Genomic DNA, 144,179 nt, shown 5'->3' with positions numbered 1-144,179 from the left:
GATTTGCTAGTGTCCATCGCAGAAGGCATTTCACGGATGGTCTGTTGCATCTGACAGCAGCCACAGAGTATCACTTTTCAACAGATTTTGTCTTCATTCGTGAGGTGGCTGCTGTCAGATGCAACAGACCCTCTGCGAAATGCCTTCTGCGATGGATGTTAGCAAATCCTGTTTTGGGATTTTATACGTGCTCGAACATACATGCAAATACACCAAAAAATAGAGCCATACATACACTATGGGATAATCCTACCGTATTCATTTGTAGAGCACCAAAATCATCGTCATACGACCATATTAGCCCTGAAGTTTTTATAACAGGCCCTCCATTTTAACCCTATGCATATCCGTGGGTTAAATCATAAGTCATCTATGGAGATGATTTTCTTTGCGCCGCCCCCCCCCCCCCCCCCAGGTCAACCCCTAGAGTATATTTATGATTGCTCCTTACAATAGAGGGGGCTGCCCCAAGTAAAAAAGAATAGTCGATTATATCATTACCCTTTTTTGGGAACCACCTATTTAAGTTGATGCCAAACAAATGAATGGTTGGATCACTTACTGTTATCGTTAAATTCCTGCTTCTAGATCGGACAGTTAATAGAGAATTATCATAAAAATTTATGAATTAACTGAGATCACAAACACTAAATTCTTTCATTGATTAACAAGAATCTAATGAATACATTTGAGGTTCAAAGCAAATGAATGAGTTATCACAAGGAGAAAACTAGTTAGGGTACATAACTTCTGGCGATCGGATTTCAAATCGGTGACAGATCGGAAAAGATGAAGTTCTCTCACCAGAACAGTATTCTATTTTTGATTTACTTTCTCCCCCTCAAATGAGCGGGGGAGTCCTCTTTTATACTAGAGGGGATCATACATCTTATTCTCGTATATCATCGGCGTGGCATTCTCTTATTTGTCCATTACCACATCGATCATATTCGATATATCTACTAGCTAAAGTAGTTGTCGCTGTCAAATGATCGTGAGATCGGATCTCTAACGACTTAAGCTGACGTGGCTTAAAAGGAATCATTGTAATTGTTACGGAAGGAAGGCGACATGTGATCTATTTTAGGCCTCCAAATCATGCTCAACCACGTGTCGAAATCATAGAGGATAGAACCAATTTTACCCTCAACATATTGCCCCCCTACTTCTCTGGTCTACTTATAGATCAAAGAAGTGGTAGTAGGATTTCAAAAATTTCGGGCTCTGATCAATAAGATCCAATGCCGATTCTCTTGCAATTGTATCAATGTATAGTCTGAGTCTCGTTGGAAAAGTTGAAGGATCGCTTGGATAAGTTTGAATATTGTCGGTCGGCGGGCGAAATCATTAGTTTCCTCTGGGAACTCGAAACGTCGGCTAAAAGCACTCGACATGAATACGGAGTATCTCTGTAATAATGAGACGTGATTCCCGCTGCGTTTTCTGTGGGGTCACTTGTCAAAACGGCAATGGGTCTTTAAGGGATACGATCCTTGACCAATCTTGTATTTAAAACTAAGGACAGATTAAAATTGACATGGACTTTGCAAGAAAAAAAATGAGACAAACTAAATTAAAATTTCAAGAGGATGGATACATTTAGGATAGATGAAGGAAAATTGAAGAATCTTACATGGCAGATCTTCAACCTCACTTCCATGGAGAAAGTTCTCCTTCTTGAACCCTAGGCTCTCCACAATCTGCCGCACTCAATTCAAAAGTTGTATTCTTCGTCCAAACAAAAAACCCCTCAAAGCCACTCTATTTATAGAGAAAATAGTACTCCATAGAAGCTGGACGGTTGGGACGCCAACTGTCTTTGCTGAGGTGTCCATCAACTTGCAAGTTCGTTACCATCCACTTGCAAGTTAGTTGGATGACTTGGAACCCTACTTTCACTCTTTCACACTCACCCACTACAACACTCACACTTACATCAACACACACTTACTTGAATGAAGAAAAAAGCAACAACTACCATAGGTTATAAGTAGCCCACGCTCCTTGGCCACTACGTGTCTACATCAAGTAGCTTCTAATCACTAAGCAGCTGTAGACACCCCCATTTTGCTACACTTTAAAAAAGCAAAAGATTGGGTAGTTTGTCAAGTTTCGAGTCCGTATTCCACCTAGGATTAGGCATCTGTGCATTTTAGGGTATATTTCACCTCGTTGAAGGAATTCTGAAGTTGATTCGCAATCCTAAAGATTTCTAGGGTGTTCCAATGGTACCTAGAAGATGAAAATTCAAGTTTCCAACCAACTGAAAAAACCTGTTATTTTTAGAATTTTTGGGGTTTCACTTATTTTTGCCCATTTTTATACTACAGGGGTATTTTGGTCATTCCCGATGTGTCTCGTCTGACCCCTGAGTTATACTTGAGAAATCTTGAGTGATTTTACAAATTTTGAAAAAACTGCTATTTTTAGAAACTCATGGGGCTTTCACATTTTCATCATCTTATCGATATTTCAATCATTTCTCATATATCCAAAATCATCTTGAGGGTACGGCTGATGGATTAGGAGTAATTTCATAAGATTTAGGAAACCTGCTAAATTTAGATCTCTCAAGATTTTCTTTTAGTCTTGTACTTCGGGGGTATTTTAGACATTTCCAACATATCATATTTGGTCCCTAAGTTGTGTCTAAGAAATCTTGAGTCCATGCATAAATTTTCAGAAATCTGCTATTTTTTTTATTTCTCAGGGTTTTCCCTAGTCTCGCTAAATTCTAGCACCTCGGGGTAATTTAGTTTTTTCCTGTGTAATTCTTTTGATCCCCGAAATATGTCTGAGAAATTATGAATGATTTCCTGAATTTTGAAAAACCTGCTCAATTTAGAATTTCTCAAGGGTTTCGCTTAATTTGGAAATTCTGAGTGTTGAGGGCATTTTGGGTATTTTCAGGGATACCAAATTATCCTGTTTAATATTACTCATTGAAAGGACCTAATTTAAAAGTTTGAGCTTTGACCACAAATACTTTCCATTTTTAATTTTTCCTTTTACGGGTGAACCAATCTGAGGGTATTTTGGTCGCATTTGGATGTCTAACAGTCAAATAGGGGCATTTTAGTCCGAAAAGTTATTTTTCAAAAAAGATGGTCCGATCATGTGTGAGGGATGCACCATAAATGTCAAATGGGTTGGGTCCATATATAAAATGTTGAATTTAGAAAAAATTTATTAAAATTTTACATAAAAACCCGAAACCCGTGTGAAATGACCCATTGGGCTAACGCCTGCAAAGATGGAACTCATGTGGGTTCACCCATATGGGTCGACCACCATGGTAGGCGGCCCACATGAGTTGAGCACCCAACCTTGATGATGTCACAATGGTGACATCATATTTGTTAAAAGAAAAATTAAAAGAATAAAAAAAGAAAAGAAGGAAAGAAGAAAAAGATGAATGATTGCTTAAAAAGGTTTTCTTCCAAAGAAGCAATGTGGAATGAAAATAGCATGTCTTGATTGACAAGAAATTAAGATTGGAATCAAATCCAATTTGAAAACAAGAAAGAAAGCAAGAGGGGAAAATTGGAAACAAGCCAAAAATGAAAGCTCTCACATTGGAAACTACTATTTCTCTCTTAACCCTAGTTTTCTTGTATAAAAATCAAAATAAACAATTCTAGGAAAAATCCAAAAAAATTCAAATTCGTCCTTTTTCTCTCTCCTCCCAAGAAAAGAGAGAGAGAGAGAGAGAAGCTCTTCTCTCATGAAGTGTATTCATCTCTCTCTCAAGGGTTCTTCACAAAAGGGATTCTTGAATTCCATTTTCTTCTTCAACAAATCACACATCAAGGATCTTTGGGGTCTTCTTTAGGTCTTCTTGATCATACCAAAGGGTTGGACACAGCAAATATCTCGGATTACCAACCAAAGAGACACGGATCGCGATCGACGGTATGAATTTCTCTTCTTTGCGAATTAGAAAAGCATGCTATGGTTTTATTTTTTTGAAACATCAAATCCATGAGTTTTATTTTAAAATTCCAGTATGTTATAACATAGATTATAAGCTTTTAAAATATAAAAGTTCGCCCAAAAATTAATTTTCCTCCACATAAATCTTGAATTTCTTTCTTTTCTTTTCAATATGGATTTAAATAGAATTTTCAAAGCAATTGTTTGAAAAAATGATCATTTTCAAAAAATGAATATTCTTTAGGGTTCTAAAAATACTAAAACTACTGGAAATCATGATCCTTGACCATGGTTTGACAGCATCGGTTTCCGTTCTATTTTTCAAAAATTAACCCAACAAAGGATTATTTCTTGAAGAATAAAATGGAAAACGGGTCTAATCAAGTCCAAAATTCATGAAATTTTATTTCCAAACCGATTTTGGATTTCCAGTTCACCATAAAAGTTTTGGAATTTTTTGATTTTTTTTAATCCGGTTTTAATTTATTTTAATTTTGGGTTATTTTTAATAAATATCAAACGATTTTAAAAATTGATGAAACTTTTCAGAACTCATTTTTAATTATAAATTGAATTTTTTATGAAATAAAATTTTGAAAAAATATTTTCTTAACTGTTTTCTAATCGATTCTTCGGTTTACGTGCCGTAATTCTTTTTCATATTAAATTAGTAAATTTTTAAAAATTTTCTTTAGAAACCAGTAACTTAGGTTACTGGAATGTTAGAGAAAAATTTTCAATTGGTTTTGCAAAGTTTTAATATGGTTTTGTAATTTATTTTAATAAATGTGTTTCAATTTCTAGGAAACAAATTCTCCTTTTCTATTTAAAAATCAATTTTATGGAGGAGATTTAATTTTCAAGTTTTGAAATTTTGATAAAAAAATTTATAATCCATTATATATTTACTGGAATTTTTTATTTGATTTTAGGATATCATTAGGTTTGCTTTTTAAGTAATTCTTTGGTTTCATCTCATTTTTGTATGAATTTCAATTGGTATCAAATCGTAATAAAAATCCATGAAAGTCATGCAGTGATCTAATTTCAGGATTATTTTTATACTGTAAGAGTTTGTGTCAATTTGAAATTGATATGTTATAGGTTACTGTGTTAATCTATAAACTTATTTGAATTTTGTAAAATCGGAAATTGATATCAAACATTAATGATAATTCATGCAAAGTTTCCAGTAAGCTCTAATCATCTATATATTTATTCTGTGAAAGTTTTGAGTAATTTGAAATTGATATGCTATAAGTTATTGTGTTAATTTATGAACTGATTTGAATTTTGAGAAATCGGAAATTTATATCAAATCTTAATGAAAATTCATGAAATTTTTCTCGTAAGCTATAGTCATCTATATCTCTATTCTGTCCAAGTTTGGATTAATTTGAAATTGATATGCTATAGGTTGCTGTGTTAATCTATAATCTGAGTTGAATTTTGAAAATCAGAAATTGATATCAAATCTTAATTATAATTCATGAAAATATTCCAGTAAGCCACAATCATCCATATCTTATTACTGGAAAAGTTTCAACTGATTTGGAGTTCGATTGCTTAGGGTTTCTGTGTAATCCTAGCAATCTAATCTTAATGTTAATAAATCATAATTTAATAGCAAATCAACACAAAAGTCCGTAAAAACCTCCAACAAATCTTAAATTTACATCATGAATTTAATCTCCAACTTGTTTGAAACAGAAACCTTAGGGTTCATAGATCTCCCATGTAAATTCGCTAAACCGCGATAGTCTAACTGCTGAGATCGCAACCACAATCGTATAGTAATTGCGATTAATCCTGCATAATGGGAGTGCGTAAATTATAGTATGATATTGGCTCCGAGGTTCATTGTCCACAAAAATTCTGAGAAACATGCCAGACAATAAGATGCTATAACTTTCGTGCTAAATTATACAAGGGTTGAGAGCACGATTCCCATCTATGGTTGCGATTCGAGGCCGAAACTTGTGAACCATAGAGCCTTTGGTATTCCTTAGATGTTTAGGAATCGAAAATCCTCAAAAATAAAAAATCATTAAGTTCAACAAATCGAATTAACTCGATCTGCGTCTTAAGAGCTGTTGGATTACGGTCTCCTATCGTAGGAACCTTTATGGCCCCTTTGGACACTTATGTCACATTGTGTCCTAGGTTTTAGGGAGTCCAGAGTTATGAATCCAGCCTCATCACGGCCGTTTGCTATGGATAGCAACCGTGCCATAGATCTAGTTATACTATTCACCCAATTTTTTCCTAGGACAAACCTAGTTACCTAGGATGTAGGTTAACCTACATTAGTCTAAGGGACATCTTGCACTTAGCTAGGACTATATAGCATCTTAGATGAAGTCCTAGGAAAATGAAATCTTCAACTTGAACTAAATAATTTCTCTTAAAACTGTTGAAACAGTCAATACAATCTAGATCGGCATCCTAAATGAGTTAGGCATAAGTAGCTTAGTTCAGGTGCACCGAACTACGTCGACTCTGATACCAGTGAGGCTTGGGTACGTAGGCAGCTTGGATGCTTGATGGCATACCAATCATGAGTCCGCCCCACACACAAATGGTAGGGTTTTGTATATTAATTTTTTTTAAATTCTTAATTAAATTAACTAAATATATAGGATTTCTCCCGAATTAGAATTTTAGGAGAACATTCACTTAGATTGAATTCAAGCAAATCAAGATACACATTAGGGAATACATTGAAATTAGATATCAAGATGCATGTCACATAGTTCGCACTTTAATAAAGAGTTAAATGAGTCATTTAAAAGAAATTCAAGAGAGTTAACTTTTGAATTTAAAGACCGGATTATCGGGCAAGAATGGTGCTTATGGTGGTAATTTCCCATACCTTCCATTCTTATAATCAGATAGCGAATCTAGATTTCCAGTCATTTACGGGTCCTAGATCTCTTATCTAGGTGGCGACTCTGTCATTCTCTTTTGCATGAAGTTCGGATTGCTTTAGTGATCCTAAGTTCATGGAAATGAGGAATTAAATCAATAATAAAAAGCACACGCCAACCGTGTGAGTACGAGAGACCAGGAGAGAGGGAGGCGGCTCGCGGGATCAGGTCCTACAGCAGCAACCTGATAATTCTGAGTAGCTATAAAGAAAGTGAAAATCACAAGATTCTGATAGAACTGAATCTGGAAGCATACTTGAGTGTTGGTAGCAAGTAGATGTTCCTTAAGACTCAATCAAGAAATTCTTGCCAAGCTTGTGTTTACCAGAAACATCGCAGCCCATAAGCATTACTTAAAAATGTAGCTCCAAGCATATGAAAGTCGAATCTCTTAACCCCTAAGAATGATCTGAATAGAAATTTTCAACGGTTGGATTTGACACTAGTTCCCTTCTGATCAACATCATTTGTAAAGATAATAAAATCCAAATTGATTTTATTTCAGCAATACAAGCAAGAACAGAGGCGAATAAACCTGTCAGAGAATGTGAACACCTTCAGAACAATAAAAGAGAAAGAAAAGAAAAATGTATTTACCTTCAACTTTGCCCTCTTACAAATAAGAGTTAGGGAAGTATCTATCACCCTATTTTAGCCATTTTCAATCAAGGCAGCCGGGACATTTGCAGCATTCAGTTTCTGCAAGTAGTGCACGAATAGCAGATGGAAGGAAGAAAAATAGAAGCTTGAACTATGATGCACATTCAATCCCTCCAATTGGACACTCAGCTCAGCAACAACCAATTACTCTAAAAGCTTAAGCTGTTGGAGACGCCATTATTTAATCTTTTATATTTTGACACTCCCCTCACGTGTGGCCCCTCTTTTTTAGGGTTGGCCAACACATGACACATGTCGCCCCTTTTACTCCATCAACTTAAGCTTTTGGAGTAATTGGTTGTTTCACAAGGTATCAGTGCTATTGCCTCACGGCATGTCCCGGGTTCAAAACCCAACAACTCCTTGATATTGAAAATCCACGTGTGCATCCAACCCAAAAGAGGGGCCACATGTGCCATGTATACGGCCAAACCAAAAAAAAAATAGAAGGGCCACACGTAAGGGGGAGTGTTGGAAATATAAATGATTAAGAAGCTAACCTTTCATTTTCCCAACTACAATTATTCTTTACAATCAAATGAAAAAATGAAGATGAATCTAAACCAAAAATCCATTTCAACATTGTGCCCGACCCAATCTCTCTAGAAAAATGATGAAAAAAATATGCCACCTAACTGATATAAGTCAAAAAGGAAAAGAATGAATTTCAGGAAATAAATTTGAATAAATTACTAAGGCGCTGTTCGTTTGAGGTTATGATAATCGATGGTGTAACGACCCGAATCCGTCGAGCCGCTACAAGCAAGGAAAGTTACTAAAAACACAAGAATTTATTTTATTTAAAAAAAAAACATAATGAGAGTTATATTAACTAAGACAATCCAACCATAAATCTTATTCTAAATTTAAAACATACAGGTTCCATCCAGAAAACAAAACCATAAAATCTTGAAAGAGTGATATACAATTCGAACTATCACTCTATTTATTAAAGTAATGAAATAAAACTTTATTATTCTAAGGAATGATATAGCCCATCATTCTTAAACTCGTTGTCGTGCTCTCCCCATAACCTAAGCCTCCTCATTGACGAAGGCTCCATCATTTCCACCTACAAAATCTGAGATGTAACAACATTAGAGCAAAGTATATACAGCGGCTTCAGCATGGTAAAGCCCAAGGGTTCCTCCCACCTATATATATATCAGCTTCAGCATGGTAAAACCCAAGGGTTCCTTACAATTGTAAGCCCAAGGGCTCCCCATGAGTTCATTCAAGCACCTTGTTTTGATGATTAACAAACGCAAATTAATTAGTTCTTTATGGACTAATAGTTTGCCTTAAGTGTTGTGCTTTAGACAGGTCCTACACAAGTCAAATCATACCAGCACACACCTTGTTGGCCTATGCATAAAGATGAACCAACCAATGGACAAAGGATCTAAAGCATACTTGGACAAACCACACCTTGGAGGATCTACCAAGGAGAAGCTCAACAATCATCTCAAAGCATTGAACATGCAGAGAAGATCATGAAGGCCAAAGCTGGAGGATCAAGAACCAATGCAAAGGACCAAGGAGCTTGTACCACAACTTGAATATGTCAAGCATGGAAGCTCAACCATAGAAGATCCCAACTCAAGAGAAGAGTTCAAGAGAGTGATAGAAAGGGTTGAATGTATTCCTATCTCTCTTGCATTTTCTCTTGTCAAGGCACATCTTAAAACCCCTAAAAATATATTTTTCAAAGATACTAACACACCCTTTAAGGACTTAAATGGATAAGTGAATGGCCATGGTAGTGTACCAACATGTTGAGACCCATATGGCATTTAACACAACATTGAACAAAACAGAGTTTCGAAGAAACAACATGGACCAGCAACTAAATCCTACCAAAACTTATTTAAAACATTTTCAAATATTTTTTAAAATATTTTTAACAAATATCCCTCATTTTGTTCATATCCATAGAGTATAAGAACGTCGAAATCCGATAAGAAACGAAGGCGATACGAATCTTTCAAGTCGGACATAGATTGCTGGAAAACCAATCTCGAAATTTCGAGAATTATTCTCGGAACTCTGAGACATTTCTCGGAGCTCCGAGAAATCAACCTGGAGCACAAAAAAATATAGCCGTTGTGGCCCAACGGCTAGTTGACCGTTTGACCCGAAAATGACTGTTTTGCCCCTGAAACAGTCATATTAAGTTGGGACTTCATATATACCCATTCAAAGGGTCCAAAATACTTGATGAACACACACCAACTCAAGTAAACCCTTGAAAATCATTTGGCCATTATTTTTGGGTAAAATCTCTCTACATCTCACTTGTGCTTTGATTAGGAACAATTCTTTTGAGATTAGATTAGACATTAATTGTAATCATCGTTGAGAGTGTATTGTGAGCTTTACATTGTATTAGCCTATCTAGAGGCAAGTGAGTGTAGGACCCGATCCCGCGAGAGGGTCGCGAGCGCGCGAGGCGCTACACTCTCTCTTGGTCTCTCATACCCACGCGGTTGGCGTGTGCTTTTTATTATTGATTTTAATTACCCAACCAAGCAGGCAGCAACCAAGCCATAGGGTGCAAACAAACGTGCAACCCAGTACCCATAAGGGCAGGGGTAAGCCGCCGAGCCTAGCAAGGTGTGATTTAATTCATCTTTTTCGTGAACTTGGGATCACTAAGGCAATCCGAATTCCATGCAAAAGAGAGTGACAGAGTCGCCACCTAGATGAGGGATCTAGGACCCATAATTGACCAGAAATCTAGACTCGTTACCTGGTTACGAGAATGGAAGGTATGGGGAGTTACCACCACATGCACCATTCCAGCCCGATAATCAGTCTTCAATTTCAAAAGTTAACTCTTTTGAATTTCTTTTAAATAGCTCATTTAACTCTATATTAATGTGCGAACTACATGACATGCATCCTAAGATCTAATTTCAGTGTAATTCCTAAATGTGCATCTTGATTTTCTTAATTTGTTTGAATTCAATCTAAGTGAAAGTTCTCCTAAAATTCTAATTTCATGGAAAGTCCTAAGTGATTTAATTACTTTTAATTTAAGGATTAATGTACAAAATCTCACCACTTATGTGTGGAGCCGACTCGTGATTGGTATGCTATCAAGCATCCAAGCTGCCTACGTACCCAAGCCTCACTGTGATCAGAGTCGACGTAGTTCGGTGCACCTAAACTAAACTTACTTATGCCTAACTCATCTAGGACACCGATCTAGACTGGATTGACTGTTTTAACAGTTTAAGAGAAATTATTTAGTTCAAGTTGAAGATTTTATTATCCTAGGACTTCATCTAAGATGCTATATGGTCCTAGCTAAGTGCAAGACGTCTTTTAGACTAATGCAGGTTAACCTACATCCTAGGTAACTAGGTTTGTCCAAGGGAAAAAATTAGGTGACTAGTGTAACTAGATCTATGGCACGGTTGCTATCCATAGCAAACGGCCGTGATGAGGCTGAACTCCCTAACTCTAGGACACCCTAAAATCTAGAACATGACATGACACAAATGTTCCTAAAGGGGGCTCTAAAAGTTCTTATGACGGAGACCGTAATCCAACGGTTCCGAAAGACATGGGATAAATTGGTTCAATTTGTTTGAGTTAATGATTATTAGTTCCTTAAAGATTTTCGAATCCTAAAATCTAAGGAATACCAATGGCTCTAATATTAGTAAGTTTCAGCCTCGCGTTGCATCCATGGATGGGAATCGTGCGCTCTTCCCTTGCGCAATTTAATAATTAAGTTATAGCACATTATTGCCTGGCATATTTCTCAGGATTTTCATGGACAGTAGACCTCGGAGCCAATAACATACTATAATTTAAATACTCAAATTGTCAAGGATCAATTGCAATTGGGATACGATTATGGATGCCTCCTCAGCATCTAAACTATCCTAGTATGGCCATTTTACAAAGGAAATCTAAGACTCCTAAGATTTCTGTTTTAGTGGCTTAAGGAATGAATACGTGACAGAAAATTAAAGTTACCTGGAAGTTTTCATAATGATTTTGGTTAATTTCGATTTTTAATAGATTTTATCAATTTCAGATCACATGGATGATTTTACAAATGAACTCATTGCAGAAAAAATTGAAATAAGTTGAAATGTTTATAGTAACAAGATATGAATGAATATAGCTTACCGGAAAACTTTCATAGATTTTTATCTCAATTTTCTATTAATTTCCGATTTAATAATAATGAGACCAGATTGTTAAAATTACAAAGAAACCCATAGAAATAGAAATCTAAATCAATTGAAATTTCTATAATAATAAGGTATGAATGGATATAGTTTACTGTGAAAATTTCATGAATTTTGAATACGATTTACTATCAAGTTTATATTTTTAAAAATTCAGATCAGATTATGAATTTACACAGTATCCCCTAGCAAACAAATTCCAAATCAATTGAAACTTTTATAGTAACATGATATTTGTAATATAAGACTACTGTAAAGTTTTTGAAAATTTAAATTATGATTTGATATTAATAAAAAACCTCACAAAATCTAGTTGTTTCAAAAGAAAACATCAAACAATATACCAAATAGAATCCTAAAATCATTAAAAATTCATGGCAGAATATATCAGCATCATATTATTTTACTACAAAATTTTATTAATTTTAGAACGTATTTGGTATATTCTTCTTCAAATAGATGTCTTTTAAGAGTTTTCTATTTTTTTAAACATGATTTTTGAGAAAATTATGACTTTGAAATATGTCCTTTAACATTGCTCTGATATGATGAACACAAGAAAATTATGATATTCCAAGAAACATTGCTCTGATTAGGAAATTTCCAATCTCCTAATATTCCGGTCATTAATTCAAATTAAATTTCAAACTTCATTCAAATTCTAGAAATCCTTAGATCCAATGTCTGATCCAATCCGATAGTTCTTTTAGTCCCATTAAATATATCATTGTATTAAATTTTGAGACGAATCGGACTTTGAAACACTTATGTAAAACCCGATTTTGAGCCAACCCATATATTATTGAATTAAATAAGTGTAAATACTAAAACCATGCAAAAATACGTAAAAAAATACGGAATAATTCTAGAAAAATCTGAGAAGAAAGAACCTACCTTTGGTGGCGATCCGAGCCTAATCTGAAAGCACGAGAGTCCGAGGATGATGATTTGATGCCGAAATTCGGAGATTGAATCCGAAAGCCTCTCCCAATGTTTGTGAAAAATAACCTTTCATTTCCCAAGTGTGTGAACCAAATGATGATCAAAATTCAGTGGAGAGAGAGAGAGATTGAGAAGCAAGATGGATGGTGTATGGATGTATAGATTGGAAGGGGTGGAGTAATGGGTTTTAGGGTGTATGGATGAGAGAGGAGATGATGAAGGATGTGGGGAGATCCGAGAGATGAGAGTTAATGAGAGAGGGTTGTGAGAGTGAGAGAGGGTTGTGTGAAATAATTGGGAAGACTCAAAAAGATCCAAGAGAGTTCGATCAGATCCCTTTTCTCCTCCATCTATCCTCTTTACCAGGTTGGAGTTTTTTTTTAGAAGAAAGTAACCAAATCAACTAAAATAAGAATGAACTCCTATTTTAGCAACTCAAAAAGAAACTCCTCTAAACTGTTTGGCGGCAATTTCCTTTTCTAAAAAAAAACTACAATCTTCACGTGGCAATCATTTTAAAAACATCCCTGGCCTTGCTTATAATACCTCTTTGCACGTATAAATATATTCATATGTTAATTTATTTGCATGTATAATTAATGGCAATATCCCATCGGCGAGAATTTGGGCAACATTCCATACAAAGCAACTCGTATTTCCTCACACGTATCAACTGAGTTTCAGCATGTTGCTAAAAAATTTTTTTATAAAGATTCCTTATGTGGCACATCGCCCAACCTCCTAGAAAGAAAATTGCTTTCAAGTATCTATATAAAAGGGCCCCACTTTTCTATTAAACTCAACTCCTATTATTCCCACTCCTTCTGTTATCTTCACATGCATGTAAATGCATGCCCTCATCCGATCCATGCAAAGCAATATTGCCCTCTTCTCATAAAAGAGAAAGAGAGAGTTAGTACCATAATCTAAACCACCCATTTTAACGTGCCAAACTTAAATTAACTTGCACTCCCCTATAGATAATCCAAACCATCTCTTTTAAGAAGTGAGAAGAGAGATAGAGGGTGTCGGTTGTGCCTCTTGAGGTAAACCAAACGTTTTTTTATTATTTTAAAGTAGTCCCTATCATTAAAAATAACGTGACCTTGCAAGCTTCAACTTTGGCTCTTGAAATGATCCAAACCATTCCATTTGTTGGCTGAGCTAAATCATCCATTTCGATGGGCTGCAAATACATTATGCTTCCCCTATTTATTTCCAAAACTGATCTTAGCCATCTACTTAATGGACCATCAAGATTGCGTCCCAAAATATCATTTCCGTATGTGGGGCCCATATTTCGACCTTAATGTTGTACTCCCCTCACCATAGATGATCTAAACTGTGCATTTGATTGGGCCACAGTGTAAATGGTTCATGCCTGCTAAATCTTTTCCATAAGATGATCCCACTACCAATGGATGGACCGAAACATAAATGGGTTGAAATGTAAATCAGTTGCGCCCTACAACTGGCTGCCATAGGACGATCCGAACTCTCTATTTTATAGGCTGCGGCATAAACAAATCATGTCCCCAAAATTAGCCTCACAGAATGATCCGAAGCGTTCAAATAAAATGCCTCAATATAAGTAAACCACACCCTTCAAATCCCCTCCATAGGATGATTCATAATTGCTTAATTGGTGGGTCACAACACGGGTGGTTGTGTCCTACAAATCTTTCTCATTGGATTTCAAAACTTTTAATCATAGACTCAGAAGAATAAAATTGAATCACTTTGGGTGGGCCCCACACATATTTAGTGAATCACATGATTTTAAATCCCACCACAAAATGCTAAGCCCATTCTTTGGCCGGATTTCCTTGGAAAGCAATTTTATTGGCTTAGATCCAAATGAATTCAAACAATGCAGGATACATATGCTTGATCAAAATGTTCAATTCGGGTCCACCAAATGGGTCCAAATTCTCTCTTGTTTGAATTCTTGTGAATTAATCTTCCCAACACCCAACGGAAAAATGCAAAGCATGGTGAAAATAACCGAAAAGATCGAGAAAATGTAAAGATGGACACAAAGATGGAAAACACTAGAAAATCGATAGAAAAATACTAACTTCTATGTTAATTAAACGGAACAAAATGGGGGTGTCTATAGTGAGCAACGTCCTTCTTCTCTTCATTGTATTTGGCAACAAAGGGCGCCGAATTTAAGACCCTTGGAGCTTCGTCGCTCGGATTGTACAAGGCAAAAGGAACACCGTATTTAAGTTTCTTGAAAGATAGTGGATACCTCAAGGAGAGCAAACTTGAGAAGAGTAGAGTAGGTCTTGGATTTAAGACCGAACCGCTATAAAAGCCTTTGTGTCAAAGCCTCTTGTCTCTTCCTTTCTACTCTTGTGGTAAGTGCTTAACTCTTGTGGTTGAACATTATTCTTAATTTTATTTTACTTGTATGAACCATCTATAAAGTGTTTGTCAAATGAACTAAAAATAGAGTAAATGAACTAGGGTTCCACCAAGTGTTTGATAAAAGGCCTAAAAGAAACCATTCATCTTATTCCTTCATCTTGTTGTGGAATTTACATTATATTTGTAATCTTTAATCATCCACCAAGTATTTTGATAAAAAGACTAAAAAGGAAATAATCAATTAGGGTTTTCAAAAGTCACCTAACAAGTGCTTGTTAATAGGTCTAAGAGAGAATACTCATTTAAGCTTTTAAAACTAATCTAACAAAAGTTTTTAAAGGGGATAATTTTTTAAAGACACCCAATTCACCCCCCTCTTGGGTTGCCTATTGGGATTTCACTTGGTATTAAAGCGTATCGTATCTAGAAGCATACATTCCATAGGATTTGACAATTTTATATTTGTATGTTCAATGCTTTGACCTTAAGTGTTGTGCTTTAGACAAGTCCTACACAAGTCAAATCATACTACTTTTTACAAACCTAAACTTGCATTTAGATTTGTAATGTCCAACCCTACCACAAAAATCACAAGACATATATGAGTAGGTAGATGGAAGGGATGAATATGATGATCTACAAGAATGGTCATGATGGCAATTATGTTTTACACTTTCTTGTAGTTTGTAATTTTCCAACTCAAGTTTCTCATTCTTGATTTTCAAATTATTAATTTCCATTTTGAAGTTATTTGTTTCAAGAGATGAGGAATTCTTGATTTTATCTTCTTCTTCTTTAAGGAGTTGATTTTCTTCTCTTAATGAAGCAATGGTATCACTTAGTTCAATAAAATCATTTTTAAAAATTTTATTTTCTTCACTAAGATGTGCATGATCTATTTCCAGTGACCTAAACTCCTTATGAATACTAGCTAAATTATTTTTCAAGTTTGAATTCTTAGCTAGTTGATCCTCAAGTTTCTTATTCAAATCTTGAAAACCACAATGTAGTTCTTCAAATGTGAAATCAACATTTTTCAAAGTATTTTTATTTGATTTTTTAATTATTCCATTTAAGCATAGAATTTTCCTTTGACTAGACTTTTCAAGTTTGATCAAAATCTCTTTAGCATTAGAACATGAGGATACTTTTTCATAGATATTTGGTGGTAGGGAGCAACATTACAAATCTATATGCAAGTTTAGGTTTGTAAAAAGTAGTAAGTTTGTTTGGGTTAGAAAAGACACATCAACTAGAACAAACTTGCTTGGAACCAACATGGTTTGAATTCCAAAATTCCTCTAATTGAATCATATCATATGATTAGTAGATTTAGGGATATGAGCTTTAATTTAAATATCATTTGATAAATTTGATTGTGTAGATACTATGTGCTTATTCTTATTTTGATTCCATGTATCTATGCATGCTTGATGCTTAAATGATAAATCTATTTTTAGAATCCAAAGTCTATATGCTTAAAATTTGATTTGTATTAGACTTTGACACATTGCACTAATTATAATATCCATTCAAAAGGTTTCCTAGATATCCAATGTTGATATCTAGTTTATGTTTGTGCTTATTGATCACATCTTTATAAAGAAATAAAATGTAGATACACTAGACTTATCATCTTTAATCCTTATGTATCTATGATAGGCTATTCATACCATATGTGACATGAGACACTAGGATTGTCTAATTGTTATTCCATGTCATTGTGTCTAGTATAAGTACACTATCCTCTTTGGTATGAATAGATATTTGGCTAAGTGCACACACTATGACTTAGATCTTAAGCACTTAGTATCCATCCACATAACATGCCACACTAGAACTTAATGTGAAAACCATAATTAATCCTTATAGAATACTCAACCACAACTCTTGCCCATATGTTCAAATTAAAGCTTCAAGTACATCTTTAAATTTGAACACATTTTGGTAGTTGCTAGGAGTTAAGGATCACATTATTCTAGTGAAACCAAAAGAAAAGAAATTCATATGTTTAAATACTAGAACTTGAATGATTTTTTTGGCATAAAATAATACTTGAGCTAAATTTGAGAAAAAGCCAAAGGATAACTCTTTAAACTCTATTTTGGGACAAATATGGCACTTGCTAGATAATTGGATACTTAAATTGTTTTAAAATACCATTTCTAGCAAAACTAAAGTATTGAATGTAATGTCTAAGAAACTACTTAAAATTCCTTCTTAGATATCCTTTTTGTGCCCTAGGTGAACAAACATGTTTATTACTTTGCACCTAGTTGTCCTATCAAACACATTCTATTACATGCTTAATGATTTTCATCAAATGTAATAAGAATCATAGATGAGTTTAAAAAAATTAGTGTATTTCCAAAGAGCTTTAATTGGATAATCTCATGACTAAGATGAACCTTAATATGTAAAGGTGTTTTATATGTATTTTGTTCAAGTAGTCATGAAAGTTCATATTGGAATACATGTGTCCAAGGTGGATTTTATCATGTGATATATATACTCTAAAATTCTTGGATCTTTTCTTAGAAACACAAAAGGATATAATATGTAGGGAAGTTGAAAATATGCATAGATCTAATGTATTACTTGAAATGAAATTATCATAGGAATCTAGAATCATATTTGGGCATTTACTCACTTGAGTAAAATTGAAATTCTTTATGGTGGTTCTATACATTAGATTGTGTTGGATAGAATCCATATCTTAAGAAGCCCAAATATGATTCTTAAGACTGTTGGATAAAATAGACGGATCAGATTTCTACAGATCTTATAAACAAATAATGAAAGAATGATATATGGCTTTGTTGAACCCAAAACACGTTACTTGAAACAAAAACATGTTACTCGACCTCAAAACAGTGCAAGTCGAAGCCAAAAATCCATGTATTGTAAATTAAACCCTAATTGAAATAAAACATGGAAAACAGATTGTACTTATCTCTTTTGATGGAAAAACGTTTATGGGAAACCCGATTAAGAAGAAGAAGGCTGAGTCGTGCCACTGGTCACTCTCCTTAAGAATCGTATCCGCCCCCTGCCGGTGCAATCGGGATCCGCGAACCAATGCTCCAAGATAAAACAGCCAAATATGGCTCCAGTCCATGTGCACTCGCTGACTGGTCCACCCAGAACCACCTTAGAACTGTGCTCAGACACGGAAGGAACAGAAGGAAGGAAATGAAGCAAAATCAGAAAACATGAACCTTTTTCTGTGTAAACCTCTTTCTTTTTCTGTTGGCAAAAGCCACCCCAAACGTAGACCCCAAAAACTCTTAGCCTCACCCAAACCGTATTCTCTTCTCCTTTTTATAGACACCAAAGTGTCAGTTGGAAAGAGCCACCATTTATGGGTATTAATGTTGAGAAAAGCCACCATTAAGAGCCTTGAACGTTTCTCTTCCAACATTCATATTTGTGACCGTTGGAGATGCAACGGTTTTGCAACTTTAATAGGTGTTATTATCATAACCATTTAGCAATTAATGGGGTAAAATGAAAACCGTTTTGGGCATTAAAAAGAATCTTTTGATTTAAAAAACACTCAAAAGTCACTAGCTTTTGAAATAAGAGGGAAACCAAAATTTGAATCTTTTCCTCTAAATTTTAAAGACAATGCAAAAATCACTTTTGGCTTTTCAAATTCTTTAAAATTTTCAACAGATTGTAATGGGAACACAGGTCTCCCATACATTTTGGTTTTCAATGGGCTTATGCACTCTGTGCTTAATGCCTTATCTTTACATATATGGTATGTTGATGTAGGAAGTAGATGTTTGGACTTTGTACTTCATTTGTCATGTTCACCTTGTCCAAACATGACTGACTATCTATGAAACCTTGATGATTATATCTTTCTCATGATTACTGAAATTCCAAGGGTGGTCCCGAATTAGCAACTAATGAGGAGTGAGAAATTAGGTTGATAATAAGTTTTAATTCTTTTGAAAACTCAAACCCAATTTTAGAAATTAAGAGATCAACAATAAAATTCAAGTACGCAAGTTAAATCTAAAGTGCAGATGCAAAATAAAGAACAAGAGTAAGAGAGATTGCACCCGAGATTTAAAGTGGTTCGGTTCTCCAAACGTGAGGCCTACTCCACTCCACCAACCAAACCCGTTGATGGCTTCACTATGTGATCTTCTTAACTTCGGCGAAGATCGGTGCCGATTACAAATTCCGATTACCTTTAACCTTGGTGGCAATCTTCACCACGGAGAGTGGGCTACGCTTCTCCGAACACTCGCCCGATTACAAGGTTCTTGATAAGAAAGAAAGAACAAAACCAATCCCTCACAAGGGTTTACAAGATGGTAGAAGATGTACAAATTGAGCCTATGATCCAAATCCTAATCTTTAGATGATGAGAGGCATAAACAAGTTTGATTCACTCTATGGATGTTCAAGTAGGTTTTTAGAGTGTTAGGATTCATATCTTGAAGTTTAGAATGCCCATATATATAGGAAAACCAAAATATAACCGTTCAATGGCATTGTGGTATTTCCAGCAAAATTCCCAACGGCTCAAAATATGACCGTTATAGTGTTCTCGGAGTTCCGAGAAAAAATCTCGGAGTTCCGGGAATACAAACAGAACTTGGAAAAAGTCTACTGGACCATTTCTCGGAGCTCCGAGAGATTTCTCGGAGTTCCGAGCTCGGAGCTCTGAGAATTCTCTCGGAGTTCCGAGAAGCCTATGTTTAGCAGATTTTTCAATTCTGTTTTGGGCTTCCAATTTCTCACCAACTTGGGATTGCTATGAGGGTTCCAAGGAGTTGGAACACCACAAGGACAATCTCTTATACATTTAGGGACTGTGAGATAAACTTAATTATGCCTCTTAAAATCTAAAACTAAGATTGGATTTTATACAATCTAAATTGACTTCGATCTTCAATGTGATTCTTCAAGTCTTCATTTGTCTTGGATCTCCGATGTCTTTGGCCTTCATAAGCGGTCCAATGCGAGCTTCTTTGGCCTTAATCCAAGCAATGATGTCTTTAAGCAATTATGATCTACAACTTAGACAATCAAACACATTAGTGATCATAAATCACTTGTGTATTGGAATCATCAAAATAAGATGGGAATTGCCAAGGTGGGAACCATTGGGCTTACAATTACCCATAGTGGTATACTCTCATTCATGAGCCATGAATGTCTCTCTTAGACATGGTACTTGAATGTTCATTTCCTTTATGTCTAAGTCTTATAGAGTTGAGCTCTAATTGGTTTATATGTATGTATTCTATAGTTATCACCCATTGTTTGATAATATCTACACGTATGAGATGTTAAACCTTTATCTTAAAAATCACTCAATTAGTGCCCTTAGCCTTCTTAGATTCTAAGAGGGAGATGGTACATTCACCTTAATTAAAATATCTAACAAATTGGCCTTGTGCCAACATCTCAAACATGAATAGGTATACATTTATATGTGATCTCCCTAGCTAATTATGTATGTTACATACTTAGGGAAGTAAAGCTTTAATTTAAAAAATACTATATTACATTTAGGGGGAGCATGAGCCAAAAAAATTACAAATCTTTTATGCTTGTTTATCATGATGAGCTAGACTATGGCTATCATTTTATCATGATAAACAGACACTTGGAGAGTACGTGTCATTGTAGCCCAAGGGTTGAGTCTAACATGTCATCTTTTGGAAAATATATCCAAAAATCTTTGGAGTCTATGTAAGGACATCCCTTTGGATTCATGCATTGCATGATTCATTTTCAAAGGGGGAGCTTAAAGGTAAATTTGTTCTTAGTTACTTATCATTTGATTCCTAATGTGGTTATCACCTCACATATGATAAGTACACCTAATTTGGAGCATGGTTGCCTCATATGGGTTGTTCGGACTTGTCTTGTGCTTTTATGCGTGTTTTGAGTTTAAGACAGGAAGCCCAAAGCCTAGGTCTTAGTGCCATATTCTTCTAGGCTTTTTGACTTATCTTGGATGGTCTAATATGATATCACCTATTCCAAGAATAAGTTTTGGTGGCCAAGTATTCCATTGTCATATTTTTGGCCTATTGTGTCATGTCATGCCTTAAATCTTAAGTTTATCTAAGGCTAATGACAAATACTAAGGGGAGAGCTAATTGTTGCTATCAATATGTTTATATGGATCATTATAAGATACTTACACTATCCATTCAAACATTTTCCTACTAATTGTGCAAAAAAATTGAATATCTTTAAAAAAAATATTAAAGCTTATATGATTTATCCTTTTAAACCAAAGCTAAAACTTGCATATCTTTCTAGATCTACATTAATAGGAGAAAATTATACTTGCTAATCTTAATTTCTATGAATTTGAGTGCTCATCATGTGTATTTCCATTTGACTATCCATGTATCCATGATAGAGCTCGTTGTCATGCCATATATCCTAATAGTTAGCCATATTATGATAAATATCCATTTCTATGCATGACAATTTAAGAGAATATTTTTAACTTGAAATATATATATATATATATATATATATATATATATAAATATATATATTCTTACTTATCATGATAGGATTTACATCATAATTAATCCATCACCTCATGATAAGATTCTATAAGGAATTTCAAAAACAAAAGGAGGTTTATCATGCTAAACTTTAAACTTGTTTGTTTTCTTTTATGATAAGTAAAATATAAGCTTTAACTTTCAAATATATTATTATATTATAGGTCATAGGATAGATTTATATTGAATTTATACATATACTAAGATATACCCTAAAAATTTGTGCTAAAATTAGAATGTCTCTTTATTTTTCTAACATAAGCTTGATTTGTATTAGTTTATTCGTTTCCTATATTGTTATGCTCTTATCATGCCATATATACTATGATTTTAATTAGTAAATCATGATAAGAAGTTAGGGGAGCATCTAGTCTCACTGAATATCTTTAATGCTTTATGTATTGTGCTTAAATGTTTAATCCTTCCTTTTTGCTAATGTCAAAAGGGGAAGAATTTGTGTAAATTGATTAGATCCATAATCATATGCATTCTTGTACTGTAACTTGTTAAATATAACTCATGCATATGTTGAGGGGGAGTAGTAATGATTAAATTGTTTATCTAATCCTCACAAGAAGTTCCTCCCACCTATCTAACCAATTTAGTTTGTCATCATAAAAAAAAGGGGAGATTGTAAGCCCAAGGGTTCCTCATGGGTTCATTCAATCACCTTGTTTTGATGATTAATAAACGCAAATTAATTAGTTCTTTATGGACTAATAGTTTGCCTTAAGTGTTGTGCTTTAGACAGGTCCTACACAAGTCAAATCATACTAGCACACACATTGTTGGCCTATGCTTAAAGATAAACCAACGAATGGACAAAGGAGCTAGAGCATACTTGGACAAACCACACCTTGGAGGATCTACTAAGGAGAAGCTCAAAAATCATCTCCAAGCATTGAACATACAGAGAAGATCATGAAGGTCAAAGCTGGAGGATCAAGAACTAATGCTAAGGACTAAGGAGCTTGTACCACAACTTGAAGATGTCAAGTATGGAAGCTCAACCATAGAAGATCCCAGCTCAAGAGAAGAGTTCAAGAGAGTGATAGAAATGATAGAATGTATTCCTATCTCTCTTGCATTTTCTCTTGTCAAGGCACATTGTTTAAACCCCTAAAACTAGTGAAAAATAATATTTTCCAAAGAGACTACAACACACCCTTAGAGCCTAATGGGATTAGTGAATGACCATGTGGTGTTCCATCATTGTGGAACCCTCATGACATTCCATTTAACATGATAAACTTGAGTTCCAAAAGCCAAAGAAAAATCAGCACTGAAAAACAGAAAACCTGTTGTTCATAAGCTTCTCGGAACTCCGAGATTCTTCTCGGAACTCCGAGATTTTTCTCGGAGCTCGAAACTCCGAGAGATGTTCCAGGGAGTATAATTTATACTCTGGATATTTTCTCGGAACTCTGAGAAATGGTCCAGGGAATGAAATTCCATTATCTGGCCGTTTTCTCGGAACTCCGAGGATATTTCACGGAACTCCGAGAACACTATGAGTTCAAAAAATATAGCCGTTGCGGCTACAACGGCTAATGGTCTTTTTTACCCAAAAATTACCAGTTTGCCCATAAAACGGTAATATTGAGTTGGGAACCTATATATACATGTTGTATGGTTTCAAAACATTAAGGAGAACATTTCCAACTCTAATTAAACCATAGAAACACACTTCCAACTATTTTGGGTTAATTTCTCACACCAACGAAACTCATTGTGCTTTGATTTGTGAAAATCATTTGAGATTGGTTTAGGCTTAAACTTGTTTATATTTGAGAGCATCCTTGGAGCTTCATTGTGCATTGTAGCCTACTTAGAGGCAAAGCTTATCATCTTCGGAAAGCACTTAGATCTCGGCGGTGTAAGCGAGACAAAGAAAGGTGTAAGGGCATCCCGTGTTAATTTTCTTGGGTGAAAGGCTTAGTTCTCGGCCGTGTAGGAGAGACATTGTAAAGGTGGAAGGGCATCCTCATTTAATTCCCTTTGAGTATAAAAGCCTCAGAGCCGAGCGTCGTGGAGGTCTTAATAGTGGAAATCCTCAAGTGCGACCTTGAGTAGAGTGGAGTAGGCCTTTAGCCGAACCACTATAAATCCTTGTGTCACTTGTGTTGGTATTTTTCTTCCTCTCTCACCCTCTCACTCTATTATTTGTACTTGCATTTTTACATAATTAGAATTGAGTGAGTAGTTAGCACTTTGGTTTTGATTCAATATTTGTACCTTGCTAACTGGCTATTAATTACCTAATTAAGTTTGCTAAATTAAAAGGGTTTTTGAACTTATATAAATTTATAATATTGTTTAAGTTCAACTATTTTTAATAAGGGATAAGTCTTGGGTGAAATCTTAGGAAAAGTTTTAAAAGGCAAAAGTTTTTGTAAACATCCTGCTCACCCCCTAGGTTGTCAAACCAAGTCACTACTTGGATTTCAGAAAACAATAATACAATTGAGTATTTAGCATACAGTACTCTAGGCATACAACAATAGAAACTAATATCATACATATGGATTTCAATAAAGTTGAGTAACCTGAATAGTTTACAACTTAAAACAATTAACATTTCAACTAGTATATCTAGAGAGCAGGTGAGGAATAGTTAACCATTAACTACTAAAAGAAAACAAGTTAACGCGAATGATATATGATGTCATGAATGTTATGAGACGGCTAACCCCAAGGCCTTTTCGCTTTTTCCCTAAGTCCTTTTTTTCCTTTCTGCTCGTGGCCTTGACTGCACGACTAACCCCTACCACCCATCTTTAGGTAGGGACGTTATGGATTTAGATTACGGAGCGCAATTATATTGCCAAACCACTTCAGGGATGGATCCCCTCAAATGCATTGCCAACAAAAGGTTGCACACACTGCTCAGGTTGGCTCTGGACTTAAAGTCCCAGGTGGTGTCAACGACCTCCCTAGTTCCCACTTTTTCCTATGTGCCCATACATGACTATGTGTTTGTGATTCTCCACAAATCACCTTACTAATGTTGTAAGAACGTAACTGGGATCATCATATTTACTTACATTACTACATTTCCCAACTTATTCTTTACAGTTAATTAAGAAGAGAACTTGAGATTTTAAGCATTTAATAACTAAATAAAAGACTATCATTCTATCAATAGTTGTTAAGAGAGAGAATTAAAATGATAACTACAACAAGAAGTACTGTAAATACCAAGAATATTATTGTAAGCATTACGTATGCGAGTCAAGCTGTCACTTGCCTTTTACCGTACGAGTGTGAAAGATAGAATTGGTTTCCACTAGGAAGAAAGGTGTAAGGATCCTGAAGTAAAGGAATAGAGTTTAACTTGTCAATTTTTTTGTTTATGAAAAGGGTCATAAACGAATACACACACAAGGTTCAAATTTACTCACTTTGGGGTTCAAAACCCCCATACAACATGACACCATTGCTGCCCAGATTTGGTGTATAAAAGTCATACTCAAAACAGTACAGCTGCTGCCCTGATTTTGGGCATAAAACACACGCATAAAAAGACTCTATCTGCTGCCCTTACTATGGTATAATTACAACACACATACCACATTACTGCTGCCCTGTTTTTTGACACAAGGATATGCACTACTGCTGCTCATGTTTAGGTGTTAAAATCACCTAACAAACTGACCCAAATGTTGTCCCGTTTTGGGACCAAACATACGCACATATATACATATATATACTCTAGTATATGCATATTAGTACTGTCAAATTAATTCGCTTTATGGGGCATCCGAAACTGACAATATAGACTATGAAAACTATGATTCTTGTATTTGAAAACATATGTTATCAATTTGGGGATTGATATCTGCTGAAAACAAAATTGTCTATATATATATATATATATATATATATGAGAGAACAGTTTCTACACACAAGTGTAGATAAGTTATCTACACACTAGCTTAAAATACAGTGGAGGGTATATTGTTTGGGTGATCCAAACCATTCATTTGATTGGCTCTCACATAGATAGGGTGTCCACAAAAAATCAGCTCCATAGGATCATCCTAACCCTTCGAACCGTGGAGGCAAAATATGGACAGATTTGTGAAGGTTTATACACGTCCATTTTAACTCCAAAAATCGTAGGGTTGGGATGATCCTATGGGGCTGATTTTTTGTGGACACCCTATCTATGTGAGAGCCAATCACATGAATGGTTTGGATCACCCAAACAATATGCCCTTCACTGTATTTTAAGCTAGTGTGTAGATAACTTATCTACACTTGTGTGTAGAAACCGTTCTCTCTCTCTCTCTCTCTCTCTCTCTCTCTCTCTCTCTATATATATATATATATATATATATATATATATATATATATATTTATAAAGTATTACTGGAAATCAAAGTGTTAACATGTATTCACAGGTTCATGATCAGTACACGCATTTAATTGTTTAAAATTCTAGGGATTAGCATAGTTTGAAAATCACTATATATATATATATATAGAGAGAGAGAGAGAAGGGTTGCTGCGCTCGAGCGCAGCTAGGCTTTGTTGCGCTCGAGCACAGAAACAGGGGGTGGAGCCATTGGGGGGTGATCCTAACCATTCATTTGAAATGCCCCATCATGGATTGGGGGGGGGGGGGGGGGGCTACCAAAAATCAGCTCCATTGGATCACCAACGGGTGTCCATTTGTGGGGTAAAAAATGGACAGATACTGTTTGTCCACAAATCTGTCCATTTTTTGCCCCACAAATGGACACCCTAAGGTGATCCAATGGAGCTGATTTTTGGGGGACACCCTACCCATGAAAGGGCCCATCAAATGAATGCTTTGGATCCCACCCAAAATGTGGCCCCACCCTGATTCTGTGCTCGAGCGTGCAACAACTTCATTCTCATATATATATATATATATATATATATATATATATATATATATATATATATATATATATATATATATATAGAGAGAGAGAGAGAGAGAGAGAGAGAGAGAGAGAGAGGAAAGTGAAGCTACACCGCCCGCCAGCTTAAAATACAATGGGCCCACATTGTTTTGGTGATCCAAACCATTCATTTGATTGGCCCTCACATAGATAGGGTGTCCACCAAAAATCAGCTCCATAGGATCATCCCAACCCTTCAAACTGTGGAGCCAAAATTGGACAAATTTGTGAAGGTTTTTACACGTTTATTTTTGCCTCCACAAATCATAGGGTTGGGATGATCCTATGGAGCTGATTTTTGGTGGACACCCTATCTATGTGAGGGCCAATCAAATGAATTCTTTGGATCACCAAAACAATGTGGGCCCATTGTATTTTAAGCCGGCGGTGTAGCTAAGTTAGCTACACCGGCGGTGTAGCTTCACTTTCCTCATATATATATATATATATATATATATATATATATATATAGTTAACTATTGAAGTTCAGGTATTTCTACATATTCGAAAATTGTGATTTTCTTTACAGAATTACAACTATAAAAGCGAATAATCATTAATGACTATATAAATCACTAATTCCCGCTAAGGATATAATTGTTAAGACCCTTTATGATCAACTATAGGAAGACTCGAAATTTCTCATATCGATTATATTTGTTAAATCATGCATCAAAGTTTCCATATGTATATAACTGTTAGGGTCCATTATGACTAGTTATAAGAAAAATTCGAAGGCCTTTATATGTGTCGTATTTGTCAAAATTTATTTAGTAATACTTATTATATAATTTTGTATATACCTAGTTGTTACAACCCTTTTAATATCTATAGGAAAATAATTGAAAATTCCTCAAATGGTTTTTAAAGCTGTCAAGTTTTACACTAGGAATAGGTTACACGTACAGTCCCAAATCTGATCGGATCTGTAACCGAGAGTGTGTCTCACAAACGGTCCCAATTCGGATTAGATTTGTGAGGAAAAAAAAAGGTCACGTAACAGTCCCCACAACACAACTTAGCAAGTTTCTTTGATAGAAATAATAGAGAAAGGAGTTTTGAGGTACTTACTTGGAACTTGGAGATTGGGTGGGGAACAAGCCTTTCTCCTTCCCTTCTTCTTCTTCTTCTTCTTCTTCTTCTCTCTCTCTCTCTCTCTCTCTCTCTCTCTCTCTCTCTCTCTCTCTCTCTCTCTGGCGTGAACAAAGAATGGGAGGGAGAGAGTGCATGTTTTCTTTTTATGTGGAAACATAAATCCCTCAATTAGAGAGGTGAAACGATTGTTTTATTTCCAAAGTTATCTCTCTATTCATGGTAGTATTTAATTAACGTAACTCCCTCAGTTGGTGAGGGAAAACATAACTCATTAGGACTAACTTCTATGTTAATAAATTTGTTAGAGATTAAATTTTTAAAACAGTTGACTATCATAACTTAGCATGTGAGACCACCCTCAAATTGGAGGATGCACATGTCATTCTCTTCCAAATCACGTCCACTTTTTCCCTATTTAATCTCTTTCCATGTAATTTGGTTTTCAAGTTAAATAAATAATTAACCTATTTAAAATATTAAATAAAATAGATAATGACCCTTGATTCTTAGATCATTCGATCCAAGACAACTCAAAGAAGATCCAACGACCAAATCTAAGATCAAGATTTGGTCTAAGGTGGATCGATCTCGACCGTAAAATTTTGATCTAATGGTCAAAAATTCAAAATTTTGAGATCAACAAATGGAAATCGAAGGGCGGTCTTTACAGATGGTGAGGCCCTAAACTGATTATTGTACTAAAAATTAATGTAATTTGAGTCCAATAATCGGTTTGGGAGCATTCCATCAGTTGTCATAATCTCAAATGAATAGGGCCTAAGAACTTAACAACTTGCGATGTGGCCCCTAAATGGGAAAAAAACATTGTCTCTGTTAAAGTTACAATGTGCATTTCCTAAATATGTAATCATGTAGCGAGGTATCAATTTTCATAAACTAGATCACAAAATTTACTGGGACACCACCCCCCCCCCCCCCCCGCGCGCGGGTAATGTTAGTCGTTAAGTTTTAAAGGCAAAGAAAAACGTTAAAGGGGGTGAATTTATCCTCAAGCAGTGAACCATTCCCATTCTCACAGAAACAATTAAAGCGGGGGATTTTATCTGTTTGGGCTGGGATGGGGGAGGGATATCAACTCCCAATTTACTAGAGCACAAAATTTCCAAGAGTAACCAGGATTTAAACTAATTGCTTCAAATGCCAAAGCAATAATGTTCCATAACTGAAAATGTTGAAAAGTGAGCAAAAGAACTGTAACTCTTCGAATCAAACCATGCAATTTATTCAAAATAAAACCAAAAAAGGAGAAAAAATTGTTGGAAAAATCTATTGTCTTTTTGAAAGGCTTTTGAAGAGAGTTTGTGGCTTTTGAATTTATCAAATTTCAAGTCCCACAAGTGGATTTCAAATTCTCTTTGCAATGGTATGTTTCTCTTTTTATAGAGCTATTGGTGTCTTTTCTGTTGAAAACACACCCTTACAAGGCACCCATGCCAAGAACGTAAACAGTGGCTTTTGAATTTATCTGTTTTTAAGGCTTTTGAAGAGAGTTTGTGGCTTTTGAATTTATCAAATTTCAAGTCCCACAAGTGGATTTCGAATTCTCTTTACAATGGTATGTTTCTTTTTTTTATATTTTTATAGAGCTACTAGTGTCTTTTATGTTGAAAACACACCCTTACAGGGCACCTCTTTAGAGTGGGTTTGATTCTGGCCGTTAGATCGTGCCCATCCGCGACTCTACAGTCTAGATCAATCCTGGAGTGACTGGTGGGTTGTGTAAAAAACCCTTCAACCCCATAACCGCTAGATCAACCATCCACAAGTGGATTTCACTCTCTGGGGTCCTAACTACGATGCGAAGTGCAAAGTGCGCCTAGCCCATTGCCCACGCCGAGTGGGCGTGTGCCCCGTGGGTCCACCCAATGGCTAAAGCCCATAGTGTATTAAAACAAAAGAGAGAAGAGGGAAAAGGTATTTAAACTCTTCTCCAACTTTTTTCTAATCCGATGTGGGACTATCTTTCAAAAGCACATTTTTCTCTCTTCTAAAAAAAGCAACCATTTTTACCAAACAAAAGCACCTTGTATTGGAAATACATTTTCAAAGCCTTATTGTTTTGAATATACTCTAACAAAAAGACAGCAAAAAGATCCATCAGAATGCATACATCAAGATTGATACTAACTCTTCTTTGGGAACCCTAGTTCTTCATATTACAAAAATTTCAGTGGATCTAAATCTCACAAAAAAAATGACTAGGCAAAGCTAATATCAAAGATCAAGGATCCTTGAAGGAACAAAACACTACCTCTACATTTTCAACGAAAAATGTTCTATGAAAAGCAAACCCTAAGATCAGCAATTCGCTACTGGATCACAAAAAACCACAATTTGTAGTTACAATCTAGCTTTTAAGAAACTCAAAAAAGGAAAACAGTGAAGTTCAATACCAATAACAGAGACAGAGCTTTGGAACGACAGAAGAAATCAATTCTTACGTAATTTTCAAACCGTCCTTCTAGACCTCTCGCTCTTCCCACACAAAATAAAGAGCCCGCCCGTAAATAGAACAGTCATTCTAGCCCTCCGGCAGTATTACGAACTCTTCTCTTGTGCAGGCACAAGATCCAGTGATAATGCTGGAGTGACAAGAAAAGATGGACGTAATAGTGCCCGAGGCAAGATCCAGTGATAGTGGCAGATGCACAGTCAAACTTATATAACTGGCAATCCATAACAAAACTGAAAGAAATTTATGCAAAAAAGTGAAGCCTATATAGCTTACGTAACAACAGATATATAAATATCTGAACTTCATTAGAAACCCAAGAAAAAGAAATGGGAAAAATAGATTGAAGAATAGTAGAGGGAAGAAGGGAAAAGCTCTCAGACGGAAGAAAGATAGAACTTGAATAAATAGTAGGGAAAATGACATAAAAAAGCTCTCTTTTTTACTATTCACGCTAAAGCATTTGAGAGTTTGAAACGACCAAAAAGCAGTGCTTTTCACTGTTCATAAATTTTTGAGGACCCTTTTGCCCTTCTCCCCTTTCGAATAAAACAAAGGGGTGACTTTTCATTTTTTTTTTAAGTTTTTAACTTTGAAAATTACAGTTCACTCTCCTTGTCCTCCCTCCCTCCGACGGATTGCAAAAGGCCCATCGCCGTTCGTGTTCCCTCCCTCCGATGGAGAGAGAAATCGCACGCCAGTGAACCACCTTCGACAGAGAAGAAAAGGCCGTTTTCTGCGACTCCACCATTATTTGCACACCGTTGAATCCTTCATTCCGCCGTTTATTGACGCCATTGGATCCTTCGTCCGGCCATTTTTGCACGCCGGTGAACCCCCATCACGTCTTCTCATAGTTGAAGGAAGTTGAAGTAGGTATTCTCATTTTCTCATAGTTTTTTTTCTTTAAATATTTAAGAAATGCAAAACACATTTCTTCAATGGGTTTTAGAAATCTGGGAGATTGAAAACCCAATGCTTCTTTTCTGTTGTCATCTTCCATTGCTTTTTAGTTTTGCAATTTGTTAGGGTTTTGGCAAACCAATTTGAACTATTATTTAGGATTTTGTTAGGGTTTTTCTAAACCAATTTCAACCCCTATTCTTTTAGGGTTTTGCTAAACCAATTTCCATCACTTTTTTTAGGGTTTTGCAAAAGCAATTTGGAGTCATTAGGGTTTTGAAATCCAATTTCGAGTACTATTCCTTTAGGGGTTTTGTTTGTGGAGATTGAGTTTAATTAGTGATTTGTGGTGAGGAATTGCTGATTGAAATCTGCTGTAGAAGTTGAAAATTGTTGAAATAGTGGTATTTTGTTTTATTGGTTAAAATACTGGTTGAATTCTTATTTAGTGGTTGACATTTGTTGAAATAGTGGTTGAAATATCTTTTACTGGTTGAAATAGGTTGCATTCTTATTAGTGGTTGACATTGGTTGGAATAGTGGTTGAATTTTGTTTTATTGGTTGAAATACTGGTTGAATTCTTATTTAGTGGTTGACATTTGTTGAAATAGTGGTTGCAATATCTTTTACTCGTTGAAATAGGTTGAATTAGTGGTTGAATTCGTATTAGTGGTTGACATTGGTTGGAATAGTGGTTGAATTTTATTTTATTGGTTGAAATACTGGTTGAATTCTTATTTAGTGGTTGACATTTGTTTTAGTAGTTGAAATGGGTTGAATTAGTAGTTGGAATGTGTTGAAATAGTGGTTGAAATCTGTTTTAGATGTTGAAATATTTTGAGTTAGTAGTTGAAGTGTATTGTACTGGTTGAAATGTGTTGAAATATTGGTTGAAATCTGTTTAAGTGTTTGATATAGTGGTTGAAAGTTGTTTTAGCTGTTGAAATTGGAGTGAGATGAGTTTTACTGGTTCAAATGGGATAAAAAATAGTGTTTGAAATCTGTAGTTATTGTTTGAAATGTGTTTGAAATTTTGGTCGAATTTTTTGTTGAACTTGGTTGAAATATCTTATAGTGGTTGAAATGGGTTGAAATAGTGGTTGAACTTTGTACTTATTGTGCGACATTGGCTTCAATTTGGTTGAATTGTTGTTGAATTTGGTTGTTGATAGTGTCTATTTTAGTTATTGAAAGTGTCTATGGTTCAAAGTTCTCACTGTTCAAAGTATGATTTGAATTAGTGCTTGAAATCTGTTTTATTGGCTGAAATGGGTTGAAATAGTGGTTAAACTCTGTACTTATTATTTGATAGTGGTTTAATTTCAGTAGTGGTTTAAAAATATATGTGGTTGAAATATAATATTTGTTCACATACTGCAATGGTTTTGTTTCTGCAGAGAAGGGCGGAGTAAGGCTAGGCTGATATTATGGTGAGTGACTGTGACTTCTACCCGTATATTTCTTCACTCATTACCAATGTTTTTTAAGTGCATACGCTTTTATGATAATGCATTTATGTGTGCAGGCACCCTATATTTGGTTTAGATATTGTCCTTCCTGTTTCCACGATTACATGCAGTCCTTAATACTTAGGGAAGAGCATAAAGATTTAATAAAGAGAAGCCCATTTAGAGATCTGGTCAATCTAGAAGGGGTCGAACTACACAAAATATTTATGACCATTTTGGTAGGTTCTTGGCAAAAATAACGTAGGGCCATTACAATAGGTGGTGTGATAGTGCCATTCGAAGTAAGGGATGTAGCACAGATTTTAGGGTTAAGTATGGTAGGGGAAAGAATCCAAATTGATTGGGGTTGCAAGGATCCTGTGCAAGGTTAGAGGTTTAGTGGCTAGTCAGCTACATTGGATGAGATTTTGGACATAATTAATGCGGAGTCAGATAGGGAGGAGAAAGAATCGGTGGAGGAGACTGTGAAGCATGTCTTCTTGCTACTATTTAGCACTTTCTTGTTCCCCCAGACGACGCATAAGGCCTCTTCTTGGCTCTTGCCCTTTATAGATATGGATACCATAGGAAATGTTGCGTGTGCATATGTCGTGTATGACTACTTGATAAAGTCTTTAGATGCAAATACTGAGAAGGGAAAGGGGAGCATACTCGGATGCTCGATTCTATTACAGGTGAATTTGACAAACTCTGCAAATTTCAAATATTTTGTAACTGATTTCTTATCTAATAAATAAGTATGTCATCGTTTCAGGTATAGTTATTTAAGCATACGGATCTGTAGGAACCTGCGCATCCCAATGTGAGTCCCCATCTATTCAAGTGATCGATCAAGCGTGGAACGAACCACCCCATTGTGATCGATCAGGTATGGCAATACTAATTTCAAATGATTGGGAGGCTCTAGCCATAGTAATCGATCAAGCATGGGATGACCCATCCCATCATATGTATTTGTAGACACCCAATTTTGTCAAGGAATTATTAGTGATAGGTGACGCGAGGAAGAACCTTATGATGAGTTCTAGAGCACCAGTTGTGTTTCTCTTAATCTCTTTATTAGGGCACTAACTTCCCGAAACCCGTTTTCAACCACCGAAAGCCTGTTTTAACATAGCACCCGCTTTTTTTGGATAACCCAAAGCCTGTTTACATGGCACCTGCCATTTACGGCATCCGTCGGTAAACCCGTGTGCACACGACATTCTAAATCGGTAGGTCAATTTTAGGTCTGAAACTCTCTTTTGGCATCTAAAGGGCACCCTGCTTCTCGAAAGCACTCGATTTTTTGTCCATTGGAAAGCCCTGGAGAAAACAAATCCAACGAACTTGACCACGTGCCAATCGGAGTCCAATCGGAAGAGATATGGACAACCGAAGACGAAAAATACTACAAGACGAAAAAGCTGTTCCTGAATTACCGAAAAGCCTATTTTCACGCAGCAAACGACTTTTTCGTCAAACTAGAAGCCTGTCTACTCAGCACCCGCCATTTACAGCACAAACTAATAAACCCGTCTGTACACGACATTCCCAATCGGTAGGTTAACTTTGGGTCCGAAATTTTATTTTCGCATATGAACGACACCTGGCTTCCCAAAAGCACCCAATTTCTAGTTCATTAGAAAGCCCTAGAGACAAGGAATACAACGGACTTCACCACATGCGAATCGGAGTCCAATCGGGAGAGATATGAACGACTGAAGTACCGATAAAAGACGAAAGCACTACGAGACGAACCAAGAGAGGACGAAATAAGGGGGTGTATGGTGTGACATCATCCACCTTTTTGGGGGTGATGTTACCCGCCACTAACCGAAATCCCCCCCCTCTCCACTATAAATAGAGGAGAGGGGGTAAGGGATTTTTCATTCCTTCTCCTCCCTCTCTCTCATTCTCTTCTCTTACTCTCCCTCTCTGGTGTATACACCCTGTTTCGGTGTATTTCTCCCCCTTTTCAAGCCTCAAACCCCTGCAGAAAATTAAAAAAAACCCTAGTTAGCTTGCTTTAGTAGAGAGAAAGTAGAGAAACACTTGATAGCTATTTTCGGACGTTGGCATTCAGCCGAATTTCCGACCGTTCAGAGCGTCTTTCCTTTTTTACGCCGTTGTTCCGCCGAATTTCGCAGAACTTCGAGCTACTTTTCAATAGTAGCGCCGTTTTTCTGCCAAAATCTCGATAAACTCGGAGACAATTCGACTTTATAGCGTTGTTACCCCGCTAATTTCTTAGCAGCCTTCGAGGCCCCTTTCCAACTCAGCGCGGTAGCGCTGCCGAATTTTGAAGAGCCCAACGCCCTATTCTCAATATAGCGTCGTGGTTCTGCCAAAATTTCGGCGATCGTTGGAGCCTCTCCTTCAAACAAGCGCGGTTACACTGCCCAATTCTCCAGTGGTAAGACCAAAAACCTAAAAAATATAATCCATTTACTTTTTTGTTCTGTTGTAAAGTAAGTTGCGAAATCAGGCTCTACCGCAAGCAACTTACGATACAAACCTAAAACAAGGGTAATCCATTTACTTTTCTGTCGTAAAGTGAGTTGCGAAATCAGGCTCTGCCGCAAGCAACTTACGATACAAAACTAAAAAAAGTAATCCCTTTACTTTACAGTTGTGTGTTTAAGAAACATATAGGGTGGTTTTCATCATAAAACCTCCGGCTCATTTAGCCCCCAGGTTTTTGGTGTTAAACCTTCTAAATGCCTTTTACTAATTCCAGTACTTTACAACTTTCTGCACACAGAGGGTGCGAGGTGCTGTCATCATAAAATCCGCCCAGGAAATTATGATGTAAATACCTCCGCCGTCTCTACTTTTTGCTTTTACAGCTTTCTGCACACAGAGGGTGCGTGGTAGTGTCGTCACTATGACGTAAATCCCTCCGCCTTCTCTACTTTCTGTACAGTCATTTTCTGTTTGATTCAAGTTAACCTGATCATGAGTAGTTGCGAGTTCCATTCGAGCCGTAGACAACTTACAACACCGATCAGGTTAATTATCGCTTATTTTCATTTTTTTGTTGTAAATTCACTCTATTTACATTCAGAATTAAGTATAATCTAACAAGGGAAATAAAATCAAATTCTTTCATTTTAAATCCTTCCAAATTGCTAATCTAAGTTAAGGTTTTTGTTTGGATGAATGCAAAATGGCTATGCTTGTTGATATAAATCTTGCCATGAATGCATATTACTTCTCACTATTTTGCATGCCATGTTTGCTTTGGTTATTCCCTTTTAGCTTATGTCAGAGGGGGAGAAGATATCTAGTCGATTACGCTTTCTTTTATAATCTTTAAATTGATTGATTGATTTATAATATAAGTCTCCCACACTAACTGGCTACTATTGAGGGGGAGCAAACATAACATTACATTATTCTTATCTCCTACCTCACAATCAATGTGGGTTTTGCCATCAATAAAAAGGGGGAGATTGTAAGCCGGAAGGCTATCGATCACCAACTTTTTGATTGAAACCAAACCCATATTGATTGATCTCGTCAATGTTGATTGCTTATGAAATGAATATGTTCAGTACATCACAGTCAAGCAAGACGACTTGGACACTACAAGCGATCCGTGGAACCTTGACGCATACAATCTCCAAAGACAATCGAAGCCATTCGAAGACTCAAGAAGCCCAGAAGAGAAGATATTATACATATAGTTTAGAATGTAGAATCTCTCTTGGATGTTCATGTGTTCTTGGCACTTAGGGAGGTTTAAAATAACTAAGACATCTCTAGGAATCACACTCCCTATAGTAGACTAAAATTTCGTAGAAAATTTTCTCAAGAATTATGAATTTAAGCATCTAGAGGAATTACGAACGTCCGGGGTTCTGGCGGACGTCCGTCTAAAACCCAAATATTTGAAACTGGATAACTGAGGAAATTGCGGTCATCCGGGATATTGGCGGACGTCCGTCTGAAACCTGAAGGTTTGAACAAAATAACTGACAATATTGCGGTCGTCCGGGATATTGGCGGATGTCCATCTGAAACCTGAGGGTTTGAACAAAATAACTGAGAATATTGCGGTCGTCTGGGATATTACGGACATTCGTGAACAGATTTGGGTGCGTGTTTGAAATTTCAAACGGCTCTATTTCCCGGACGCCGGACTTCCTCCGCGACGCCCTGAAAGACACAAAATTAGGGTTTTTATCTTTCTAACCTATAAATATTTTCTTTTGAGAAACCCTAATAGAACTTTTGAGCTTTTACAAGTTATTAGCCACTATTTTGAAAACCCTAACTCTAACCTACTCTCTTCTTGCCATTTATTGTGAGAATAACTTGCATTTACCTCTCTTGAGTGCCATTACCTTCATTCTTCCAAGAGAGATTCATTAGGGTGTGCATTTACCTCTCTTGAGCTTTTACATTTGTATTTGCCTAAACAAGAGGCTAGAGTGCTTTTACTTCATTCTACCATTGTAAAGAAGGGTTGTGACCCTTGGAGAGTTTAAAGACTTGGTGTTTGTAAGGAGGCCTCGAACCCGGCCGTGGTGTGGTGTCCGAATAGTGAAGAAACCCAAGGACGACAAACTTGGAAGAGTGGAGTAGGTCTTTTGAGAAGACCGAACCACTATAAATCTCTGTGTTCATTGTGGTGTGCCTTTTACTCTCTTTCATCTCTTAATCCTCTTGGTAATATCTTAAACCTTCTTCTTTACAAGTGCATGCTAGATAGGTTTAAAGTAATTGGTAGAATATTTTAAAACAAAGTTTTCAAAGCAACAAATTTTTATAAAACCTAATTCACCGCCCCCCTTTTAGGTTGCCTTGTCTATTTTCATAAGGGTTGGGATCATCCCGTGGAAATGACTTTTGGAGCGCAACATATTTAGGTTATGGCCCATCAAATGGACGGTTTGGATCATCTTATGATGTAAGTTGTATCATACTTTTGAAGAATTAGGAATGCAACTTGGGTTGGGTAGGATTGGGTTGAGGCTAATCTTAGCCCAACCCAAGATATCATTCCCTAAACCCTAACTCGACCCAACCCGAGCCTCGGTTGAGGATATCCAATCCTAACCCAACCTCCCTCTAAATTTCTCAACCCTAACCCAACTAATCTAACTTGTTTTTTTTCCAAATCAGGTCGGGTTGAGTCGGGTTGGGTTTAGGTTAACCTAGGGCCAAATAGGAAAAATACTAAGGGGCCGTTTGAATACGCGGATTTTAGAATCAGAGATTTCTTCAAAATTGTAGCTAAGAGACAAGAGAAAAAGCAGACCAGCCGTCGTTTTTGACTTCTTGCCCTTCTTTCCGTCAGCAAGAGAGTGCCAGATCCTCTCATATTTTCAGGTTTTCGAAATCTCAAGATGCAGGAGAGATTTTTAAAACTTGAACTTCTCACTTAAAATCTAAGAAACGCTGTCAGGACAGCAAGCAATAGCTTGATCATGAACCATTTTTTACACTGTTTTCATACTAAAAACCTAGATTTCCCTAAAAGAAGCATAACCCTGAGAAATCAGGATAGGATGGAGGTCGGGTTAGGTTTCCCAAGTCCTCAAACCTAAGAAAACCCAAAATTAAATCGGGTTGGCTTTCCCAACCCAACCCAACCCAACCCAACCCGAGGAAATGCCAACCCAATCCGAGGAAATGGGTTCGGGTTGAGCCCGACCCAAGATGCACCCGTATGAAGAATACTGGACCGTACGTGCTTAAAAACCTCGGTATATAATGCCTAATTTCGTGACTCTTCTTCCTGTGTTATTTCTAAAAGAAACCATGTCTTATGTCCCTCCTCATCTCCGCTCAGCAGCAGCTCCATCTCCATCTCCTCACTCTATCTCCTCTTCTCACAGGAATGCCACCACCAAACCCACCTACGAAACCCTAGAAAATGACTGCAGGCCCTTATCCCAAAACCCTACTCCGCAATCCAAAAACTCTGCCATCCCTACCTTTTCTAATGCCACTCGCCGGACCTCCAGTCTTCCGAGAGCTCTCACCGTGCCGGAGCCTGTTTTCGAGCAGTGGAAACCATCAGAGAGGGTTTTTCGTCTCAAACCCGAACAGGTCTGAGTCCAAATCTTTGCTTCTTTTTTGAATTACATTCGTTTCTTTTCTTTGTTGAAAGGTGTTTTTTGTTGCTCCCTTAGGCCCTGTTTGGATTGCATGAATTTTATGAAAAATTTTTGGAAAAAAAAATCTTTTTCAGAATTTCTTGCTTTTTTTTATTGTTTGATTACACATGAAATGAGGCAATTTTGAACCACCACAATTCAAGTTTTATTTATAGGAGTCTGGAGCCTTCAATTTTTAACAATATCTCTCTAAATAATCCACAAGGGTGTTTGGCAAATCAAGGGTGTTTGGCATAAACTTGGATATGGATATAACCTCTGGGTTGGCAGGTGGATTCCCTTCCCTCTTCTTACATCGGTCTTCCTCTTGGAGTGGGTATACCAAAAAAGGGTTGTTGGGAGCCCATTGTCTAGAGAGTTGAAAGGTGGCTTGATACTTGGAAGAGGAATTTAGTGTCTAGATGGGGTAGACTTACTTTGATTAAGTCAATGTTGGCCAATAACCCTATTTATCACTTATCCATCCTCAAGTATCCTATAAGCATAATCAATAGGTTGGAGAAGTTTCAAAGAAGGTTCCTTTGGGGTAGGTCAGAAGAAAAGAAGGGGATTCCCTTGGTTGGTTGGAAGACAGTTTGTAAATCAATCAAGGCGGGTGGTCTTGGTGTCCATAAGCTGAGAGAGGCTAATCAAGCTCTGCTTAGGAAATGGCTTTGGAAATTTGGTGGGGAGGAATCTCAACTGTGGGCTAGAGTGATTGAGAGCACGTATGGGGCGGCTTCTGGTCATTGGGAGTATTTGTACAATTTCAGGCAGTCATGGGTTACCTTATGGGGTGATATCTTGAAGTTACGGCATAAGTTTGTAGAGGGTGTCCGATTCAGTCTATTCTGGGTACCTGATTAGATTCTGGTTAGACAAGTGGTGTCCCCCCTTCCCTTTAATCGTTTCCGGGATTATTTGTTTTGGCCTCTTCTAAGGAGGCATTAGTTAGAGATTATTTTGAGTGCAGGGGCAATAGGGTGATTTGGAAGCCGATTTATAGATAGAATTTCTTCGATAGGGAACTCGGTGTGGTGAGTAGATTCTTGGAGACTCTTGAAGGTTGCTACATGCCTACATCAAACTCTCTGGGACGAACAATCAGGTTTGAATTTGGAACTTGGATGGGGAATTCTCGGTTATATCGTTCTATGTAAATCTTGTACGTTGTCCTACTCTTTCCACAATTGCCAAAGTTTGGGACATCCATGCTCCACCTAGGGTTGCGTCTTTGGTTGGGCTGTGGTTCGGGATAGAATTTAAACAGTCTACTTCTTGAGAGCTTGCAAGATGTGGATCATTGACCATTGCTTGCTTTGTCCTGAGGCCGGGGAATCCGTGGATCATATTTTTATCATTGTAAGCAGCCTAGAGAGGTTTGGAGTAGTATTCTTTCAAGATTTTGGATTTGATGGGTCTTCCATGCCAAGCTAATCAACGTGTTGGAAAGTTGGTCGATGGTACTTTGGAGGAAGAAAGGTAAGATTCTTTGGCATGTTTCCTTACTAGCAATGATATGGGTATTATGGAAAGAGCGCAATGCGAGGGTGTTCAAAGGATATTCAAAGAGAAATCTGTTCATCATCAATAAGGTGATAGCCATCACTATTTCTTGCGTAAGGACCTTATCTGCTTGTCAATTTGTGTCGGCTCACGATCTTTTGTATGGTTGGAAGGAGATTTGCATTGATTCAGAATGGGAATTTAAAATTGTTCAAGATTGGGTCCCCCCTGCGCATGGGTTTCTTAAGCCTAACTTTGATGGTTCGAGTTTAGGAAACCCGGGCTCGTCTGGCATAGGAGGTGTTCTAAGAGATTAGCTGGGTGAAGTAAGATGGGCCTTTTCAAGGCCTATTGGAATTTTTGATTCTAATGAAGTAGAAGCGGGAGCAACGCTTCAAGGAGTGAAATTCCTTGAAAATTTCGATCTTCATAGGGTGGTCATTGAAGGGAACTCCCTTAACGTAATTAGGCAGCTCAATGGTTCGCACTCGGTCCCATGGAGATTTGCCTCGTTCTTCGACAAGATTCACGATAGGTTGGGGTTCGCTTCCGTCTCTTTCACGTCCGGGGATCGGCTAATGAGGTAGCCGATCGGTTCGCTAGAGAGGGTGTATCAAAGGCGGAGGTGGAGTTGTTTGATTTTCACCCACTTGACTGTTCTCTTTTCTAATCTCTTTACTTGTATTTTCCTTTGTATTTTATTTTTCTTTCCTTGTATAGAACAGGGGCGATGCCAGAAATTTTGCACAAGGGGGGCAAAAATTATAGTAATTTTTTATCTATCTTAAAACTAAGATAGAAAAAATTCCTATCTGAAATTTTGCACATGGGGGCAAAAATTATAGTAAATTTTGCACAAAAAAGGGAGATAAAAATGGTAAAATTAAAATTTTAAACTTATTTTCTATCTTAGGGATGATTGGAAAGGGGGGCATATTTTTAAAAAAAGGGGGCAAGTATAAACAAATATTAAAAAATAAAGGTATATATTTTTTTTCCAAAAAATTAAGGGGGGCAATTGTCCCCCTTTCCTTTAATGTGGCATCGCCCCTGATAGAACTCCTTGGTCTATCTATTTTCTTGGAATGAAATTTTTACTATTCAATTTTTTTCCCACAGGTAATGTTATTCCTTCAATCCAAACAGGGCCTTAAGGTTTATTATATTTTGAATAAAAGCATTGTTTTGATATTTTTTTATGCTAAGGTTTTGGTTTCAGTGGGAGTTCTTTGGAATTTTTTTTTTATTCATGATTTCCTGGATTGTTTTTTATGTTGGCTGTGCTCGATCTTTTTCTTGGGTCTGGGAGTAATGAATTTCTAAACTTAGGAGGTTATCAATGTTTTAGATTTTTTGGTTTTGGTTTTAATGTGAAGTAGTTTGTGGGTTTTTGGTGATTTCCTTTGCTAGATTATGCATTTGACGAAGTCTGTAAATATTTTTCCCCATTTGTCACCGTTTCTTGGGGAAACATTTTTAAGTTTTTCAATGTGAAATAGTTTGTGGGTTTAGGAGGGTTTCAAAGTTTTAGATTGCTCAGTTTTGGTGATTTTTTAATTGGAAGAATTTGGGTCTCTTGTGCAGTCATTCATGGTTTTTCAATTGTTTCTGGCTTGTGCTTCTCTACTGTTAAGGTTTGTGGAACTTCGACATGAAACCTCATATAGCTTTTTGATGATTTTTGGCATTTTTAAAAGTCGTTAGCTCAGTAGCTTGTTCTTGTATCAGGGTTTCTTTATGTGTTTTATGTTTTAGAATTTTCTTTTATTCTTTCTTATTCTGCCTTTGTTCTAATGTAATGTAATCGATGGTTTTGATGAATTTAGTTTGCTGTTGCGTAGACTTTGGGGTGCATTGGTTTTTTTTGTTTTTGTTTTCAGTAGAATGCAATGAACAAACTACTTGGAGAGTTTTGTTTATGTTTTGGTTGACTTTCTTTTTTTTTTCTCGGATGGATGCTGGTGGTATAAAAAATGTCTTTGTTACGTCCCAAAACCTTTGCAAATTTATCCAACCTCTCATCTTCCACTCCCATAGTCCCACCTCTATGCTTTTTCCCAAGTGGACCCACAAGCTTGACACCACTTTAAAACATCTCAATGTCCATCTTAGGTTCAACATTGCTCGACAAATCTGCTAGAAATAGTAATAATGTTATATAGAAATTGAAGGTAAGAACTCAGAATGCTCTGATTCCCACATTGAGTTGCTCTATGAGGCCATCATTTCTCTATTTTAAATTCTAATGATTGTCTACGATGGTATGAAGCAAAGCTACGAGAAACGCCCCTGGAAGGTGGGAAGTAATTCCAAGGAAGGGCGTTTATGAAGAGGGAAACGCCGCACTTCCTAGAAATTGTCGGAGTGCATTAAAGAAATGCGGGAAGTGCATTTGTTCAATTTGGGAAGTGTGTTTCCTCAATTTGGAAAGTGCATTTTTCCAATTTGCTCTTGTTTTTGTTCCCTTCTGATTCTTTGTGATTTCTTATTTGATTCTTGTTCAAAATATTTAGGGGCCGTTTGGATACGTGGATTTTAGAATCCAGGTTTTAGCTTGAAAACAGTGTAAAAGATGGTCATGATCAAGCTGCTGGTATGCTGTCTTGGCAGCGTTTCCTGGATTTTAACTAAGAAAACCAGGTTTTAGAAATCTCTCACGTATGCTACGATCTGTTAAACCTGGAAACATGGAACGATCGCCAGCTCTCTTGCGACAGAAGGGCTAGAAATCAGAAAACGACGGCTGCTCTCTTTCTTCTCTTGTCTCCCAACAACAATTTTGAGGAAATCCAGGATTCTAAAATCCGCGTATCCAAACGGCCCCTTAAACTTTTGAAGACACTAAGGACATGTTTGGCAACCGTGGGATTTTCTTTTCAGGGACTATAAGTTTGCCAACTGATGAGAAATGGGTAGAAAGAGTGGGGGGATGGAATTGAGAGGGCACAAGTGAGGAGATGATGATACATGGCTGAAAAATAGGGGAAAGAAAAACTATATTTTGGGTAGAGTTTTTCTTTCCCTCTTTTCAGCTACTTCTCACCCCTTCGTCACTTATGCCCTCTCAATTTTTTCCCTGTCCCACACTCCTTGCCCTTTACCGGCCACTTGATAAACTAATATTTTAAAAAAGGGCGGACCAGTGCACGAGGCTCCCCCCCTTGCGTGTCTCGGGAGGACTAGATGTACTTAGCCTTACCCTTGCTTTGCAGAGAGGCTGTTTCCGTGAGGGTTGGATTTGCATATCGCTTCCCTTCTCGCTTCCCGCCTTCAGTTCCTGCTTTTGATCCGCATTGGCAACTATGGTAGAAAGTACGAAAATTGGATTCACTTCACTTAGCTGCCTAGGAACCATTGAAGAAGAAATAAGTGATCATATGATATACCATTCACTAAATTAGAGAAGTACACCATAAATGCACAAGCCTCAGTCCAAAATCTCCATCTATTCTCAAAACACATTTGCCTCAGCCAGTCTAGAAGTCTTCTCTCATGTCCATAAGTCCACCTTATGTAGCACTGTCTGTTTCCCCTCCTACTCCTAAGCATTTGGTCCAACCTCTCCATCTGGTAAGCAGGCCTAAGCCTTTTCAAATTCAACAACTCCACCTTACACAACACTTCTGTTTGCACTCCTACTCCGAGGGTCTATTTTTTCTTCAATAACTTGTCTAAGATTTGCCCAGGCTCTTTTATGGGGTGAGATGATCTTGTATAGCATTCCTTCAATCTTGTAAAACGACCAGTTACTCCAAAAGCTTAAGCTGTGGGAGAAAGGCGTTATTTATTCTTTTATACTTTAACACTCCCCCTCACATGTGGCCCCTCTTTCTAAGGTTGGCCTACACGTGGCACATGTGGCCCCTCATTTGGGATTGGCCATTGCATGTGGATTTTTGCTATCAAGGAGGTTTGAACTCAGAACCTTTGGCTTTGATACCATGTGAAGCATCCAATTCTCCAAAAGCTTAAGCTGTTGGAGAAAGGCGTTATTTATTCTTTTATACTTTAACACTTCTAAAAGAGAGCACTAACTTTTTCTCAGTAGATGTATCTGGTCTGATACTATATAGTACAATACGAGGCGATGGAATGCAATGGGATGGATGGTAGAGGGCTGCCTGTGCCCAAAAGCGATGAATCACTTGTCCCCTTGTCCATAGGGACCTCTTGGCAGTTTACTATGTGTAATGCATTCACCAGCGATGCTTAAATATCAAATTTAAAGTTTAGTTTGCATTAGTTTGATTCAACCTTTACTGATTGGCCACCATTTATGATAATTTTGGAAAATATAGAGGTCAAATATTTGTTTTCTGATGCTAGATCTAGTGAACCTAACATCTCATATATTTTCTCAGATTGAAGAGGTTCGCTTGCGGCTTAATGTCGATGTTACTGTTGCTTCAGATTCCCCTCCCGCCCCTGTACCTATTGAATCATTTACAGATATGGTAAGCATATATGTTTATGGTTATGGATGTTAGTGGTTATTTTTTTTCCCAAAAAAAAATCTGTGGAACTAGTCACTTTATGCCTACCATTCGAAAAAAAAAACTAGTCACTTTATGCCTGCTTAATATTTTACTGTCTTTTTTTATTTCAGTGTCTGAACTTAGACATCATGAAGGATATTGCTTTTCATGAATACACTAGACCAACGTCTATTCAGGCACAAGCCATGCCAGTTGCTCTAAGTGGGAGGGATCTTTTGGGTTGTGCCGAGACTGGGAGTGGGAAGACTGCTGCATTTGCTATTCCAATGATCCAGGTCTCCATTTTCCTAATTTTGCTCATCTTTTTTTCTGCGTGCTTATTTTTATATATTTATTTATTTTGTTATTTCATCATAAACTGAAAATCCTGCACATGATAATTGATCTTGTTCTGTTGAAATTTGTTAAATGGTATATAAATTTGCTTCTCTGCTTTACAGCATTGTTTGGCTCAATCACCTGTTCAGCGTGGTGATGGACCTTTGGCATTAGTCTTGGCTCCTACAAGAGAACTTGCCCAACAAATAGAGAAAGAGGTGTGGAAAGTCATTCTTTTACTGCAGTAATATGGAGTATAACAGCATGACTTAATGATACTCTTATACTGACCCAATCATGATTAGTTTCCTGTTCAAATGCCATTGTCATTAGGCCTTGTAGATTTGTAATTGTACTTTATTCTGTTGGACATGATGACATGAGATTTAACTTATATATATATATATATAATATATATATATATATATAATATATATATATATATATATATATATATATATATATATATATATATATATATAGAGAGAGAGAGAGAGAGAGAGAGAGAGAGAGAGAGAGAGAGAGAGAGAGAGAGAGGTCAGGGCTCACATTTTCTAGTCTGTCGGACCAGAAATAGGGTGGGCCCACATTGTTTGGGTGATCCAAACCATTCATCTGATGGGCCCTGACATGGATTAGGTGTTCCCCAAAAATCATCTCCATAGGATCATCCGAACCCTTCGATCTGTGGAGGTTTAAAATGGACAAATGTGTGGAGGTTTAAACCCGTCCGTTTAAACCTCCACAAATCGAAGGGTTATTATGATCCTACGGAGATGATTTTTTGGGCACACCCTATCTATGTTAGGCCCCATCAAATGAATTGTTTTCATCACCCAAACACCGTGGGCCCACTCTATTTGTGGCCGACGGACCAGAAACATTTTCCCCATATATATATATATGTATAGACAGTTATTGGAAACATATTGTGTTATGTATCTACAAACTCAATTCTTCTTTCTTTTTATTGGTCATTTATTGTATGTTTTTTTTGTAATTGGACTTCATACACACGTAAAATGTGTTTAGTTGTCATTGTTGTGATGCTCTCTTCCTCTGCAGCCAAAAAAAATAAAAATGTTTAGTTGTCATTGTTGTGATGCTCTCTTCCTCTGCAGCTAATTGTTCTCATAGAGAGCCTGGTCACCGAAACATTGCATTGTGATTATGTTTGATGAATTTGGGGATTATCCATGTTGTAGCGTGTTCAATTCTATTAGTCTTCCAGCATTATAGCCTCCCATCCGAGTTGCTTCATAATCATAACTACTTGTTAAATGCTAAATAGAATTTTAACTAAATCGGTTCTGTTAACAAGTTAAGCTCGGTATGTATTATCACTAAGCTCGACTAGACAAAGAAGATGATAGAATCGAGTGGCCTAACCTAATTTGGAAACTTGCAAAAATTATATTTACGTATAAAAGAAAGAAATATGGTCTGATGGTGCATCTCATCAGTCTGTTTCTCTATTTTAGTTAATTTAGGACAGGTAGGAATGCATGATTATAATAGTCCCACATCGGAAGCGGAGAGAGAAAGTTCCTGGGCTATATGTGTAGACCACCCCCCCCCCCCTTTTCTCTATGTAGATGCATTTTCTACGGAAAAACAAAACCGGGGAGGGCTGCAACCTAGAACCGGACAATATCTACACAGTGGCTGGGGCGTTACAAATTTGGTATCAGAGCCGTATCTCCTCTAGTACAGTGTGCCAGCGAGGACGCTGGGCCATTTAAGGGGGGTGGATTATAATAGTCCCACATCGAAAGCGGAGAGCGAAAGTTCCTGGGCTATATGTGTAGACCCCCACCTTCCCTTTGTAGACTCGTTTTCTACGGAAAAACAAAACCGGGGACATGGTTTTAAATTTTGGCCGAAACGTTTTGTTTCGGCCGAAATATTTCTGTTTCAGCACAAACCGAAAAGAAATTCACATGAAGTCGTTTCTTTACAAGATTTCGTCGAAATTTCACCGAAATTCTGAAATTTCGCCGAAATGTCTCATTTTTGGACTTCTTTACAAATTTTCCACCGAAATTTTAAAAATGTAGACCGAAATGTTATAATTTCTACAGAAATAGCTGAAATTTCAACTGAAATAGCCGAAATTGACATCTAAATTTTAGACATTACGGTTGAAATTAAAAAAATAAATAAAATCATAATCGTATTTTTAAATGATTTCGGCCGACCACCACCGAAACCAACACTGAAACCGAAATTTAATACCTTGACTGGGGAGGGCTGCGACCTAGAACCGGACAATATCTACAAGGTGGTCGGGGCGTTACAAATTTTTATCTAATGCCCCAGCCCCACACTGTGCAGATATTGTCCGGTTCTGGGTCGCAACCCACCCCTGTTTTGTTTTTCCCGTAGGAAAACACGTCTACACAGGGAGGGGAAATCCACATATATAGCCCATCAACTTTTCTGTAAGCCCAATGGTTTCCATGGGTTAATCATTCACCTTACCTTCTTGTTTTGATTCTAGCAAACCAAATTGATTAGTATTTATGGACTGATGTGTTGCTTTGAGGTGTTGTGTTATATACAGGAATTTCATGTCATAATTGCTATTACACAACTCTTCACAACACATGGCTTGTGTATTAAGGAGCAAAGGAACCAAGAGCTTGCACCTACAATGAAGACATCCTTATTTGAAGATGTTCAAATCAAGAAGCTCATTATGAAGATCCCACAAGTTCCCTAAGTGTCAAGAAGGACTTGGAGTTGAACATGCCATGGTGACTCATGCACCTCTCAACATGATTTGAAGATTGGAGGAAGTCACAAGAGCCAAGACAAAGTTCAAGATGTTCACCCAAGTAGAAGAAGTCCAAAAAAGTGCAAAGGAGCCGATACATTCCAAGAAGACTCATGGTATTCATTTTTAGAATGTATTTGGAGTCCTCTTGATTTTATGTATAAATGTACTTTCAAAAGGTTTTCAAATGGTTTTTATACTTAACTTTTTACATCTTTAAAAACCACACACACCCGAAAATGTGTTTGAAAACCTAGGACTCAAGCCCAAAGACCATGGCCCAAAAGCCCCTGATTTTTATAGTTAAAAAAAGGAATTTCACACAGGGCCGGTCGACCGGGCTTTGCCGGGCGATCGCGAGATGGAACCTGGAAGTCCAGGACATCTCGAAATTCATCAGGCCGGTGGATCGGGCCAATCCGGTCGACCGCGGATTGATTTTCTGGAAATCCAGAAAACATCCAGGTTGGGCTTGGCGGACGACCGTAATGGGACGGTCGACCGCGGATAGGTTTTTGAGCTAACATGTTAGCCTCACCGGACGACCGCCATGGGGCCGGTCGACCGCGAAGGTAAGAATTTGAAAATATAAAAGGGCGCCCGATAGGGGCGGGCGACCGCGATGGCTCGGTCGACCGCCGCGGTCGAGCAAACTAGCCGTTGGGGCGTTTTACAGTTTTACCCCAAACGGTCATAGTTTCAAATACATTACATATACATGATTAAAACCTATTACATATATATGATTAAAACCTATCTCTACAAGCTTTTGAACATTTGAGAAAGATAAAATCCCATTTTCTCTTTGAGCTTCAAGTTTTTGATCAAAAGCTAAAAACCTCTTTGATCTTCCATTTCTACATCTTATCAAGAGGCACTCCATAGGGCTTTACATTTGCTATTCTTTTGGAGTGATTGTGAGCTACAAATGTTGTAATCAGCCTATTAAGAGGCAAAAGAGTTTTTCTTTTTTATTTGTTCATGTGAGGGTCTTCTCTTCGGCCCGTTAAGAACTGTGAAGACGAGGGCTTTCTCTTCGGCCCGTTAAGAATTGAGAAGACATGGCGAGGGTCTCCGATTCGGCCTGTTAAGAAAGGTGAATCAGGTAGAGGGTGTGTCCCCTCTCAAGGCTTCCTGCAGAAAGGGTTTGTTCCCTTTGGAGATGGAGGTGTCGGGTGTACGGTTTCAACATTTTAGTGGATATCCCAAGGAGGTAAACTTGAAAGAGTGGAGTAGGTCTTGTGATAGACCGAACCACTATAAATCTTGTGCCTTGTGGATGTTTGCTCTTATCTCTCTCTCTTGCACGTGTGGTAATTGGTAATCTCTAACCCCAACTTGTTTATGTTTTTAATGGAACAAGGGTTAGTAAATGCACTTGATTAAAATGTTTAAATCCTAATTGCATTATAATATTTATTTGAACAAGGGTTAGCAAATGTGCATGATTAGAATGTCTAAACCCTAGCTTTCAATAATATGCCTATTTGAATAAGGGTTAGATTAATTAGTGCTTAATTAGTGGATTAACTTTTAATCTTCCACTTAATTAAGCCTAAAATTTCTAATTGACCAATTCACCCCCCCTCTTGGATTGTCACACCTGTATTTCATTTGGTATCAAAGCTTAGGCTCTTAAAAAGATTTTTAATTTTATTTTTAAAAATCTACAAGAGAAAAGATCTGTGACAATCCAAATGGATTTTGAGAAAGGCCGATCCATCCCAATTCCTCCATTTTTTGATGGAACGAATTATGGAGCTTGAAAAGCACAAATGCAAGCCTATCTCAAATCCATAGATAATGACGTTTTAGATGTCATTAAAGAGGGAATTTCTTTTTCAAGGAAATGCACTGAAGGTGATATAAAATTGTTTTCCTTGAACTCAAAGGCAATGATCTTATTGTGTTGTGGTTTAACTCCTAATATTTTTGACAAAATTTCAAATTGCATCAATACAAAAGATCTTTGGACTTCGTTAGAAAATATTTTTGAGAAAAATCTTTGTGTCTTTTCAAATGATGAAATTCTTAGACAAAAAGAGACTTTACAAAAATCTTTTGCAAATGAAGTTTGTTTCAAATTAGTGAATGAGTTAGTTTAGGGGCTATGCTAAATGTTTATTTCATTCACATTCTTACTAGATACGTCAATTCATTGATCTATTCCTTGTATCTAGAATATATGAGCTTAATTGATATATCTTGTTATCATGAATGTAGATACCCATAAATGGTGAAATTTTTAACTGGAATGTATCTATATTCTTAGTGTGCTTTAATGATTATATTCTTTTCTTGTCAAAAATCCACCTAAGTGCAAAATCACATTACTTGTGCTCTTCGCATCCACAATTAGAAAAGTTTAAATGTGTCAAACTTTGCTTGACATAGAATAAACTTGCATCTAATGATTTGTGGATGGTGGTTGGTTGGACCTACAGCCTTGTGTCCAATCATGGTAGACTATCCATGGAGGCTTAAAAATACCATATCTTACTCATGTTTACCCAAAGTGATAGACTATCACTTGCATGAGCCATGGATGTCTCTCTCAGACTTGTTCTCTATAGACTATTCATATTTTGTCTGAGTTCTATAGATTTGTGCTTAATTGATATTTGTATATAAAATCTATAGTTATTTTCCCTGAATGGTATTAGCTTATGGTAAACATGGAAAACCTTAAAGTTAAAAGCTACTCAATTGATGCTTTTAGCCTTCTTACTAGTTAAGAGAGAGATCGTACCTTCATCTTAATTAAAACACCTAATTTCTTTGGCTTCTAGCCAACATCTTAACCATGATAAGCCATATGTGCCTTTTCTTTGCTACATATATATATATATATATATATATATATATATATATATTTTATATGCACATATGTAGGGGGAGCATAGCTTGCTAGGCTGTCATTTCCTTTGATATCATATGACTACCTATAGCAATCATGCATTTGTAGCCCAATGGTGGTTTGTAAATCTTTCACCTTAAATCCCCTGATACTTTTATGCTAGGACAGCCCTTTGGAGTCATACCATGTATGAGTCTCTAACAAAGGGGGAGCTTTATATGTATTGTCTGTCCTTTCCTTCTTATCATATGTGAAGTTGATATGGGTATCACATTACATATGATAAGTGCACTCATTTGAAGCTTGATTGCTTCATTTGAGTTTGGGATTTGTCTTATGCTTACATTTTGAGATCATGTCTTCTAGTCCTGTAGAGAAATTGGATTAGAAGCAGATTGACAGAAAACCAACATGCATAAAGTCCAAATCCCAATAACGAGTCTAGGCAGAAATACAACTGACAAAAGACATAAAATAGCTGACGGAATAATTTTCAGAAATCTATTGGTTAGAGACAATTCAAAATAGAAGCAAAACAAATCCAAAGCACAGAAAAATGACAGAATAGGCAAAGTCGGTTCGGTTTCTCTGATTTTCAGATTATCTTTCCCACCTTTTACACTTTGGCTATCTTTCAAGATTTTTCTTGTATCGGCTCTTCCCACCCTTACACTTTGGCAATCTTTCAAGCTTTATTGTGTTTGACTCATCACAGATCGTCCCTTCTTCTGTTTGGCTATCTTTCAAGCTTTTTCGAACTTTGAAAGGAAGTAACATCTTATTCATTGTTTATAAATATATTTCGCGGATTTAATAAAGACATGAGCCATATGATTTCAGAAATCCATCAAGAAGTTGATACTGAGAAGCAGAACGAGTCATAGAAATCGGATCTAAAATATGAGGAACAGATTTCAAATAGGTAACAAAATTGCACCATCACCATCACCATCACATGTACTAAAATTCATTTAGTTGAGTTAGCAATCACCTGCCTTGATATTGGGTATGAGAATCAGTACTAGTAATCCTTACGAGAGCTGATGTCCTTGTCCTGAAAAACACATCGTTCCGATGTCACCACCTTATTTGTTCTTTAATTGTTATCTTATTCATTTTCTTGATTACATTCCCGAGTGGATCCTCTTATATTCGATTTTCAAGTCCTGTAGTTCAGATTTCACTATTAATTTGATTCGTAACGTAACCCTTAACTCTAGGGCCTATCTATCAAATTCTTGTAGTCAATATAATACTTTATAAATGTTTTATAATTATTATCTAACATATTTAGGTTCTGATTTTTATAAAAATCAGCCATGTAAGGCTTTTTCAATATATACATGTACCATATCTTTCCTATAATACCATACATATAATATAGAAACAATGATTCAATAGAATCCTTACAAAACTGCCCACATAATCAACAGTTATGCGCTGATTGTTGATATTCGTGTACCCAAACTTGCATTGGTTTATCACACATACATAGGCTTCACATAGGAGTCATAACACGTAAGTTTCCATTAACAAATCTACGTTTTATTCGCTATTTTGTATGCCGGAATTTTTTTGAAAACAGTCCCTTTTCAATACAAAACATTTTGTATAATTCGTAGCCTTTTAAAAGAAAGTATATATATTAATCTAGGTTAAAGTATTAACCAAACTTTGCTAAAATAAACTCTTTTGAGTGCTGAAATTTTAGAAAAAGAGTTAGTCGACCCCAAACTTTAAAAGTTATTTAAAGTAGCATAATATAATTACATGATTATACAATATACGAGATCATAAGACCGACTTTTCTTTCTTATGTATGTTGATTTTTAAGAAAAGAGTCTTTAAAAAAATATATAAAACAACCCTACATCATATCAACTCATATAAGGCACCTATATGGAAAAGATGTTGAAGAAACGGCTTTAATCCTTACAAAATAGACCATTTAGGGTGCTGATTTGGTGTAATACAGTGGTATTTTATGAACGAAACACATGAGAATATTTCATTTTGACGACTTTAAGAACAACCAACTGTTGAAAATCGAACCATAAAACCATATCAAATTTGATTTGATAAACATCTAATTAATAATTATTTATCAATTATACACAAATTTTATTTGTGAAAATTCTAACTGTTGAATGAACACTTAGTAGGAAAATTTCATTTTCTAATCAAAATCTATAGCTGTTAGATTTTGGATTTAATAAAAATTTGTATTTATAATATCATGTGACAGTTGAACGATTAAGATTTTTCATTTTAATCTCATGTACATTCATTAATACACATACTCATATACCTATTTATATGTTTGAAGTATACAAAGAAATCTGGGATACTTACTTGGAAACAACTAAAGATTTATAGAACTTTGTTTTTCCTTTCTCTTTCTATCTTCTTCCACTCTCTCTTCTCCTTCTCTTCTCTTCTCTTACTCCCCTCACCTTTCTTTTCCTCAATATTTTTTTTCTCTTTCCTCTACACTGTGCGTGAGAGAGAGAGAGAGAGAGAGAGAGAGAGAGAGAGAGAGAGAGAGAGTGGATGAGAGTTTTTTTTTGGAGGAAGGGATATGAGCCGTTGCTCTCTTTATTGAGCTGTGATTGATTTCTATCCCAAATCTCAAAGATATGGTTAGTTGCTACAATTTCTAGTTTTTAGTCTTATCTATATGGCATATTGGCTACTTTTAGGAGTTTAAAGATTTCAACAAAAAAGGAGTTCCCAAAAAAGAGGTGCGCACGATCTCCCAATTAGTGGAGATCACGGATATGTCTCTAATCCCTCCATAACGTGCACATGACTCACGTACACTCTTTTTGGGAGTTGCGTACGACCACAAATGTTGGGGCAATCCAATCTTCACTCAACCCATTGTGATCCCCGATTTGCCCTTATTCAATACCCTTTTTATGCTTTAATTGTAAAATAGCATATTTAGTTAGTATTTAATGGTTTTAAGTGTTCCTAGGTGGGCCCACTTACTATTTATATTAAAAACTGGACTTACTATTTATAGTAAAAATGGAACTTACTATTTATAGTAAAAATCAGACTTACTACTTATAATAAAAAACGAAATTTATTATTTATAGTAAGTACGAATCTGACGGCCCGAACGACTTCACATCAAGGATCTAGACCGTTGATTCTTGATCGAAAAATCAATGTCTAAGATTGAATTAAAATTATAATTTTTTATTTGTCTTAAGTGGGGCGGGTGTTACATTCTTCCCCCCTTAAAGGAATTTCGTCCCCAAAATTCTTCCTTCCATATCCCATATAAAGCAGTAAGTCAACTACCATGATGAACATGGAATAAGAATATGTACATACCTTCCAGTCATTGTCACTGACATAATCGTCATCCACGTACTTGTCCAGTACGTTTCTAAATACCGATATTCTTTTGTGTTTACTAGTCACCTCCTCTTCAGAATATAGTGACGTTTGATCGCGTTTGGAATCAAAGGATATACTTATAATCTTAGAAGCATGAACCTTCTCTCGGGTTGCTGCTCCCACCTCGGAACCTCGATTCGGCGCTCTTTAGGAAGGAGCTTCCAGGGAGCGCGACCCCAGAGAAACGGGAATTGCTCTAATGATGCTCCTAGCATGCATTTCTTTTTTCCAGTTCTTGTTCCCTGTTCAACATGCATTTCTTAGCAGTACTCTTCCTAGCTGTATGAATTATTCAAGCCATCCTAAGGCTCCAAACGTCACAGCAATCTGTCAGTATGATATACATATAATTCAACTAAATCCAGGAAAAGAAAAACATCACCATCATGCCAACATGCACAAAATATATACAAAGTTATCAAATTTTATAATTCAAGGATTTTCTCAATCAAAATTTTATATATGTGTATTTCATTTTCTTTCATTCTTTCTCCCTTTTTTTTGAAATAGTTGCATACATATAGTAGGTTCCATCAAATATCTTCCGAAAAATAATTGGGGACTCGTCCAAGATCTACTCGATCATTTCTCGAATCCTCTATCTATTCGTAATATCGATTCTTAGTACCCTTGACTTCTCTAGACAAAATCCTATGTCCACTTTATTGACATCTTCCAAATGACTTTCGAACTATCGACGTCTCTCATAAAGTGTCCTATACTCGCTTTCTATCCTTAAAATGACGATTGTGTTCCCAGTTCTCGATCCTTTCACTTGTATTTCTGCCCAGATCCGTTATTTGTATTTGGACTTTATGCATGTTGGTTTTCCTGTCAACCTGCTTCTAATCCAGTTTCTCTATAGGACTAGAATACATGAGTATGAGCGTGTTCGCTAATGAGGATATGTAAAGGCGCTCCTTAAAAACGGATGGGATAGGAAGGGAATAGTGAAGGGAGGCGGCTGTCTCGTCAACTTCCTGTCTTTTGGAAATTTGACAATTTTATCAGTAGTTAGTTTGATACTTTAGTCAAGTTTTGAGTTTAGGTTTAATAGTTGAATTTGGAACACAAATGTTGATGGATTAATCGGTTGGTGATTTTTACTTGGATATTTGAATGGAAATGGAATTAGTATGGTTTGATTTATGTGTTGTAAAAAAAAAATTATGTGCTTTTATACAGGTTCAAAAATTCCCAGGTTTCAGGTTTGTTGTCTTGTAGCGATCCAGTTTACGGAAGTCGGGTTGTTACAATTGTGGTATCAACTTTAGGATTTATGTACTATTGAGTAAAATGAACTCTTATTAGCAGTTTTTCCTTCGGCGGTGGAGGTATTTGCCTTATGTTTTTTTTGTTCAGCATCAGATATTGGCTTCATTAATGCATCAAAGTGAGTTAGAGTGACCATTAATCGTAGTTGAACCTGAAGCCCCACTTGAGCAGGCTCTGAGTTTCAATCTCCTTTTTTTTTTGAATGGTGATTATATTAATATAAGGGCCGAAGCCCATAGATACAACATGAGAATAGAGTAATCAAGGAGGGAGAAAGTCAAACAATTGAATGCTATCCCTAATGACTCCATCCTTGGCTAATTTGTCTGCCACACCATTAGCAGATCTTCTTACATGGTATGCTAGGGCACTAGACTCACCAATGATATCTTGAATCTCATCAAAACCACCTAGCAAATCTCCAAGGAAAGGAATGCATTTTATTGAACCAGCTGATCACGTTCTTAGAGTCCCCTTCAATTTCTACTTTAGAGAGATCCATGGATGCCAATAACTTGATACCATGATGAATAGCACGCACCTCAGCCTTGTTGGAGTCTGACACACCAATAGGTCCCGAGAAAGCCCATATAACATGACCATGATCATCTCTCAGAACACCTCCGACTCCTGATGGTCGTGGGTTCCCCAAACTTGAACCATCAAAGTTAAATTTTAACGATCCTTGAGCGGAGGTTCCCAAACCTGATCCACAGTAGTGGCTTCCTTAGCTCTAGTGCAAATCACATTCCAACCATACCAAATTTCATATGCCGAATCAAAAGAGAAGCTGGGGATAGTTCTAACTCAAAAGATAGTGAGTGCAATGACTTTATTAAAAAAAATATCGTTCTTCTTCTGACACCTTTAAAGACTTGCATTTCTTTTTTTCCATAGGACCCAAATTGTGGCAAGAAAAGACACCTTCCAAAGAATTTTACCTTTACCTTTCCAAGGAGCCATCCCCAATTGTCAAACAGCTCCTCTAGCTTAGCAGGAAGAATCCATGCTACCCCAAACTTGGATAGCAATCTGTTCCATAATTCTCTAGCAACCCTACATTGCAATAGTAAATGGTCCACCAATCCCACTCATCCCTCGATGCACAAAGGACAATGGTCGGCTATCAAAAAGTTTCGCTTTCTTAGGAAGTCAACAGTTTGGATTCTATGTCTCTATCACCGAGTATCAATCTCCTTCTATTCTTAATTGAGATAACTATGGGCCGTCTTATCAATATAAGAAAGATAGTTTGTGGTACTGAGGACTCTCTAGCCCTTCCGTACACTGTTTTTGATAAAAAAAAATGTGGGTGCTCAGTTTTTTCTTTTCTTAAATTGAAGCTAAAAGAATTTTTATTCAAAAGAAGAAAAAGGAAAAAAAAAACATAAGCTTGAACTAGTTATTCAAGAGCAATAAGAAACAGAAGAAAAAATATAGTTACATCTTCTCCACAATTTAGAACTTGTTATTCACTCCTTGAGCCAAAGAATCAACCTTTGAGTTTGCTTTCGCTATATGGCAAAAAAGAAACCTGCTGATTATTCGCCAAATCAATTGCCTCTTCCATCTCTTTGGCATATCTCCAGGGAAAATTTTGACGAGATTGCATATGCTTGATTGCATTGGAGGAGTCACTCTCAAGTATAAATGTATTAAATTACCAAGCATGTACAATTTCAGTGATAATAATTTTGCAAGTAAACGATGGCTATTCTAGGGTACCATTATAATTAAGATTATTTATGAGTATATATCTATTTACCATAACATTATTTTTTCCTTTTTAATAGTTGGACGATGCACCTGGCAATTTGTATCGTAGCCTTTGATTTTAGGTGTTTTGGATACCTTGCTTGTTTGAAGATCTTAAGGATTTTCCCAATTAGCTCGCCTTAATCGAGTACACACGATAGTGGCTAGTGTCTTAACTATGAGAATGTGGAAACTGCTGATTGGTATTATATCTCCTTGACATGATGCTTTTGTCACAAGATGATAGACTCTAAATGGGAGAATTGATAGCCCATGAATACCTCGTAGAGTAGGCAAGGCATGCATTGTTTGAAAGCCTATGGCTATGCATTGAAATCTTCTCAATTACTATGATACTATCTGCCAGAAGGAATGGGCTTTGGCGAGTGATGGAAGAAAGTCTTGCATTTCTGTCATGGTTCTCTATTTTGATTAATGGCTCTCGGATGGAAAAATTCTGCATATATAACTTTGTTGTTTTTTGCTAGTCTTCTTAGATCCTTCTTGTACATCATTTGGATATTGATAAAATTCATTCAATTGTCTTCAAAAGGAAACAGCTTTAATGATAATCAGACATATATTTTACAACTGGTAATTATGGTTACTGAGTCCATGTCATTGACATATGCATGCCCAACAATGGTGGGGAAACAAACTGCCATATAATGCAGTCACATCGTTCTATTCAAGGCTTCAAATCATGCTCCTATGTGTACATGTCATAGGCCATGCTTTGAAATCTCTGTGAATTCAAATTGAGGTACCAAAGGATGCTGCTTCACGTTTGAACCAGCTATTGACATTATGTGGATTATTTCCATTACTTAAAAAAAAAAAATGTGGATTATTTCCATTCTTAAATGCCATTCAAATAAAGATCAGCTCAGACCCTTGAATTAGTCCAGGATCTTGTTTTCATTGCGGAAACTAATCAGGTTCATCTCTCTCTCTCTCTCATAACTATATGTTCATTCACATGTGCACGCGCAAATCTATGGATGTGCATATCTATGCATGCATTTAAGTATATGATTTTTGTTATTCAGCTTATCTTGTTTCCACTGGTTTTGATGCAAGCCATTCTTTTAGTGCCCTTAACTTCTATCTTTGAAGATTGAAATTTTTGTATCACTTATTCAGGTTCTTTTATTACTATTGAGATCTAGTTTGACTTTGTTCTTCAAACCATTGAGTCGTATCTTCTTCTTTTGTTTGATCTTGTAATTGTATGGAAGTTAATCACAAATTTTCATCCATCTTATAGTACAATCATTTGCTATGTTGTCCAGGTTAAGGCATTTAGTAGGTCATTAGAATCATTCAGAACTGCTATAGTTGTGGGAGGAACGAACATAGCAGAGCAGGTAAGAGATCTTGACATAGATATTATCGCTATGGGACTCGTGTTATATCTCCTTTGTTTTTTGAGAGATTTTATATCGTGTAAGCCTGTACAGCCCAATATTTTTCAAAAGGTACTATATGGTTTACAGCATAGGATGATTCCCGTATAGCCCAGTATTTTGCCTGGTATTTTTCAAAAGGTAGTATACGGCTTACACCGTGGGATGATCCAAACCGTCCACTTGATGGGCTACAACGTAAATAAGTTGCACCCAAAAAATCATTTCCATTTGATGATCCTAGCCCTATGATCTATTGAGGAACTGCATAATATGGAATCTTCTATAGTGGAATCGTTTCCATGCGATCATCCTATGAAAATGATTTTTGGGGTGCGGCATATTTACATTTTGGCCCATCAAATGGAAGGTTTGGATCATCCTACGGTGTAAGCCGTACAATACTTTTAAAAATACTGGACTATATGGGCTGACACCATATAAAAACTCGTTTTTTGAAGTGTCATGGATATTTTTTTATCACTGCCTTATGATGTATCTTTTATCATTGCTTATTTTCCCTGTTCCTCCATAATTTTTGTCATGTTGACTTTACTGGTGATTGATGCTGTAGAGATCTGAGCTACGAGCAGGAGTACATATTGTGGTTGCTACACCAGGAAGATTTATTGATCATTTACAGCAAGGAAATACCTCCCTTTCTAGGATCTCATTTGTTGTTCTAGATGAAGCGGACAGAATGCTAGACATGGGTTTTGAACCGCAAATAAAAGAGGTAATATGAGACCATCAATCTTTTTGCAGTAAATGTTCTGTTGTTGGTTGATCCTTTATTTTCAGTGCTTACCTTTTCTTTCTAATGCGATTTTCATTTTCCAACTGTTATCTGTGCAAATAATCCTTTGGGTTTGTTCGTATCACTGGCAGTGCCATGAAAACCAAAGAAAAGAAAGAGGAAGAAAACCACAACCTACACTACTAAAGTGTCATCATCTTTCACTCACAAAATTTCTCCTCTTTCCTATGTGTGAACTGCACACAAAAAATGCATTCCTTCCTTTCATCCAACGCCGCCTCAAGTAGAACAACAATTCTTCTTTGCCAAACTTCCTGATGTATCAGTAACATTGATGGTTGTCCCCATGCCAGGCCCAGTCGTTGTAGCTGCTTCTTGTGCTGCCAGTCCCTTCTTGCTTATTATACGTTAGATCTCTGTCAGTATACTGAAATGCCTTCTTGCTGACGTGGCAGACGGAAAAGGAAAAGAAAGGGAAAGAATAAGAAAGCAGCAATAGTGTGCATTCAGTTGCCAGGAAAAGGAAAAGGAAAAAACCGAAACCCATCTTCTCTGAATTGATCAGCAGAAACAAAAACCTCAGATCTTCTCTGAATCGAAAATCATAAAACAAATGTTCTTGCTATAGCTCAAAACCTTAACCCATATTCTCTGTTCGGCTACGCAAAAGACAAAACCCATCTGAAACAACCCATAAATCAAAGATCCGAGTGAACCCAAAACGACAACCTATAGAACAAAAACCAAAACCCATCTGAAAAGAAACAACCAAAGCCCATATTCTGTGAATAGAAACACCTCATAAAAAAAGTCAGATCAGAGTGAATAGAAAACCTAAAAACAAATGCACATGCTGAGCGGAAGCTATGCTCAAAACCCTATCTTCTTTGAATGGAGGCTATCTCGCCTGAGATGGAGGCGATCTCGCTGGAGATGGGGGTCTCACCGGAGACGTAGGAGGAGTCTCTAGAGACGATGGAGGAGGAAGATGGAGAAATAAGTGACGGGGTTTGCTTGGAAGAAATGGGGTTTGTAAGGAAGATAGTCGGTCTCGATACTTGGTTGCCTTTTCCGCTCCTCGTTAAAACGAAGAATCAGTGGAATTTGGTAAAATCCGATAGTTTGAGCGAATTTTGGACTGCGGAAAGTGACTTGACACATCATGTTCTGCGGATTCCACGAGGGACATAAGTTTTCCGAATCAGAGCAACAAAACGCACAATTTTTCCGCCTTTCCGTGGAAATGGCGTGCTTTTCTTTTCCCTTTCCGCTAAATTGGCCCAACCGAACAGACCCTACGAGAATGACTACGCAGAAAGTCACTTTTTTGGTTAATGGTGAAAGGCAATTTTTGGATCCAACAAGGGAGCATATAGGGCCATGTATGTGAGATCAGGACTGTTGATCTTGTAGAACATCATGAGCCGGCAAGGGATATTTTAAACAGGCAATTTTTAGTGATTGGAATGGAGTAGGGGTATTTTATTTCTTGAGTAAAAGGCAATTTTTTGGATCCAACAAGGGAGCATATACAAATCATGTGTTGCTTATTCAGTGATTGGAATGGAGTAGGGGTATTTTATTTTTAATTTTTTTTTAAACAGTTGATTTCCGTATATTTATATGATTCTCCTTCTTTGTTGTTCAGCGAATTGTTCACTGAAAGGGAGTGGGGATCTTCTCTTTCTAATTTTTTAAACAGTTTCTTTTTAATTTTATGTATTTGTATGATTTTCCTGCTTCTAACCATTCCTTGTGGGATGAGATCTTACAATTACATGGACGTTATTTTTGTTTTTGTTACGAGAGATTGAGAGAAGAGAAAGTGAGTTAGGGCTGTCTCCCCCTCACTAATTTATTTATATACTGAAAAGAAGAGTACAATTACTAGAATACCCATAGGCTTATTCTAACACTCCCCCTAAAGCTGGAATGTATAAGTTATACATTCCTAGCTTGCTACAAATGTCACTGAACTTTGCTTTACTTAATGGTTTTGTGAACATATCACCCAACTGTTCTGCATAACGAGTGAATACATTACATATCTCCCCTTTCTGAATTCTCTGATGAATGAAATGGCAGTCGACTTCGATATGCTTTGTTCGCTCATGGAAGACTGGATTTGTTGCAATATAGATGGCAGCCCTGTTGTCACAATACAACTGTGAAGGCGAAGGAAAACTAATACCGATCTCAGACAGGAGTGACCTCAACCAAATGATCTCGGTACTAGTATGAGCCATTGCTTTGTATTCTGCCTCACCACTTGACTTTACAATGATGTCCTGCTTTTTTACTTTTCCGTGAGACCAGGTTGCCTCCTTCAAAGGTACAGTACCCGGTAGTTGATCTCCTATCAGCAGGAGATTCAGCCCAATCAGCATCAAAGAACTCCTCAATTCGCATATGACCATGCCCTTTGAATAATAAACCCTTCCCTGGTGCACCCTTTAGATACTTGGGGATTTGAACTACTGCACTCCAATTTGAAGTACGAGGAGAGGTCATGTACTGACTAACCACTCCAACATCATAGTATATATCAGGACGAGTAACAATAAGGTATATGAGCTTACCCACCAGCCTTCTATACTACCAGGATCTTCCAACAATTCACCCTCGTCTGGAACTAGTTCTACATTGGGATCCATAGGTGCAGACACAGTTTTTACACCGAGATTTCCTGTTTCCTCCAATAAATCCAAAACATACTTTCTATATGATAGAGATAAGCCACTAGAGGAGTATGCCACTTCTATCCCAAGGAAGTATCTGAGACATCCCAAGTCTTTTGTAGCGAACTCTCTTTGTAAGAACGTCTTCAGCTTCTGAATCCCTCCTGAGTTACTACCTATAATAATGATGTCATCGACATATACAATCAACATAATGTGTCCTGCTGAGAACTGATGACCGAATATGGAATGATCCACATCACATTGTTTGAGGCCAAACCTCATAACCGCCTCACTGAATCTGCCAAACCATGCACGTGGAGATTGCTTCAACCCATATAATGATTTCCTGAGGCTACAGACAGAAGAAGACAACTCCTCCTAAGCAACATGTCCTGGAGGTTGCTCCATATACACCTCTTCAAGAAGGCCGCCATGGAGAAAGGCATTCTTCACATCTAACTGGTGAAGATGCCAGCCATTATTGACTGCCAGGGACAGCAGGACTCACACCGAAGGTATCTTCGCAACTGGGGAAAATGTCTCATTGTGGTCAACGCCGAAAGTCTGAGTGTAGCCCTTTGCCTCTAGACGAGCCTTCAGTCTCTCAACAGTGCCATCAGATATTTAATGGAGAATACCCAACGGCAACCAACAGGTCGAGCACCAGCAGGGAGAAAGACCAAATCCCACGTCTTGTTAGAATGTAGAGCACCCATCTCAAGGTTCATGGTAGCTCGCCATCCTGGGTGATTAAGAGCCTCATCTAAAGATCGTGGTAACACAACAGAAGACATAGAGAGCACAAAGCTTTTGAAAGTAGGAGTTAGACGATCATAACAAACAAAATTAGAGATAGGGTGGGCAGTGGAATGAGAACGAGTACGTGAAGCAATAGGTGAGTCAGATACAACTACAAGAGAGGAGGATACCTGAGTAGAGGGTAAGAGGATCTATGTCTATGAGGATGATCTTTCGGAGTGAGGTTGCCGTGCTTGCTGCTGACGCCATTGATAGTGAAACTTAATAGGTGGAGGATCCACGCTGGGAACACAGGATTCGACCTGACCAGGAGGGCAATCAGAAGGAGATGGTAAAGGGGTAGGAGAACTGTCCAGAAGGACATGAAGAGAAATAGACACCTCAAGTTCCAACTTGGAGGAGGTAGGGACTGAACCAGAACTGAAGAAGGGTTCGGATTGAAAGACCGTAACATCGGCTGATAAAAACCATCGGCGCAGACGGGTACTGTAGCAACGATATCCTTTCTGGGTACGAGAATAGCCCAGAAACATACATCGTTCAGAATAATGATCTAGTTTGTTGTGACCAGGACCTAAATGATGAACAAAGCATACGCAGCTAAAGACACGGGGCGTAAGTGGAAATGGATCCTGCTGTGGGTATAACGTGTGATATGGAGAATCACCACTCAACACAGAAGACGGAAGGCGATTTGCCAGAAAACAGGCAGTGAGAATGGCTTCAGACCAAAAGGTTTTAGGAACCTGCATCCGAAAATTGTCTTGGTTTGGGAATTTTATCCCATCTACAAAATTAGCCCTCGAGTGCTGACCATATGGCGGAGTCACTAGCTAGGGAAGGAGTAGAGCTAATTTTCACATTAGGCTTGGGCTATCGCTATGGAGTGGGCCGTTTTTATTTTTCTTTCCTTTTCTTGGGCTTGCCCATGTTTCTCTTTTTTCTTATTCTATGTTACTTGGATACGGGTGTGGGTAATGGATACTGCGAGGATATGGAACAAGGATCACTAAAGTTACAAAATCGTAGGATATATACAGACGAGGATCTGAGATGTAAGCGCGGGATATGCGTAAGGATAGTATAAGAAGATTTTAATAAACTTTAAACCAATCATGATTTGAATTTTGAAAAGCACACACATCTCTCTCGTATAATAAATTAACATCTCCTTTCCTAGAGCTCACTGTCTAGTTTAGGATTCTCATTTCCTTTATGATGAGGAATATAAAAGAGCAAATAAGCAATTACAAGTTAAGATTGTTAGGGTTTTAATTTCCTTTATGATGAGGAATATAAAAGGAACAAAGAGGATTTGTGCTCCAAAGGTCATCTTTCTTTTGTCTATACATGAAAGACCAGATACTCTACTGTCGATGTAGAGAAAAAAACAAAAAAAGAGAATACAAGTTATCCATATCTGACGCTCATCTCACACCATTATCTGTGTCTTGTTTAGTCAGGAATACGAGTTATCCATATCTGACGCTTATCTCACACCATTATCTGTTTCTTGTTGAGTCGGGTACTCCACCATTATGAAGGATCCTGATTTCATAGCTTTTCTAATGAAATTTCACGCTCTCTAAAAACATTCAACTTAGCTTCTTACGTAAGTTTCGGACTAAATGTTTGTCTCTTCACATCTTTGATCTTTCATACATCCTTTCTCCTTTCATGTCTGTCTTACATCATCTTTTAAAAAAAAATGTCTGTCTTACATCTTTTGTCTCTTTTAATCTTTTATGCATATTTTGCCTCTATCTTCCATCCATCTTTTACAAGACTGATGTACCAACATGTGAATTTTTTGCTCTTGCATATCACATATCCTATATTTAAGAACTAGGTTTTAAATTTCGACCGAAATCCGACGGATTTTAGTGGAGAACGGAACCAAAATCATGTAAACTCGAAACGTCACAAAATTTCGACCTAAATTTCGAAATTTCGGTCCGAAATTTCAGGAAAATCCCCAAAAAATTGGAATTTTAATATTTTTTAATATTCTCCCGAAATCAGAAATTTCGGCCAAAATTTTAGGACGAGATAAAATATTTTGATTTATTGGTTTCGTTGATTTCGTCCGAAATTTCAAAATTTCCGTTACAGTCCACCGAAACGCATTCCTAAACCGAAATTTAAAACCTTGTTTAAGAAAGCCCAAACTGGACACTTTCTAACCTTGTCTAACATTGGGAGACATCTACTCTTATTTCAATTAGCAACTTCTCAGATCAGACTCAGCAGCAACATGATGATGTTCTTAGACAATGGTTCATCACAATACTCTCATTTGTCGAGACCTTTCTTCATGAAGGGGGATTTACTTTGTCTTGTTGAATAACATAGGCTACACCCTTTGGACATAGTATTGTTTTTCGGTATTGGTTATTAATAAGGGGTGCTAGCCTGTTGAGACATGCCAACTTTAGGAGGCACTGAAATCATAACATGTTCGCACAAACATGTAACTAATATTAAAAATTTCAACTGGGAGTGATTAAATATGAAAAAGGACCAAAATGGATAGAAAAAGTTACCTAAAAAAAGGCCTAGTCCTATCCAGTTGCGTGTGGAGAAGTTGACACGACCAGAATACCTCAAAATGTAATGTCCTTGGTGCGTACTGCATAGTGAAATTCATTGTTTCCTTTCCTGGTAACTGGGAGTGCCATAATGGATCTTTTGAGTATGAAAACATAAACTGCAGATTCTTAGACCGATTTTATGTCAATTGGGATAAGAATGTATGGAATACAACCTAAATATATATGGCACTGTCGTTAAATCCTAGGATTTGCTATTCAATTCCTACACTTCGATTCGAGAACCTTAGAGAAAAATTCATGATTTAACTTGAATCAATTGTGCGGTTCATTCATAAACAACATATAGTATTTCATGCTTTTTAGTGCTCTTTAAAATCCACTCTACCTAATGGATTTGAGGGACGTTAAATGATTTAACTTGAATCAATTGCAAGTAACATAATATGGCTCGATTATAAGGTCCAATGAAGCACGAATACGTGTACGGGGTGCGGGATCGACACGATACGGGTACGTGGATACGTGATTTTAAAAAAAAACGGATACGGGTACGTTGTGGGTACACTGAATATAATATATTTTTATATTTTATTATATATTTATAAAAATTAAAAAATTAAATATTTTTATTAAAGAATTCAAACAATTTAATTGGAGAACAATCAAATAACAATAACATCACCAAACTCTAATATTACTTCACCAAAATCTGAACAATTTATTCAGCACTTCACTGTTTTGATATCCATGCTCTCCTTGCTTGTCTTTTAGTATTTAATGGGCTTGTGAGAGCTTTTTGGGAACTGTAATAACCTGTTGACAGCCTTTTAAATACTAAAAGACGTGATATTAAAACATTAGAGTGTTGATATCATTTCCCTATACATATTATAGATATTTTGATATATTCACCCCCTTTGTTAATTGGGTCAGCCCCTCTATTGTAAATATGTAATTTTGAATTTAATTCAAACTGGGTGCGCACCCAAGTGCACCCGATACGTACCCAAACCCCCAACTGAATTTTTGTTTTGTTAGTTGTTTGGGTGCGTACCGGGTACGCACCCAAAGAGTACCCAAGAGCACCCGCACCCGATACGCACCCGGCACGGGTGCGTGGGCCTCCGGAGAGTACTCGTACTTCTTAGATAAGGTCTGATTGATTTGGGTGCTCTACATTGATGGGGACCATCCTTCGTTACCAACCAATGGGATCCCCGCCCATTTTATTTCATGTCTGGCATATAAAGGGGTGTTTGTGGCTTTCTTGCTTTCATAGGGAGTCTAGGAGTCAACAATGATTCTATGGACTTTGATTATTAGTTTGCTTTGAGTTATTTGTTTGATTAGCAATTGATGCAATAGAATGTTACTTAAGCTATCGCAGGATTTTATTTCCTAGTTCTAGTAAATGCCCATTAGTTGTTGTAAAATTAAAGAAGATTTCACTAATCTTGAATGTATTATAATGAACCCCAATAGTGCTTATATAGAGCACTTAACGGATAAACAAAGAAAGCTAATAATAAAAAGAGATTATCCTAATCTAATTCACTCGCCTATTCTAATCCAAATACTTAATGTAACCCACTCAATTCAAATCTTCTAAGATTTGATCCTATTCTAATATCCAACCAACTTGCTTAATCTGCACCAAGATAATCCAATAATCCAACGGTCTGATCTGACTATTCTTCACACGCCCCCTCAAAGGTATATTGATTGAAAATCTATATACGTTTGCTCATAATAAAAATTCCCAAATTGATTACAATAAAATGTCAGCAACACACTTGGCGGCATACTGCCGAATAGTCTAGTATAATGCACACCATGTTGATGCAGAAGGTCTGTTAATGTTGATTGATGCTTCTTGCCACAGGTATGTCAATGCCGGTTGCCCAAAGGAAGCCATAATAGGCTAAATGAGACTCAAGGCCTTGATGGGCGAGTCTACATAAAATGGGTCACTATGGACCAATGCCAAAATTGGCAAGAATGAGCCTCAATGGGCAAGACACCACAACTTGGAACGACTCTCTCAGGCACGCACTTCAAGGATCCGAGGCATATACCTCAAGTGATCAAAGCACCTCAACTAAGTAGAGCAACTTTATCTGTTTCAGGCACGCACCTCAACGAAGGTACCTCAACTGAAAGAAAATAAATGAGAGAAAAGAGGATAAAAAAAGAAGGGCAACTAGCAGCTTAATGACAATGATTATTGGGAAACATCAAAGATCATTTGAAACCTTATAAAAGGATTTAGTGTTTACAAAGGAAGGGTGCAATTATCAAATTTTGGGGTAAAATTGAGGAATAAGAATCCAAATGGGGTGTGGTTTTCAAATATAGATCCTGAGTAATTGAGTATTTTGCAAAGATAAAGTGAGAGGGTCTAATTTCCAGCACCCGTCCTCCTCATCATGGGACCTAATAAGGCACACATAAATGTAGCCTTCACATGGCAATGGGAGAAGCTCCACCGTCACGGCTCCCTCACTCGGTTTGTTTATACCAGGTTCAAGATGCATCGACATGAAGTTGAGAATACTTAGATACACATCAGACAGTAGCTTGATGCGGAAAAGTTGCAAGCCATAGAGAAGTGTTTGGAAGGTTTGAGATGATAAGAAGATGGGGTGCTTGGATTCTGGGGGATCGATGTCGGCCCGGCGGACGGCTAGATCAGCCGTCTGACGGAGAACGGAACTCTGTGTGTTGCGATCAACACCGGGTCTGGTTCGGATCTACCCGCTCTGATACCATGTAAAATTAAAGAAGATTTCACTAATCTTGAATGTATTACAATGAACCTCAATAGTGCTTATATAGAGCACTTAAGGGATAAACAAAAAAGCTAATAATAAAAAGAGATTATCCTAATCTAATTCACTTGCCTAATCTAATCCAAATACTTAATCTAACCCACTCAATTCAAATCTTAGAAGATTTGATCTTATTCTAATATCCAACCAACTTGCTTAATCTGCACCAAGATAATCCAATAATCCAACGGTCTGATCTGACTATTCTTCACAGCTGTCATCAAATTATAATAAGAACCTGTGTCAAGTCCTAGTTTTTTTTTGACTGGTAACTTCATTTATTCATCGAAGGGACTAAACCCAGAGGACCGAGATGGTTAGATAGAAAGACAGAAAAGGGGAAAACGAAAACCATACAAAAAGCCCCTCAAGGGGTGAGAAAATTCAAAAGCTCCAGATTAGGCTTACTGAACACCCCCCACGCATCCACAAGCCAAGGCACTAGCCTCTCTATTGGCAGAAACATTCCTTGCTCAGCCACTTGATGACATTAGGCGAGTCTCCTGCCACAATGATGCTTTCAAGGTCCCTATGGTCTACCAACCTGATATCCTGAAGTATAGCGGCCACTTCTGCTTCTATAGCGTATTTAATCCCAATGGGACCAGAGAAAGCCCATTTGATGGCGCCTTTGTCATCCCTAAGGTGACCCAGTACTGCTGTTGGACCCACCTTGTCAAGTCCTAGTTGTAGTCTTGTGAGATTACTTTTATTTAAAGGGAGTGATTGCAACATGAGAGGGACAAATGAATAAAGCCATCTTGCTGTGTAGATTCATAGCTTCTTCAACAGTGGATTCTATTGAAAAGGTTCAAATCCTTTAGTTGAATTCCATAAGTAAAGGATGGATTCCTAGTGATTTTTTTTAAAATTCTCTCTTTAACTATCTTCTCTTTCTCTTCCTTCTTCTTCTCTGTGTAGGAGCGTCGGCCAGTTTTTTGAGTACGTCAGACATCTGTTATCTATTTAAGTATTTTCATCACAGTGCTAAACTCAGAATTCGATCTTATTCTTTGTTTCTTATATTCGCAACTTTGTTCTCCATCTATTATTTTTCATGCATAAGTGATAAGATCACTGCTGTTTCCTTCTTTTAGCTCATCTTTAGTGGTGGTTACAGGGTCTTATTTCTAGTTTTCTCTTCTTGCCGAATTTCTGCTCATCTGCTTATATGATCAGCAGATTTATTATGATTGCCTTGGATGTTAATTTTTAGTCTTAAATCCTCTGATCAAGATATATATTTGTTTCTTGATTGATTGTTGGATTAAAGATCCAAGAGTAACGATTTCCTTCAGTTTCGTGAAAATGTAAATTTCTGTTCATACTTTGTCTAGATTTGCAAACGAGTTAATTATCCTTAGGTGCTGAATTCTGGAAATTCTTTAGCCTCATTTCTGCTGATTTCTTAAATAATTTCCTGCAAGATCCGTAATTTCCAACACATCCCTATATTTCCTTAAATTTATTTCCCTTCTCAGAGCCTTCCTACATTATACATAGTGGAAATGGCCTAGGTTGACCAAAATTTGTTAAAATATGAATCTTGTTTTTATTTGGAGATAGAATATGGTCTGTTTTTTTTTTTTTCGTATTTTTTTAAATTATCTATAAATATGTAAGATCAAACAATTATTGGAATCAGAAAACTGAGCGACCAAAAAAATAAAATAAAAGGGGAGGATGGAGGTGGACGGGTTCTGCGCCACTTGTGCTTATTGGAACTTCAAATGGAAGCATTCTTGTCGATGGTGTAAGCAAAACAAGCGGGACCCCATACCAGGAGTCAAAACCTCAACCCCCCGAAGGTGTTTATGGAAAAGAAGGAAAAGAAGTGGAAGGGCGGAATCAATCTCGCGGCCAAGAGATTGGAGTTGCTTATCCTGTAACTACCTTAATTTTAGATGGCGGGATATATGTCGGAGGTGTCGTTTGAATAAAAAGGAAGGCCCTCCCCTTAGGGCGAAAAGAGGATCATCCCGAAAGTCTTTTCGGTTAACGTTGATACGGAAGATGACTGATGGCCCGATTTTGGGACGATTTCTTCACCGGCCGAGGGAGGTGGGGGTGGCTCTAACTATGTCGGGAAAGGAGGTGGAATTGAGATAAGACTCGCTCAAAAGTTGCCTAATAGGGGAAAGAAAGGATAGTTCTGGATCCCTTCATGACCTTTGGTGGTGGGCTAAAAGAGCCTGAAACCTTCCTCTTTTACCCTGTCCATGTGCTCCATCAAAGGATAAAGTATTATTCATATTTGAGTCGGAAGAGGAAGCTGCAATAATCCTGGATAGAGGTAAGAAGGTGTGGGACGACCAACTATATTCTCTCTCTATTTGGAGTAAAGATTTTACCCCAGGTTTGGAGGATATATGGGTTAAGTTCTATGGCATCCCTCTTCATGTATGGCCCAAATCAACAGTTGAAGCATTAGGCAATTTGTTTGGTCGAGTATTGGAAGTGAAAATGGAAGGGGGCCACAATCATTGTATGACATTTGTGTCTGCTAAAAGTCTCGCCCCACGGTGGAAACTTCCACCATCTCTTACTTCGATTCAGGTTTCAGGACAGTGTTACATAATCGGCATCGAAACTCAGAGAAATAGGCGTCAGATGGTTACTGACACGGAGTTTCTGAATTTGTCTTCAAAGTTTGGTCCGAATTCAACTCCTTCGGATCTCGGCCCCTTCAAATCTGGCTTTAGAACTCAGGAAATGCCCCCGCTGGCGTCGAAATCGTTGCCGTCTCACCCACAGGAAAATCTAGGTAGGAGATCCGTTGAACCTATGGGGCCTACTGTAAATACCCGAAATACCCTCCCTCCAAAATTCGTCCCCCTCTTTTAGTGAGGGTCGTTTTTGTCTTTAAGAGTTAGAATCTGATTACGGCTTCTTTAGAAAATTCTATAAATACATCTTTATGAGAGATTAAGAAACCCTAAACCATCTTTGTAGCTCTAAGAGGAGATCTTCATGGAGAAAGAGAAGAAGAACGCGGTTCAGGAAGAGAGATCTCGAACCGAGGTAAGATTTGAAATCTTTAATGGTTAAACGAATGAAAAGAACCGTAAACTAAGGATTTGATGTGAAAAGAAATGTGATTAGAGCCTTGGTTTTAATCTATGGCAAACTCCATGGTAGATCTTGGATTCCTTGGGATTTGTTTCGTGTTGAACCCCCAAAGAACTCAAGATCAATTGTTTGTATCCATAGAAACCTTGATATTCGAGGATTTAACATAGAGTTGGATTTATAAATTTTAGTAATGATTGGGATTCAGATCGTGAAATTGGGTTCATTGGATTCCTCTTGATTATATGATTCTAATGGATCCGACCTCGCGTAATTCGGAGTCCGAATGAGAAAGATAGAAATTACTAAAGTTATGTGAAATCGGGTAAAACCGGTTTTTCCAGGGGCAGTCCAGTCGACTGGCGCACCCAAAAACTGTGTTTTATATCGAAACAGTAGTTAAGGGGCAGTCGACTGGTGGTACCAGTCGATTGGATCGCCTAAGAGGGATTTTTTTATATGGGGATAGTAGCCTTCGGCAAGTCGACTAATGGAGCCCAGTCGACTGCCAATGACTTGAAATTTGTAAATTATTTTGGGAATTCCCAACTCATCTTGTGTGTTTTTCCTTAGCTATTAGGCCCTTATGTGATGTGAATGAACAACTTGAAATAGGTATTTGACCTCTAAGGAAAGGGATAAAGAAAGTGATTCGGTATTGAGGTACGTAATTTCGTACTACCTTAGTGTTGCGATTTACCTTTTGAATACTATGACATTGTTGATTGTGAACCCCAAACTTTTTGAATTGTGAAGCTATTGATAAACTTTGGATCTTTATTTGGATCTTGCATGCTCACCCCTTTTGTTTTCTCAAATATATGAACCCTTGGAATATTGATTTATCTTTATTGTGAAACTATTTTGGTATCAAGTTGAAACACTTGCCTTGAACTTTGAATACCTTCTTTCGAACTGTGTGAACGTTGAACACCTATTGAGAGGCTTAGGTTATGTGAACTCAGAAAAGACCCCCGCCAGTGGGGCATAGGCACTAACCTATATGTGAACTGTGATCCCGCCAATGGGGGACAAACGTTGGCCCTGTCGACAGATATGTGAACCTAAGAACTAGTTCCGACACCGTGGGCGGTCGGTGTAAGCAATAACTCGCGTTGTGGACCCGTGGGCAGTCGGGGTGAAAATAACTTGCTTTTTGGACTAAGCCGATGATCTCAGGGTGGTATCGTAACCATATTAATTACCTTCTATGACCCTTTGAATGTTGTGACCTTGATGTGATACTTGACTTGTGTCCTTGCGAACCTTTGCTTAATTGAACTTGTGTTAATCATTTCACTTGTGGCTTATACATTTCGTACGGTTGTGAACCCTTCTTTTGTAGCATGCAATGATCCCACTTTTGTAGTGTGTTATTATGTACTTAGCTTTTTAGCTGACTGTGGTTATATTAATATTTTCAGAGTTTTATCCTCATGGAACCGACGAGGAGGCTCAGGAGTGACCCTGATATTTGGCTATCGTTATCTTCTAGTATTTTATATTATTTAGACAGTGAGTATTGTTTAGGGCTATTGAGATTATGTTATTTGATTTCGTACTTTAATTTTGTGGGATTTTGGGTTAGATGAGAGATTTGGAAAAGAATTGATATTTGATTATTGGTCAGATGTAAGACATTTAAATTTGGTTATTTAGATTATTTAGATTATTGCAGATGGTTTTGATATTTGCTTTGCTAGCCTTGTATGCTTGTGAAGCTTGCTTTGCAGGTGTACGGCGCTGTCGCACCCCTAAACCTTGTGTATTAATTATGTGTGTATGTGTATGGCTAGGGGGCATAACAAAAAAGTGGTATCAAAGCCTAGGCTTTAGGTCCTAGGTAGAATATTTGAACAAAGGATTTTGATATTGAGATTTGGGGATTTAGGCAAGGAGCAAATTAGGAAGCGCTTGATAGATTTGTGTGTTCCAGGGACGCCTGGGAACACATAAGTCAGTCACGCGACCAGGTCCTAATTATAAATTCAAATGCACCTAGGGACGCTTGGGAAGCATGCGAGTTTGTAATTGGGAAAGAATCTTAAGAAACACAAGTGATAGATAAAAGCTCCAAGGGGTACTTTGATATATAGTAGGAATATGTATGAATTGTGAAACATGTGATAAATGACTAATGGAGTGTTATATGAAATTGTAGAATGGTAAGACGAGGAGCTCGTAGGGATCACACTTGATCCATAGATGATATTGTTGGGGGGAATCAGAATGAAGCTCATGACGAGCCCATTAATCCAGAACCTCAGAATTTAGGTGATCAAGTTCAGAATGAGAATCAAGAACAGAATGACATAGAACAAAGGATGTGAACTTGGGCCAGAATGTGAATCCTCAAGTTCCCCCACCTGTGGCCCCTCAAATGACATAGAACAAGAACGGACTGAAATGAGAAACTTTATGAGAGCCTTTCTTGGGATGGCAAACCAATATCAGCAACAGCCTCAGGGGGCAGGGGAACAACATCATATGAATGGCATATCAGAATTTATGAGATTGGCACCAAAATCTTTCAAGGAATCCACTTCGGCGGATGACGCTGAGTCGTGGTTAGAAAATGCAGAAAAGGCCTCTACGGCAATGAGATGCAACCGAGATGAGGACCAGGTCGCTTTCGCAACGTATATACTAGAAGGGGGAGCCCTCCATTGGTGGAAGGGGATCAGGCGTAAATATGAGCACCATCAAGGCCCTTTTACTTGGGCTATGTTCCGTACTGAATTCCTTACTAAGTACTTCCCTAGGAGTACTTTGTATCGAATGCAAAGAGATTTTTCTAAGTTAGTGCGAGGAAATATGACTGTTGATGAATATGAGGCAGAATTTGATAGACTCGCTCGTCATGTCCCGACGATGGTACCCGATGAAAATGCTAAGAGGGACAAGTTTGAGCATGGGTTGGCCATGTGTATTCAGAAAGGCATTGCTGGCTCTAATGCCCCAGAAACCTATACCGAGTTAGTAGATCGAGCTAAGAAGCTCGAAGCAGTTGATGCTGAAGCTCGAGAGCTCACCCAAGCAAATCAAAAGAAGAGAGGTAGAGACAGTGATTTTAGAGGAGGACAAACCTCCAATGGATCAGCCCCATACCAGCCATCAGGGAAGCAACAATCATTTCAGGAATCCCGGGCAGGTTGAGAAATTTTGGAAATCAGAAAAATCAAGATAACCGTCAGACAAATTCGGAACCCAGTAAAACCTCAGCAATCAGATGCGAACGATGTGGGAAGAACCACCCTACTGAAATATGTAGGTGGACATTAGGTGCATCTTTAAGTGTGGCGAGATAGGCCACAGGATTGTGGAGTGTCCTATGATGGTGGGCTACTCTCAATCAGTCCAGAGAACTCCAGCTCAGACCAAACCGATTCAGTCTTAGACCATCCAGAATCATACAGCTCCAGCATTTCCTGCAGCACAACCGAGGACTGATCGACCTCGCATGCCTGGTCGCTTGCACGCTCTTACTCATCAGGATGCTCAGAATGCCGGCATTGTGGTTTCAGGTACCTTGCTGGTTGCCTCTTCGTATGCTTATGCGTTATTTGACTCTGGAGCTACTCATTCGTTTGTTTCTTCATCGTATGCTATGTTGCATTCATTACCCTTTATGCCTATGAACCATGATATGTGTGTCAGTACACCAGTAGGAAGTGATCTTATAGCCAATAGTGTTAGCAAGATGTGTCCTATCAGGATTTGTGATAGGGAGTTAGTGGCTGACTCGATACTTTTAGATCTCTATGACTTTGATGTGATTCTGGGTATGGATTGGCTGTCAGCTCATCATGCCCTTGTGGACTGCAATAAGAAAATAGTGAACTTTGAAATCCCTCGAGAGGAAAGATTTTGTTTTTAAGGGTGTGGAGCATGCTCTACCCCTGTAATACTATCTGCCCATGCAAGCATGTCGGTTGCTGAGACATGGCTATGAAGCCTTTGTAGCATCAGTAGTGGAAGTTGAAAGTAATGATATAAGAGTTGAGGATATCCCTGTGGTCAATGAATTTGTAGATGTTTTTCTTGAAGACCTTCCAGGTCTACCCCCAAACAGAGAGGTAGAGTTTACAGTGAATTTGACACCGGGTACGGCACCAATTTCTAAGGCCCCGTATCGGATGGCTTCTGTGGAAATGAGGGAATTGAAAGAATAGTTAGAAGAGCTTCTAGAGAAAGGTTTTGTGCGACCCAGTGTTTCGCCATGGGGAGCACCCGTATTTTTGTGAAAAAGAAGGATGGCAGTATGCGTCTTTGCATAGACTACCGAGAATTGAATAAAGTAACGATAAAGAACAAGTACCCTCTACCCCATATAGATGACCTGTTCGATCAGTTGCAAGGAGTGTGTGTATTCTCAAAGATCGATCTCCGATCAGGATACCACTAGCTACAAATCAAACCTGAAGATGTGCCCAAGACGGCTTTCCGTACCCGATATGGGCACTATGAGTTTTTGGTTATGCCATTTGGCTTAACTAATGCCCCAACAACCTTCATGGACCTTATGAATCGAGTGTTTCGACCATTCTTGGACCAGTTTGTAGTAGTTTTCATCGACGACATATTGGTATATTCCAGTAGTCGTGAGGATCATGAGAATCATTTGAGAATTGTGTTAGAAACCTTGAGGAAGGACAATCGTTTTGCAAAGTTTTAAGAAGTGTGAGTTTTGGTTGAATTCAATATCTTTACTAGGACATCTGATCTCCAAGGAAGGAGTCTCTGTAGACCCAAAGAAGAAAGAAGCAGTGGTGGATTGGAATAGACCGAACAGTGTGGCTGAAGTTCGAAGTTTCTTGGGTTTAGCGGGCTACTACCGTAGATTGATGAAGGATTTTTCGCGCATTGCGGCACCTCTAACCCACTTGACCCGGAAAGGAATCAGATTTGTTTGGTCGGAAGAATGTGAAAATAGTTTCCTTGACTTGAAGTGTCGACTTGTTTCAGCCCCTATCCTAACTCTGTCTGTTAACGGAGTAGGATTTACCATTTATAGTGACGTTTCAAAGAAGGGACTCGGTTGTGTATTGATGCAGAACGGGAAGGTTATAGCTTCTGCCTCTCGTCAGTTGAAACCGTTTGAAGAGAATTATCCGACACATGATTTGGAATTAGCAGCTGTGATCTTTTCACTGAAAATCTGGAGACACTATTTGTATGGGGAATCATGTGAGATATTTACTGATCACAAAAGCCTGAAATATATTTTCACGCAAAAAGAACTGAATATGAGACAAAGACGCTGGTTGGAACTTTTGAAGGACTACGACTTGACTATAAGCTATCACCCTGGTAAAGCCAATGTGGTAGCTGATGCACTTAGTCGGAAATCGTCAGTTAATTTGGCATCTTTGATTACATCGCAAAAGAATATTTTGGAAGATCTGCAAAGAGCAGAAATTGAAATTTATGTGCCAAGTGTTGGAGCTCAGATTGTAGCACTACAGCTTCAACCTACATTACAAGAAAGGATAAGAATCGCTCAAGAATCTGATGATGAGTTTTGCAAGATTCGAAGAAGGTTGGACGAGGGAAAGGAATCAGAATTTCGCGTTCATCAGGATGGTACTTTGAGGTTTGGCAATCGTCTTTGTGTTCCTGATAATGCGGAATTAAAAAGAGAAATTATGAAAGAGGCTCACAGCACTAGTTATTCGGTGCACCCTGGAAGCACAAAGATTATAAAGACTTGAAGGGGAATTTTTGGTGGAACAACATGAAGAGAGAAATAGCCCAATATGTATTTCAATGTCTAACTTGCCAAGTGATAAAGGCCGAGCATCAAAGACTCGCAGGAACGTTGCAACCGCTTCCTATTCCTGAATGGAAGTGGGGAGGAGATTACAATGGATTTTGTGACAGCATTACCCCATACTCCCTCCGGTAACGATACCGTGTGGGTGATGGTTGATCGATTGACTAAGTTAGCTCACTTCATACCCATTAGAATAGGCTTAGCTCCTGAAGGGCTAGCTAAGTTGTATGTTGATCAAATAGTGAAATATCATGGAGTGCCCAAGACCATCGTGTCTGACAGAGACCCGATTTCTATCGAGATTCTGGAACAGTGTGCATTCAGCAATGGGAACTTCGCTTAAGTTCAGTACCCATTCCACCCTCAGACGGATGGACAATTTGAAAAGACAATTCATATATTGGAAGACATGCTCCGGGCATGTGTGATGGATTTTAAAGGCTCTTGGGACAATCATTTCTCTTTAGTGGAATTCCCTTATAACAATAGTTATCAAGCAAGTATTAAGATGGCACCTTTCAAGGACTTGTATGGGAGAAAGTGTAGATCGCCCCTGTGTTGGGACGATGTGGGTGAGAAGAAGCTGTTGAATACCGAGTTAGTTCAGCAAGCTGTGGGCATCGTCCGGATAGTTCATGAGCGCCTTCGTGCAGCGTAAAGTCGTCAAAAAAGTTATGCAGACAATAGACGAAGAGAGCTAAAATTTGAAGTTGGTGATAATGTACTTTTAAAAGTGTCACCCACGAAAGGGGTGATGCGATTTGGAGTTAGAGGAAAGTTGAGCCCAAGATTTGTAGGACCTTATAAGATACTCGAAAAGATTGGAAAAGTGGCTTATAGACTTGCTTTGCCACCATCATTATCAGGAGTTCATAATGTGTTTCATATATTGATGTTGCGAAAGTACATTCTAGATCCTAGACATGTTATTAATATAGCACCATTGGAATTGAGAGAAGACCTGTCATTCGAAGATCAGCCAATTCGTTTTGTGGATAGTAAAGACCAAGTTCTCAGGCGTCGGACTATACCATATGTTAAAGTCCAGTGGCAAACTCACTCAGAGCGTGAGGCCACCTGGGAATTTGAAGAAAAGATGAGAGATAAATATCCATTCCGATTTGACGAGTCAATACGTGTTAAGTAAATTTCGAGGAAGAAATTTTTGTAAGGAGGGTAGAATGTAAATACCTGAAATACCCTCCCTCCAAAATTCGTCCCCCCTCTTTTAGTGAGGGGTGTTTTGTCTTTAAGAGTTAGAATCTGATTAGGGCTTCTTTAGAAAATCCTATAAATACATCTTTATGAGAGATTAAGAAACTCTACACAATCTTTGCAGCCCTAAGAGGAGATCTTCGTGGAGAAAGAGAAGAAGAGCGCGGTTCAGGAAGAGAGATCGCGAATCGAGGTAAGATTTGAAATCTTTAATGGTTAAACGAATGAAAAGAACCTTAAACCAAGGATTTAACGTGAAAAGAGATGTGATTAGAGCATTGGTTTTAATCTATGGCAAACTCCATGGTAGATCTTGGATTCTTTTGGATTCGTTTCGTGTTGAACCCCCAAAGAACTCAAGATCAATTGTTTGTATCCATAGAAACCTTGATATTCGAGGATTTACCTTAGAGTTGGATTTATAATTTTTAGTAATTAATCATTGGGATTCGGATCGTGAAATGGGTTCATTGGATTCCTCTTGATTATATGATTCCAATGGATCCGACCTCGCGTAATCCGGAGTCCGGATGAGAAAGATAGAAATTACTAAAGTTATGTGAAATCGGGTAAAACCGGTTTTCCAGGGGCAGTTGACTGGTTCGACCAGTCGACTGGTGCACCCAAAAACTGTGTTTTACATCGAAACAATAGTTAAAGGGCAGTCGACTGGAGCGCCCAAAACTATGTTTCACCGAGAAATAGTAATGGAGGGGCAGTCGACTGGTCAGTCGACCCCCAATGACCTGAAAATTGTAAATTATTTTGAGAATTCCCAATTCATCTTGTGTGTTTTGCCTTAGCTATTAGGCCCTTATGTGATGTGAATGAACTATTTGAAATAGGTATTTGACCTCTAAGGAAAGGGATAAAAAAAGTGATTCGGTATTGAGGTACGTAATTTCGTACTACCTTAGTGTTGTGATTTACCTTTTGAATACTATGACATTGTTGATTGTGGACCCCAAACTTTTTGAATTGTGAAGCTATTGATAAACTTTGGATCTTTATTTAGATCTTGCATGCTCACCCCTTTTGTTTTCTCAAATATATGAACCCTTGGAATATTGATTTATCTTTATTGTGAAACTATTTTGGTATCAAGTTGAAACACTTTCCTTGAACTTTGAACACCTTCTTTCGAACTGTGTGAACTTTGAACACCTATTAAGAGGCTTAGGTTATGTGAACTCAGAAAAGACCCCCGCCAGTGGGGCATAGGCATTAGCCTATATGTGAACTGTGATCCCACCAATGGGGGACAAACGTTGGCCCTGTCGACAGGTATGTGAACCTAGGAACTAGTTCCGACACCGTGGGCGGTCGGTGTAAGCAATAACTCGCTTTGTGGACCCGTGGGCAGTCAGAGTGAAAATAACTTGCTTTTTGGACTAAGCCGATGATCTCAGGGTGGTATCGTAACCATATTAATTACCTTCAGTGACCCTTTGAATGTTGTGACCTTGATGTGATACTTGACTTGTGTCCTTGCGAACCTTTGCTCCATTCTAATTGAACTTGTGTTAATCATTTCACTTGTGGCTTATACCTTTCCTACGGTTGTGAACCCATCTTTTGTAGCATGCAATGATCCCACTTTTGTAGTGCGTTATTATATACTGAGTTTTTCAGCTGACTGTGGTTATATTAATATTTTCAGAGTTTGATCCTCGTGGAACCGGCGAGGATGCTCAGGAGCGACCTGATATTTGGCTATCGTTATCTTCTAGTATTTTATATTATTTAGACAGTGAGTATTGTTTAGGACTATTGAGATTATGTTATTTGATTTCGTACTTTAATTTTGTGGGATTTTGGGTTAGATGAGAGATTTGGAAAAGAATTGATATTTGATTATTGGACGGATGTAAGACATTTAAATTTGGTTATTTAGATTATTTAGATTATTGCAGATGGTTTTGATATTTGCTTTGCTAGCCTTGTATGCTTGTGAAGCTTGCTTTGCAGGTGTACGGCGCTGTCTCACTCCTAAGCCTTGTGTATTGATTATGTGTGTATGTGTATGCCTTGGGGGCGTGACACCCACCCAATTGATTTCCAATTTCAAATTTCACTCCGTGACAAAAAGTTCAAATATATCCCTGGGTATGGGCCCGCCTTCCGTTCTGTCTACCCCTGGGAAAGGATCTAGACTGAAGGGGGCCAATCATAAGCATCCCTCTGGGCGTGTCAGTTCTTTCGGCTCTTGGTTGCGGAAGGGTAGATTTGCGAAGTTAAGGAAGGGTCTGGGAACTGCAAGATCCTGAAAAATACCAATGGAGAAAGCAGGGAAGCACTTGTCTAGAGTGGTAGCACCAGATTTGTTTGGGGGGGCCCCTTTTGAAAAAACCTCAGTCGAAAAAGCAGGCTTACCCTTGGAGCCCATATCAGAAGGGGTAGAAGTATCAAAAGATGAAAGGTGGTACCTGTGGAGGGGCCTTTTTGATTCCCAAGGCATGTATTTCCTGTGGATGAGGGATTTCCCAAATCGTTGGAGGACTTTAGGATGGAATCGGTTGGAGAATGGAATAGACTATATTCTATACTCTTTGCCTTGGGTTTAAATCTGTAGTGACAGTGGCAGTGGGAGGAATGATTATCCTTATTTAATAAAAAGAGTGTCTATGATAATGTTTCTAGGAACAATCGTCCAAGGTAATTTTTTTATATTATAATACTCATTTTTGGGTCTCATTATATTTTGGGAAGAAGAAAAGATCTACTCGTATCTTGATAATGGGCAATGACTTCTACGGCGCGACCTCTGCTTCTATTTGACATAAGGAGACATTTGCACGCCTCATTAATTGAAAGTCAGATCATCTATGGCTAGTGGTCAGCTTGAGGCTGTTTATATCCATCTCCATCGCCTCTTCATTTTCCCTCCAAATTATAAGAGTGAAGGAAAAGTAACTACATCTGGAATTATACTGGTATGCAGAACTTAAATGAATCTTCTTCCTCTCAACCTTCCTCCGTGAACCCCATGGATTTGGGTAGGAAGTGGAAGCGAACAATGGACCTCTCTGAGTTGGAAAATACCCTAAAAAGGGTTAAAGATTTGGTGTATAATGAGGAACTAGTCTCTAAGTCTTCGCCAACACCTAGGGAAACCATAAAGGACTTTCTGAAGCAACAGTGAAGGCTCTTCAAAGAGGCTGCTAATAGAAGGTCGGCGTCTTTCTTTTGTATAACAGGACTCCATAATGTTAAAGACTCCCACTCCCCCATGCACAAGCATCCCTTCTTTATCAAGATGCCGGTGGATGAAAGGGCGGCAAGATTCACCCGACAGGTGGAAGAGAAGGAGTCAGGAATCAAAAGACTAGAGGTTATGATTGATGGGAAGCGGGCCTCTGGATAGAAGGATTCAACGGATGAGGATCTCTTGGCTATGAGTCTTGATGAGGAGGTATTCGTTGCCGAGATCGATACGCTCCTGTCGGAATTACAGAAATGTTCGTCTTAGGGGGGTGACTTTTTAGTTTCTAAGTTTTTTTATTTTTACAGATTTCATTGTAGAGGGGTAGAGGTCTTGTGCTTAAAAGTCTTGGTTTTGAAGGTGGTATGGTTTTAAGGTGGGCGTATCCCACACCCAGAAAATTCCCGAGACCTACAGATGTAAATATGATAGGGACTACTGCTCCCTGCTTCTCTGTAATCTTCGTTTTGGATTATAATATATTTAATTGTCGCCTTTCAAAAAAAAAAAAAAAAACAATTATTGGAATCTACTGATAGGACTTCTCTATTTATTTGTTTTCTGTTTGAACTTAAGCAGGATATATGTGTTGGGTTCATAATCAGGCACTTGTGTACGCCTATGCACTATCTATGAGTAGGATTCTCACATTCATCTTGATGTGCATCTCCATGGATCTAAATATCTGAGCTCCATTTTCATCCCTCATGTCATAAACTATGATTTCTTTATGAGATTTTGTCCTGCACACATGCAAGGTTTGAAATTTTGGTTTCGGTTTCGGCCTCAGCCGACAAAGAAATTTCGGTTTCAGTGGAAATTTTGGTATAAATCTTTAAATTTCGGCCAAAATTTAAAATTTTTAAATTTCAGTCCTAGATGATTTCGGACAAACTTTAAAACCATGCACACATGTTCTGTTATTATTGTTGTTTCTTGCACAAAAAATGTACAATTGCCGCTTCAGCATCCTTGATTGTATCAAGTTGTATCTTTGCTTATATATACTCCTATTTGGAATATTTTTGTCGTATCTCTGGATAACTTTGTTCACCTTTTGGTTTTATTTATTCTTGATTTATACACCATGCATTGCTCTCATTGAGATTTCGTAGTCTTCTCTCTGTTTATGTATACTTAGAAACCGGAATGTATCCAGTGTCAATATGTTTGTTCATGTTTCCAATACACGGGGCACATCCATATGTGATCTGGACTGTTCATCTGGTGAGCCCCATCATGGATGGCCTTTGTCCAAAAGCTACCCCAATTCGATGATCCCGACCATCCGATTAGAGAGCTTGTATTCATTAAACATTAAACATGAACCATTTGTTAACTTTTTCTTTTCTTCTTTTCCTTTTTTCGAGTAATCTTTCCATGTGCTGTCTTCTAGTCCTCTAATCAGATGGTTAAGATCACCCTATTGGTGTGGCTTTTGGGTTATGGCCCATCCATGATGAGGCTCACCAAATGGTTTGGATCATGTGCCACATGCAATGGATTAGAAACACTTCACCAGAAAGAAAAAATGTTTAATACCAAACATTTTCCATTTTAAAATAAGAGCTGGTTTCTTCTCCTTATTCCATTATTCCATTAGCTTTTCCATAAAAGTTTAGCCAACGATTTTAATATAATTTTGATGTGGATTGTCAATCTTAGATTATCTCATTGCCTTGTAAAGTAATAGCTGTTTTGATTTTGTTTTAGGTGATGCACAATCTTCCAAAAAAGCACCAAACCTTGTTGTTTAGTGCCACCATGCCAGTGGAGATTGAAGCGCTTGCACAGGTATTGTAATCTCGAATTTTCACCTTTTAATCAGTTGTTTGTGGCAACTTGGGATTCAATTTTTGAGAGCATGTGCTTTATTTCACTGTTAAAGAACTCCCAGAAATTTTTTTTTGAATGGTAAAGAACTCCCAGAATTAATTATTGATTTGCTGAATCCAACTCAGTTTTGGGCTTTTGGTCTTACTGAGTCAACCAGGAAATCCTTTCTCACCCAATTTAATAAAAAAACTAGTTCCACCAGTCAATTACATGTTTGAGTCTACTCAAGTTTATCTTGGTGAGTCTTTTTCCTAATACGAATTCTGCTCCATTGACATTATTTACTTTCTACTTAACTCTTGGCTCTATGTTGGCACTTTTTAACCACATCTTTCGTTTACAACCTCTAATTGGACAATTCTAATTTACTTTGGAGTTATCCATTACATTACACAATACACATATTTTTTGGAAGTTTATCTATGGAAAGTTCTTTAACTCGGCACAGTTCATGTGACATTGTTAACAAGTTGGTACTGGATACATGCAACTGGTCCCTAGAATAATATTTGTTCTATCTTTATTTCCATATGATTTCCCTTCATCTGGGTTTTCGCTCTTTTTTTTTCTTTCATTATAATTACTCAACAAGAATGGGCCAATTAAAACTTTGGTTATTCATTCCGCTTGCGTGACTCTTACCTTCTGAGATATAAAACAGTACTGTTAGAATTTGTAGGTAAGACTGCCGGACTCTTGTGACTTTGATGTGGTTGAGTCAATATGAATTTGATTATTGAGCTCTCTTTTATTCAGCATTTGAAACGAGAAAAACAAACTAGTTTCTAGTGCATGAACTCTAGCGTTTTTTTTTTTTTTTTTTTTTTGTAGTTTCCAGATTGCTGGTATTGGTGTTGTTATAGTTTGCTTCTATTCATTTTCTATTATGAAGTAGGTTTTCTATTATAAAGTACTTTTTACTTATTTTTCATCTTGACTAGCCATTGTTTGATGCAATTAGGAATATCTAAACAAACCTGTGCAAGTAAAAGTGGGAAAAGTGAGCAGCCCAACTGCAAATGTATCTCAAATTTTGGAGAAAGTTACTGAAAGTGAGAAGGTTAGTTCACCTCAGTGTTTATGATGGACATATTAGAAGCTTGAAATTCATTTTTGTAATTAATGGTTGTATGCTGCTTCTAGTATTATGAACTTGATCCGCTTCTCTATTTTTGTTTCTTCTGTAATGTTTCACTTTGGTCTATCATCTTTTACCACTTGATCAATACTATTATGCCTGAAATATCTACGTGAATATATAAAGCTTAATCATTAATTAATGCTTAAATGGTCTTCGGAATCTCCTAAATGTATATAGCAAAACTAGATTCCTTGATTATTTGCTCTGTGGGGGGGGGGGAGGGGGAAGGGGGGAAGTCTGTAGTGGGTGTTCTGATTGAGTTGTTTTAAAGGCGATCTTGTTTAATTACATTATATAAAATTAGTTTGCATAAGATTATTAACCTTTGTTATATCCTTAGATTTTTGCGGGATTGTTTACTTTTCGATCTGCTAGCTTCCTCTATGTGGTTGATCATTAAGGTCTCCTTTTGAAATTGTTGCCAACTTGTGGTCGGGACTACAGTGGGACTACTGATATGATAGTCTTTACTTTTTTTTGGTGGGTCATTAAAATAGTAAAAGAGGAAAAGCCAACTACATGGCCATAGAAAGAAAGAAAAATCAAAAGAAGGACCTAGTGCACGAGGCTCCCGCCGTTGCGGGGTCTGGGGAGGGCTAGATGTCCGCATCCTTACCCCTACTTTGCAGAGAGGCTGTTTCTGTGACTCGAACCCGCGACCACCACGTCACAATGGCAACCTTAACGTTGCGCTGAGGCTCGCCCTCAAAAGAAGGAAATAAAAGAAAAAGAAAAAAATTACAGATTTCCCATTTCACTCTAGATAACATTGTCATGGAGGATTCCAAAGTTAGCTAAACTATCGACCTTGGAGTTTCCTTCACGATGATTGTGGCTAAAACACTCCACAAAAAATCATCTAAGAAGCTCAATCTTTCTAAATAACCCAAAATAAATTTTCATAGGGCTGCACAGATCCATCGTTTTCTATGGAGGAAATCCCCTTCCATCCTAATCCTAGAACTTTCTAGCTCCTTAGGGCTTTTGAATCCAAACCAAGCTGCTTTTATTTCAGCTTCGATCGTGATCATCTCCACGAGATCATACATAGACAAAAGTAACTTTTCCATTAGGGCCTGAGTTCCCCTGTAATCAAAAGCCCTTATGGCAGCATCAACATCATATAAAACTTTACTACTACCATCACAATTTAGTTTTAGCCATCTGGCTAGTGGCGGCACCTAGACGTCCTGAGGTCTGCATGGAGAACCATAAGATTGGCAGGCGTGTGGTACCCTCTGCCTTTTGGCAGGCAGTCCTTGTTTTTACCACCTTACGTGAACATCCCTCTATTGCCACCCCCTTTATTTTTGAATCTGTTTTCACTGGCTTGTAGCTGTCTTTCGTGAAAAGAGGACGAGAAAAACGAGAATCACATCTCCTTTGGAATTTGGAAAGGAAGATCCGGTGTACTATCCTTGGGTTGTTTGTTATCTTTTAGGTTTACCGAAACTCATTCATTTACCTTTTGGAGGAGTGGATGTGCCATCACCGTGTGGAGAGGTCAGATTCTTTGGTTTGTGACCTGATGTTGTAGCCCGTGTCCTCTGAAAAGAAACCAAAGAGTTTTTAGGACAAATTGTCGAGTCAGGAGGAGAATCGTCCTTGGCACTATCGATTATATCCCTCCCCAACGATATCACGATGTCTGATTTGCCCCTCTTATCTATTGGTTCAAACCAATCTTGATGATAGTTGCAAAGTCATCCACGATGACAATTCTGATGCTCGTAGAGCTGGTTTGGGGGACATTTTTATAGTAGCCACAAAGCCATTTCTTCTTTGGTTCTTTGAGAAGTGTTTGATACTAAAACAGTATGTGATTTTACCCTAAAAGGGTTGCATAGTTCATTTAGTAGTATGCCACCTGTAAGTGATGGGACCCAATATATTCAAAGGTTTTTCCCCTCTATTTATTTAAAGTGAAATTGAACCACTCACGTATTCTTTTATACCACACTGTTACTTCTCTTTTTGACTTATTTCTTTGTGGGAACCAAATTATTCCTTTTTTTTTTTAACGGTGGCAGATTTCATTAATAAGAGAGCGACTGAGTAAGTACACCCCAAGGATAAAACTTTTTAGAGACCAAAAATACAAGGCACAAGAAGGAAAAAGTACACCCCACTTATGGAGCAAGGAAATCAAAGATCTCTAGACTCTGTTTGTCCACTCCCTTCCTAGCTAATCTATCTGCAATCCCATTTGCCGATCTTCTTACATGCATGAATGGTAAGTAAACACCATTCAACCTATCACGGATCTCATCAAAAAAATTGAACAAATCTCCAAGGGGGGACATAAGAGCCTCTAAGCCATCTAATGACATTGAGAGAGTCTCCCTCTACTATTACTTTATCCAGGAGATCCCTATGAAAATGAATAATCCCCTTGTGAGCAGCTTTAACTTCCGCTTCGGTCGCATCTATTAGCCCAAGAGGTCCAAAAAAGGTCCAAATGACTTCGCCCCTGTAATCCCTTAGAACACCACCTATACCTGCTGGCGCCGGATTTCTCATAGTAGACCCATCAAAATTGAACTTCAGCAACCCTTGAGATGAGGCCTGCCATTGTTGAAAAATAGAGGGTCTATTTTCTATACTGAAACAAATCTCCTTCCAGCCCTCACATAACGAATACGCCGGAACAAATCGAAACAAGGTAAGGGATTTAGCCCAAGCAATAGTTAAAGTGATGACTTTGATGAAGAGAAAGTGTGACGATTTAGAGACCCCCTCAAAAACTCTATCATTCCTTTCTTTCCATAGAACCCACATTGTAGCTAGAAGAGATAAAGACCAAAGTACTTTGCCTCTTTTCTTCCTTGGGACTGCTGACCAATTTTCGAATAACCCTTGAATAGAGGATGGGGGAATACCCTTGAGATACCAAATTTGCACTGGATGCCACTCCACACCTCTCTGGCCACACTGCAATGCATAAAAATATGATCCACAGATTCCTCAGTCAACTATCAACATCCTGCTACGTGAGATCACAAGTAAACATTGGCCAAGTATAGGTGTAGTATCATATCAGATGGATGGACAGATGGGAAGAATAGATACCTAAATAATTTTTTTGTTAGTTGTCTAGTAGGGACATGTCTTTTAAAATCTATTGATGCTTCGATTTCCATCAAGGGTGGAAATTTGATGTTTCGCCTTATTGATGACATGATCGAGGATATAGGAGTGGATAAAGTGGTGCAATTTATCACCGGTAACTACTCTAGCTATGTGAGTGCAAGTTGATGGAGAAGAGGGATAAATTGTATTGGAACCCTGACACTGCTCATTGCATTGACTTGATGCTAAAGAGCATCTCTAAGCTGAACGTACAAGCTAAGACTATTGAGAATGCCATGTAAGTGATGGAGTTTATACATGGGCATGCAGGTGTTCTTATGTAAAGAATTGCTGCCATTAGAAAATTTTCTTATCATCGGACTTTCTTTGTTGAATTAATGAATTGAGTTTCTTTTTTATTTGAAGCTTATCTATATATTGTTATATACATTTTCAGTTTAGAATGGAGTCGTGGAATTTACTGTTCCAAACATATGTGATAACACATCTCATTAGGTATTTGATCTTGTTCAATCATTATAAATAGTTTCTTGCTTATATATGGTTTCCAAGTGTGTATTTGTGCTTATTCTAGCAATTCCTGAAGTTTCATTTTAATTTTCCTTCATTTGTATTCATTTCCATAAACTTTAGTGATTTGCTCACCCGTATTTAGTGTTAATATACAATTTTTTTTACAATTCTGTCGCGCATTTTACTTGATATTGTATCTTTTGTATGCATTTCCATAAACTTTTGTGATTTGTTCACCCGTATTTAGTGTTAATATACAGTTTTTTTTTACAATTCTGTCAAGCATTTTACTTAATATTGTATCTTTGTATTTCCAAACACCTTGGCACATTTAATTGACTGACAAATGCACTTACTATATATGGTGTCGGGCATTTTACTTGATATTGTATCTTTTGTATGCATTTCCATAAACTTTCATGATTTGTTCACCCGTATTTATTGTTAATATACATTTTTTTTTACAATTCTGTCGAGCATTTTACTTATTATTGTATCTTTGTATTTCCAAACACCTTGGCACATTTAATTGACTGACAAATGCACTTACTATATATGGTTATAATATTTTATACTGTGTTGTAGATTAATCATTTTATCTGAGATGGCTTGGCACATTTAATTGATTGATTGTGAGAAAACTTCACTTACTATATATGTTTATAATATTTTATCTGTGTTGTAGATTGATCGCCTTCTGGCTTTGCTTGTGGAGGAGGCATCTCAAGCCGAAAAATCTGGCCATGCATTTCCTTTAACCATTGTTTTTGTTGAAAGGAAGGTATGGGGCCTATGGGCTCCACATGTAAATTTGGATGTTCTGTTTGGACTGTATTAGACTCACCGTTATCCTTTTAAATGTGTAGATTCAAACTCATGAATGTTACCCTCATGTAATGAGGATTTTACTTTTTTGTAACCAAATTGTCCCGTCGACTGTCATTTCATATATGCATCAAAGTGATTATCTGAGAAAAACTTTATAAATGTTTTTCCCTTCTCTGGAAACATTATGCTATTTCTCAAAGTTTCATTGATTTTCCAAGTATCTAGATAAATGTTTCTGCATTTATATTTGTGCCCACTAATAACTATACCAAAATATGTCTTCTATAATCAATTTTTTTCTGAACTGGCATGTCATCTTAGCTGGGTTACTATCAGGTACATAGATGCACCTTCTGTTTCAAAAGATGTAAATATCTGAACTAACAGTTGTAGTAAAAAGGAAAATCTGATTATGCCTAATACTAGCATGAGTTGTCTGTGATCTGTATAACGTAATCATAAATTTGATATTTTTGTTTGCAGCTCTATCTAATATCTTTTTTGCTCTTAAAAATGACTCAAATTACCTCATAAAATCAATAAAATGAGCTGCTACATTCTGTAACATGGAGGAGTGTCATACCATTTCAAAAAAAATAAAAAATGGAAGAGTTTAATGGTTAACAATAATAACACTCTCTTTAGTGGATTTTATATGGTGTTTACATTGGGTTGATTTTATACAGATGTTGATATGATATTTGAAAATGGTGAATCTGATAACCCAAAAGCAGATTGGGAACGACAATGGTGCTCTGTCTATTCTCTTTTCTTTGTTAGTCATGTTTTTTATCTATTGAAACTATTCTATTTATTTGAAATATCCAAAAGTGTTCTGGTTGTATCTTGATATCATAATTCTACCCATCTTGCTTAGATGCATGTGCATTCCTGCCATCAAACTATTATTTACTTATGTAATTGGAGTTTTTATATGGTGTAAGCCCGTACAGTCCATTATTTTTCAAAAAGTACTGTACGGCCAACACCATAGGACGATCCAGACTGTCCATCTGATGTTCCACAACGTAATTAGGTTGTGCCCAAAAAATCATTTCCATAGGATTATCCTAGCCCTTCGATCTATTGAGGAACTGCATATTGTGGAAACTTCTATAGATTTAAGGGTTGAGATCATCCTATGGAAATGATTTTTTGGGCAGAACCTGGACGGTTTTGATCATGCTATGGTGTGGGCCGTACGGTACTTTTAGAAAAATATTGGACTATACAGGCTTACACCATATAAAATCTCATGTAATTCAATCTGTTACTTTGTCTTTCGGTTTTTATTGTTAAAAACCCTAAAGTGTGAAGTTATTGTCCTCCAGACCAAGTGCGACGAAGTGGCTGAAGCTTTAGTGGCACAAGGTCTGTGTGCGGTTGCTCTTCATGGTGGCCGTAGTCAAATTGAAAGAGAAGCAGCTCTTCGCGATTTTAGAAATGGCTCTACCAACATTTTGGTATCTATGCCCCGACTACCCTTTCCTCATCTTTTTCCCATCCAGAGAGACTGTAAGAAAAGGATTACTTGAGGAGCGATCTCTCTCCAATAGACTCAGATGCTTAGTTGCTTATTTGGTGAGCTCTATATGTAGGTTGCAACAGATGTTGCCTCTCGTGGTTTGGATGTTACTGGAGTTGCTCATGTTGTTAATCTGGATCTTCCAAAGGTATTTTGGTATCTATGCCCTGAGTCACTCTTTTTTTTTTTCCATTGGACTTTCTTGATTTTGTTGAATTTCTTCTTAACAAGCAGAGTGCATCTTTTGTTTTTCTGCTAGGCTAGTAGTGTGCATCTTATTAAATCAGAGAAGGAAAAAAAAGACCCAATAGATGGTTGAGGGGATAATCAAGTCGAGTGCATCACAATTTATAATTACACATACATGTGTTAAGAGATAAAGTGTGACATCCACATATTTCTTCATGCAGTTGCTTGTTTTTCTTTATTGTTTTATACTTAGATTTCCATTATTATCCATAATTATTTAGGTTGTATAGGTGTTGACCTGAGAGTAGTATACATTGTACCTGGAATCAAGTATATTCAATGAAATTACCCAGTCACCTTGCAAGTGGATTCTCAAGATTTTTTCAACATGCTTATGATATACTATTTCTGACATTTCAATCTATGATGGCTCAACGACAGACAATGGAGGATTATGTGCACCGAATTGGAAGGACGGGTCGTGCAGGATCAACGGGACAAGCTACTTCATTTTGCACTGATCGTGACATGGTCTTCTATTGCCCTGTGTTTCTTTTCTCTGTACCGTTTTTTGTTTGAATTCATGGTTGGCGAATAATAATTGACTGCCTTTTCTTGTTTGGGTTTGTTTCTGTATGTCAATAGGTCCTTGTGACTCATATAAGAAAGGCAATTGCAGACACCGAATCTGGAAATGCTGTGGCTTTTGCAACTGGCAAGGTATGACCTTTGGCTATATTTTTTGGTTTTGTCATCACCTAATGGAAAAAAGAGAAAGCTTTGACTTATTATATCTTTGCAAAAGATTGACAATATTTGAACTGTTTACAAAATCCAGTTTTTGTTCATAGAATTGAACCACTGATGAAAGCAACAAATTCCTTATCCAACTCCAATGCAGTTTGAGTGTGCCCATGGCTCTCTGATTGACTTGAAATTGTTGTAATGTTGTGATAAATTCGAAGTAGTTTTGGATATTCCTGGTATTTTTAGATTCTTCTAGATTCATAGTTCCGAGTTTAGGCCTATGTTACCTGGATATAGGTATCCGATACAGCAAGGATCTAGTATGTGGATCCTCCAGGTTTCAAAAGCTTAGGATACAGGTAAGGCAAGGATCCGATGTCTGAGTAGGGATAATTGATAGGGATGCTCTTATAAAATATCTAACATAGTATAATCCAAATATTGTTTGAATTTTGAATTGCATGTATGTCTCTCTCGTAAACGATCATCAGCTCCTTTCCTAGGGACTTCTGTCTCTAGCATAGGATTTCCATTTCCTTTATGATGAGGAATATAAAATAGAACAAAGAAGCATTTACAGATTAGGATTTGTAGGATTCTCATTTCTCTTGTGATGAGGAATACAAAGAGTAAAGAAGAATTTATGCTCAAAAGGTTGATCTTTATTTTGTCTATATAGGAAAGAACAATGTTACGTGAGGATATTAAGTTATTTAAAATATGTCCATGTTTTTCTATCATGCTTAGCATTATCTGTGGAAAGAAGTGAATGGAGGAATTTGAAAAGCGCATGAAGTCCTCAAGGCTGGGAGAAGACTCTCGCTGGAGGAACGCTTGAAACTGGCAGTGGAATCGGAGATCTGGAGCTATTGGTGGTGTGGAAAATCTGAGGGGAGAGAAAGATAGAAGGCACTTTGAGGAACCTTGGATTCTTCAGAGAAGTAGACGTGAGGAATGATTATCAAGGGTGGCTAGGAGACGAGCTGAAAACAGGTTGGGAGACTGGAGGTGCTCAAAGTGTGCTTTCGTGAATTTCCGAAGAAGGCTGGAATGCATGAAGTGCAGAAAAGTGTGGTCTGGTTTTTACTACAACTTTCCTCTAAAGACCTCCATGAAGAACACAACGGTGCAGAGCGGCAAGCCCTTAGCAACGGATGCGTTTACATCACAGGTGACCAAAGTTGAGATTCATACGGAGAAGGAGTCTCAGTCCGATGAACAAGCAAATGACCCACAAAATGCAGACTCTGAAACTCCCCCTCTTTGTGTGGAAGAAATTTGGGCAGACTCCATCTCTATGGAATCTCGGTTCAACATTAAAAGAGCATTGTGGGGAAGGATTAAGGTCGATATTCATATGGATTCCGTGGATTTAAGAAGGTGGCTCCAGAGTCAGAATCTATTATTGGGGGAGGTGTCGGTTTATCAGATTGCAAATCGGGAGTTTGCAAATATCCCTTCAACAGAAGTAAACTCGGGGCAGTGTAAAGTTAGTTGGCTGGTAGCAGAGGGTAACCCTTTTGAAATGTTAGAGGAATGGACAAATAAATTCTCTGAGATGTTGAAATTATCCTGGTGGTCGATAGCAAGGTGGCCAGAGCGGGAATCGAAACGGGAATTGAAAGCGGGAATCGAAGGCTCCCAGGGAAGAATCCTACTCAAGGTTGCCAGAGCGGGAATCGAAACGGGAATCGAAGGCTCCTAGGGAAGAATCCTGCTTCCTTGGTCGATAGTTGGCCTTCCTCCACATGCATGGTCGGTAGAAAGTTTTCAGAAAATAGGATGTAGAATCAGAAGAGTGCTTGCAACCGAGTTCTCTTGTGAGGAAGTGAATATGAGGAGGCAAAAATTCTGTTAATGGTTTCCGAATTGGCTCTGGACAAAATCAAAATCCCGGTATCTGTTGATGAAACAGTATACTGGATTGTGGCTTCAAGGTATTCCCAGCATCCGTTTCCAGTTGAGGTTCGTGAATCTGAAGATACGGCAAGGTTATTCCGATACGAATGGTCCAGCATCCGTGGTGTTTCGGATTTGGGCGGGAGGAAGGAGACAACAGCGCAAGGTAGCGGGTCAGCCCACGATAGAATGAATTTTGAATTGCTATCGTGCGCACCTGCTTCTCCAGTTTCGCCTACACACGTGGCGATCTCTGCGACAGTTAGCGTCTCGCGAGCGGGGATTCAGGAATCAGAAGCATTTGAAAATATTAGCCTTAATTCTTATGGACGCGTGTCAATAGCTTATTCATCTGAGGCGAGGTGGGCAACAGCTGGGGTATCAGTGCCAACTGTTGAGGCATATCCTTCATTGATCTGCGAGGAAGATAATCAACGGATGGATCATCATTATTTTAACTTTATGGCGTGTTTGGTTCATCATTGGGTGCTTGGGGGAGTAGTGGAATAAGAAGTCAAATGGGATGTGGGTGAAATGACAGTCAAAGGGGAGATCGTCGGTGGATAATAAATGTGACGTTTGGTTGCAAGAAGATGTGGGAGTTACGTTGGAACTGGCGAAGAGTCCTTTCAAAATGCCATTCCAACGTAGATTCCAAAAAAAAAACTCTGATTTCGTGGTTTGCAATTCGGCTCCCGTTTGCATTCCACGTCAGCCGACAGGCTTCCGACAATCCCAGTGGTGGAAAAGGCTTTTGGACGAAAATAAGCAACCAAACGTTGTAAGGCGTTTCAAATCCCATCCAAATGCTACAAAACTTCCTTTTTTTTGGCAACCAAACACGCCATTAGGGATACGACCTGGGTGTCTCAGGTGCTGGGTCGTAGAATTAGGTTGGATAGTGGTCTTGCCAGAGATTTAGTTGGAGGCCCATGGGGGACGAGTGGGCCCAAGGTGCAATTAGACCTTCTGGATCCGACCCGGTAAATAGAGCGTTAATTCCTTCTTCTCATCTTGTGAGAAATTCAGCGGTTTCTCCTGTGAGCCGAGATGCTAATGATCAAGCCAAGTTTGGCGTGGAAAGGGATATTTCGAATGATGAGAGTCAGGAGGAGTCATCGAGTGCTAATGATCAAGCCGAGTTTGGCGTGGAAAGGGATATTTCGAATGATGAGAGTCAGGAGGAGGAGTCGCTCTCGCATGTGCTTTTCTTCTGCGAAAGGTCAATGTACAGGGAGAGCATGCACCAGTGGGACAAGGCAAATCATCCTTTCATTTCAAGCCTGCCTGACTCCTTTTCGGAGGTGGCACAAGAAGCGCAAGGTTCTGAGATCCTGGAAATGAATGATTACTTTCAGAATATGGAGGCTGTTCACCGACCTTTGAGATCGGAATCTTGTAATTTTCTGGAGGAGGGAACTGAACAGGGGCGGAGATCATCCGGCTTCACCACAGGTACCAATATTGCTTTATTAAATACTTCTATTGGTTTTCCTATCTTTTGTGGATTGCAGGGTGCAGGACCTGTATACAGGTTTATCTCTTTTGAAAACAATATCCCCCCGGTAGATATCCCAGATCTTTCACTTAGTGGTCCTAGTCAGAGGAAATACGATGAGTGCTGCAGGGCGGATAATGAATCAGGAAGAATTTTAGATTCAAGGGTTGATTTGATGGGAAAAGATTAGCGCTGGTTATCTGTGAAGAGGAAATCCTAGAGCCTATCTCATGGGTGGATCCAAAAATGGAGATTCTAGAGGTGTTTGTGAATCACATCATATCCACTAGTAGGGTGTTGGGTCTGATTTACACAGGGCCGGAAGAAGATCTGAGGAATATGTTCAGAGTTGCAGAGAGAAGAGAGTTAGACCAGCGAAGTTTCTCAGATCCCTCGACTCTGGAGGGTGTAAAAAAAGATGTCACGGGAGCTTGCTAAGCTAAAATCGGATGTTAACTACGAAGGGTCACTGCATGGATCTCAAGATGGTCGAAGTCTGAGGGGTAGAAAGCAGGGTTACCCCAGGGGATGAGAGCTTTTTTCGACTAGTTATCCATGAAGATACTGTCTTGGAATGTTAATGGGCTGGGGACTTTGGACAAGAAGGCACAAGTAAAAGAGCTAGTAAGAGGCAATAAACCTGAGATAATGTGTATTCAAGAAACAAAATTGGGGTCGGTGAACAGGGCTACTATCAAAAGCTTGGGTGGGAAAGCAAGCTGGGATTTTATTACACTGGATGCTGTAAGGGCAGCAGGGGGTATATTAATTAGCTGGGATCAATCAAAATGGAAGATTCAAGATTCATGGGTAGGAAAATTTTCGGTTTTGATCGTAGTCCGGAAGGTGGGGGAACCGGTAATGGTGACTTTTTCTGGTGTGTATGGACCGTCAATCAGAGAAGAGAAACAACAATTTTGGTAGGAACTTTTGCAGATTAGGGGGAAGTGGTTATATCCCTGGTGACTTGGGGGTGACTTTAATGTAATTAGAGCCGTTGAAGAGAGGTTTGGGTGTAGGAGGTCGACTCAGAATATGGTAGCTTTTTCAGACTTTATAGCAGATAATTAGTTGATAGACATCCCTATGATGGGGGCTCAGTTTACTTTGGCCAGATTTCTCAGCATGAGTCGCATTGGCCGGTTCCTCTTCTGCCTTGGTGGCTTTCCCTTTTTCCAGATTCATGTCAGAAAGCGCTAGTTCATTCAGTTTCCGATCATTGTCCCCTTTTGCTTGATCCGCGTCTAGAATTGTGGGGTCCCTATCCTTTCAGGTTTGATTTGGCTTGGCTCGAAATTCCAAAACTAGAAGAGTTGATGGGGGAATGGTGGGATTCTCACAGTGTAGAGAGGGCGGTGGATTTAGTTATAGGGGAGAAACTTCGATTTGTTAAAAAGAGACTAAAAGAGTGGAATTCTAATAGATTAGTGGCATCTTTAGAAAGAAAATTGTGGCTGCAAAATAAAATTAAGGAAATTACTTTGGCCGAAGAGGGTGGTTTAGCTTCAGAGGAGGACCGGAATGAGATGGGGAGATGTAAAGAAGAGCACAAACGCTTTCGTTGCAGGAGGAAATTTCATAGAGACAAAAATCAATGGCCAAATGGTTGAAGGAAGGTGACAAGAACACTGCATATTTCCATAGTGTTGCTAGTGCTAGGAGTAATAGAATCGAGGCTTTGGAGATCAATGGTAATATCACGTTCAATAAAGAAGATATCTCCACAGAAGTTTTGAGATTCTACAAGTCGCTTTATGATTTGGAGGGGATAGTGCATCCTCTGCTTGAACAGGTGGATTTTAAAGTGTTAGATGATCATCATATAATGGCTCTTGAGAAACCTTTTTCGGAAGAAGAGCTAGAAAAAAGAGTTTTTTCTTTGGGTCGTGATAAAGCTCCTGAGCCAGATGGTTTCTGTCTTGCTTTCTTTCAGTGCTGCTGGGGCTATGTCAAGAAGGATATCATGAAATTTTTCCAGGAATTCCATGAAGGGATGGAGTTGGATAGAGGTACTGGAGCGACTTTTGTTGCCCTAATCCCAAAAGTAAAGGGGGCAGTGAAGCTGTCAGACTTCAGGCCTATTAGTTTGGTGGGTTGCCTCTAGAAAGTTCCGGCAAAGGTTTTAGCCGCGCGCTTAAATGTGGTGCTTCCTTTCATTATCACTGATAATCAATGTGCTTTTGTTAGTCAGAGACAGATTTTGGATTGCTCTTTGGTGGCAAATGAAGTGGTGGATTTGATGGCGAAAACCAGAATCGAAGGTGTAATTTGTAAGTTAGACATGGAAAAAGCATATGATAGAGTTGAGTGGCATTGCTTGGATCATCTTCTTGGGAAGATGGGCTTTGGGTCTAGATGGCATGGGTGGATCAGATGTTATGTGTCTTCTGCTTGGTTCTCCAATCTGATTAACGATTCCCCTAAAGGCTTCTTTAAGTCTTCAACGGGGCTCGTCAGGGTGACCCGTTGTCTCCATTCCTCTTTGTCATTGTGGCCGAGACTTTGAGCCTCCTTTTGGAGAAAGGAAGATCTAAGGGACTAGTAAGTGGCGTCAGATGTGATCAGAACGGAGTAGAGGCTTCACATTTACAATTTGCTGATGACACTTTATTATTCAGCTCCCCCTAAATCTTGAAGATTATGAATCTCAAGGCGATTCTAAGATGTTACGAACTTATTACAGGCCAAAGATCAAACTTTTCAAAATCAAGGATGTATGCCTTGAATGTAGAAGAGGCAGACGCACTCGGTCTAGCCAATCTCATGGGTTGCCCTTTGGAGAAATTCCCAACGACTTACCTTGGTCTTCCTTTGGGAGTTGGGAGACCAAATAAAGTGGCATGGGATCCTATAGTGGAAAGAATAGAAAAACGGCTAGATACTTGGAAAAGGAACATGGTCTCCAGGGGAGGCTGGATAACTCTTATTAAGGCAGTGTTGGTGAATATCCCTATCTATCAACTTTCCTTGTTTAAATGCCCTAGGAGTTTGGTAAAGCGTATTGAACAGATTCAAAGGAGATTCTTATGGGGGGGGAGGGTTTCAGAGGATAAGAGAGGACTTGCTTTAGTGAGTTGGGAAGATTTATGCGAACATATTAAAGGAGGTGGTCTAGGTATCAGGAAGATAAAGCAAGTGAACCATTCTCTCTTGGGGAAATGGTTGTGGAGGTTTGGTTGGGCTAATGTAATTGTGGGCAAGTATGGATCAGAGGCAGGTGATTGGAAAGCTTCGAATTGCTTTCTGTATGGCGTGACATTATGCGTATGAGTTGCAATTTTGAACGAGGTATCAGATATAGAGTGTACTCTGGTGATTGAATTACTTTTTTGGGATATGTGTTGGTGTTCTTCTATTCCTTTGAAAAAATTGTTTCCTGACTTATACTTAGTAGCAGCAGATAAGTTTGTTCTTGTTAAATATTGCTTTGAGAGAGCAGGAGATAGGGTGATTTGGTCGCCAGTTTTTAGGAGAAATTTCTTTGACAGAGAACTACCGTCAATTGACAAACTCTTTCAAGTGCTTGAGGATACTTACATTAGCTCTTCTGGGGCTGATAAAAGAGTGTGGATTTGGGATTCTACCGGGGTTTTTACGGTTAAGTCTTTTTATAATAAACTGGTTCCTTGTCCTGCGCTTCCAATTGAAGCAAGAGTATGGAAGATCCAAGCACCTCCAAGGGTATGCGCTTTCGGTTGGGCAGCACTTCGTGTCCGGATTCAGACTGTGGACTCTCTCAGGAAGAGAAAAATGTTAATTGTTAATCATTGTGCCCTGTGCATCGAGGCAGGAGAATCTGTGGATCATATCTTCATTCATTGTATAGTCGCCAGGGAGGTATGGGGCGGTATATTGTCCAGGTTTGGTATTGTTTGGGTCTTCCCTTCTAGCCTTCAAGATTTATTCGAGGGTTGGTCGTTGGTTCCATGGAGGAAAAAGGGAAGGGTTTTGTGGTCGTTATCTTTGTTGGCCACCATATGGGTATTATGGAAAGAAAGAAACGACAAAGTTTTTGAAGGAGTAGCCAAATCTCCCTATTGTCTATTTGTTAAAGTATTAGTGCTAACTATTGCTTGGGCAAAGTCACTCCCTCTATTCCGTTTTGTCTCGGCTTATGAGTTGTGGGAGGGATGGAGAGTGATTTGTAATAGCAAGAACATCCGCCCTTTGGTTGTACAACATTGGCAACGTCCTCCCGCTAGACGTCTTTAGTTAAATTTTGATGGTTCTAGCTTTGGCAATCCGTGGCCCGCTGGTATTGGGGGTGTATTGAGGGATTCATCAGGAGAGGTTTTATGGGCCTTCTCTTGTCCTATTGGATCAGCTGATGCTAGTAAAGCTGAGGTGAGGGCGGTGCATCGGGGCCTTATGCTTTTGGACAAGGAAAGAATGAACCAAACTATTGTAGAAATAGACTCTCTCAATGTCATTAGGTGGCTCAAAGGCTCCTTGGTCGCTCCTTGGAGATTTGCTCATTTCTTTGACAAGATATAGGATAAATCAGCAGGCTCTTCCATCGTTTTTCCTCATGTGCGGAGATCTGCAAATGAGATTGCTGACAAGCTGGCTAGGGATGGAGTTCATAAGCAGGATTTAGAGTTGTTTGATTTCTTGCCCACGTGTGACAGGCCTTTCCGGCTTTGTGGGCTGTTTTATATTGATTTTTTTGCTTTTTTCTTTGTACCTTCTAGGCGGACTTCCTCAGCTGTCCCCTTTTCTTTAATGAAATTTGTTACCATTTAAAAAAAAAACAATGTTACGTGCCTAATCTGTCGTAACACAAATAAACAAAACAAAAAGATAGAAAAGAGGGAGAAAGAGTTTGATTTGAGGCGACTGGACCTCCTAACGGTTCAATTCGAGAATAACCATAACACTCCTAAAGACAAAGTTTCCTTTGCTGTAAAATTTTCTTCTTCCCCTTTTAATTGAAATACAAACACAAAGGTAGTTACACATGAGCCATCCATTTTCCCACTTAAAAGACATAGAAGCAACAACAACACACCCACAACCCCCAAACCCATAAACCATAACTAAATAAGAAACTACATTCTAACACACTCCACATACATCATAATAAAATGCACATAACAAACAAGAACCTAACCAATAGCAGCAAAAAGAAAGAAAGAAAGAAAGAAAGAAAAGAAAAGAAAAATAATAATCATACGGATCGACCATATCCCATCCATGACGGACCCTTATCATTATCGTCTATCGCATCCTGTTGAGTCAGGTAATCCATTTTTATTTTTATTTTAGACTCATTTTTTTTCGTAGAGAAGAAAATGGTGTTGATTTATTGTTTGCAGAATTGAAAACGTTTCCTCAGTTTTTTTGTAAGAACTGGATGAACAGTTCTAGAGGTTCCTTTTTTTTTCATTTCTTCTCTTCTTCATAAATGAATTTAGAGAGTTTTTCCTTATTTTCTTGCATAGAATCATCTTGCTTGCTTTTATTGATAAAACGTGGAATGATATGGACATTTTTCATCTCAATATTTTAGCAAAATACTGAATCAACCCTAGAACTTATTGAAACTCTTGTCATTCTCATAAACAATGTAAGGAGAAGTGGATCTCCTTTAACCATAATTTGTTCAAGTATTTTATTGTTCCTTAAAAGCACTTATCTATGGTTTCATAAACTTTTCTGGTGTTGATTTCCAACAGGTTGCAAGGAGGAAAGAGAGAGAAGAGGCTGCTGCACAGAAAGAAGCAAGGATTGCCCTATCTAAGCTCTCTGTAACAGGTCCCACATCGATAAACGTTGAGGACAAGTACAGGTACATGCTCACTCCTGCAAATATCAAGAAAGAGGGTGCTGCTGATGATGCCTGGAACGACTGACCAACTAAACTCCCCTCTACTTTGCACTTCCATTTCAAAGTTCCCTGAAAATTTTATCTTCGCAGCTCCAAAACCCATTACAATGGGTAAGTTCTTCATCGAGCATCTTTTCTTTCTATAACCTTTGGTTTTCGATTTGTTCACCAATCGGTCCAGAAACCTCAGAATACTTGTCAGTTTTCTTTCGTTGGTTGGATCCTTTTGGTTTTGCAGTTCTAGAATACACACACACACACATGCACGCTTATTTCATCCTACTTTGATACTAAGTCACAAATATCCTCCTCGGGAATTTCTCGGAATGGAAAATCTCGGGGTATATTAATTGTTTTATGTTTTTCAGGTTTATATTGGGGAAAAATGATAAAAATAAAATTATTTAAAAATATATAAACATATATAGATTAAGAAAGATAATATAAAAAATATCGTAAAAATATCGTGACATTATTGCGGTAAATGAAAATATTGCCATATTTTTTAAATTCTAGGGAATATTTCGGGATTTTGACATTTTATCAAAATGACGTGATAAAATCGCTTAATTTTGAAAATATCGGGGATATTTGTGACATACCTCTTATAAATTATTCCAAATCTCTGCTCATTTGAACTGTGCTATGTTGCTTATACTGCAGATTGTTGATGGCCAGGATGATGTATGTTTGGAGGTGTAATATCTGCTTTTGGCTTGAAGCGGAAGGCACGTCGAAGATAAGAAGAATTTGTCTTGTAAGTGCATTTATATACAGCTGTTTGTACTTTCTTAGAGTTACTCCACTAATGTAGCACTGCCATTGCGTGATGCTTTCTAACTTTCGAATCAGTAGAAAGAAATGATCTGAGAATGGAGTTAGGTGATGCAGGATTAGAATAAACAGTATAAAACAAAAAATGGTATAGAACCGTGGCTTGACCCGGTAAATCGGATTATTCCATGTGTATTAATTAATTCCGAAAACTTTTGGTTAACCATTTGAATAAGTAAAACTACTAATAAACTACCTTGCTTTAATTTATTCTAAAAAACCAACTTGGTCTAATCAATTTAATAAAAGATCTCTTTAGGCTCTGTTTGGATTGCTGGAATTTTCTTGAAAAGTTTGTAAAAGAAAGACTTTTCTCAAATTTATGCTTTTCCATTGTATGAACGTATGAAAAAAAGGACTTGAACCATAACAGTTAAGGTTTTATTGACAGGAACCTTTAATTCAGCCTACTGAAATTATAGAAATTGTAAAAGCAGGATGGCAAAGATATATAAAAAATAAAAACTAAAAGTAAAACAAGATGGACATTTTCATCCTTTTTATCGTACCGCGCTCGACGACTGATGTTTAATTTCGATGTGCCAGCCATCTGGGGCTTCAAATCAAAATTCTTTTTTTTTTTTTTTTTGTATTTTATCCAGTTTTATTCAAGGGAATTTTCAATTTATAATGATATCCCCCTAAATAAGCCATAACCATATATTATTTCCTTCTGAATCGTTGAAACAAAAACAATTTTCTGCAATAAATCTTTTCTTGCAATCGAATTAGGGACTTATCTTTCTCTTTTGGATGCCACTAGAATTGCTCTTTATTTTCAAATAAGTTTATTTTAAGTAAATATTATTTTAAGGGGATATGCTAGCATCCATCGCACAAGGCATTTCGCGGACAACAACCACCTCGTGAATGAAGACAAAAGCTGCTGAAAAGTGAGCCTGTGTGGCTGCTGTCGGCTACTGTCAGATGCAACAGACCATCCGTGAAATGCCTTCCGTAACAAATCCCTATTTTAAGAGGGAACGTTACAAATGCCTTTTGAGCACAATGGGTCCAACCGCGGGTTGAACAAAACCTTATAGAATCCAGGTTTTAGCTTATAAAATCCATGTTTTAGCTTGTAAAATCCAGGATTTTAGAATCATGGATTATAAAATCCTTTTATCTAAATGGCCCCCAGCGTGAAAAAGTCAGTCAGACATCAAGCAACCCTTGATCTGATGCTCGCTTTTCAAATTCAATAAAATTAATTTATTTGAATCTGAATATGGATGGTTAAAAACCGTATATAGATTCGCCCCTGCTATACGCTAGGATTACGTTAATAACGTGATTTTAGGGCCTTAGATGTGATTCGCATGAGAATCAATCTCAGCACACCTGATAAAGTTGCAAATATTTTATAACTTATGAACAAAGAAGGAAATCTCGTATTGAGAAAAAACAAAGACTCTTGTACCAGCATTCCTCTTAGACTCTTCCTATTGAATAATTTACTGATTCTCAGCCACCGAGGAAGGAGAGAAGGATTTTCTAGAAGTTGAAAGCAAATTTAGTCTCTTACTATATTTCTGGAAAAGACTCCAAAAAGTACAGGACAAAACTAGATTTTTTGACTTCTGATTGGGGGTAAGAGAGCCCTGAAATTTTGGCATTGTTTTTAAGAGAACAACTGAGCGGATTCCTTATGTGGAGAAAATATATGGATCAAAAATCAAAGGGGAGAGTTTTTTTCTCTCTCTCGGCCTTGTTGTTTGACGGTCGGCCACCATATAAAACTCATGTGTGTAAGCAAGAAAATTGAACTTGTATATCATCACGAGGTCCCAACGCGCATGGGAATACCATGCCTAAGATGAAGAGCTACAAAAATCAACGGTTTAGCTTTTGTTTGGCAGAATGCTGAAAGAGGCTTGATTGGTCAAAGACATAGACATAGACGCCACTGCAAGAAAAGTGTTTTCTACCGGCAATTAAGGTCATAAAAATCCACCAAGAAATATCTATTACGCCAAAAAACACTCACTTTTTTTATTGTAGTATATCATGGTCTTCTCAATAACAGCATTTTTTTGGACTTGTGGTTGCCAATGGACCTAGATGATCCAATGGACTGTCAGAATCTGAACTTCAACGGACAGATCTAAACACATGGCAGGATCCATTGACACATTTCGAATACCTATCATAGGTTCCAAAATTATTTCCTATTAGATCCAGACAACTAACAAAAGCTGGTGTCTAGATCAGAATTTATTATACTAAAAAAAGGGCGGCCCAGTGCATGAGACTCGCGCCATTGCAGGGTCTGAGGAGGGCTAGATGTACCCAGCCTTACACACTCCTGCTTTGCAGAGAGGTTGTTTCCGTGAAATCAAGAACATTATTACACTATTTATTATACTATTTTATGAAAATGCTCTCTATTTTTTTATAACTTCAAATATTATAGCAGGGGTACTTTAGATATCTCCAGAGGTATAATACAATACTAGACCTTTTGACATCTCATTGGGGTCAAGAGAGACTTGCCATTTTTCTATTATTTTTAAGAGAAGGAATAGGCAGAATACTTATGTGGAATTAAGAACTTTGATGTTGATGAGACATAAATACGGTGGTGCTCTCAAATCTCGCCACGTGTCATCCATGCACCAATACTATCATGAAGAAAGGCGCTCGGAAACGGCAAGACCGTATGATTACGACACATGTCACTTTCTCACCGTCCAAGCCTCATCATCACAAATTATGGAAGGGATTATCCAGCAAAGCCACGCGCGCCGCCGAAACAGGAGAACGGCCCAATCCTGCAAAGAAAGGTTTTCTCTCCATAATGATGAAAAGGTCTGCACGCCACCCCTTAAAAGAGGGAGAATGGAAGAAGAGAAGGACTCCTTTTTTATCTCCCACAAGACAACCAAAGAAAGAAAGAGGCAAGGCAACAACAGAGGAGGCCGGGAACTCAATCCCACTCTCCCTGTTAGTCCCCTCCGACCCATCCACCCCCACACCAAGAAAAGAATCTGCGCCTTGGTCTTGGTAAACCTGATCGAACCCTCTCCTCTTCTCGCTGTTCTTTATATTGATTGGTCGAAGAATCTGACTTGGGTGTCGAAGTGGTCGTCCGGGACCCACCCCGGACCCCCCTGACCCCCTATGTTTGTGATTGTAGACCCGTGGAGGCTCTCTACCGACCGCGTGATCATAGACCCGGATTCTGACTCCATCATGTTGTAGATCACGAGGATCACTTACTTGTTCTTGGTCCCATGCCAAAAAAAAGTTTGATAAATCAAAGACTAAGATCATCATATCAAGATATCCTCAAAAGCACGTTTGTTAATTTATTTGGACTTGTAGTTGCCGGCATCACATTGCTTTTATAAGTTTGGGGTACGTGGAGAGGCTGACCGACCAACCCTCCGATCCCCTCCTTCCTCCTTTTAATAATAATAATAAGGCAAGCTTCATAAAAAAAAGTTTGATAAATCAAAAGACTAAGACCATCATATCAAAATATCCTCAAAAGCACGTTTGTTAATTTATTTGGACTTGTAGTTGCCGGCATCACATTCCTTTAATAAGTTTATGGTATGTGGAGAGGCTGACCGACCCACCCTCCGATCCCCTCCTTCCTCCTTTTAATAATAATTAGGCAAGCTTCATAAAAAAAAGTTTGATAAATCAAAGACTAAGACCATCATATCAAGATATCCTCAAAAGCACGTCTGTTAATTTATTTGGACTTGTAGCTGCCGGAATCAGATTGATTTTATAAGTTTGGGGTACGTGGAGAGGCTGACCGACCAACCCTCCGATCCCCTCCTTCCTCCTTTTAATAATAATAATAAGGTAAGCTTCATAAAAAAAGGTTGGATAAATCAAAGACTAAGACCATCATATCAAGATATCCTCGAAAGCACGTTTGTTAATTTATTTGAACTTGTAGCTGCCGGAATCACATTGATTTTATAAGCTTGGGGTACGTGGAGAGGCTGACCGACCAACCTCCGATCCCCTCCTTCCTCCATTTAATAATAATATGGTAAGCTGCATAACCGGTGAACACACTAATCCTCCACTTGTTCCTTTTAGGGGAATTCAAAGAATTCAAAGACCAAACTCTCTCTCTCTCTCTCTCTCTCTCTCTCTCTCTCTCTTACACACACACGGCCCTCCCCAATGAGCCTTGTACTAACTAAGGTTTTAAATTTTGGTTTCAGTTTCAGTTTTAGCCGTCATGGAAATAAATCTTCTAAATTCATGAAATTTTTTTGGTTTCTCTAAAATTTATGCGGAAATTTCAAAAATTTTGCTGAAAATCTTGTAAAAAGGAAATTTTGGAAAAATCTTTGTAAATATCCAATTCTATGTGAATTTCATTTTGGCTTCAACCGAAACCAACGAATTTCGGCCGAAACAACACATTTTAGCTAAAATTTTCAACCATGTTACAAACAATGCATGAACGAACATTTTTATTGATAAAAATATCCTAAAATTTTTAGAAAAAGGTCGAGTATACCCTTAATTTTTCGTACATTTACTAGAGAGAGTTGCTATGAAGAGAAGCACTTCTTGGAGCTTCTAAAACATCCCTCCCACTTGTCCAACTGTGTATTAATGAGCAACTTCTTAAGACAAGAACATAACTAGTTTTGATAAAATGATAAACACACCCCTTTAAAATACACATAGTGATGTTATGAAGACTGTTTGGAACAATGGACACCTACTTGTATCTTATGATTCCCCTTATTCTCATTTCCCAAAGTTCGTTTGGTTGTACCAAAAATGATTATAATGAAAGTAAAAAGAGTTCCTACATTGTTTGGTTGCCTTTTAAAATTCCCCAATGCGAGCCCGAGAAGGGCCCTTGGTCGGATCCACGTCATTAAGTGCAACTGAATTTACTTTTTCAAACGGTTTTAAAAGTTTATCGAAAATGACATGGATCCAATCAAGGGCCCGTCTCCCGCTCTCTATGCAAGGGCGCCATTGCATCTTTGATTCCTCAATTACGTTTCAGGAAAAAAAAAAAAAAAGGAATTTTATTTGCACCTACAAGGGAAGAATCAAAGAAAAGGCGGCCAAAATGCAGTTAATTTTTCCTTTTAAGAAATAAAATAGGAGAAAGAGTAGAATATCTAAACTGAAAAAAGGAAATGTCGTGGAAAGTCGCAAACATATAGTAACTAAAGTCGGAATGTGGAAATAGTCAAGTATTCGTTCCAAGTTTGCTTGTAAGAAGACAAATTGGCATTGACTCCAGTAAACGAGTCTTGATGCTGCTTAATTAGGTGTCCATCTTTGGAATGTTGGACTTGGTCGTCAAATCACTTCATAAATAACATATTATGAATACAGACATGCAGGTTTTGGTCATTTATTAAAATATGGGTGCTATCAATATTATGATTACATGTATGCGGGTATTGGTCATTTATTTTGAGTTATGAGTGTTTTGGTCATTTTCTCTGAAGAGGGAGGAGGGTATTTAAGGCTGCAACTTGAGTCGGGCTCAACCTGAACCCGACGGGTTCAACCCGATTTTGGCTCGGGTTGGGTTGGGTTGGCATTTCCTTGGGTTGGGAAAGGACAACCCGATTTAATTTCAGGTTGGGTTAAGGATTTAATTTCGGGTTGGGCTAAGGTTGAGGCCTTGGCAACCCGACCCGACCTTCGTCCTCTAATTTATCTTGTTTTTCTTTGGGTAATTGTATTTTTCCGTTTGGCGCAACCCGAACCAATCCGACTCAACCTGACCGGATTTCGGGTTAGATGGGTTGGGTTAGGGTTGAAAGATTTAGAGGTGGGTTGGGTTAGGGTTGAAAGATTCAGAGGTGGGTTGGGTTAGGGTTGACCATCCTCAATCTGAGGTTCGGGTTGGGTTGGGATAGGGTTGAGAGAATGCTATCTCGGGTTGGATTAGGGTTGACCTCAACTTGATCCAACTCGACCCGAGTTGCACCCCTAGGGGTATTTTGGTCTAAAATTATCAAAATACCCCTCCCTCATTTAAAAAGGCAAAAAAAACCAATGTTATTAGAAATAACCAAAATCCTCCTATCTTATAAAATGATAAAAATGGCCATATCTCATGAAAAATAACCATAGCACCTTTTTCCCATGAGAACTGTCCAAAATACCCATATTTCATGGAAAATGACAAAATTATTTATATCTCATAGAAATGACCAAAATATCATTCTCACAAAATTGGCAAAATTATCCATATCTCATGAGAAATGACCAAAATATCCATATTTCATGAGAATTAAGTAGACCCAACCACCCCTATCTTATAAAAATGCTAAAAGACACATATCTCAAAAAAATCCAAAATACCCATGATTTAGATCACCGAGGGTATTTTAGCTCTTTCCTATGAGATAGAGGCAATTTGGTTATTTTCCATAAGATAGTGATATTTTGGTTATTTTCCATGAGATATGGGTAGTTTGCTCATTTTTCATGAGATGGACATTTTTGTCATTTTGAAAATAGATTCCATTTTCCCATATATATGAGAAAACTGTTCCTACACAATCGAGTAGATAAGTTACGTATTCCGTCTGCTTAGAATACATTGGGGCCCCACATTGTTTGGGTGATGCAAACCAGTCATTTTATGGGCCCTCACATAGATGGGGTGTGACCAAAAACTCAGCTCGATAAGATCATCCCAACCCTTCGATTTATGGAGGTTAAAATGTACAGGTATAAACCTTCACAAATCTGTCCATTTTTTACCTCCACAGTTGGGTTAGGATGATCCTATGGAGCTTATTTTTGGGGCACACCCTATCTTTGTGAGGACCTATAAAATGGATGGTTTGGATCACCCAAACAATGTAGGCCAACTGTGTTTTAAGCCGACGGAGTAGATATCTTATCTATACGATCGTGTAGGAACACCTCTCTCTCTCTCTCTCTCTCTCTCTCTCTCTCTCTCTCTCTCTCTCTCTCCCTCTCTCTCTCTCTCTCTCTTTATATATATATATATATATATATATATATATATATATATATATATATATATATATGAGGAAAGTGTCTCTAGTCAGTCGACTAGAGAACCTTCTTTAGTCCGCCGACCAAAAACACAGTGGGCCCATGTTGTTTGGATGATCCAAATCATTCATTTGTTAGGCCCTAACATAGATAGGGTGTGCCTAAAAAACCATCTCCATAGGATCATCCTAACCCTTAGATTTGTGGAGGTTAAAATGGACGTGTATAAACCCTATAGATAGGGTGTGCCCAAAAATACAGTGGTCCCACGTTGTTTGGATGATCAAGTCATCGGTTAGGATCACCTTATGGTGTTTGGACTATATCATCTCTGCTTTTCATGAATAATGATCTTAAAGAGTGGGTTGTTTCATCTCTTATACACATTATGAGTTACAGAACTAACTTTTTAGATCTCATTTTTATTTTGTTGCATGTTAGAGAAGCATAAAAAATGGCTTCCTAAAGCAACACTAGTGGTAACTCATGTGGCGTATGACCAATAGGCAAAGACTGTGATATGCTAGCAATTCAGAATATTACACAGACTAATAGAAACAATTACCAAGGCCAGCTGTACTTCAGATGCGCCGGAAACAAGGTGAGTTAAAATTCAATAGTTGTTATGTAGTTTTTTGGTAACTTATCGAAATTCTAAACAATGTAACATGCAGGGCTACGTGTGCGAATATTTTCGTTGGGCTGACCTTGAGTTACACGGGACCAAGGCAGACAGGGACTCAAGGTTTTATAACATAAGCGAAGGCAGTGGGGAGAGTAGGACGATGGAAGATCGCATCAAAGCAATTGAGAATGATATTATGATGCTAAAGAATGAAAATACCATGATTAAAGTTTTAGGAATAGTAGAATTTTTCTTCTTGTTTTTCTTGTTTCTTTCTAGTACAAGGTGAGTATCCGTGGAAAGAAATTTGGGAAAAAAACTAGTATTTTTGGAGCTTTCTACAAAGTTGTATATTTGGAGCCAAAAATTGCACAAGTAGGTCATTATGCTCCAAGGTCAGTCTAGCTTATTAATGCTTTTGAGCCCTATAGCAATTTCATTTGTAAGTTAGATACCACATTCAGGTAATTGAAACTGATCCCCATACAATTAGTTTATTCCATATGTGGTAGTCGGTGTTGGGGTACGGTTCTGTTACTTGGCTTGGGAAAATCTTGGGATTGTCATGCAGTTGTCTTATTTGTTTGGACATCTTTCACTCTCTAAATTGATTTTATACAGTAGTAGATATTTATATCTATATCTATAGCTAGAGAAAAAAGGAATTTCTTTTCTTTTTATGTGAGATTTACACATCAGCATTACCCTTTTACCATTAACCTCATTGCTGATATTTAACATCTATCTCTATGAAAAATTATTTGAGGGTAAAATCGTAATCTACATACGAAAAAGTACCGACCCGGGTACCTGTCTATGACAATTACGAAAAAAAACTACCAATAAGAGGTAAGGACATATAACAATGACGAAAGAACTACTTTATATTACTCATGCAGGACACTTGCAAAATATTAACGGATTCCGGGCACCTGAAGAGGAACAACAATTATGGAAACATCTATAGATTGGAGGGCTAAGATCAGCCTATATCGATTGGAGGGCTAGGATCAACCTATGGAAATGATTTTACGGGCACAACTGATTGATGTTGTGTTCCATCACATGGACTGTTTGGATCAACCTATAACCCGCTATAGATCGGAGTGTTCGGATCAACCTATGAAAATTATTTTTGGGGCACAACCTATGTAGGCAGTGGCCCATCTAATGGACGGTTTGGATCATCCTATGGTACGAGCCATACCGTACATTTTAATAAAGTGAGGAGTGCGATCATCAAAATACGGTGAGTAGTGCCATTATAAAATATGGTAGTGAGGACATTATCACTATATATAATTTGAAACCATTGTTGTTACTTGGATGTTCCAACGCGGGTCGGGTTCAACCAGAATTTTGGGTTGGGTCGGGTTAAGCTTTTTTGCAAATCGGGTTGGGTTGGGTTGGGTTGGGAAAAATCAACCCGAATTGGAAATCGGGTCGATCGGGTTGGGCTATCGGGGACTACTTTTCCTTATTCACTATGTGCGGGTCAAATTACGGAAAGTTTGATATTGCGAATGCAGAACACCTGTAAAAATCTTGATGAATTATGGGCACCTTAAGAGGAACAACAATTATGGAAACCTCTATAGATTGGAGGGCTAGGTGATGCCTATGGAAATTATTTTACGGGCACAACCTATTTATGTTGTGTTCCATCACATGGACGGTTTAGATCAACCTATGATGTGGTTTGTACAATTCTTTGTCGGCCCGTGCATCGCACGTGATTTTTTGCTAGTATATATATATATATATATATATATATATATATATATATATATATATATATATATATATATATATAGAGAGAGAGAGAGAGAGAGAGAGAGAGAGAACGGTTTCTACACACGTGTAGATAAGTTATCTACACACTAGCTTAAAATACAATGGAGGGCATATTGTTTGGGTGATCCAAACCATTCATTTGATTGGCCCTCATATAGATAGGGAGTCCATAAAAAATCAGCTCCATATGATCATCCCAACCCTACGATTTGTGGAGGTAAAATGGACGTGTATAAACCTTCACAAATCTATCCATTTTTTGCCTCCACGGTTCGAAGGGTTAGGTTGATCCTATGGAGCTGATTTTTTGTGGACACCCTATCTATGTGAGTGCCAATCAAATGAATGGTTTGGATCATCCAAACAATGTGGGCCTCCACTGTATTTTAAGCTAGTATGTAAATAATTTATCTACACATGTGTGTAGAAACTGTTTTCTCATATATATATATATATATATAGGAAAAGATTTCTGAGGTATCGCGCAGCCTGAGCAGCCCTCTAAATACACCTCTCCCATAGTTGTTTGACTCATCCAACCCATTCATTCTGTGGGTTATAGGTAGGATTATGGTTATAGTTTTGGTTAGGATTATAGGTTATGGTTAGGGTTATGATTTGTGGAGGTTTTGAAATGGATGGCTAGAAATTAGGCTCCTATAGATTGAATGGTTAGGATTATGATATGTAGATGGTTTCTTAGGAACACGCTATCTATGTGAGGTCCTATAAAATGAATGGGTTTGATGAGTCAAACTACATGGAGATAGTATATTTATAGTGGCTTGCTCAGGCTGCGCCATACTACATGGGTTTGATTGTGAGCTTGAAGCTCATATAGCTTATATGAGCTTGAGGGCCAAATACATGTGGGCCCACATTGTTAGGATGATCCAAAGCATTCATTTGACATGCCCTTACATAGATAGGGTGTGTACAAAAAATCAGCCCCATTGGATCATCCTAACCCATCCAAAAGTGGATGGCAAAATGGACAGACACCGTTTGCCACAAATCTGCCCATTTTTGCCCTCCGCTTTTCGAGGGGTTAGGATGATCCAATGGAGCTGACTTTTGGCACACACTCTATCTATTATGGGGCCTTGCAAATGAATGGTTTGGATCACCACAAAAAATGTGGGACCCATGTGTTTGGGCCCTCAAGCTCATATAAGCTATATGAGCTTCAAGCTCACAATCATTTTCCTCTATATATATATATATATATATATATATATATATATATATATATAGAGAAAACGGTTCCTACACATATGTGTAGATAAGTTATCTACACACTAGCTTAAAATACAGTGGGGGCCACATTATTTGGGTGATCCAAACCATTCATTTTTAAGGCCCTCACATAGATAGGGTGTCCACAAAAAATCAGATCCATAGGATCATCCTAACCATTCGAACTGTGGAGGCAAAAAATGGACTAATTTGTAAAGGTTTAAAGACATCCATTTTACCTCCACAAATCGTAGGGTTGGGATGATCTTATGGATCTGATTTTTTGTAGACACCCTATCTATGTGAGGGCCTTTAAAATGGATGGCTTGGATCACCCAAACAATGTGGGCCCCCACTGTATTTTAAGCTAGTGTGTAGAGAACTCTCTACACATATGTGTAGGAACCGTTTTCTCATATATATATATATATATATATATATATCGGTTCCTACACATATGTGTAAAGAGTTCTCTACACACTAGCTTAAAATACAGTGGGGGCCCACATTGTTTGGGTGATCCAAGCCATCCATTTTAAAGGCCCTCACATAGATAGGGTGTCTACAAAAAATTAGATCCATAGGATCATCCCAACCCTACGATTTGTGGAGGTAAAATGGATGTCTTTAAACCTTCACAAATTAGTCCATTTTTTGCCTCCACAGTTCGAATGGTTAGGATGATCCTATAGATCTGATTTTTTGTGGACACCCTATCTATATATAGAGAAAACGGTTCCTACACATATGTGCAGATAAGTTATCTACACACTAGCTTAAAATACAGTGGGGGCCACATTATTTGGGTGATCCAAACCATTCATTTTTAAGGCCCTCACATAGATAGGGTGTCCACAAAAAATCAGATCCATAGGATCATCCTAACCATTCGAACTGTGGAGGCAAAAAATGGACTAATTTGTGAAGGTTTAAAGACATCCATTTTACCTCCACAAATCGTAGGGTTAGGATGATCCTATGGATCTGATTTTTTGTAGACACCCTATCTATGTGAGGGCCTTTAAAATGGATGGCTTGGATCACCCAAACAATGTGGGCCCCCACTGTATTTTAAGCTAGTGTGTAGAGAACTCTCAACACATATGTGTAGGAACCGTTTTCTCATATATATATATATATATGGAAAATGTTTCTGAGCTAGAGCTCATATAATTCACATATGTGTATTTATTGTATTTATTGGATATGAGCTTGAAATATTATTTCAAGGTTATACACAAAATGCGGTTCATCAAATACAACTCACTTATATGATAAGAACGTACAAGACGTTGTGATGTATTGGCCTTTCCATGTTTTGGTAATTTCACTAACTCGCCATGTCTTTTTCGTTTTTGATTGGCTTTTGAGAACTTTTGGGGAATTGTAATAATTTTTTGACAACTGGTTAAATAATAAAAGCCAAGGTGAGTTAGTGCGATTATCAAAACATGGCAGTGCCAATATCACTTCCTATGATGAATTGTATTTGACGGACAGCTCTCTTTTTTATGTAGTGGAAACAGAGACTTCTTGGTATTTTCTTTGAAGAAATTCTCCAAAATTCACGCTTCTTTTCAAAGCACGGGTCTCCCCCTAGACCCAACACACATTGAATAGAATCCTAAGACCGTGACCAAGTCATTCCTTCCTAAATCCTTCTTCTCTACCGTATCATAAAGTGCAGAACTGACAATTTTTTCTAAATAGATTCCTCCCAAGTGAACAAACATGGAAACCCACCAAGAGGTGCCTTTCCCCATTTAAATCTCCTCAACTTCTTCATTACAACACACACACAAAATAAACAAGCTCCCATGGATGAAACCCAGGAAACCTTGTCTCTAATCTGTCATGGGTGTGAGTTAGCCAAAGACCTTCAACAAAATCTCCCAAACTTGGAAAACCAACCCGGCATTCTTTATTATTCTTGTGAAGAAATTGTGAATGTCTTCAACAAAGCCATGAATATATTGAATTCTCAAAACCCATCTCCCTATACAAACATCTTCGAAAGGGCGGCGTGTTCGCAACCGGAATCCGGTGGCCGAGTGGCGCCGGAATTGAGTAGTAGTTACACACAACCCATAGAGCTTCTCCATGATGTGGCATTAGCCGGAAGGAATCCATTCGACGTGCGCCTCTTGTCGCAGAGCACCATGGCTATGACACCCCCTTTAGAATTGGGATTGGAGATTCCGGCAACAACGACCGGAATGAGGGGACCGGAATCGGATACCAAGATGGGCTATTTTAGCTCTGTGGGTGGAGAGGCTTCTACAGGTGCGAGAAGGGAAGGAGAATTACAGGTGACCACGTCGTCGGATTCTGGCAAACAATCAAGGAGGAGGTAAAATTCGAGGAGGTAAAATTCAAGACTATACTAAGCATTTATTTACATAAATAGAAGCTTAGTATAGTCTTGAATTTCGGTCATTACGGGTGATCTATAGAAGTATGGCCCTTGATATCCAACAAAAGTGTGTTGTTGTTGGATCAAACATCAAGGATGGATCATCATATAATTTCTCTTATTTACATAAATATTCTCTTAAATGATCATAAGGTCGTGAATTCACTAGACTTGTTTTGGAGCTATTCACGGCAGATATGCAAATCCTTGGATAGGGTGTTCACGGGTTGGCTATCCTGCTATTTGTTTTACCAATTATCTTACTTGGATAAGTTTACTTTGAAATTGTCAAATTTTCGGGTCCGCTGTTCACCAATTTTTTCCTAATTAATATTAACGGTTGACATGGACAGAGGGTAGCTAGTCATTTATCCAAGGATACAAATAAACCTCGGTTAACAGCTATATACTGAATCTCATAATGTTGACAGGAAAGCTGACACGGAGAGATTCACCAAGAGGGTGGCGGGATCTGGCACGGGTAATTTGGACAATCCTCCTAATGATGGGTACACTTGGAGAAAATACGGGCAGAAAGAGATCCTTGGCTGTAGATACCCAAGGTAATTTAATAAAATGCCAGGACAAATATTTGTGGGACCATAATACAAAGGATAGTTAGCTTTCTAGGTTTTAAGAGAAATGATATTATTTCCCCACTCTTTCAGTGTAAAATGGGTGTAAAATAAATTTAATGGGAAATGTTATCAGTATTTTGATGAGGGCACTCCTTACTTTATTAAAAGTACGGTATGGCCCGCACCATAGGATGATCCAAGCCATCCATTAGATGGGCCACAGCCTAAATAGGTTGTGCCCTAAAAATCATTTCCGTATGTTGATCCTAACCCTCCGATCTGAATGTTAGAGGGTTGATCCTAACCCCTATAGATCGGAGGGTTAGGATCAACCTATGGAAATGAGTTTTGGGGCACAACCTATTTAAGATGTGGCCCATTTAATGGACGGCTTGGATCATCCTATGGTGCTGGCCATACCGTAATTTTAATAAAGTGAGGAGTGCCCTCATCAAAATACTAACACTTCCCAAAATTTAACGCTCATTTGAGGGATAAAATCAAACTTTATGCCCATCTTACATAGAGGGTCTGTTTCTTTAGACGTAAAATGGGCATAAAACAAAATTTACACCCGTTTTAGTGGAAAAAGCACGTAAAATTTATTTTACGCCCATTTTAAGTAGAAAGAAACGGAACGAGAAAGATTAGGAAGAGAAACAAAATGGGTGGAAATATCATTTCCATTTCGTATAACCCAATATCATATTGCAAAGCGGTTTGATAGACGGTGACATTTCGACTATGAAAGGCATAGGAAATATGTTAGAAACTACACAAGGCAACGAAGAATTGAAGGCACTTGGAGGTGTCAACAATATTCCAAAAGTTTGTGGGGGCATTTTGAGCATTTAATTAAGGAGCTCATTTTAGTCAAAATTTGTTTTACAAGAGATTTGGTAGGCAATTTCGTAGAAAGCCATTTCATGGCTGGTTTTTAATTGCATGATAGAACAGCCAAAATTGCTTAGAAAATCCCTTTTAAATGACAAAAATACCCCTTAACGTTTCTTACACGCCCATCACAGGAGCTACTACCGATGTACGCACAGGATTTTGCAAGGGTGCGAAGCAAAGAAGCTAGTGCAACGAATGAACCACGACCCGAACATTTTCGAAGTCACATATCGTGGCCGCCACACGTGCCAAACCTCGGCCACCCCTCTAGGCTCTGTCCCCTCGGCGGACCTCAACAAAGCAGACATGATCCCTGAAAGGACCCAAACATTCCCTCCAGCTACCTCATTTGGCCTTGGAAGTTGGTTTCCTGGGAATTTTGATATGAATGAAAAAGACAAAAATACCCCTCTCCTATCGTATGGGGATTTCTCGGTAGGCACCGGATCTTCTCAAGCGAAAGGTGAAAAGGACAAGGATATCCTTGTAAGTTCACACATGGGAATGTTTGGAGATTTCAATATGGGCGGCGAAAGTAGCCACGTGCCAATACAGGCTTCGCACATGCAAGCTGGAAAAGACAAATATGCCCTTGAAGATTCACACGTGGGAATGTTTCGGGGTTTCGAGGCGAGCGGGGAAAGTAGCCATGCGCGTTCAGATTCGCCGCACATGGGAACATCTCAGGGTTTCGGCACGGGTGGAGAAAGTGGTAGCATGCCTATCGATTCTCCGCACTCTTCGCACGTGCAAGTTGAGAGAGAGACAGAAAATCTGGTGGTGGATCTTGCAGATGCCATGTTTAATTCCGGAAGCAGTAGCAATAGCATGGATGACATTTTTCCCTCCAAGAAAGAGAATTAAGAGCTCAAGATCAGTATCAGCCGCGGATCATAGAATCTACTGTCCGGATGATCCCATTGGCGAAATCGATGGGACGCATGGCATTCATTGGAGTCTCACATATTTTTAAAGGGTCCCACTGCAGTTTTGTAGTTAGAAATATTAGGAAATGATATATTCATCCCCTTAAGTATAAAAAGAGTTGTAATAAAAAGAGTTGTAATAAATACGCTAGAGGTCGGTGGCCCGGGGAAGAGAAGGGGGTGAAGATATCACTTCCCTTGGAAATTTGGAAACATAACCCCGTTTAGTTGATAATTACACCTTAGGATAGATATTTAAGTATTATTTTTATGATTTCCTTTGCTATTGTAATGTTAATAAAGTGAGCTTCACACGTTCTCTTTCTTAAGCTTCTATGGTTCCTGGTTAGCTCTAGCTCCGCTCATTAGTTATACTTAAAAACCATTCTATTTATCTTAAAATCCTCACATCTATCAAACCTGGGAAGTTGACACTCAAAACTGAAAATGAAAAAAATGTATAGGAGCTAAAAATAAGAAAGTGAAATTTGGTTTCAAACTGCTTACTCGCATGCTGGTCGTAATTCACTAGGTTTGGAGAATTTTCAGCAGAGTTCAATGTGTCATTTAGGGGGGTTAGTCGCGCGGGATTTTAAATACCTGAAAGACTTTGCCAAACTGTCCATGACTCTTTGGGGACTTGGACTTGAATATGCGGACACTAGGACTCAGCGTGAACTTTCTAAAGTAACGCAGACATTTAAATCACATGTTAGTCATCAACAATACATGACTTTGAAGTCCTACACAGAGGGGGGTCAGTGAACCAAATGCTTGAATCTAGTGTACACATGCAATTAACAAAATTTCAGATGAATGACAAAGTAACACAGCTAATCAAACGAAAAGAAAGTAGCTGAAGCCTACGGTCTAAAAATACAACTAGGAAAGAAGAACAAACAAAGAAAGGATTAGAGAGGGAAATGTCAATCAGTGAACTTGGTTGAACCAAGACATGATCGTGTTGCAGTGACAAAAGGTGATCACATGGATAGACTTTCACTTGTCTTGAGGTGGTTGTTGTTGGCACCAAAGCGGGAAGAAGATCCTCAACCATACGATATAATGTCTTTAAGGTATAAGATACATAGTCAATCAAAATATCTGTGATGCATGTAATCATAGATATCGTCCTAAGTCACAAAGCAATGGATGACAAACAGATATAGGAGAAAGTGGTTTCTAATCTTCCCTAGGCATTATAAATAAAAGAATAACATGGTGGAAGTTAATTCGAACTAAATTTAGACACTTCCACCCATGTCAATTTTATCTTCTTTTTTTTGTACTTTAATCTGACTTATGCATTAAATGTTGGAAGAGAAAATATAGAGATATTAGACATCTGAGGACTAGGTGGTGGAATCTCAAAGGGGATATATGTTAAGGATAGATTGTTTAAAGAAGGACCTTGGAGTCGTGACAAATGGGCTTATATTATGTGGAATGAGATGTCTATTTATAATAGGAAAGTGGCTGGATAGGGGAGTGGGCCGCCATCTAAAGATACGTGGTGATGGAATGAGGAGGTTCAAAATGCGATTAGGTCTAAAATGAAGTGTTATAAATGCTTGCATGAGTGTAGAAATGAGGAAAACATTGAAAAGTATAAATTGGCTAAAAAAGAAGCTAAGAAGGCAATAAGGGAAGCTAGAGGCAAGGCCTATGAGGATTTGTGCCACAGGTTAGGGACGAAAAAGGGTGAAAAGATGTTTACTAGCTTGCTAAGATGAGAGAAAGAAATAGAAGGGACTTGAATCATATAAAATGCATCAAAGACAAGAATCAAAGATTGTTAGTAAAAGAAAATGAGGTTAAAGAGAGGTGCAGAAGTTACTTCAATAAGTTATTTAATGGAGAACCCGTAGCGAATTTGGGAGAACTTGATAATGCTTTTGATGATACAAATCGGAGGTTTGTCCTTAGAATCCGAACATCAGAGGTAAGAGTAGCTATGAAAAGGATGAAATTAGGTAAGGCTATGGGGCCTGACAGTATTCCTATTGAGACTTGGAGATGCTTGGGTGATGTGTGTTTGGTTTGGTTAACTAGATTACTTAAAAATATTTTGAAGACTAAGAAGGTGCCTGATGAGTGGAGGAAGAGTATATTAGTGCCTATTTATAAGATAATGGGGATATATAGAGTTGCACCAATTATCGAGCAATTAAGCTAATGAGTCACACCATGAAGCTTTGGGAGAGGGTAATTGAGCATAGACTAAGAAAAGAGACTAAGGTGTTAGAGAATCAGTTTGGCTTCATGCTCGGACGATCGATTATGGAAGCCATCTTGTTGATTAGGCGGTTAATGGAGAGATTTAGAGAAAATAAAAAGGATCTTCATATAATTTTCATTGATATGTAGAAAGCATATGATAAGGTTCCTAGGAGTGTTATGTGGTGGGTACTTGAAAGGAAAAAATTACTTACTAAATATGTTGATATGATTAAAGATATGTAAGGTGGAGCAGTAACTAGTGTCAGAACTACAAATGACACGTCTGTAGACACCCCTTTTTTACTGGACCCTAAACCATCATATTTGAATAAAAATCCCACAAATAAGTGAATTAGTCCTAAAATTCACTCAAGAGTATTTAGGATCCTAAGAAGGTCCTTGCAAAATTTCAGAAGAATCGGACAAAAATTACCTAATAAGACGAGCCGAGTTTACATCACAGTGCAAAAAGGGGAGTGAATTATCTAGTTAACTAGCTAACCTATACACTAGAATAGAAGAGGGGTGAGTTAACCAAATCAGAAGAGCAACTTAGCTTGAGATCTAAGCTAACTAGAAAAGGGGGTGGTTTATCCTACCTAAATCTTTCACTAAACACTTTTCCCGTAGAGCACTTTTATTCAACAAAGCCAAGCTAAAATACAACACAAAGGGGTTGTCCAAGGAGACTTACGGGTCAAAAATTAAGCAAAATTCTATAAATAGAGATCAATCCTCTCATTTGCTAGGGTTTGTTATCTCTTCTAGAGAGAGAGAGAGAGAGAGATAGGAAGGTCATCTTCTCCGGCCATTTTGCCGAAGATCAATCTAAGCCATTGCTTTCTTCTGGTTGAATCCTCTGCTCCGGTGATCTATTTTCGGCAAGATCTGCCATCTCAGGTTGTTTTCTTCCCTACAAATCAATCTTTTCTATTGTTATCCTTGATTCTTCGAACTCTAATTCATCTTAGAGTTAAGCCTTAGATCTGGATCTCCTCCTAATCTTTTTTTCAGACCAAGGCATAGACTCAGCCCTATCTTTTCTTTCTCTGATAATTTCTAAGAGAATTATTTCATCACTATTCTCATTTCTCTAAAGAAATAAAATGGTAAGATCTGTTTCGGATCTTCCTTGAAAGTTTTTTTTGAACTATAAAAGAAGAGTTTTCGGGGTTTGTTGGGAAAGAAGAAAGGAAGGAAATATACCGAAGAAGAAGAGATTTCATCGATATAGGTAACATGATGTTTGCTATTGAACATGTTATGATTTAGTCTATTATGTTTATGAATTGCTTGGTGTAAAAAAAAATCAGATCAAGAACTTGTTTTTCGTGATCCAGATTTCTTATGTTAGCAATTTATCTTGTTTTGTGATGAGGATTCAAATTAGAATATTTAATTGAGATTTTTCATCCGCGGCCTCTTGATCTTTGTGTTTTGGATCCTGATCTGACCTTTGATTCCGGACTAGATCAGCGATTTGGATTTTTCTTGGATTATTTGGCGTTCAAATGAAGATGTCAATCGAATTCTAGTTTAAATTCCATGATCGTGGCTACTATAGAATTATTATGGTAAATTTCAGCCAAGCTCTTTAGCTTAGATGTTTATGATAGATTTTGTTTTACGTTTTGATAAAAAACTAAATTCTTTTCAACTGATTTTATCCTCCGTATGAATTTTTAGAATTTATGAGGTTTTTAATCTTGTTGAATTGAAATAATTTCTCTAAGTTTCCAAGCAAACGAAAGGATAATTGCTATGAAATTATTGTTTTGATACTTCGTAATTTTTGTTTAGAGTAAAATTTTTTAGATAGATCGGTTTGTTGAAATTCTGCACTAGGGCAGAGTTTAATTTCTTTTGAAAAAAAAAATTTGGAGTGTTCATGAATTTTGATTCATGAATGCCGAATTATAAGATCTTTTCGTAATGGTTACCGATTGTTTTGTTCATGTTCTTTCCATGGTAATATACTCCCTTTGGTATTAATATTAGTCTGAGAAATGAATCTCTATGAGAATGTAAATATTTTGATAGATTTACATGGAGAATTCCATTTTAAAGTTATTGTTTGTTTAAGGTGAGGTTTCTTTTACTAATATATGATGATCTCATACTTTAGTGAAGATAATCTGAGTCTATTGCTAAGGGAGCTCATGTTTGTGAATTTCAGGCAAAATTCTTTTTAATGTTAATATAGGGATTCTATTCAATATAAGATGCATGAATATCTCTTGGGCTTGGTTAGGGTATTTTCCTTTGTAAATTCTACTGTTTCAATTTAGTATCTCTTTCTGAAAGCAATCAACATGTTTGAGGCCTAGCTGACTCTTGATTTTCTTACAATCCCACGTCTGATCATAGTTAAAAGATTGCTGACATTATTGAACTCTACATTGAGTAGGAATGTAGTCTGGTTCTTAATTGCATTCGTTTACTAAAGAAGCATAGTTGAATTCTGATACTATTTTTTATGCGCATTCGAAGCTCTTTTTCTGTTGTTCCTGGTTAACATTAACAACATTTGCTTTCAAAAATTTACACAAAATGCCTTGTCTAGTAGGCTTATACTTAGGATAATATTCGCATTAGTACTCACCCCTTGTAGGATCTTAGTAGCCTCGGCCCCATTTGTCATCAATCTTCTTATAGAATGCTATTGTCTTCTTAGATTTAATTTGTTTCTTTATCATCCCTTGTCTTTCTCCTTGCTCTTTCCTAGAGACTTGCCTAGTCTCATGGGAGCTCACCCCTAGGAGACTTGATTAGTCTCATAGCATTCCTTCTTTCCTCTTTTCCGAGACTTGCTCAGTCTCATTTAGTATTTCACTCTTATCTTCATCAGAGACTGACTAAGTGAAATCCCAAAGGGCAACAACCAAGAGGGGGGCGAATTGGTGTTTTCAAAATTTCTATTTGAAAAACTAGGGCAAGTGAGATTAGCCTAATTAGTTCTAACCCTTGTCTCTTATGGGGGAAACAACTAACACTAATGAGACAAGGCATGTCTCCTACGAGGGCTCCAAGTGACCTTATCATTGCCCTAGCAATGATAAATAGGTTTTGGGCAACTAAAAAATTAAGTTAGTCTTTAACTTAGAAGATGGCTCTACGTGAGACTTGGATAATCTCCTAAAGGTGTGACAACCTATTGAGACAAAGTATGTGCCCTAAAAGGGGGGCTCTAGATGACTCTTTCATTGCCCTTGCAATGAAGAGGGAACCTAAAGTTCAAGGATGTCTAAAAGACTAAGAAAGTCTCTATAGAAAGAAGAAGAAGGAAGGGGATATTACCGAGACTAAGTAAGTCCCCCTAAAGGATGGGCTTGGGATAACTCCTTCATTGCCCTAACAATGAATAGAGGAAATAATCCTTAAAATGAATGAACAATTTAAGCACTGGCATTGTAAAAAAATATGATACAGATTCTCAACCGAGAAATAAGCCTTGAATAGAGCCTAATTATCAACCTCAAACCAAGAGAAGAGAAAAAAACAACAATTCCTATAAAGCAAATAAAGAATATGATTTTCTTAATGACTTTCCTAGTAAGACAATCGTCTAACTTCCCTATACACACATTACTATAATGTCCATCCAAGTAATAACTATTATGAGACAACCTGTTGAGATAATAAAGCTTTGAACTATTATCAGTACACCTATACGTCTAAAGAATTCCAATGTCCCACGAAACAATATACATTTTAAAGCATTCAACCAGACTGACTATTGTTGTAATTGAACATAAAAAAATACAGCAATTGAATGTTATCATCTAAATATTGCAACCTGGCACCAAGAAGTGTATACTGCCTTTTGTGAAAATAAAACACATTTGTTTATCTTGAACTTTTATATAGAAAGGAATGAGCATTGTCCTTTATGAGTGTACTATTTTTAAGAAAATTGACCCAATTCATGTATTATCGAGATATCAAAAAATAAAGAAAAACTATGTAAAGTCATCATAAATTGAGTAAAGTCCATGTGCACAAATACAAGGTATATCATAGAAAATAGAGCATTTAATTAGATAACTATTGGACAATTTCTAATTCAAACAAAAACCTATTAGATGACCTAATATGCAGAACCTATTAAAATGCCTAATATTCCTCTCAAAACATCTTTATAACTTGAACCTCAGACCCAAAGATACTAAAAACAAAGATGAAAAGACAACCCAGTAATTATTCAAGACGTTCAAGATTAAAAAAAATCATAGTAAATCAGACACTAAAGAAAATGCATCTACACCTATTTACACATGATTGATACAGACAATAAAGGGAAAAAACCATATGTGCATGCATTTTTACCAAAAACGACAACTCCAAATTCCATCATCACGGCCACCAATGTTATTGACCCAAACATAACTATTGCCTCAAAGGGACTAACAGAATACCTAAAAATAAAATCTGCTCTTTGTATTCAAAACTGATATGAATGACCTCTGATAAAACGTTTCTACACTGAAAGTAATCAGCCATAAAGATGCTAATATATGTGCAGAACCTACATTATCATATAACCAAGTTAAAGGGTACAATAACTTTGGAATATAAGGAGTTATACATTAGTTAATGCCATTCTTAAATAGCCTTTCTGGTGTTAAACTCACCATGAAATTGAATCATACCCATACTTACAGGGCATACATCATAAAGGCTCGTATTCTAAGAACAAGAATATCCCTATACATCTTTGGTGATAAACTATAAATTACCATAATCGAGACTAATGTATTAGTCGAATCACATGATACTCAAAATTGGGAAACCACAAACTTTTATCATCACAGCTGACCATGTATTGCTATGAAAGCCTAATTTCCTCTGAGAGTAAAAAGAAAAATGTGAGCTGTACTAAACCTCTATCACCCTTTGCCGCCATGTAATCACAAGCTAAGTATATTCTCTACTCAACCATCAGATATGAGATAAGCTGAGCAATTACAATTTTCAAACCATAATTGTGTTTATGATATTCCAATCATATGCAGTACCATTATCCAAATGTGATAATACAAACACGAATTTTCCACAGAGAATGATACCATTACAATTATATTCCAATAAAAACCCATCTCACTAAAGTAATATGTCTTAGGCACATTCATTCAATTAAAGAAAGAAAATCCTAGTGAGTAAATGAAATTGTCCACATTATATTAAATCTCAGTACTGAATTCAAAGCATGCATAACATAATTCTTCAATCTACTTCTTTATAGCAAACAAAACGTCTCAAGCAAAATTTTACATTACAAAATAAAAACTAAATGAAGAAACCATTGTGAAAATCAGCAAGGTTCACTCAACTCAACTTCAACTCTACTCAGATATATGAAAATAGAGTAGAGCTAGGTTCACTCATATATGAAAATTGTTAAACAGAGTAGAGCGAGGTTCACTCATATATGAAAATTGTGTTTCATGACTTTTCAGATAAGATGTAAAATTCAGAATCAAAATTGAAAATTTCAAATTAAAACCCTTAGAAAAATATAGCTAAAACCTTATCTGTATCCATATTGAAGTCAACACTTATCCGGAAAGGCATAGGAATATCAAGGAGAATAAAACAATCTCAAACTATTATCAGATATACTATGATAACATCAAGCATCATCAAACATGATTATTTTGGGATTCATTTTAAAGGAAACACTAAGAAACAAAAGAATTTTATCCAGAAATCAGGGTTTTCTATCATAAAAGGACAATAAACAATTAGAGAATACAATTAATTTTTCTTATATAAACTTAGCATAATTTTTACCTTCCAATACCAAAACCTATCTGAACATAGTTAGTGGAAACTCAATACGATTTATGTCTATAACTTGACGAACACATAACTCAAATACAGAATTGATTGAATTAATAATTCCTTTATTCCTAATGTTGTTAAACGTTCAATTCAACCTGTCGGTCATTTGTGCTTAAAAAATAATCGAATCCAAACATGAAATCTCATACACTAAAAATAAGAACTCTAAATTATCAGCATAAAAAACCTTACAAATGCAAGGCTCAGAGAATCAAATCATTTCTTCAAAAAAGAACTGAAATTCCTTCAAAAAGTAAGATAACCAAAGGAATATTGGAAATTACCTGTGATGAATCGGAGTAATGATGATGATCGAAGTCATTAACCTGAAATTCGAACTAGTGGCGCTCTTTTTTTCTTCATCATTCACATTTGACTTATAAATCTTCTTTCTCCGAACCTTGAGCTAACCAGCACTCTCTGGTAGCATTTGACAAGAACAAGCAAGATTGCAATCAAGTAGAATGAGATCTGAACTTGAAAAGTGGAATCTAAGCTCAGCCAAATCTAGATGAGAACTAGATGAGCATAAGTTCAGATCAAATCAAAGATTGAATTAGGGCCAGAAATCGCTGAATCTAAGGTTTCTAATGATGAAAAACATAACTAGGGTTACAGGCATAAGCTAGGTCTTAAAAAAACTAGAGAAAAGACTTAGGGTTTCAAGGCTAAAACAAAAGAGATTTGATGAAGAAATGATGGTATAAGGAAAGAACAAGGTCAGTGAGGCTTGAAGGGGAGAGAAACGAAGTGATTTATTGTTGACCGGAGCTCCGACGAGCTTGCCAGAGAAGAAGAAAGCAGGCTAGGTGTGGGACCCGATCCCGCGAGAGGGGTATGAGGCGCAAGCCGCCACGCTCTCTCTTGGTCTCTCGTACCCACGCGAATGGCATGTGCTTTTTATTATTGATTTTAATTACCCAACCAAGCAGGCAGCAACCAAGCCATATGGTGCAAACAAATGTGCAACCCAGTACCCATAAGGGCAGGGGTAAGCCGCCGAGCTTAGTAAGGTGTGATTTAATTCATCTTTTTCGTGAACTTGGGATCACTATGGCAATCCGAATTCCACACAAAAGAGAGTGACAGAGTCGCCACCTAGATGAGAGATCTAGGACCCATAATTGACCAGAAATCTAGACTCGTTACCTGGTTACGAGAATGGAAGGTATGGGGAGTTACCACCACATGCACTATTCTTGCCCAATAATCGGTCTTCAATTCCAAAAGTTAACTCGTTTGAATTTTTTTTAAATGGCTCATTTAACTCTATATTAATATGCGAACTACATGACATGCATCCTATGATCTAATTTCAGTGTAATTCCTAAATGTGTATCTTGATTTTCTTAATTTGTTTGAATTCAATCTAAGTGAAAGTTCTCCTAAAATTCTAATTTCATGAAAAGTCCTAAGTGATTTAATTACTTTCAATTTAAGGATTAATGTACAAAATCCCACCACTAATGTGTGGAGCCGACTTGGGCTTGGTATGCCACTCAAGTATCCAAGTTGCCTACGTATCCCAGCCTCACTAGAATCAGAGTCGATTGTAGTACGGTGCACCTGAACTAAGCTACTTATGCCTAACTCATCTAGTTTACAGATCTAGACTGGATTTACTGTTTTAACAGTTTAAGAGAAATTATTTAGTTCAAGTTGAAGATTTTATTATCCTAGGACTTCATCTAAGATGCTATATGGTCCTATCTAAGTGCAAGACACCCCTTAGACTAATGCAAGTGAACCTACATCCTAGGTAACTAGGCTTGTCCTGTGGAAAAAAGGGATAAGTAGTGTAACTAGATCTATGACTCAATTACTAATAATAGCAATCGGTCGTGATGAGGCTGAACTCCCTAACTCTAGGACACCCTAAAACCTAGAATACAACATGACACAAGTATTCCTAAATGAGGCTCTAATGGTTCATACGATGGGAAGCCGTAATCCAACAGTTCCAAAGACATGGAGTGAGTTAGTTCAATTTGTTGAACTTGATGATTTTCGATTTCAAGGATTTTTTATTCCTAAACATCTAAGGAATACCAAAGGCTCTATTGTTCGTAAGATTCGGCATCGAATCGCAACCATGGAAGGGAATCGTGCTCTCAACACTTGTATAATTTAGCACGTAAATTATAGTATCTTATTGCCTGGCATATTTCTCAGGATTTTCGTGGACAGTGGACCTCGGAGCCAATATTATACTATAATTTACGCACTCCAATTATGCAAGATTAATCGCAATTAGTATACGATTACGGTTCGATATCGGCAGTTAGACTATCGCGGTATAGCGAATTTACAATGGAGATCTACGAACCCTAAGGTTTCAGTTTCAAACAAGTTAGGGATTAAATTCATGATGTAAAGTTAAGATTTGTTTGAGGTTTTTACTGACTTTTGTGTTGATTTGCTATTAAATTATGATTTATTAACATTAAGACCAGATTGCTAAGATTACACAGAAACCCTAAGTAATCAAACCCCAAATCAGCTGAAACTTTTCCAGTAACGAGATATGGATGATTGTGGCTTACTGGAAAATTTTCATGAATTATCATTAAGATTTGATATCAATTTCTGATTTTCTAAAATTTAAATCAGATTATAGATTAACACAGCAACTTATAGCATATCAATTTCAAATTAATCCAAACTTTTACAGAATAGAGATCTAGATTATTATAGCTTATGAAAAACTTATATGAATTGTCATTAAGATTTGATATCAATTTTCAATTTCTAAAAATTCAAATCAGTTCATAGATTAACACAGTAACTTATAGCATATCAATTTCAAATTAATCCAAACTTTCACCGAATAAAGTTAATCATGAGATTAGACTACGGTATGACTTTCATAGACTTTTATTACGATTTGATGTCAATTGAAATTCACACAAAAATAGGATGAAACCAAAGAATTACTTAAAAACCAAACCTAATAGTATCCTAAAATCAAATAAAAAATTCCAGTAGATAAATAGATTATAAAATTTTCTATCAAAATTTTAAAACTTAAAAATTAAATCTCCTCCATAAAATCGATTTTTAATTAGAAAATGGGAATTTATTTCCTAAGAATTGAAACCCATTTATTAAAATAAATTACAAAACCATATTAAAACTTTGCAAAACCAATTGAAAATTTTCATCTAACATTCCAGTAACCAAACTTACTGGTTTGTAAAAAAAAATTTCAAAAATTTACTAATTTAATACGAAAACGAATTACGGCACGTAAAACGAAAAAGCGATTAGAAATTATATAAAAAAACATTTTTTTGAAAACAAAATTTCATGAGAAATTCAATTTATTAGTGAAAATTAATTCTGGAGAGTTTCATCAATTTGTAAAACATTCTGATATTTATTAAAAATGGCCGATATTTAAAATAATTTAAAACCGGATTAAACAAATTCAAAAAAATCCAAAAGTTTTGGGTGTTTTGAAAATCAAAACATTAGTTTGGAATCAAGATTTCACAAATTTTGGACATGGTTTGATATACTTTTGGATTCGTTCATCAAGAAATAACCCCTTTAGGAGTTATTGTTTGAAAAATAGAATGAAAATTAAAACGGCCAAACCGCGATTGGAAATTAAGTTTCCAATAGTATTTTATTTTATAGAAATCCCAAAAAATATCAGTTTTTAAAGAAACCCACGTTTTCTAACACTTGCTTTGATAATCCGATTTAAATCCATATTGAATAAAAAACGAAAGAAAATCATTATTAAATTGAGGAAATTTAATTTTTTGGTGAAATTTTGAATTTTGAAAAATTATAATCTATATTATAACATACTGGAATTTCAAGAAAAAATTCATTTATTTGATCTATCAAAAGTAAAACCTTAGCATGCTTTTCTACTTTTGATATTACAAAAATGAAGATCCTACCGTTGATCGCGCTCCTTGTCTCTAGGGTGCGTAGATCCGAGGTATACGCTTTGTCGCACCCTTTTATATGATGAAGAAGACCCAAAGAACACCCCAAAGATCCTTGATGTGTGATTTGTTGAAGAAGTAAAGGGATTTTAAGAATCCCTTTTGTGAAGAACCCTTGAGAGATATGAACACACTTCAAGAGAGAAGAGGTTTTTTTTTTTTTTTTGGGAGGAGGGAGAAAATTGACGAATTTGGATTTTTTTCCATCTTTTCTAGTATTGTTTGCTTTTATTTTTATACAATAAAAAAAAGCTAGGGTTAAGAGAGAAATAGTAATTTCCAATATGAGAGCTCCCTTTTTGGCTTGTTTCCAATTTTTCCCTCTTGCTTTCTTTCTTTCTTGTTTCCAAATTACCTTTTATTCCAATCTTAATTTCTTGAAAATCAAGACATGCTATTCTTATTCCACATTGCTTCTTTGGAAGAAAACATTTTTAAGCAATCATTCATCTTTTCCTTCTTTCCTTCTTTTCATTTTTTATTCTTTTTATTTTTCTTTTAACAAATATGATGTCACCATTGTGACATCATCAAGGTTGTGTGCTCAACTCATGTGGGTCAACCATGTGGGCCGCCCACCATGGTGGTTGACCCATATGAGTGAACCCACATGAGCTCCATCTTTACGGGCTTTAGCCCAATGAGCTATTTCACACGGGTTTCGGGTTTTTCCGTAAAAAATCAATAAAATCTTTCTAAATTCAACATTCTATATATGGACCCAACCCATTTGACATTTATGGTGCATCCCTCACACATAATCGGGTCATCTTTTTTGGAAAATAACTTTTCGGACCAAAATGCCCCTATTTGACTGTTAGACATCCAAATGCGACCAAAATACACTCAGATTGGTTCACCCCTAAAGGGAAAAATTAAAAATAGAAAGTCTTTGTGGTCAAACTTCAAAAATAGAAATTTTTAAAATTGGGTCATTTCGGTGAGCAATATTAAACATGATCATTTGGTATCCCTTGAAAATACCCAAAATGCCCTCAACACTTAGAATTTCCAAATTAAGCGAAACTCCTGAGAAATTCTAAATTTAGCAGGTTTTCCAAAATTCAGGAAATCATTCACAATCTCTCAGACATATTTCGGGGATCAAAAGAATTACACAGGAAAAGACCAAATTACCTCGAGGTGCTAGAATTTGGCGAGACTAGGGAAAACCCTGAGAAATTCTAAAAATAGCATATTTTTGAAAATTTATGAACGGACTCAAGATTTCTTAGCCACAACTTAGGGACCAAATATGATATGTTTGGAAATGTCTAAAATAGCCTCGAAGTGCAAGACTAAGAGAAAATCTTGAGAGATCTAAATTTAACAGGTTTCCCAAATCTTACGAAATTACTCATAATTCATCAGCCGTACCCTCGAGATGGTTTTGGACATATGAGAAATGATTGAAATATCTATAAGATGATGAAAATGTGGAAGCCCCATGAGTTTCTAAAAATAGCAGCGTTTTCAAAATTTGTAAAATCACTCAAGATTTCTCAAATATAACTCAGGGGTCAAACGAGATACATCGGGAATGACCAAAATACCCCTGCAGTGCAAAATAGGAAAAATGAGGGAAACCCTGAAAATTCTAAAAATAGAAGGTTTTTTCATTTGCTTGGAAACTTGAACTTTCATTTTTCAGAGGCCAAAGGAACCCCTTATGCTCTGTCTGGTTGCCAGGTTTTTTTTGTTCCCGGGAGTTATGTGGGAAAAAAAGTCCTGGAAGTATCCTGGTAAAATAAAAATCCCATGTTTGGTTATGTGGGAGAAAAAAATACCCTGGGAGATATGGTGGGAAAAAAAAAACCTTTGTTTGGTTGCTTGAACTGTTGGGTAGAAAAAAATTCTTCTCAAGCTTATTTTTGGTTCCTGAGTTTATTTTTGTTCCTGGGGTTATCTTGGGATGGGATGAAAAGGCAATCATTACAAAAGTGGGATTAAAAAATTCACTCCACAAGTAATCATTACAAGAGTGGGATTAAAATAAACCTAGTGCTAAAAGGCAACCAAACATGGGATGGGACCAAAATTTAACTTACTCTCCCACAAAACTCCCAGGTACAAAAAAAACCCGGCAACCAAATAGAGCATTAGAGACATTCAGGATCACGAATCAACTTCAAAACTCCCATAATGAAATGAAATCTACCATAAAATGCATGGATGCCTAATCCTATGTGGAACACGGACTCGAAACTTGACAAACTACCAAATCTTTTACTTTTTTAAAGTCTAGCAAAATGGGGGTGTCTACACTAGGGTTAGGGTTCGGTTAGGCTTTTCCCCTCTTTTCTAGAACTCTCTCTCTCTCTCTACTAGGGTTAAGAAAATCCTAATTAGCTCTAAATGAAGGGCTGATGCACTATTTATAGAAAAACTCATTAATTTTTTACCCCTCAAGTTGTATTAGACCACCCCCTTTATGTTATTTCACTTGGTTTTGATAGTAGTAGGTGGTCCATAGAAAATGTTTTAATGGAAAATTTAAGAGAAATATTCAAGCCCATTTAGTTGCCCAAAGACAACCCTTTGCAACAAGTTATTCTCGCAAGACCACAACCAAACTAGATAAGCCACTCCCCTCTTTCTACACTATACTTAGGGGTGCAACTCGAGTCGGGTTAAGCTTTTTCGCAAATCAGGTTGGGTTGGGTTGGGTTGGGAAAAATCAACCCGAATTGGAAATCGAGTTGGGTTGGGGTGTCAGGCAACCCGACCCGACCCGAAACCTGAATTTGGGTTCCATCTGAAGAAGTTATGTATGTGTTTTTCTTTTTCAACATTGAAATAGTCTAATAAAGAGTTAAAAGGGAGTGGAAATATCATCTCCCTAATTTTGCATGTGTCTAAAATTGTAAAAGTTCCCTAAATTTATGTGCAATAGTTTGGAAATTAATTAACTATGAGGCTTCATTTTAACTGTTTTATCTTTCAAAAAAAAACATTGAAATAGTCTCCACACTCAACAATGGACGGTTCGATAATCCTATGGTGCTGGCTAGGGGTGGCCAGAACCGAACCAGAACCGAAGAACCGAACCGGAACCGAAGAACCGAACCGGAACCGAACTGTAAAAAAATATTTTTGGTCCGGTTCGGTTCCACTGATGAAGAACCGAAAAATTTCGGTTCGGTTCCGGGTCTAATGTTCTCGGTTCGGTTCCGGAACCGAAGAACCGAACTTTGAATATATATATATAATATTTTTATATTCTATTATATATATACTTAATAATATAAATTACTTATAATATTAATAAGTAATAGTTAATACTATTCTTATAATAAGAAAGTAACTTATATTATAACTTTAATTAAAAGTTTTTATAAATTATAATTAATAATTAATAATTATCCATTAGAACCGAAGAACCGAACCGGACCGAACCGATTATTTTCGGTCCGGTTCGGTTCGGTCCTACTGTGTACTACGGTTCGGTTCGGTTCTTACGGTTCATGGAACCGAGAACCGAGAACCGAAAAAAATGAACCGAGAACCGAGAACCGAACCGGTTGGCCACCCCTAGTGCTGGCATACCGTACTTTAATAAAGTAAGGAGTGTGATCATCAAAATATAGTAGTGCGGATAACATTTCCCTTTGTTAATTGTTAGTCCCTGTTTGTTTTGGATTTTGAAAACCGATTTTGAGTCAAAAACTGATTATTGGTGACTCACTATTGGCTTTCAAAATCCAAAACAATCCGGCTTGAGTTGAGGTGGTCAACTATTGGTACCATATCAAATCGAGTCAACCCAACCCGAATTGGAAATCGGGTTGGGTCGGGTTGAGGAAATTGCAATTCGGGTTGGGTCGGGTTGAACCCAGCCGGGTTCGCAATCGGATTGGGTCGGGTTGGGTTGGAAAAATGGGTTCCTCGGGTTGGGTCGGGCAACCCGACCCAACCCTACCCGAGTTGCACTCCTAACTATACTACACTACACCACGAATTACGCTCGTCTTATTAGGCAAACCTTGACAAATTTTGATGAAATTTTACAAGGACCTAGCTGGGATCCTAACCTACTCTAGGAAGAAATTTGGGACTCTAGTTCACTAGTTTAATAGGATTTTTATTCAAACAAGGTTATTTGGGGTTCGGTCAAAATAGGGTGTATTGAAAATGTCATTTTTGAAAATGTGGTTTATTCTTAAATCTTCTTGTATTGTTACATGTCCATCTACTTGTTGCACAAAATATCATTTTTGTGGTAGATTAGGACATTTTAAAAATGAATGTGTGCTTAAATCTTTACCTAAGACTAAGATGATTTGGGTTGAAAAGAACATTTTAGGTAAATCTAAACCATTTGGAACCAAATGGATGTGGGTTCCAAAGGCCCCAACCTAGTTTTCTATGCTTTTGCATTAGATTAGGGGCATATGCTTAATTTGAATATCTCTATGAATTTTGGTTCTTTGTGCCCAAGACTTTTACTTAGATTGTTATATCTTTATCTTGGAAATTTGATTTGGATGATCCACATTTATTGATGATTGTATTCTCTTTAAAGGGGAACATTTGATTTAGGGGGAGCTAGAAAATGAGTTATCTTTCAAAACCCCATATGAGTTTTCAAATCCCTCCTTGTTTTGAATTTTGCTTTTATTAAGGGGGAGTTTTGATTTGATTTATTCCTTAACAAAGGGGGAGCTACACATTGCATGATTTTTCCCTTATGTTTAAAACTTTCATCCCTTCTTTTTGTGATGACAAAGAGGGAGAAGTTTTATGTTTAGTATGCTTAAATGTGGCAATCACCTTGTGTGTTGTCATCATCAAAAAGGGGGAGATTGTAAGCCCAATGGTTCTCACCTTGGCAATCTTCTATGTTTTGATGATTCCAAACACAAGTTGAAATGTGTTGTATTTCTAACGTGTTTTGATGTTTAAGTGCATGTATTGAAGATTCAAACATTTCAAATGCTTAGATCAAGGAAAACGGCATGAATCGAGGCTTGTACATCCTTGAACACCATTTGAAGCCAAAGGATAATGAAGGCTTGGAGCATTCAAGGAGAGATCTTGAAGAGCCAAAGAAATGGAGGTGATCCATGCAAGAGTTCAAGACTTGAAGATGTACTTCAAAAGTAAAAGATTTGAAGGCTTAAGTCTTGTGTTAGATTGTACATCTAATCCCTATTAGGTACCCCATGTTGAGGCATAATCAAGTCACTAATAAGGTCCCAAACAATACTAGAATATAAGAAAAAGACCCGTGGACCAAAGCCCTAGTGCCATCGATAGCTTAGAATTGCAAAAGATTCAAATCGGCACACTTAGCACTTGAATTTTGAGATCATAGAATAAATCCTATCATAATTGATCCTAAACATTTTTAAATATTTTTAACAGAAAGATCTCATCGTTTCCATTCAAATCAAGTATAAGAACGTCGAAATCCGATGAGAAACGAGTGAGATATGAATTTTACAAAACCGGGTCTGAAATCTGAAAAATGCCAAAAATGCCCTGAAATAGATCCGTTGGGAAGTTGCCCAGAATTACAGAAATGCCCCTGTAATGTCTAGTTTTGGGTTTTCTCTATATATATGGGTTCTCTAAGCATGTGAACTTATCTTTCTCATTCCTAAACATGTTCTAAACATATTAGAGAGTGGTAATCACCCTTGTGCCTCAATTTGGGATATCTAAAGGGATTAGACCTAGGCTTTAATTTGTACATCATTTCAAGAGTGGAATTTGTGTGAGCTTGAGAGCTATCTACCCTTAAAGAGGGAAGTTGTAATTTTCTATTTTCTTTCATTGTATTTGGGCAATTGTTCGGAGAAGCGTAGCCCTCTCTCCGTGGTGAGGATTGCCACCAAGGTTAAAGCGATTGTAATTGGCACCGGTCTTCGCCAAGGCTAAGAAGATCAACATAGTGAAGCCATCAACGGGTTTGGTTGGTGGAGTGGAGTAGGCCTTGTGTGTTTGAAGACCGAATCACTTAAATCTCGGGTGCACTCTTTCTTATCTCTTGCTCCTTTCTTGCATTGCACTTTAGATTTAACTTGCTTGCTTAAATTGTTTTATTTTTTGATCTCTTAATCCTTCATTAGAGAGTTTAAATAATTGGGTTAAAATTTCAAAAGGTAAATTTTATTTTTATAGGCCTAATCTCCTTTTAGGTTGCCACTTGGGCCTATCATTAGAATTTCACGGAACTTCTTAGTGAGAAGAGCGAGACCTTCTCCTAGGTTTTGAAGGTTCTTTCCCTCACTTTCTCTTTCACTATCCACTTTGGCTTTGAATGCAACACCTTTCTTCTTAGTGTCGTCCTTTTGACCTTGTTATTGATCCGCTCTCTTTTTCATTTTTATTTCGTGAGTAATGAGGGACTCAACAAGCTCTTCTAGGAGAATAGTGTTAAGATTCTTTGCTTCTTCAATGGCGGTGATCTTCAAATCCCATGAGGCAGGAAGTGATCGAAGTAGCTTGTTCACAATCTCTTCATTTGAATAGACTTTACCTAATCCTTCCAACTCATTAACAATGTTAGTGAAGCGAGTGTATGAAATACAAGGTGACAATCCAAGAGGGGGGTGAATTGGCTAATTAAAAATTTGGGACTTAATTAAGTGGATTATTAAAATTATTTTACCTATTAAGCCTTAACAAATCTAACCCTTTATTAATTAATAAATATAATGTAGGTTAGGGGATTAGATATAACTTTATGCTTATATACTCTAACCCCTGTTCAATGAAACATAGACACAAGTAAAGGGTATAGATTACCAAACACCAAAGTACAAAGAGAAGGAGAATAGAAAGCATCCACAAGGCACAAGTTTTATAGTCGTTCGGTCACGACTTGACCTACTCCACTCTTCCAAGTTTTACCTCCTTGGGATCTTGTGGACCCCGATCCCGAGAGGACGGTGAGCGAGGGACGCGAGATCCCCCGTCAATCCTCTGAGACCTCCACAATGTGAAGGAGAGCTCTACCAAGGAACTCTCGAAATGATGATGCCACTCATAGCATGGGTGGCGATGGATATGTATGAGATACCTCTTGATCAAGAGACAAGAGCCTCGAAACCAAGACGCACCCGAAAATAACTCAGAGTCGCCATCCAAGGAAATGGGCCCCAGATCTCATGAAATACTCTGTTGCAACGGATAACCAGAGATACAAAAGGTTCGTGCCTGGTGACGAATGAGGAAGATCCGAAGAGCACCCCCAATTCGCCCAAGTGCAAGCACATGGTCTCTTATGCCAGTTCTAATTATCTTTGAAGAGTTTTGGGGGAAAATCATGTGAAATGGGAACAATCATCCCCGAGAAAACGTCTATCTACGCATGCATGATCCGGGGATGGGCAAAAGAAAATAAACATCCAAATCTTAACTCATCGCATCTAATCCTAACTCATCACATTCTAGGAAAGCAGGAACATCCGCAGGCAGAGCTATAACTAATCAGACAATGATAGATATAATGAGATAAGAAAAGCAAATATCTAAGTTTAGACAGATAATCAAGATAATACAAATGGATAAACGATATAGCTAAGCAATCAAAGCAGTAAAGTAAACACACTAGCATGCGAGCCTATGCAAGAGATAAGACTAAGAAAATGGCAATCGATCGCACACTAGAAGAACAAACAAACTAGAATGCATAAGAAATTTAAGATAAGCACACAGCAAGCTAAAAGGTGCAAGAAAAGACAGAAATAAGAAAATCAACGGTATGTGAGAACCAAAAATGCCAGGGGAGAAAGAAAATGGAACACGCGATAGGCTCAGAGGGCGATTCAAAAGGAATCAAGCCCAGCGATCCTAATCTGCTGAAGATCGGACAAGTTTCGCGATCGTCATGACCTATGGTTGGGCTCAGCGAGGACAATCCCTGTGAAGGGACCACGCTACGTCATCGCCCGTCCCAAAACCCAATAAAATGTCGGAAAACCGATGAAAACTGAAATGGAATGAAAAGGGGACTCCGAGTGACCTGACGATCATCATCCTTGCCCATTTTTGTTTTTGTTTTGAAATGTTTTAAAATATTTATTAAAAAGGTTTGACTGAACTTGGGTGGACCCAAGCTACCTATGTACCCTGTGAAAAGGGATCAAGCCAACGTAGTTCGAAAAAGCTTTTGGCGTTTTTGATGTTATTTGTTGTTTTTAGATTTTTGCTGTTTTTTATCCCTTTGATTGAAAGGGGGGTTTTAGCTCAGGAGGCTTCCGTCCGTCGTCGCCTTGACCCGAGAGGATAACGAAATATTCCCAAAATCGGTGGAATCCCGAAATGCGACTAGTATCCCAAAGAACGTGAATAGAGTAGTCCCGAAAGAAAAGGAAACCCCTCAAACCCTGTGAAGACCCTAAGATAGGGAAAATGATAGGAAGGGCAAAGGGTTGGCTCAAGAAACATTCCGTCATCGCCACTGAGACCCGACAGAAAACTTTTGAAATCAATGGACGATATAGGAACCCTGAGATCTAAGGAAAATTCCAAGACTAAGAGAAGCCTCGAAAGGGAAGGAAAGAGAAAGCTAAGGTGGTACATTAAATTCATTGAGTCGAATCTAGACACAAAGACTCCGGAGGGTATTTTTTGAAGCATGCATATTCAAGGAAATTGAAGTACAACAACTTATCCCAACAATACTTGGCAGACATGACACTAACTAAGAGCAAATTAATAAGGCAGAGAGAAGCTATCTGCTGTTTTGAAAAGGGGTCATGAGAATACCATTGGAATCGATGGGGCCGAGAGTTGGACCGAGCCCAAACACCATTCTTGTTGAACAACTACACTGATACGGGTGACCTCGGTTCCCTATCTCTGCAAATCTTATACGAATTGTCTACCTCTCCTTCTCCTTTTCTCGTTGAATTCAGATTGCGTAGGTGCTGCAATAAAGGTAACTAAATGATGATAGATCTAAGGGGAACGAGTGTAGGGATGAGCTATATATGGTGACCTGTTAGCATAGAGAGAAAGATGGAGAAAATGGAATGAATGGGGTAAAAAAAACTGCTGTTGGAGTGGCTATAGGTGCATGAATCTGTTGGAGATGGGGGTTTGTGATGAAGATGATGGTGAGAATCCAAGAGTTGGGAATCCTCCTTGGGCGAACTCTCCTTTTCTTTTAATGTTGCTGACCTTCCTTGCAGATGCGGCTGACTTAAATGGAGTTGCCGGAAATAATGGAGGATTGCCGGATTTTGATGGGCCACCGGAGAAGACGGAAGTTGTCGTAGATTAATGGGTTTGGGTCTGATGGAGATGCAATGGGTTTAAGGCAATTGAGAAGAAGGTTATCATGAATGTGGAGGAAAGAAAAAAAATGAAATGGGTTTGGGATCTAGTGAGAAGGGGTTTTAGATGGGTTGGAGATGTACAGGGGCAGAAACAGGAGATAGGATTTGGAGAGGGTGAAGATGAGAAAATGGTGGTGGGGGTGTTGAACGAAGAAGACAACGGTGGAGGTAGGGTCATATTTGAGGGGGTTTAATGGATGGGGTTTTGACGGAGGAGATGATGTGGGTTTGGTCGAGCGGTGGCTGGCCGGAGTTAATGGAGGGTTTGAGAATGGGTTTAGGGAAGAGAGAATGAGATGGGTTTGGGGGTTGGAATAAAGGTAGAAGGAGAAGAGGGTTTGGTGGTCGGAGATGGGAATGGTGTTAGGGACGGCGGCTGAAATTGCAGAGATGGTGGGGGTTTACAGAGATGGGTTTTGGAGGTAAAAATAGTTAGTGGTGGTGGTAGTGGAAAGGGGTTTAGGTTTTGGAGGTGGTGGTAGAAGAAGGGTGGAAGAGGATCGGGTTGGCCGGAGTTAGGGTTGAGAATGGAGGTGGGCGATGGTCGGAGAAGGTGGAAGTGGCCGGATTTCGGTAATGCTACCGGAGAAGATGGTGGATGGGCTCTAGATTTCGTGGGGAAGAAGATGGACAGCTCCGGTGGGATGGTGGTCGAAGGTGTCGGTGGTGGCGAATGGAGCTCGAGCTCCCTCCATCTTCTCTCTCTCTCTCTCTCTCTCTCTCTCTCTCTCTCTGCTGTGTAAACGAAAATCCTCCTCTTGGTGGCTGCCCCTATCCGGCTCCCCTGTTGGGAGAAGCCAACATCAAGAACCCCTCCTCCCTCTCACGAGCTCTTCTTTGAGGTTTTATATCTAGGGTTTTTTCCTTCACTCTAATCCTAGCCATCCATTTACCACTTATTTTCTCTTTGTTGTTTTCAGCCCTTGTTCATTTTCTCTAGAGGGCATTGATATCAGCACACCTCCTCCCTGGTGTTTGAATCCACTCCTTTTATCCCTTTTATCTTTGAAAATGATATTAGCACCATCTCATTTTGATACCTTTGCAAATCATCTTGTCATCTAGTGTTTAAAGGGCTGAGCTGATATAGATTGGAGCCCGGGGGATCCAAACAGAGGAGTGCCAATACCAAAATTCTGGGGCACGCTGTAGGTTGCCTGATTTTTGTAGAAATAAAAGGGAAGGTCGGGGCAATTGAACAGAGGATATCAATGGGGCTTCGGGATCACTCAGGCTTTCAGAATATTTCTAGAATTGATTTTCAAGCGGACATTTTCGGATTTTTCAGGCTCTTCTGCAATTGGACCTCAAGCTCTAGAAATTTCGGGAATCGGTTTCAGACACTTCGGGAACTTGAGACTTTGATTCTTAGGGACTTTGAATTTGGTTCCGAGACTCAGATTTCGAGATTTATTCAATTTTTGGGAAACTTAGATCAGGTCAAAATGGGGTGTCTACAGATCTCTACTAAACCAATAAGATTCTTCAACGGGCGAATCTCAAAGCCGTACACCAACTTCTCCTTGAAAGGGATCACACCATTTTCGCACAAAGCATTGCGATGGCACCTCCCTCTTACAATGATTCACCTTTCTTAACGGGCCGAATCGGAGACCCTCATAAACAAATGAAGAAATAAAAAGAATAACTCTCTTTGCCTCTTACATTTGCTGATTACAACTTTAAAAGCTCACAAACACTCCAAGGAAGATAAAATGTAAAGCCTATGGAGTACCTCTTGATAGAATGTACAAATACAAGTTCAAAGAGGTTTTAACCTTTCATATAAAAGTTTAGGTTCAAAAAGATAGGATTTTATCTTGTCAAAAGGTTGTTTAGAAAAGTTTAGATAGTGTATATATAGCCCACAAGAAAATATGACCGTTTGGGGGTAAAACTGTAAAATACAGGGTTGAAAAAGTCAACATGCACAAGCCCCAACGGATCTATTTCCATGTCGCGGCGGTCGACCGAGGCACAGCGGTCGCCCGCCCTTATCGGGTTTGAATTTCAAATTTCACACCGGTGCGGATGACCGGCCCTAGGGCGGTCGCCTGGCGAGGGTTACCTGTTTGAAATTAATTTTCGCCTCAAAAACACTATGGCGGTCGACCTCCAAGCCCAACCTGGATGTTTTCTGGATTTCCAGAAAACATATTCGCTGTAGACACCCCATTTTGACCATGCCCTGCACCTCCATGTTTTGTGCTTAACTTTTTCAAATTGGTGTGTTAGGACCTCAAATTACACCCTAGGCTAGCTTAGCGTCCCACCAAGGTCCCTGTAAAATCTTGTCAAGATCCGTGCACGTTTGCCTAACAAACGAGCTAAGACAGTGTCGTGGTGCAAGTTCAGGAAGGGGGAGTGAAATACCTCATTTCCCATGTAAAAGATGGCATTCTGGGGGATTCATGTTGCTTCTTTCACAAGCAATCTCTAAGAACCATTGGATTAAATCAAAAGGCTAGGATTGTGCAAAGACAAAGGAATCTTTACCCCATTTTCTGCTTAGACCACCCCTGCTAGCATAAAGGAGTTGTTGAAAATGCATTATATAGGGCTGTCTAGAGCAAGAATAGGGATAGGGTATGAATTTATCATTTCCCTTTTGATCATCATGTTTTCTCCCCAAGACACTCCCCTGTTGAGTGAAAAAGTATTCATATTTATACTAAATAGGGGTTGTCCTGAATCAAAGAGGGGACCAGGTATATCATTCCCATGATAAAATGCTCATCGACTAGGGTTTTAGAGGTGCCCATTTTTTTTAAAGAGAGGAGCAGAGAGGAGCCTCATTTTTTCGTTCCAAGTGTAGAGAGAGAGGTAGAGGGGGAGAGGGAGCCGCTGGCCGATTACTCTTCCACCACCATCATCGGCACCACCACCACTTCCACCGTCCCTATCTTCACCATCGCATCTATACCTAGCACCATTCCCTTCCACCATTTTCCTCTATTTTAGAACCCTAAACCTCTGCAACCACCTCCATCAGCCATCACTTCTCCATTTTCCTAAACCCAAACCCTAATATCCTCCACCATCGTCCGACCACCGCCACTACCCCTCTATTTTCACCATCCATTTTCACTATCACCTCCTCCATTAAAACCCATCTCCATCATCTCCACCCCTAGCAGCCACCATCTCCATCAAATCCGCGGCCAAAACCCATTTTCTCCGGTAAGCCTCCATGGATTCCGGCAAGACCTTGCTAGCCTCCGACCCACCACCACCATTATCATCTTCTATTTCCACTCTCCACCACTTTGCCGCCCATAGCCACCAATCCCACGCCCTCTGCCTCCATTAAAACCACTCTAGATCTTGCCACCACCAAACCCATTTCATTTTACCTCCACCAGCCACCTCCAATCCAGCCACCATACCCTATTTTTCTTTATCTGTTCAAACCCCATTAACAGCTATCATTACTCCGGTCACATCCTCCGGCAAACCCCACCGGGATCCGAGCTCATTGTCACCATCACCATCATCAGCCACCTCCCCCACCACCATCTTTTTTCTTTTTCTTTTTCTTCCTCTTATTCTTCCTCTTCTCCACCGAGCCTCGTCTCCGGCCAGTTCTCATCTCCGGTAATCCACCGGGATCTGAGAACCCGTTCCAAAAACCCACCTCATCTCTCAAACCCCTCTTCTTTCATACCCATTAAAATAGATCTGAACTATTTCAAACCCATATCAAAGCTTTAAAAATTTTAAATTTGTGGTTTTTTTTTTTGGCTTGGAAACCCTCAGATCTGTAGATTTTTCTCTGGAAATCCCATCGGCATCTCTCAGCCTTCTTCTTAGATCCAAAATTCTGTAAGCTTTGGAGTTTCAAGCTGATACTATTCTCGCTGTTGGCATTGGAATCATCTGAAAGGTAGCATAAAGCTTAAGTAAGGTAAGGTTTCTTCTTCTTTTTTTAGTAGTTGCAGAGATCTGTGTGCTATGAAGATTTTAGCTTCTGATGTTTCGATATGGATTCAATTTTATTTTATGTTTATTTTTGTCTTTTGAGTAGAAATTCTTATGCAAATGGCTTGGATATTGCTGAATTTTCCTTTTTGGATTTAATTTGTGTTGGAAATTTTGGATTTGATAGTCGTCCAGGTTGGTCTTATTTTTCTTTCTTTTGAAGCATAAGATTGTGTTGATAGAACTGCTCATTAGTTTTGGAAGTGGTTTATATCAGTTCATCCTCCCATTGATTCTGCATTTTGCGGGTTCGCTGATTTCAATCCCTTGATTTTTCTTTGTATGCTCGACCACTAGCACTGCTATCGTGATAATAATTTCTTCTTTTAATAAGTCCAAGAGTTTTCTCTTTTGCATATGAATGTTAAGATAAAAATATGGAGTAATAAGGGTGGGTTGATTAATGAGATTGTAAGGATGTAGATGAACTTCCTTCGTTGCAAATCATTTTGGTAACCTCTTAGGTGGTCAAGATTTCGAAGTTTCAAATCTGTGGCAAAGTTTTAATTGCTTTGTTCTTCATTTGGTTTTTCCTGAGATAAGAAGCATAGGAATGTTTAGCATCATCTTATCAGTTCCTTTAGTTTAATAGTTCAATTTTGTTACGTCTGCTAAGCTTGGATTGGGTATTCGGTAGTAAAAAAAATAAAAAAATAAAAAATGAATGTCCAAGGCAGAGAAGGTTATGCTAATACTATCAGAATTGGTAATGGCAGTACCGGTGCTGCTACACAGGGTGATTCTATGCAGAATTATTCTGAGACATTTGATCAATACAACCCAGCTGTGGATTCACCCTGTTGGAAAAGAGCCCCAGCTGCTCGGCATTCTCCATTTGGATTTGAGGAACCCGTGTCTCATTTTCCTCCGATGAAGCATTTAGAAGAGTGGAATGATTTGAGTCAACAAAATTTGCAGAGGCCGATAAAACAGGAGCAGATTGTTTGAGTGCTGGCAACGAGAATATGACTCAGCGCTCTGTAAAAAAAAAAAAAGAAGAAGAAGAGAGGAAACAATTATATGCTTTTCGGCAATCCTCAAAATAGTTTTGAATTCAAAATTTTTTGACACAATGCCTTTAATCCAGGAAGAAATTATCGTTACTCCTACTATAATTTCAAATCCTAGTACTATTTCCAATGGTAGTGTTTCCAATGAGGTTGTTGAATTTAATGGAGCGTCGGATATTTCAAGTGACTGTTCACTACCAAAGATAAATGCCCCCATCTTGATTAAGAGGATTCATAATCTTTCAGAATTGCTCCTTTATGGTAATTATAGTTATGCATTGAAAGAAGAGGACTGAGATTCTTCAGCTTGCAATTGGTAATCCTGACGCATGTGTCACCAAAAAGAATGGGTTAATGAGAGCAGTGCTTGAATCTTTACCTGCATTGGGAAGTTCTTACCCTTTTAGGAAGTCAACTGAGTTACCCAGGAGGAAAAGATGCATTCCGGTAGGTCTCGCGCAAAAGGAAGTCAGTCCCATGACTTTGCTTTGGCAAGTGGCAATATGTACCTTGAGAAAGATAAGGGGATTACATAGGCTATAAAGAAGGTTCTGAAGGAAAATATGCGTGATGAGGGAAAGAACCAGCCTCAATCCCTATTATATAAGAATTTCTGGATTGATTCAGAAGAGGCACTATGTTCCATGAAGTATGAACACCATCTTTTACGGATGAAGTTTGAAATGGGGGAATGCAAGCATAATCAGCCGCAGGATTGCGTCACTTTATCAGATGTAACTGGGAAGTCTATAAATGTTGAGAAGTTTGACGTGAAGGAAATTGGTGGGACCATTGCAGATGAAATGTTAGCGCCCGAGGCTGAAGAGAGATCGACTGAGAATATTCCTGCCCCAGGTGGTGATGTTGCAAAGTAGGGCGATGAAGGTGATAACCTAAGCCCATCTTTGAAGGGACTTACCCGATCATGGTAGTACCCTCTTTCCTTTTATTCTTTTTTCTTTAGATAGGTTTTTCTTAGACTTCTAGATACCCTCAGACTTTAGTTTCCCTCCATTGTGAAGGCGATGAAGGCTTTAGCTCAAGCCCATTCATAGGAGACTTACTCAGTCCAAGTAGCGATCTCCTCCTTCATATAGTAGTCTAACATAGTCTTTTAAGCACCCCTTTAATGTTAGATTCTCCCTTTTCATTTCGAGGGGCAATGAAAGAGATATCTGGAGCCCCCACTAGGAGACATGCTTTGTCTCATTAAGGTGTTTCTCCCTCAGGGCAAGCCTTATTGTTTAGAGCCTCCCCCTTTAAGAGTCTGTATTAATCTGGTAGAGATTTTACCCATAGGAGGCATGCCTGGCCTCATTTACAAGAGT

General features: G+C 37.9%; 2 protein-coding genes across 3 annotated transcripts; both read left to right on the top strand.

The window, feature by feature from the left end:
• Nucleotides 1-38,148: 38,148 nt before the first annotated feature.
• LOC143880322 (DEAD-box ATP-dependent RNA helicase 20-like) lies at nucleotides 38,149-101,272 on the top strand. 2 transcript variants are annotated; one of them, XM_077383205.1, is made up of 15 exons: nucleotides 38,149-38,502; nucleotides 44,417-44,509; nucleotides 44,662-44,826; nucleotides 44,992-45,087; nucleotides 58,233-58,307; nucleotides 58,921-59,082; nucleotides 82,896-82,976; nucleotides 83,980-84,078; nucleotides 88,448-88,543; nucleotides 89,922-90,053; nucleotides 90,189-90,263; nucleotides 90,746-90,835; nucleotides 90,950-91,024; nucleotides 100,124-100,386; nucleotides 100,954-101,272. In XM_077383205.1, exons 1-14 carry the CDS (start codon nucleotides 38,164-38,166, stop codon nucleotides 100,298-100,300), a joined length of 1,755 nt encoding a protein of 584 aa, XP_077239320.1. In that variant the 5' UTR covers nucleotides 38,149-38,163; the 3' UTR covers nucleotides 100,301-100,386; nucleotides 100,954-101,272. The 2 variants fall into 2 exon arrangements, with proteins under 2 accessions (XP_077239320.1, XP_077239319.1); XM_077383204.1 differs by having other exon boundaries at nucleotides 100,939-101,272.
• Nucleotides 101,273-113,419: 12,147 nt separating this feature from the next.
• LOC143878618 (uncharacterized) lies at nucleotides 113,420-116,679 on the top strand. Its single transcript, XM_077380889.1, has 3 exons — nucleotides 113,420-114,092; nucleotides 114,587-114,718; nucleotides 115,762-116,679. Exons 1-3 carry the CDS (start codon nucleotides 113,560-113,562, stop codon nucleotides 116,492-116,494), a joined length of 1,398 nt encoding a protein of 465 aa, XP_077237004.1. The 5' UTR covers nucleotides 113,420-113,559; the 3' UTR covers nucleotides 116,495-116,679.
• Nucleotides 116,680-144,179: the final 27,500 nt, after the last annotated feature.

Source organism: Tasmannia lanceolata, unplaced genomic scaffold (assembly GCF_043159265.1).
Source record: "Tasmannia lanceolata isolate RefF3 unplaced genomic scaffold, GAP_Taslan_0.1 ptg000006l, whole genome shotgun sequence".
In the NCBI taxonomy this organism is placed as follows: Eukaryota; Viridiplantae; Streptophyta; class Magnoliopsida; order Canellales; family Winteraceae; genus Tasmannia; species Tasmannia lanceolata.
Note: the sequence above shows the minus strand (reverse complement) of the source record. Positions and strands in the feature narration are given on the sequence as shown.

Coding starts and splice junctions, on each gene's coding strand:
- LOC143880322 (XM_077383205.1), top strand. CDS start 38,164: ATGCCTAATTTCGTGACTCTTCTTCCTGTGTTATTTCTAAAAGAAACC. Junction 90,054..90,188: donor ATGGCTCTACCAACATTTTG/GTATCTATGCCC, acceptor CTCTATATGTAG/GTTGCAACAGATGTTGCCTC. Junction 90,836..90,949: donor TTTGCACTGATCGTGACATG/GTCTTCTATTGC, acceptor GTATGTCAATAG/GTCCTTGTGACTCATATAAG.
- LOC143878618 (XM_077380889.1), top strand. CDS start 113,560: ATGGATGAAACCCAGGAAACCTTGTCTCTAATCTGTCATGGGTGTGAG. Junction 114,093..114,586: donor GGCAAACAATCAAGGAGGAG/GTAAAATTCGAG, acceptor TAATGTTGACAG/GAAAGCTGACACGGAGAGAT. Junction 114,719..115,761: donor CTTGGCTGTAGATACCCAAG/GTAATTTAATAA, acceptor CGCCCATCACAG/GAGCTACTACCGATGTACGC.